This window comes from Ambystoma mexicanum, chromosome 8 (genome assembly GCF_040938575.1).
Source record: "Ambystoma mexicanum isolate Mex_15411 chromosome 8, UKY_AmexF1_1, whole genome shotgun sequence".
Taxonomy (NCBI): Eukaryota; Metazoa; Chordata; class Amphibia; order Caudata; family Ambystomatidae; genus Ambystoma; species Ambystoma mexicanum.
In genome coordinates this window covers 1610725753-1610869931 of record NC_090929.1, presented here as the reverse complement: position 1 = coordinate 1610869931, position 144179 = coordinate 1610725753, and positions in this window count along the sequence as shown.

Genomic DNA, 144179 nt, shown 5'->3' with positions numbered 1-144179 from the left:
GGTAAGTGTCTTGACTGTCATGGTGGAGTACTGAACTTGTTTTACATGGCAGCAGGTCATTGATGTCCATATGCACATGTCCATGGATGCATTTACCCCATTCATGGCCCCAATATGTGTCCTGTGCAATGGGATGCTGTAGGGGGGAGGGTCTTCGAGATGGTCTATGAACAGTGGCCCACACATCTCGTGATACATGCTTCATTTATGCATGCAGCAGTCTTGAGGTTAGATCCATGAATTGCAGTGTACTGTGTGATTCCGTAGTTGGGTGTTTTGGCTGTAGTCAGTGGCATATCCATCATACTGCTTTTATCCGTACTATGGTGACGCAGCCAGACGACTCAAGATGCAGACAGGCACGTCGTCCTGCATGTCGCCCCATGCGGTAGGGTAGCATGAGGTTCATCTGACCAATTGAGTCATCAGTTGGTCCTGGATGTCGGGCCCACCCATGTGTGATGGTGTTGCTTGCGTTGCATTCGTCTGCACGTTGGTGGAATGGTATTGCTTGCCGTTGTGATACGCCACCTGCATGCCATGCGGGTCCGGCAAATCCACGTGGGGGCAGTCAGGGGCACCCATGCAATTTGGCATGGCTGCCAATGCATGGGGTGAAACCTTTGTGTCGTATTTCTCCTGGGTAGTCCATGGTAGCGATTTGTATTCCCTTGTGTGCTTGTGGAGGTGATCCAGCACTTGCTTCTGCATCCGTGAAATGGACGGGTGTGATATGCCATGCATGGGCCCCACTGTGTGCTGGTAGGTGCCTGTGGCATGGATGTGGGGCACAGGCACCACCTTCAGTTGAGCAGGGATGGCGGTGTCTATTTGTAAAATGCGCACTTATCTCTCGTAATTAGTCAGGGCAACTATGGTGGTGATGGTGGCACAGTCAAGCTGCTAGAGAGTGAGTATCTGCTCAGGGGTTCGCTTGAGGGACCGGACCTGATGCATGGGAGTGGGGGCTGCTGGGGTGGTGACGGTGGCTGCACTGGTGCTGCATCTGTCTCACCCTCCTTCTCCTCCTGTGTCTCCTCTGTGGTGGGGCCTGGTGTTGTTGGTGTTGTTTTTGTAGTTGTGGCCTTGCAAGCAGGGCCTCCTGGTTCATGTACTGCTACCACTATTGGTATCATCTTGGTGTGGGAGGGGGTGTGGTGTGTGGGTGTGATCCTTTTCTGCTGTGGCAGACTCCATTGCCTACACCTGTGCTGATTGTGTGGACCTGTGGCTCTGGGAACCACTGCTCAGGGTTATTTACACCTTCTCTGAGATGCCTGTATGTACTCCATGCCGGTAAGGTACTTTACGGCATTGAGGAGGCGGTTTTTTACGTGTGCGCGTTACTTGTGATCAGCTCCGGTTAACGCCATGCTGCTAATATCGGCATGGTGTGTCGCGCGCGCGACCCAAGACCGCTATTTACTGCATCGTACTTTACGGTACTGTAAATAGCGGTCTGTATGGTCGGAATAGCTCATAGCGGTAAGCAATGCCGGTAATCCTTTACTGGCATCGTTTTTCCCTTACCTCCAACCTCGTAATGACCCCCATTGTCATGCTAAGATGATGCCATCCATGTTCCCAGCTCCAACATTTCTACGCCTCATGTAACCAGTAAGCAATGTTGTAACTGTCGTAACTCGTAACTTATAACTAAGTCAGTGGGGGTCATTATGACCCTGGTGGTAGCCGTTCCTGAAATCACTGGCACAGTTGCCACCAGAGTTATAAATTTACCGGCACCCAACAATGGGGACTTACCGGGGCATTATAGCCCCGGCGAACCAGGTAAATCCCTATTGCTGGGTGCCGGTAATTATTACTCCCCATTCCCATGTGAGTACCATTGGACTTGATGGGAATGGGGAGGCCGGATGCATCGGCACCATTCATGAATGGTGCCGGTGCAGCCATCGAGGTCTTTTCGCAGGTGCCGGTCCGCCCTCCAGGTCAGGCCGGGCGGCCAGAAAGGCACGCGCGAGTAGAACTCGTAGTTTGCTTGTGCGGTAACAATGGTGCTGGTAGCCTAGCGGCACCGTTGTTACCGGACTGGCTAACTTGTAATGGGGCCCAATCTTCTGTAACAGCGGCTCGATGCCTGTGGGCTGCCAGTGCGCTTTATATATTCAAATAAATAAATAAATAGCTAGGGGTTTTGGCAGCCCTGACATTCCGTAAAGGTTACAAATGTTGCATACCTTCAACTATGCCCTGGCAGTGCATCCTCAAGACCAGCCTGTTCCATGGTCCCCTCTGCAGCCTCCTCCTGCGTCACTCAGGAACCCAGCGTACACACCACACAAGCTGTGCCCTTCCCTTTGATAGGTGGAAATCAACAACAAATTTCCAACGCGGTCGATGGGAACCTGGTTTCCCAATGGATCTGGGAAAATGTCTGAAGGTTTTCTTACCGTCTTTGCCAATAATTGCCATTAGCATGAAATAGTACATGTACAATATCTTGTAATGTCCTTACCATGTAATGTACTGCTTAACATGTATTTTCCAAGTACGGTAACATATTATTAGAACATGTACTATTTGCCAAATGCATATGTGATATGCATGCAATATTTACCAAATGTGCATGCAATGTGCACATAAAATATTGCAGTGCCCTGAACTGCAGTCAGTTGCTTTATCGATAGTCACATTACACCATCCGTTAGTCTTTTAGTGCAGGATTCCACTATGAGTTGTCTAAGGTCCACGCCAAATTCGGTCCATGCCAGCAACCAGATCGCTGGTATACAAAATCACATAGCTCCCACACCAGCAAATAAGACTGCTTAATGTAACCTTACTGTATCACACACCTCTGCAAAAATTGTCATTTGCATGCAAAAATACCATGCAATGTTGGTCAGGTGTGCTCAGACTACGGTCAGACGAACTCCCAGACCACCTAAAGCTCATTGAGGCCATGATAATGGCATTTACATGCTATAAAAATATCACATCACTTAACCTAATGGACATTTCCAGCACTGTCCTGTCTGTGCAATGGAGTTGATATTAAGCATATACAGTGATTGTCACAAAAAACAGGGCTCAGAATTCTGGCAACAATCCTCCATCATTACTTTGACCAAACAGCCCTCCAGCCGCATCCTATGTCCCCAGAGCAAGAACACAAGTCAGCAATGCAACATAAAACACAGCAACAATCCAGTCAAGTCTAGCGCATAGAACAGCTCAGTCACTGCTTCTTGCGCTCCGTTGCCATGGATTTAGACACCGCACACGAAAGCCTAAACATCCTTTTACACCTGAAGAAGCAACACAATTCTTTTAATCTCAACACATTTCAACCTTAATGCAAAGAATCTTCGTGGCTCACAACGGCAGTGTTGCTTCACTTCCCCTTGTTTAAAAAAAGTGAGGTTAGCGTATGTGTGCCATAAATTACATTTGCATGGCACATTTCATTATTCACGGTTCCTCTCAGCACGGTCAATTCTAAGAGGAAATAGACACCCTTATGATAAATAATGTCAGAACATAACCTGAGTCTCGGTCCAGTGCTTAGAAGCTGGAGGAGTCTGGCATGAACCACTATGTAAATAACTGATATTAATAATAATAATAATAATAATAATCATCATCATCATCATCATCATTAAAAAATCATAATCTGGAATTCATATAGTACAGTGTTAGCAATGTCCATGGGTCGGCTCATTCTATAAGAAGTAATAATTGCATTCATTGGACCACCAGCATTATTTCATCAAAAGTATTAATGGCAACGAGTGGACCGCCAACATAAGCCCTTGACTGCTGTTGGGTCCCATCCACACAATGTTCTGTAGATGGAATTTACAATGGATTCCAATAGAATCGGCCCCCTTTTAGCAGGTGCTATAGACAGGTGGGTTGCATAGGAACCCAATTGCTTTACGCCAACATGAAACTCTCATGCTGGCTTAAATCTAGCTGCTTTAGCCGGCAGGACATATATACCCTTCCATCGCCCACTCCACTCGCAAAACCAAATAAAAATGAACTGGAGTGAAAAAAAGTGTAAACAGTAGTGTAATCCTTTTATGCATCACTTTCACACATTTCCCCCACACTCCGGGGCTTACAAAAGGACACCCATTATATAATCAACAATCCTCCTAGCCTAAGTGCCACAGTGATGGACTGTAAACAATGGGCCTCATTATGAGTATGCCGGTCTGGTAGAATGGAGCCGGTAAGCTAACGGAACCCTTGTTACCGTACCGGCATACTCCGAGTTCTGCGAGCGGGTGCCTTTCAGGCTGCCAGGTCTGATCTAGCAGGCAGAACGGCACCCGCTCGCAGACCTTGACGGTAGCAACGGCACCATTCATAATGGTGCCGGTGCTACCGTCCTCCCCATTCCCATTGAGTTCCATGGGACTGGAATGGGAATGGGGAGTCATTTTGTTCTGGCACCCGTTAATGGGGAATTACCAGGACTGCCGGGGCTGTAATGCCCCGTTAAGTCCCCATTGCCGGGCGCTGGATAAAAATGTCTCTGGCGGGAGCCGTGCCGTTTTTACTGGCATGGCTACTGCCGGGATCATAATGAGGCCCAATGTTTTGCTTTCAGGGTCTATTTTAAGGCTCCCATGGATGTCACCCTAATCCCGGATTCTCTATTTGTGCATATTTTTACTTTTATTTTGTAACTGAAACTGTAACTAAGTAACGTTATCAAGATCTGTAACCGTAACCTTAAGTGTAACTGTAACTAAGTAACCTTATCAAGATCTGTAACCGTAAACTTAAGTGTAAATGCAACTAAGTAACCCCACCAAGATCTGTAACCGTAAACTTAAGTGCAAATGTAACTAAGTAACCCCACCAAGATCTGTAACTGTAACCTTAAGTGTAACTGTAACTAAGTAACCCCACCAAGATCTGTAACCGTAAACTTAAGTGCAAATGTAACTAAGCAACCCCACCAAGATCTGTAACCGTAATCTTAAGTGCAACTGTAACTAAGTAACCCCACCAAGATCTGTAACCGTAAACTTAAGTGCAAATGTAACTAAGTAACCCCACCAGAATCTGTAACCATAGCCTTAAGTCTAAGCGCCTAGATGCCTAAGGGTTAAGTGCACTCTACAAATGTAAAAATAAGTAAATAAACTAACCTGTGTTAACTTTAGTTTACTTCTTTTCTGTTCCTCAATTTACTTTTGAACTAAGTCTGAGGGCCTTTATTTCTGCTTCCTTTCTTTTACTATTATCATTGTTAGGTTATTTATTGAGCATGGACCTAGCTCAGAGAAGCAACAGAGCGCTTTACAATCATAGGGGGGAGAACATGGTGAGGGCAGCAGAGAAGCAAGGGATGGGGGGCCTAATATCAGGGGATGGAGAGGCGGGAAACCTCTCAGCAAGGGCTCCACAAGCAACCCTCATGCTACAGACATACACGTAGGAGCAAGTTACATACTTCAACACCATTTTAATGCTCATGTTTTGAACCTACATTCCCACGAGTTTGCACCTTACAAAACTAAAAACAAAAATAAAAGACCCAATATTCCATTACCCAGTCAAAAACTCATGCTCTTTTCACATCTACTGAAGAACACATTTTACATCCTAAAGACACCTGTTTCATAGGGTTAACATCTTTCTCGACCCCGAAACTGATCTATTACAATTTTCATTGATATGATATGATATGACATTTATAGCGCGCCTATACACACGTGTTTCAAGGCAAGGGAGGGGGAACAAAGGGAGGACAGGACAACAACCTCACTAGGCCAAGCGACATTGAGATTGCGCAAGTGCAGATTGTAACTACCATGTTGGGTGTCCAGAGTTAATGCTCATGCCAGAGGGAAAGGAAAAAAGGACATGACAACCACGTCACATAGCAGATACATATAGTAATGAAACGTCCGTAGAAGAGCGCTGCACTCTTTGTAGATATTGCGCTTCTTTTTGTGCAGCAGAGTGTTCTTCAAGTGATTTTGGGTTAACAGAGGTCGGTGGAAGTGGAGGATACAGGTTGTAACAAGTATCGTAGTACAGGGTGGTATATGACCCTTCTATGCATTTTACATTGATGGGGCGAGAATGGTGCCCTCCATATCACTCCCGCCTCTCTTTGTCTCATTAGTCCTTCCCTTGAAAAACTTTTTAGTATACAGGGGTGGATATTTGTACCCTGGGTCGGAAAGGGACAAGAAATAGGCCCGGTCACCCAAAAATAAAGTTGCCACCCCTCGTCTCAAAAAGTGGCCCACCCCTCGCCTCACGACCCTTGAGCTCTGATGACATCACCGGAAGTGATGTCATTTGACTTACACCCCAAAGTGACATCCCGGGAAGCGATGAAACACAAACTTTCACCCCTTGACAAAACAGGAAGTGGCATCAAATAGCATTGTTCCTAAGTACACTAAATTACTGTGAATCCAAGCAGACGTCCAAGGCCAAATGATAATATGTTACTGTATAGCACTTACGCTTCAGCTCTTTTATATAGAACAAATATGCATGCAATATCACCCTACCTGTGTTGATACTCATTTATCGACCTAAGAAGGATGAAAGGCTTTTTGAAAAGAAATAAAATAGGAAAAAGAAAAAAAAATGTTTCACAGTTTTTTTTCCAAGCCGGCCCAGGCATGGCCAGAAACCGCCCCCACTCCCCAGGGACGATTTTGGCCCGGCCACGGGCCGAAAGGCAGAGGGGCCAATCCGACCTGTACCACATCCTTTCGATTGGCGTTAAAAATATGAGATATTTGGAGGTGGAATTGGCCCTCATAATCATGAGATATTTATCTGATGCGGTATTCACGGCATACCACATCAGATCATACACTCATAATCGAGCTGTTAGTTAAAACCCACAGTATTTTGAATACCGCTTGTATTGAACATTACCGACCAATTTAAAATGAGCCCTACGTAGGAGGCAAAATCAGTTTGCGTCTTTTCTTCTTAGGCAAGGGGCAAGCAAAGTGCAACATCAATTTGCTCTTTTTAGCCCCAATGCAAACCTCTTTTTGTGCCATGGGTAAGAGAAAGCGCCTGCTTGCTCCAATCCCCATGTCTAATATTGGTGCGATGAAGGCCCCAGGAGGAGACTGTGACTTGGTGGAAGGCATAATAGAGAAGAAAGGCGTGGGGGGTGGGGGAGTGCAGGTAGAGGGTCACGGAGAGCACCTGCTCCAATGCATTGTTTGCCTAGAGACCCAAGCTACTCCTCAACGATGAGGCCCAACGAGGCTGAAACATGTCTGGGGATGCTTGTGGTCTCGTGCAAAAGGGATGTGACCTAGCAGTGTGCGCTGGACTGCCCCTTTTGGAGTGGTACCAGGACTTATTTGCATATGGTCTTTCCCCTTTTGGTAATGGCTTGGCAGGTGAAGAACGATAGTCTGGAGGGTTGCCCAGAGCAATGCCAGAGGTTGGGATTTATTCTAAACCTTCATCCATCACCTCTTGCGTTTTGCTGTTTGCTTCAAGAGCCATTTAAATCTCTTGTTTTTTTAGAGGGAAATGTGCAAATCGGGCAGTGGTGCTTGCTCTTTCAAGTGAAGCTTGAGGTCATTTCCAGGGTTCTTCTGTTCTTGCACAAAAGGTGCAGTCTCCTACTAATTAAACTTCCTCTTTTGGTCACGTGACTGCGACGAGTGGTCAGACATGGGTTCAATTTGAAAAAGAGTGTGTCTGGTCCCTTCTGCGGTGTCTCTTTGAGTCATACGGGTGGATAGCGCAGGGGGAAAGTTCTTGTCTTAGAAGCAAAACGACACGGAGTAACACAGGGTCGATTCCCCAGGTCCGCGCTTAGAAACCTCTGGGTATAAAGCACGTTATAAATAACCTATCATATCATACCACATTTCAGAAAGTCTTCATTGTTCTTCAGAGAACTGCTTGTAAATGCCTCTAACGGGGTTTTCATATCCCCACCCTCACCATGTTTTCAGGTTCACCACTGACTATATGACAAATTCCCACATAGCTTTACCGGCCATCGCATTTATTTTGTGGTATCATTCTGAAAACATGGGGCAGACTTGGCTCACGAGGGTCGAGATTAGACGCTCACATGGTGTGTTCGTGTTTGTCATGTGTAACACTGATAAACACAGAACCTTGCACATGCCAGGGAGCTCTAAAAATGCTTGTTTTCCCAAATTGTCTATCCTCAACTACTGAGATTACACGAAGGTTCATTTCTAGGGGCGAGCACCATGGGCAATGGCCCAGGGCACAGAACAGTTAGGGGGAACGCCAAGATATAAAGTAGTCACTTCTAGAAAGAATGTCTGAGATCACATCCAACGCAGATTAGCTCCACCTACCCCATTTAACGCTTTACGGTAGGATAGTTCTGGGAGGGCTTAGTACCACCCATACTTTAGCACCTATTCGAACTGAATGTCTCCAATGCCCCTAAAGGTGGGAGAGATAATCCAGAGAAAGAGTGTCCTGATCAAGATTGGGTGAAAGTGAGGGGTGCACAGAAGCCAGACAGTGAGAAAGATAGAGTACGGCAAGGTCAAATAAGGACATGGGGAGTGGAGATTAGCAACAAAAAGACAGTGAGAAAAAAAGGAGAATGCAAAAGAATAGTTTAAAAAATAGCATAAGCATAATAATGGGAAAGAGAGGTGTCAAGCAGAAGATAGGAAGGCTGAATGAAGACCATAACACTATGAAAGAGAAAGAGATGGAAAAGAAAGGATGATAAAACAAACAATTAAAAAAAGATATGGTAGGTAAAAAAAAGAAAGTAGATGAGTGGGTAAGGAAAAAGAAAAAAGAAAGTGGAGAGGGAAATCATTTTGACAGAGGGAAAACACTGAAGAAAATAAATTAGAATGCAATCTAGAGCAGGAGAAGAAAAGAGTAGACAAAGCTGCATAGGGCTACAGGGAAGACAATATCCACAGTCAGGTGGACAAGAAGCGGAAAGCAGTGGTAATGCAAGAGATAGGTAGAACAGGGAAAACACTCTAAGAAGTGATTCGGCAAGAGATAGGGAGAGCGGGCAAGACACTAAGCCGTGATTAGACAAGAGATAGGGAGAGCGGGAAAAACACTAAGCAGTGATTAGGCAAGAGATAGGGAGAGCAGGGAAAACACTCTAAGCAGTGATTAGGCAAGAGATAGGGAGAGCGGGCAAAACACTAAGCAGTGATTAGGCAAGGGATAGGAGAGCAGGGAAAAACACTAAGCAGTGATTATGCAGGAGATAGGGAGAACAAGCAAAAACACCATAAGCAATGATTAGCCAAGAGATAGGGAGAGCTGAGAAAACACTCTAAGCAGTGATTAGGCAAGAGATAGGGAGTGCCGGAAAACACTAAGCAGTGATTAGTCAAGAGATAGGTAGAGCAGGGAAAACACTCTAAGAAGTGATTAGGCAAGAGATAGGGAGAGCGGGCAAGACACTAAGCTGTGATTAGACAAGAGATAGGGAGAGCGGGCAAAACACTAAGCAGTGATTAGGCAAGAGATAGGGAGAGCAGGGAAAACACTCTAAGCAGTGACTAGGCAAGAGATAGGGAGAGCGGGCAAGACACTAAGCAGTGATTAGGCAAGAGATAGGGAGAGCAGGGAAAACACTCTAAGCAGTGACTAGGCAAGAGATAGGGAGAGCGGGCAAAACACTAAGCAGTGATTAGGCAAGGGATAGGAGAGCAGGGAAAAACACTAAGCAGTGGTAATGCAAGAGATAGGTAGAGCAGGGAAAACACTCTAAGAAGTGATTAGGCAAGAGATAGGGAGAGCGGGCAAGACACTAAGCTGTGATTAGACAAGAGATAGGGAGAGCGGGCAAAACACTAAGCAGTGATTAGGCAAGAGATAGGGAGAGCAGGGAAAACACTCTAAGCAGTGATTAGGCAAGAGATAGGGAGAGCGGGCAAAACACTAAGCAGTGATTAGGCAAGAGATAGGAGAGCAGGGAAAAACACTAAGCAGTGATTATGCAGGAGATAGGGAGAACAAGCAAAAACACCATAAGCAGTGATTAGGCAAGAGATAGGGAGAGCTGAGAAAACACTCTAAGCAGTGATTAGGCAAGAGACAGGGAGAGCGGGCAAAACACTTAGCAGCGATGAGGCAAGAGATAGGGAGATCAGCGAAATCTCTAGGCAGTGATTAGGCAAGAGACAGGGAAAGCAGGGAAAACACTAAGCAGTGTTTAGGCAAGAGATACAGAGAGCAGGGAAAACACTAAGCAGTGATTAGGCAAGAGATAGGGAGAGCAGGGAAAACACTAAGCAGTGATTAGGCAAGATATAAGGAGAGCAGGGAAAACACTAAGCAGTGATTAGGCAAGATATAGGGAGATCAGGGAAAACATTAAGCAGTGATTAGGCAAGAGATAGGGAGAGCAGGGAAAACATTAAGCAGTGATTAGGCAAGAGATAGGGAGAGCAGGGAAAACACTAAGCAGTGATTAGGCAAGAGATAGGGAGAGCAGGGAAAACACTAAGCAGTGATTAGGCAAGATATAAGGAGAGCAGGGAAAACACTAAGCAGTGATTAGGCAAGATATAGGGAGATCAGGGAAAACATTAAGCAGTGATTAGGCAAGAGATAGGGAGAGCAGGGAAAACATTAAGCAGTGATTAGGCAAGAGATAGGGAGAGCAGGGAAAATACTAAGCGTGATTAGGCAGGAGACAGGGAGGGCAGGGAAAACTCTAGTGATTAGGCAAAAGATTGGCAGAGCAGGGAAAACACTAAGCAGTGATTAGGCAAGACACAGGGAGAGCTGTGGAAACACTAAGCAGTGATTAGGCAAGAGATAGGGACAGCAGAGAAAACATTAAGCAGTGATTAGGCAAGAGATAGGGAGAGCAGGGAAAGACTAAGCAGTGATTAGGCAAGAGATAGGGAGAGCAGAGAAAACATTAAGCAGTGATTAGGCAAGAGATAGGTAGAGCAGGGAAAGACTAAGTAGTGATTAGGCAAGAGATAGGGAGAGCAGGGAAAACACTAAGCAGTGATTAGGCAAGAGATAGGGAGAGTGGCCAAAACACTAAACAGTGATTATGCAAGAGATAGGGAGAGCAGGGAAATCTCTAAGCAGTGATTAGGCAACAGACAGGGAAATCAGGGAAAACACTAAGCAGTGCCTAGGCAAGAGATAGGGAGAGTGGGCAAAACACTAAGCAGTGATTAGGCAAGAGATAGGGAGAGCAGGGAAAACACTCTAAGCAGTGATTAGGCAAGAGATAGGGAGAGCGGGCAAAACACTAAGCAGTGATTAGGCAAGAGATAGGAGAGCAGGGAAAACACTAAGCAGTGATTATGCAGGAGATAGGGAGAACAAGCAAAAACACTCTAAGCAGTGATTAGGCAAGAGACAGGGAAAGCAGGGAAAACACTCTAAGCAGTGATTAGGCAAGAGATAGGGAGAGCGGGCAAAACACTAAGCAGTGATTAGGCAAGAGATAGGAGAGCAGGGAAAACACTAAGCAGTGATTAGGCAAGAGATAGGGAGAGCAGGGAAAACACTCTAAGCAGTGATTAGGCAAGAGACAGGGAAAGCAGGGAAAACACTAATCAGTGTTTAGGCAAGAGATACGGAGAGCAGGGAAAACACTAAGCAGTGATTAGGCAAGAGATAGGGAGAGCAGGGAAAACACTAAGCAGTGATTAGGCAATATATAAGGAGAGCAGGGAAAACACTAATCAGTGATTAGGCAAGATATAGGGAGATCAGGGAAAACACTAAGCAGTGATTAGGCAAGAGATAGGGAGAGCAGAGAAAACATTAAGCAGTGATTAGGCAAGAGATAGGGAGAGCAGAAACACATTAAGCAGTGATTAGGCAAGAGATAGGGAGAGCAGGGAAAGACTAAGCAGTGATTAGGCAAGAGATAGGAGAGCAGAGAAAACATTAAGCAGTGATTAGGCAAGAGATAGGTAGAGCAGGGAAAGACTAAACAGTGATTAGGCAAGAGATAGGGAGAGCGGGCAAAACACTAAACAGTGATTAGGCAAGAGATAGGGAGAGCAGGGAAAACAATCTAAGCAGTGCTTAGGCAAGAGATAGGGAGAGCGGGCAAAACACTAAGCAGTGATTAGGCAAGAGATAGGAGAGCGGGGAAAAACACTAAGAAGTGATTATGCAGGAGATAGGGAGAACAAGCAAAAACACTCTACGCAATGATTAGGCAAGAGATAGGGAGAGGAGGAAAAATACTCTAAGCAGTGATTAGACAAGAGATAGGGAGAGTGGCCAAAACACTAAACAGTGCTTATGCAAGAGATAGGGAGAGCATGGAAATCGCTAAGCAGTGATTAGGCAAGAGATAGGGAGAGCGGGCAAAACACTAAGCAGTGATTATGCAAGAGATAGGGAGAGCATGGAAATCGCTAAGCAGTGCTTAGGCAAGAGATAGGGAGAGCGGGCAAAACACTAAGCAGTGATTAGGCAAGAGATAGGAGAGCGGGGAAAAACACTAAGAAGTGATTATGCAGGAGATAGGGAGAACAAGCAAAAACACTCTACGCAATGATTAGGCAAGAGATAGGGAGAGCAGGGAAAATACTCTAAGCAGTGATTAGACAAGAGATAGGGAGAGTGGCCAAAACACTAAACAGTGCTTATGCAAGAGATAGGGAGAGCATGGAAATCGCTAAGCAGTGATTAGGCAAGAGACAGGGAAATCAGGGAAAACACTAAGCAGTGTTTAGGCAAGAGATACGGAGAGCAGGGAAAACACTAAGCAGTGATTAAGCAAGAGACAGGGAAAGCAGGGAAAACACTAAGCAGTGTTTACGCAAGAGATAGGGAGAGCAGGGTAAAAACTAAGCAGTGATTAGGCAAGAGATAGGGAGAGCAGGGAAAACACTAAGCAGTGATTAGGCAAGAGGTAGGGAGATCAGGGAAAACATTAAGCAGTGATTAGGCAAGAGATAGGGAGAGCAGGGAAAACATTGAGCAGTGATTAGGCAAGAGATAGGGAGAGCAGGGAAAACACTAAGTCGTGATTAGGCAGGAGACAGGGAGAGCATGGAAAACACTAGTGATTAGGCAAAAGACAGGGAGAGCATGGAAAACACTAAGCAGTGATTAGGCAGGAGACAGGGAGAGCAGGGAAAACACTAAGCAGTGATTAGGCAAGGGATAGGGGGAGCTTTGAAAACACTAAGCAGTGATTAGGCAAGACACAGGGAGAGCAGGGAAAACACTAAGCAGTGTTTAGGCAAGAGATACGGAGAGCAGGGAAAACACTAAGCAGTGATTAGGCAAGAGATAGGGAGAGCAGGGAAAACACTAAGCAGTGATTAGGCAAGATATAAGGAGAGCAGGGAAAACACTAAGCAGTGATTAGGCAAGATATAGGGAGATCAGGGAAACATTAAGCAGTGATTAGGCAAGAGATAGGGAGAGCAGGGAAAACAGTAAGCAGTGATTAGGCAAGAGATAGGGAGAGCAGGGGAAATACTAAGCCGTGATTAGGCAGGAGACAGGGAGAGCAGGGAAAACTCTAGTGATTAGGCAAAAGATTGGGAGAGCAGGGACAACACTAAGCAGTGATTAGGTAAAGGATAGGGAGAGCTTTGAAAACACTAAGCAGTGATTAGGCAAGACACAGGGAGAGCAGTGGAAAGACTAAGCAGTGATTAGGCAAGAGATAGGGAGAGCAGGGAAAACACTAAGCAGTGATTAGGCAAGAAATAGGGTCAACAGAGAAAACATTAAGCAGTGATTAGGCAAGAGATAGGGAGAGCAGAAAAAACATTAAGCAGTGATTAGGCAAGAGATAGGGAGAGCAGGCAAAGACTAAGCAGTGATTAGGCAAGAGATAGGGAGAGCAGAGAAAACATTAAGCAGTGATTAGGCAAGAGATAGGTAGAGCAGGGAAAGACTAAGCAGTGATTAGGCAAGAGATAGGGAGAGCAGGGAAAACACTAAGCAGTGATTAGGCAAGAGATAGGGAGAGTGGGGAAAATACTCTAAGCAGTGATTAGGCAAGAGATAGGGAGAGTGGCCAAAACACTAAACAGTGATTATGCAAGAGATAGGGAGAGCAGGGAAATCTCTAAGCAGTGATTAGGCAAGAGACAGGGAAATCAGGGAAAACACTAAGCAGTGCTTAGGCACGAGATAGGGCGAGTGGGCAAAACACTAAGCAGTGATTAGGCAAGAGATAGGGAGAGCAGGGAAAAACACTTAGCAGTGATTATGCAGGAGATAGGGAGAACAAGCAAAAACACTCTAAGCAGTGATTAGGCAAGAGATAGGGAGAGCAGGGAAAACACTCTAAGCAGTGATTAGGCAAGAGATAGGGAGAGTGGCCAAAACACTAAACAGTGATTATTCAAGAGATAGGGAGAGCGGGCAAAACACTTAGCAGCAATGAGGCAAGAGATAGGGAGAGCAGGGAAATCTCTAAGCAGTGATTAGGCAAGAGACAGGGAAAGCAGGGAAAACACTAATCAGTGTTTAAGCAAGAGATACGGAGAGCAGGGAAAACACTAAGCAGTGATTAGGCAAGAGATAGGGAGAGCAGGGAAAACACTAAGCAGTGATTAGGCAATATATAAGGAGAGCAGGGAAAACACTAATCAGTGATTAGGCAAGATATAGGGAGATCAGGGAAAACACTAAGCAGTGATTAGGCAAGAGATAGGGAGAGCAGAGAAAACATTAAGCAGTGATTAGGCAAGAGATAGGGAGAGCAAAAAAACATTAAGCAGTGATTAGGCAAGAGATAGAGAGAGCAGGGACAGACTAAGCAGTGATTAGGCAAGAGATAGGGAGAGCAGAGAAAACATTAAGCAGTGATTAGGCAAGAGATAGGTAGAGCATGGAAAGACTAAGCAGTGATTAGGCAAGAGATAGGGAGAGCAGGGAAAACACTAAGCAGTGATTAGGCAAGAGATAGGGAGAGCGGGGAAAATACTAAGCCGTGATTAGGCAGGAGGCAGGGAGAGCAGGGAAAACTCTAGTGATTAGGCAAAAGATTGGGAGAGCAGGGAAAACACTAAGCAGTGATTAGGCAAGACACATGGAGAGCAGTGGAAACACTAAGCAGTGATTGGGCAAGAGATAGGGACAGCAGAGAAAACATTAAGCAGTGATTAGGCAAGAGATAGGGAGAGCAGAAAAAACATTAAGCAGTGATTAGGCAAGAGATAGGGAGAGCAGGGAAAGACTAAGCAGTGATTAGGCAAGAGATAGGGAGAGCAGAGAAAACATTAAGCAGTGATTAGGCAAGAGATAGGTAGAGCAGGGAAAGACTAAGCAGTGATTAGGCAAGAGATAGGGAGAGCAGGGAAAACACTAAGCAGTGATTAGGCAAGAGACAGGGAAATCAGGGAAAACACTAAGCAGTGCTTAGGCAAGAGATAGGGAGAGCAGGGAAATATCTAAGCAGTGATTAGGCAAGAGACAGGGAAATCAGGGAAAACACTAAGCAGTGCTTAGGCAAGAGATAGGGAGAGCGGGCAAAACACTAAGCAGTGATTAGGCAAGAGATAGGAGAGCAGGGAAAAACACTAAGCGGTGATTATGCAGGAGATAGGGAGAACAAGCAAAAACACTCTAAGCAGTGATTAGGCAAGAGATAGGGAGAGCAGGGAAAACACTCTAAGCAGTGATTAGGCAAGAGATAGGGAGAGTGGGCAAAACACTAAACAGTGATTATTCAAGAGATAGGGAGAGCGGGCAAAACACTTAACAGCGATGAGGCAAGAGATAGGGAGAGCAGGGAAATCTCTAAGCAGTGATTAGGCAAGAGACAGGGAAAGCAGGGAAAACACTAATCAGTGTTTAGGCAAGAGATACGAGAGCAGGGAAAACACTAAGCAGTGATTAGGCAAGAGATAGGGAGAGCAGGGAAAACACTAAGCAGTGATTAGGCAATATATAAGTAGAGCAGGGAAAACACTAATTAGTGATTAGGCAAGATATAGGGAGATCAGGGAAAACACTAAGCAGTGATTAGGCAAGAGATAGGGAGAGCAGAGAAAACATTAAGCAGTGATTAGGCAAGAGATAGGGAGAGCAGAAAAACATTAAGCAGTGATTAGGCAAGAGATAGGGAGAGCAGCGACAGACTAAGCAGTGATTAGGCAAGAGATAGGGAGAGCAGAGAAAACATTAAGCAGTGATTAGGCAAGTGATAGGGAGAGCAGGGAAAACAATCTAAGCAGTGCTTAGGCAAGAGATAGGGAGAGCGGGCAAAACACTAAGCAGTGATTAGGCAAGAGATAGGGAGAGCAGAGAAAACATTAAGCAGTGATTAGGCAAGAGATAGGGAGAGCAGAAAAACATTAAGCAGTGATTAGGCAAGAGATAGGGAGAGCAGCGACAGACTAAGCAGTGATTAGGCAAGAGATAGGGAGAGCATGGAAATCTCTAAGCAGTGATTAGGCCAGAGATAGGGAAATCAGGGAAAACACTAAGCAGTGTTTAGGCAAGAGATACGGAGAGCAGGGAAAACACTAAGCAGTGATTAAGCAAGAGACAGGGAAAGCAGGGTAAACACTAAGCAGTGATTAGGTAAGAGATAGGGAGAGCCGGGAAAACACAAAGCAGTGATTAGGCAAGAGGTAGGGAGATCAGGGAAAACATTAAGCAGTGATTAGGCAAGATATAGGGAGAGCAGGGAAAGCATTAAGCAGTGATTAGGCAAGAGATAGGGAGAGCAGGGAAAACACTAAGTCGTGATTAGGCAGGAGACAGGGAGAGCAGGGAAAACACTAGTGATTAGGCAAAAGACAGGGAGAGCATGGAAAACACTAAGCAGTGATTAGGCAGGAGACAGGGAGAACAGGGAAAACACTAAGAAGTGATTAGGCAAGAGATAGGGAGAGCTTTGAAAACACTAAGCAGTGATTAGGCAAGACACAGGGAGAGCAGTGGAAACACTAAGCAGTGATTAGGCAAGATATAGGGAGATCAGGTAAAACACTAAGCAGTGATTAGGCAAGAGATAGGGAGAGCAGAGAAAACATTAAGCAGTGATTAGGCAAGAGATAGGGAGAGCAGAAAAACATTAAGCAGTGATTAGGCAAGAGATAGGGAGAGCAGCGACAGACTAAGCAGTGATTAGGCAAGAGATAGGGAGAGCAGAGAAAACATTAAGCAGTGATTAGGCAAGAGATAGGGAGAGCAGGGAAAACAATCTAAGCAGTGCTTAGGCAAGCGATAGGGAGAGCGGGCAAAACACTAAGCAGTGATTAGGCAAGAGATAGGAGAGCAGGGAAAAACACTAAGAAGTGATTATGCAGGAGATAGGGAGAACAAGCAAAAACACTCTAAGCAGTGATTAGGCAAGAGATAGGGAGAGCAGGGAAAATACTCTAAGCAGTGATTAGGCAAGAGATAGGGAGAGTGGGCAAAACACTAAACAGTGATTATGCAAGAGATAGGGAGAGCATGGACATCTCTAAACAGTGATTAGGCCAGAGACAGGGAAATCAGGGAAAGCACTAAGCAGTGTTTAGGCAAGAGATACGGAGAGCAGGGAAAACACTAAGCAGTGATTAAGCAAGAGACAGGGAAAGCAGGGAAAACACTAAGCAGTGTTTAGGCAAGAGATAGGGAGAGCAGGGTAAACACTAAGCAGTGATTAGGCAAGAGATAGGGAGAGCCGGGAAAACACAAAGCAGTGATTAGGCAAGAAGTAGGGAGATCAGGGAAAACATTAAGCAGTGATTAGACAAGATATAGGGAGAGCAGGGAAAGCATTAAGCAGTGATTAGGCAAGAGATAGGGAGAGCAGGGAAAACACTAAGTCGTGATTAGGCAGGAGACAGGGAGAGCAGGGAAAACACTAGTGATTAGGCAAAAGACAGGGAGAGCATGGAAAACACTAAGCAGTGATTAGGCAGGCGACAGGGAGAGCAGGGAAAACACTAAGCAGTGATTAGGCAAGGGATAGGGAGAGCTTTGAAAACACTAAGCAGTGATTAGGCAAGACACAGGGAGAGCAGTGGAAACACTAAGCAGTGATTAGGCAAGAGATAGGGAGAGCAGAGAAAACATTAAGCAGTGATTAGGCAGGAGATAGGGAGAGCAGAAAAAACATTAAGCAGTGATTAGGCAAGATATAGGGAGAGCTGGAAAAGACTAAGCAGTGATTAGGCAAGAGATAGGGAGAGCAGAGAAAACACTAAGCAGTGACTAGGCAAGAGATAGGGAGAGCAGAAAAAAACACTAAGTCGTGATTAGGCAGGAGACAGGGAGAGCAGGGAAAACACTAGTGATTAGGCAAAAGACAGGGAGAGCGGGCAAAACACTAAGCAGTGATTAGTCAGGAGACAGGGAGAGCAGGGAAAACACTAAGCAGTGATTAGGCAGGAGATAGGGAGAGCAGGGAAAACACTAAGCAGTGATTAGGCAAGAGATAGGGAGAGCAGAAAAAACACTAAGTCGTGATTAGGCAGGAGACAGGGAGAGCAGGGAAAACACTAAGCAGTGATTAGGCAAGAGATAGGGAGAGCAGGGAAAACACTAAGCAGTGATTAGGCAGGAGATAGGGATTGCAGAGAAAAACACTAAAGCTGTGAGTAAAACAAAGCTGGGGTGAGCAGAGAAAAACATATGGGCAGAAAAATGATCATGCAGCAGCAAAATCTAGGAGAGCGCATATAATTTAGATAATTAACACACATGAGATGATGAAAATGAAATCCGGCATGATCTATTGTTTTCTACACTGTTATATATTTATTACATTTAAACAAAAGTCAATAACACTATAAATCCCAATGATTCAATAAGGTGAGATAGAAATTGCAGTGCAGGGTTTGAGGAATGGCAGCAGGGTGTTGCCGGAGCAGGAGGTGCACGCTAGTGTTTCACCCCTGGGAGCCAAGTTGTCTAGAAGCTGCCCCAAATTCAGCAAATGAAGGGACAGAGTGACTCCCATGTGTATGTATGTATTCTGTCAGAGTCACTTGCACATTCATTTCAGGTGATGACAAAGACAGCTTTATTGTTATCTTGCAAGACAAGAAAAAAAAACATCACTCTTCGTCTATCGGAAACTGACCACTCTAACTTGCCCTGCCAAGGCCCCCAGACCGCTTACCTCTATAGGCCACCAGTCATCTAACTGATTTGAAACCTAGGAACATTCTGGAAACCATCACTAGGCTTCTGGTAGAAGCATCACGCCTACCGCCAACAAAATACATCTTTTCATTAACATATAATCAGTTCTAGATATCAACTCCTGGTTGGTGTGTCACATGGTGAGTCCTCCTTAGATGCATACCCCAAAGGGGCATTCTCACCCCAGCACACCCCCACATCCTGCTGTCATTCGTGATACTCTGAGCGATCCTTTGTCCATACCGGACCTAACCAGTTTATGCAGTCACATGGGTGTAAAGGTCCTTGGCTGGATTTTCTGCAAGACAGCACTTTTCAAGACATGCATTATACAAATTCTCTGGGGTCTGCTAGGAAAACAAGCACTGGCCAAGCCAACTTGAACAAAACATCAGAGCATCACAAGGTCTGCTAGAACAAAAGTAATATCAGAATGGCTTCACTAATGCAGTATGACTGGGGGGGTGGCCCAAACTTAATTTCTCTTCGTATATTTATTTATTTATTCATTTATTTATTTCATTGTTCCCTTCTCTCACACCCCTCATTTTGCTCTTGATTGCATTCGAACATAACCATCAATAAACATCAATTCTTTATTTCAATATTTTCGAGCTAGTCCCTCGCCCTCTTACAACAGTGCAGGTTTCCTAGGAACCAGTCTAATCCTCCTTCTCTAAATGACTATATAAATGTCACTATTGATTAGGGCATCGATCTATTCTTTTATTGTATTTTGTTCCTTGAACATATCATCATCAAACCATATGCTGGAATAGAGCAATTTAGTATCTGCCGCTTGAGGGAGCCTGGAGGCTATCACTGTTTTGGTGTTCCTACTATTTTCTACATTTGCGGCAACATAACAATATACCTGCCAAAAGAACAGAAAACAGTATCAAGCTCAAGGCGACAGGATGACTAAAAGTTTTCCTTTGGCACTTTCTGTAATAAGACATAACACGTCTGACAGGGTGCATACCGATATGCTATCTGAAAGGCTTGTTTTTCTTCGTTCCATATAACATCTAATGCAATGTATTTTTAGACCCATTTGTGTTTTTCTACCTGTAATAACAATTCTAGAAGATTCTCAAACCTATGCAGAATAATACTGGCCCAATTCTGTTCCAACTCAGGATGTAGGCATAGCATGTGAGTCCTCTCGGCTTAACAGAATATACTGTGGGTCCTGATACTGGTTCTCAGTAAAAGTTTTGTGCACTAGGACGCCAGCCGGCCCACAGAGCAGGGGGTTTCCCAATAGCACTTTAAGATGAGCAGCAGTACCCATGAGATGGATGGGGATGCAGATTAATACTCAAGCATCAAATCCATAACGAGAACTTGATAGTTTGGCAAAGGGAGTCCGTTTAATGACAAGTACAAAAAACGGGGAGTTTTTGAGTATCAGCAATCGCTCGATCTTCCTTCTCGCTTCAACTCCAATTAATTTCAGAAAAAACACATCATGTATACTAAAAACTCGTCATCACTGACTTGTAACTCTTAAAATCTAGCATGCAATTCTATTTGTTCTAGGAAGGTAACTTTAATATTGGTGCTATATCTGTGTATGGTAAGGGGGAGTGGGGATTGGACAAACACTGTCAGGTGGGGCATCTAAGCCCTTCCCTCAAAATGGCTACTGTAAACGTCACTAGAGGTACGACGTCTCATTGCTTCTACTAACTATAGAACCCTAGATTACTTGGTCCATTATGATTGGGTTGGCAACAACCCCACTCATACTTTTCCACTTGCTTAGCGGCGTGCAGAATAGCTGGCCAGGTGCAGGGAGTTCGTCTGCACCCCCAGCTTCCCTCCAATTATTGCTACAATCAATCATCACCTCAGTGGTCATGTGTCAATTATTTCTTTGTGGCTGGACTCGGGAATGCTTCTTGGTCTGGAAAAGTTAAGACATCTGTGCATGGCACAAGTCCATGCGTAGATCGCTTCTGGATCTCAAGTCACACTTACTCCAAAGAATGGACTCCCAAAAGGTCTCCCTTCAGATCTCTCTGGACCAATCGGCAGCGTTCGACCTTGTCGACCATGCCATACTAGCAGACAGGCTCATGTCCGTAGCCAACTGCTCGCAGGCCGCTAACAACTGGCTACTTTCATTCTTATCCAACAGATCTAGCAGGGTTTGTGCCAACAATGCCAAAGCACCAGCAATCCAGACATTGTTCGGAGTGCCACAAGGCGCCAGTCTGTCGCCGTGTATCTATAACATCTTCATGTCTCCATTTTTTGCCCATCTTGCCCAAGAGGACATTCTCTTTTCCAACTATGCCGATGACACTCAATGTGTCATCCCTCTTACAGGCCAGCATGATGAGGACGAAAAAGAACTTAATCACATTTTTGCCATGATAGAACAATGGATGATGTTGAATAATCTTGCACTTAATCGCAGCAAGACGGAACTCATGGTCATGGGATCTGACAGCATTGTTGCCAAATTAGACCCAGCTTATAAACATTTCCAGCTGGGAGACGCTCTAATCCCTACACTTCCTAAGGTTAAAATCCTGGGTGTGGTTTTGGATCAATCACTCAATATGAAATCTTATGTGGCCATTACTGTATCTTCCCCCACCTATTATATTAAACTACTGTCCCACCTGCGACCTTTCATTTCTCAATCCAACGCAGAGACCATCGCCCGAGCCATTATTGGCTCTAATCTGGATTACTGTTGTAGTTTATTAGCAGGCTCCAGTAAAAAAACCATAAACCGTCTTCAAGTGGTCCAAAACAGAGCAGTCAGAGTGGTATCTGGTCTTACACAACCGGCACATGTGTCTGAGGCACGGAGAGTGCTACACTGGTTGCCTATGGACTCAAGAATCTCCTTTAGACTCATGGTCATCACATTCATATGCCTTAAGGGCAAGATGCCCTCCTATCTTCAAAGGTATATTGGAATAAAATCTTCGGTTAGAAATCTTCGGTCCAACAACCAGAAAAACTGCTCCACCAGCCCAAAGTTAAAAGTAAAAAAGCACAATGTGGTGCCTTTGCCTCTGCGGCACCGGCGCTATGGAACACTCTGCCAGATCCAGATCAACTGTGAAACTCAGCAGCGCTGAGCACCTTTAAGAAGGGCCTTAAAACTTTCCTCTTCAAATAGTCGCCCCCTGTCTGCGGTTCCTTTCCTTAGATTTCCCGGCCGTTTCTCTCTTTTTTTGTGTTTTGTCTGCGCCCTCACACCTATGTGTTTATGGTTGCTCTGTTGCGCTTTACAAATGTAATAAAGTAAAGATGTGAAAGTTTCATCCCTTCTCGCTTGACTGGTCACGTGATTCCAACACCGTGAAATCGTGTTATTCTTCATGCAATTCAGGTATTTGATTTAATTCTGCAGCCATCTGCCATCTGTGGCTTATCTTGACCTTTCTGAGCAGGATACTCTGTTCTTCTTTTCATAAATTGTATCCACTGTTGGTCTATTTCAGCCAATACGACCTTGGCTTCTTGGCATGATTTGCCTTCGCCTGAGGTTCTTTCTGTCTTTAATTCTTGATTTGGTCACTGAGAAGCTCTCCTCTTGCGACCTTTAGAAACCTTTAGTCGATTCTGCTCTTGTGCACAGTGGAAGTATACTTATGCAAAGTGCTCCTTTTGAGGTAGATATGTATAGGTGGCGCTTGCCGCAATCTATCTTACTACTAGGCATAAGCAAGCCTCATGAATTCTTGCTTCTTGCGGTTTCTTGCATATGTACACGTTTAAACTAACTGAATATCTTCATTGCGCAGGTGGCATAATTTCTGATATCTTTGACATCGATTATTTCACTTTAGGTTCAGGATATCACTTATCCATGGTGTTTCATCTCTTTTCATCCTTCTCAGGTTGTTATATCTTCCATATGTGAGTCAGTCCTGGTTCTTGTGACATCACCATTCGTCTTCCTTTAGTATCTTTTAGCCTCTTTAGGGATTGCATTCTGACAATCGTCATTCCGTCTCATTTGGCGATATGGTTTTCTGAATGGGTACCTTACTGTCCAGGTTTTCTTAGGTGTCGGTGCTTCAACAGGTGCTGTTCTTCTGATAGGTACTGGACAGAGCCCAACTGCATTTGTATTTGTATTTGTATTTATTTATTGTATAGCGCAAACCAGGCCCGGAGGCTACCGGGCGCATATCTTTGAATCAGTGGTTACATAACAGTATGACATTACAAAGAACATTTGAGTTGAACATTAGAATTCGATCACAATGGAGGTTAAGACAGAAATACATAAGTAATCAGGTTTTTCAAAGTGACAATTGGTCGTTTGAGGTGACTAGCCAGAGTTTGGCTTTGTGTTTGAATGAGTTCAGGGAAGGCAGGTTTCTGATAGTGAGTGGCACAGAGTTCCACAGTTTGGCTGCCAGAACTGGGAAGCTGGCTCCACCGGCTTTGCAAATTTTTAGCGGGGCTATGGTCTCAATGATTCTACGATTCTAAGCTTTCTGAGGAAAGTTACTGCAAGTCTCTAGCACAAACGGTCACGGAGATATGAGCGATTAAATAAAGGTCGTTTTTCAGATTTGAAATTTTAAAGTTCAAAAAGACAAGTGCAGCTTGCAACTAGAAAATGACAGGTGACAGCTTTACAAATGACAGGTGACAGTTAGGAGACAGTTCTACTTAGATTAAAATAGGATTGAATTATATTATTTTAACTAAGAGATTGGTTCTGCACAGTTCTACTAGGTACTCACACTATATTCTTGAATTAGAATGGGCCTCGCCACGGATCTGGTCAGGTTTTAGACTGGACTCTGGTCTCTGCACTTCACAGTGATCTGGGTCAGCTCTCTCTGGTTCTGCTAACAGCGGTCTGGTCTGGGTCTCTGAAGGTGGATAGATTGAAGTCTCTATGTTAGCTCTCTGGAGGTTGATGGAGGTAAAGTATGGATTTTCCGGCAGAGCTTCCAGCTGCAAATGGATTTGAAGGTCCCTATCTGTCCTGCCTTTCTGCTTTTATGTGTTTTGAAAATGGGTGTGTGTGAGCAGCATCACTAGCCAGCCCCTCTCCACTTGTCATCGCCCAATTCTCCCCTCTCCCATGATTGGGGAAGGAACTGTGAGTCAGAGTGATGCTGTAGGTTTTATGGGTCAGAGGATCCTCCCCTGTCAAATTGCACACAATCTATATTTGATAAAAAAAAACATATTTGCACAGGTACACATTTGTTTAAAATTACATGCACCCTTCACATATCACAGGAGGTATACCCTGTCCAAATCTGCTCTTCCTGGGGGCTTGGGTTCAAAAATGGCACATATTTCACTTTTTAACTGGTTTCGCAATATCGGACATTAACCCAAATTTACACACATGTGTGCAAGGAGTATGGACATTAATTGATGAAGTGTCAGATTTTTCACATGCACACATTTTGAGTAATATCCTCTTTTCCGCTAAAACCCCCCTGAACATACCACCGGGTCCTAACACGTCTTAAAATGTAGGCAGAAAAAACACAAGAATTATGGTGTCATTTAAATAATTTTCACAAGTCCGTACTATGAGTTATTCATCTTTTTAGAGTTATGTTCTGGCCCCAAAGGGGTGTGGTTTCCCCCCAGCACAAGGTTGAATTTCTGGTTTTTCCAGTTCTGCCAAGCCAGCTTGCTCTCACAGGCAGTGCTCCTCCCCTGTCCTTCCAGGAGGAAGCTCCATTTACGACTCCCGCCAATAAAACATTTGCCTGAGTCAGGACAGGGCTTTGTTCAGAGCTCCTGTATTCTGTGGGGGCTCCCCTTAATTCAATTATCAGAGAGATGGCATATCCTTAGTGTGGCCAGCAAAAGGCAGATAGGCCTGGGAACACAGCTGTGACTCAAGTTTCATCTCCTGTCGGGGGTAGCTGGTGGGCAGAATTCAGTTCCTTAAGCCAGGTTTCAGATAAAATGTCACTTTTTGTTACCCAGTTTAAGTCAAGACAATGTTTACATATGCAGCTAGAATGCTGATTCTAAGTTTAAAACTATGATATTTAAACAATTGCAACCTATGTGACACTCAAAGTAGGTCACTCATTTCTTTTAAACATTTAGTGTCTTTCAGTCCAAATTTACTTAAACTGCTGAAATCCACAGCTCAGCCAGTCTTGTTATAAACCTTCAAGTGACTTCAGAATATAACTTTACATTGTATCCACCTCTCAGTAAGTCTTTCTTTGGCATGTTTTGGGTTCATTTATTCAGTTTTCTACAAAAAGTAAAATCTGGTGTTGTTTTAAAACGCCGGCTTTTTGATAGTGGTGAGTACTGGTACTGCACCCCTTTTTGGGATTTAAGAAAATGAATTCCCAACAGTTATGGGTTTGCTTTTGGCAATCAGCATTGCCATTCCCAATGGTTTCAGACTACTGTGTGGGTAGTCCAATGGTGGTTTTAGGCAGTGTCCTTCTGTGCCCATAACATCGGCAAAAATGAGTGGCAGCCTATTCTTCATGCATTTCCCTGTGCATTTTCTGGGAAGCTCTGGCCATCATGATGTTTTCCATGTCAGTACTGCACAGTTTTGAGGTAGGGCTCGGATGCATGGGTAAAAACATCCCACAAGCCCCCCTCTTGCGATGGCCATTCTATTTCACTAATGGGACTCGCAAGACCTGGGATGTTTCCTCATCTTCTTCCAATAGATGGCACAGTTCAGCATCTTTTCCTCCATCCGGTATTGATCGATCGGTTCTCCTCGCCTGTCCTGATGAGAATATTGGGTGGTACACGGGGCCCCTTGCGTCTCTGCTCCCGGTCTCCGGATCGTCCTCCTTGTCCCGTCTCCAGGTTTTCTTTCTCCTAGGACGACAAAGGAAGAGCGGCAATACCTATTCATAGACATTTTTCCACCACTGTTGAGATAGTGGGGCAGCATATGCATTTCATCATAACGAAACATTACATTCTTATTTTGAAAAAAAAACAGTATAACTAAGAGACAGTTTCATGCAAATCACAATATTTTAGAGACTAGATGTGGTATGTTTTATGGTTGGAACTGAATTAGTCTGAGACAGTACCCGCTAGGATTCCAGAGGATTCCTCCAGTTGTTGCAGAGTGTGCCTGGGATGGCAACACTTCAACTGGTTTATGTGGACCCACTTGTCTTCCCCCCCTGCCAAACCGCCTTTGGGGATGCGGATCTTGTAGGCCACAGGGGAGATCTTGTCGATGATCTCAAAGGGTCCCTTCCATGTAGGCAAAAATGTTCGCTGTTTGGCCTGGTTCCTTTGGAAATTGTATAGATAGACCCGGTCCCCCACCTGATATTCCTTCCTGGAAGTTTTCAGGTCATAGTGGGTCTTCATACTCTCAGCTGATCTTTCTAGATTCCGCTGAGCGTAAGCAAAAGCATGTTGGAGGTGTTTCCTTAAATTCTCCACATACTCATGAGTAGTGGAGGCATTTATCAGTGTCTGCTCTTGGGTCCTGTAGAGCAAATGCTGAGGAAGCACCATCTTGCGTCCAGTCATCAACTCAAATGGTGACATTTTGGTTGCAGATGAAGGGGTAGATCTGATGGCCATTAGGACCAGAGGTAATCGGATATCCCAACTTGGCCCAGAATATGCCACAAACTTTTTTAAGATGTTCACAATTGTCCGGTTATATCTCTCTACTGCACCAGAAGAAGCTGGCCGGTAAGCAATATGCAACTTCCTTTTGACCCCCAGTATCTCCCACATCTTTGTCATTACTTCACTGGTGAAGTGGCTACCTCTGTCTGACTCAATCCTTTGAGGTAGACCAAAACGGGAAAAGATGTGGTTAATCATCAGGGCAGCTGCGGTTTCTGCCTTGCAATTTGGGGCTGGGAGACATTCCACCCACTTGGTAAACAAGCATGTCACAGTCAGCATGTACTTATTCCCCCTAGCCGAGCGAATCACGGGGCCTACAAAGTCGATTTGTAAATCTGACCATGGCAGGGTCATCCCCCTCTTTTGGAGAGGCGCACGGTGCGTGAGGGATGATGGCTGAAATTGTGCACACACAAGACACCCCTTCAAGTATTGGTCGAGGTCCTGCCCCATGTGTGGCCAGTATGCAACCTCTCTTAAGATTTCCAATGTTGTGTGAAACCCCCTATGACCGGCGGTGGCCGCATCATGGGCGTGACTTAACATCAGGCTTCGGAATGAGGTAGGAACCACCCACTGATCGTGGCCAGCTTTGGATTTCCTTACCAGCAAACCGTCTTGGATTCGGAACATTTTTGGACATTTCATCAACACTCTTAGGTCCTCTTTCCCAGTGTAATCGGTATCCGTCAGGGGAAAGTTCTCAGGGTCCTCAAGGTGCTGGTAAAATTTACCAATTATTGGATCCCCCCTTCTGAGCGGTAATCAAATCAGCATCAGGGGTCTCCTTACTCCATTGTGCAATTGAAAGGTCGTTGTGAGCATTTGTCTGGGACCTAGTGATAGCAGTGACCTGGATTTCCCCCAACAGGGACTCAACCTCAATTAGATCCCCGGTTTTGGCCAGCTGATCAGCTAAGTCATTTCCAGTTTTGTCTGGTCCCTCTACTTTGGAATGACCCTTGATCTTCTTCCAATAGATGGTCATCTCATTCGAGGTGACCAGATCATCAATGTTTTGGATCAACTTCCCATGTTTCAAGGGTTTGTTGTTAGCACATAACATGCCTCTGGCTTTCCAATTAACCAGGTGCTCCACGAACCCGTTCCGTACATAATCCGAATCTGTGATTATGACCAGTTCGTGGAGTTGATGCTGGACAGCAATGAGGATGGCCTGATGCACAGCCATCAATTCTGCCACCTGACTACTTCGGGGGCCAATTTTGTATCCAGGAGAGGGTTCTGGGGACTCATTCACCCATGCATTCCCTACGCCGGCCACCAGTTCTTTCTCCCCGTTGTTGTCAACATGGTAAGAGCATCCATCCACATAGACAGTGGGCATTCCCTCACACTTGTCCTCTTCAAAGACTTTGTGTGGGGAATTAAGGTATGCCTCCATGTTGTCCTTGATTTTTAGACTTTCGTCCTCGAGACAGTTTTCTCTGGCACAATCATGCAAGTCAGCCAGACCTTGCGCGAGGGGACTCTTCTTGTTTTGGCCATATCTGACCTCCACAGGAAAGCCTTGCATTGACAGAATCCAGGAAGTAATTCGGGAATTACTCACATTTCCGGCCCAGATTCTATCACTTTGGAGATATTGCAGAGGCTGGTGTGGAGTCTCCACTATGATGTGTTCCCCTGGATAAACGGGCGGTAATTCTTCAATGCCCACACCGTCGCCAGGAGTGCCTTCTCACAATCGTTGAATTTTTCCTCCACAGAGGATAAAGTTTTGCTCGCATAGGAGATTACTTTATTGACCTTGTCATGCTTTTGGTATAATACTGCCGTCAAGCAAGTATTAGAGAACCCTGTCTCCAGGAAGAACTCCTTGTTTCTGACAGGGTAAGCTAGGCAAGGCGCTTGTGAGAGGCTTCTTTTGAGTTGTCTTACTGCCTCGGCTTGTTCTGGACCCCATTCCCACTTGACCCCCCCTTCAGGAGATGAATCAGGGGTCTGGTGATCTCTGCGTAGCCCTCAATGAACTTTCTGCTGTAATTCGTCAGTCCAAGGAGGCTCCTTAGTTCCCGCAGAGTTGTGGGGTCTTTCAGTTTCTGAAGTGCTTCCACTTTTTTTTTCCTGGGGACAGAGACCCTGAGGAGTAATCTCATGCCCCAAGAAATTAACACGGGTTCGACACCACTGTGCTTTCTGAAAGGAAATTTTTGCTCCGGCGGCCCTCAACTGGGTCAGAACATAACGGATCTCCGCTATGTGTTCCTCCACAGATGAACTTTTGATGAGGACATCATCTACATAAGCCAGGTTACCCCTCGCACCCAGGTCGGGCATGGCCTTATGTAGGAAAATGTTGAACTCATTACCGGAGTTAAGGTATCCGAAGGGAGTCCGGGTCCATGTATACTGCTGGCCCCCAAAGGTAAAAGCCAGTTTGTATTGGTCCTCCCTGCTAACAGGCACGGTCCAGTATCCATTGGTCAGGTCTATTGCAGTGAATACCTGTGACCCCTGGATCTGGGCCAGCCCTTGGTCAATGTAGGGCAGAGGCCATCGGGAAGTATGGACCCGTTTGTTGAGCTCCCTGAGGTCGGCGCAGAGTCTCCACTGGCCGTTTGGCTTTAATATTCCCAGCACCGGATTATTGAAGGTGCTGTGGATGGGACAGATTATTCCCCTGGACTCAAGGTTCTTAATTATTTCAGTAAGGGACTCCATTGATGCGAGAGGCAAGCGATATTGCTTCACAAACACTGGAGTCATGCCAGGGTCCGTGGGGATTGTTGTTGTGTGGATGTCGGTGCGACCACAGTCATACGAGTCTACCGCAAAGAGATCTTGGAAATCCAAGAAAACTTGTTTCAACTTTTGCTTTTGTTCCAGAGTCACACAGGCATCAGCTAGGTTGACTCTCTCTTCCACCATCTGCCTGAAGCCTGGAAAGACTTCTGGTTTGGGTATTTCAGCGGCCTCCTGCAACTGGGTGGAGAAGTCCCTGGTCAGAGTGCTGATTTGGACTGGAGGCTTCAGGTGGGAAAGGCAGCCCTCATGGACCTGGAAAATCACCTCATCCCTCCTGAAGTCACAAGTCACATCTTCCTTACCATAGGGGCAGGAAGTGTACACCAGGAAGTTCCCCCCATGCCGGGTAAAAATCCTGTCTGGTGTTGTATTGTCATCACTGTCACTGTCAAAGCAGTCCTTGGGGATTGGTCCTAACAGTTCATTACCTAAATCAATGGAAAAATGTCGGTCATCAACCGCCATTCCAATAATGGTGCCTGCGGCTAGAGTAATACTCTTTAAGTCGCTGTTATCCACCTCTATTAGAATGGTGTCATGTTCTATGTTGACTAATGGTGTTGGGTTTACCCCCAACCCTTGCTGTTGGAGAGAAGCGTTTAGATGTATGTAAGCATCAGGGTTTTTCAAATGTTGTCCTCTTTTAGCTTTCACTTCCAGGGAGAATTGTCGGGTCCTTTCTGGGATGGTGACTTCCTCTTTGATCTGAATTTCAACTGCATAAGGTAGCAATTGAGCTGACCTAAATGCTTTTTCTGGATCATCAAAGCCCATGGGATTATCCGCTAATCGGGACCAAGCTTTGAAGTTTATTAGGTCCAAACTAATGGCAAAGCGATTGAGAATGTCACTGCCTAAGTAAAAGGCGGCAGGGACGTCTCGCACGACCCAACAATTATGGACTATGCTCTTGTTGCCAATGGAGATTTTGAGCATACACCTGCTTGGCAGGAGATGTTTGGAATTAGGTGCTTCCAGGTCCATTTCCCATTTGTCTATCAGTTTGAAGGTGGGAATGGCTGGATCTTTTGGGAGTTGGCGGAACATGGCTTCGCTGATGAAGCTCTTACCGTTGTTCACACACACTCGAGCGAGAACAGAGTCCTTCCCATCATTTAACTGAACAGGGATGAACAACTGTTCTCCAATTTGCTGAATATCAGCCAGGCTCTGAGCTGATTTCACATCTTTCTGGACTATAGGAGTGGGAGTTTCTGAATGTGGATTAGTATAGAATCTCAGAGTGTTTCCTTCCAGCGTGGAGTACCACTTTAGACTGGAAGGAAGGTTGATTTTCAGAAATAGAGAGGACCCTCCATCACCAGTCTGTTGTCCTACTGCTATTACTGTCATGTCTGGAATTTGGCTATTCTGGAAGTGAAATTCTACTTGGTCAGGTTTTTGTTCAACCATGTGGCAGGTGCCGTTTAAAGTAACATGGTTGACACTCTGTTTTAATTTTATTGGTCGGCTAGTCTGGGTCCAGAGGACCTTGTTTACGCAATCTATTAGGGGTGACAACCTCCTCAGGAGGTCATTCCCTAGTAAACAAGGGGTGCCCTCTGGAGTCACAACTATGACCGGGTGTTTCAACTTGTCGCCCAATTTTAATGTCCAAGTCTGCAGTCCCCTCAACGGAAATTTCCTTCCCGTCAAAGTTCTGCAGTTGTCCAGGAAGAGAGGTGAGAGGAATTTGGTAATTCTCTCCCCTTCCTGCATTCAGTTCATCAAAGGCCCTACTGGACAGAAGGGTAGCTTGAGATCCAGTGTCCACCAGTGCCAAAATTGTACCCTGCCCCTGTACTTGTACCGGGGCATAATATCTTCCCTCCTTCTCCTCAAGGGGGCACAGATAATGCACATTTTTGGACAACTGGTGGGCTAACTTTCTGTTTTTGGACATCGCTAGCGAAGAGATTTGGGCAGAATTCTGTGGAGAGCCTTGGGAATCTGAAAGAAAAAGTTGGCAACTGGAGATCAGAGCCATTGTGGGTTCCCCTGGCTCCGGTTCCGGGCAGCCCCCCCCTTTTTGGAGGCAGTCACCAGGATGGGTTTGAACCAGGGGATTTTCTTGCTGTTGGTTCTGGGATGAGATGGTGGGCGGCGGTAGCTTAGTCTCCACATCTCCCCAGTCTGGACTTGCATCCCTAGGGACCCATTTTTCTTTGGGAGGAGTTCCCCCCTCTCTGAAGGAGAAGATCCTTTTCCCAGGATCCTCTGAGGATCCCTCTCCCTCAAATTGGAAGATCTGTACCTCCTCCTCAAACTGTGTCTGTTTGGGTCTTTTGTTTCTCCTACCCCCCCTCTGTTCCTTAGGAGGCAGACTTTCAGGGGCAAGAGATTTTGTTTCCGGTACCTGGGTTTCCAGGGGCTGTTTACAAGTGAAGAAGGAAGCTTCCTCTAAGGCTTTACACCCCCCTTCCCTTTGTGCCTCCTCCCTGGGAACCGGTGTGTTATCGGGGTGCTGCCCCCGTCATTGTTCTGGAGCACCAGGTCCAGAGTTTGGGGCATTCTGCGCTGGCATGCCGATCTGAGGGTTCTGCTGAGCCCTCAGTATGTGACCCAGATCCCGTGCCATATTTTGGACCTGGCGCTCTAACTGGGAAACCCGCTCAGGCTGATACGGGGCCCTGTTTTCTCCCCTGGGCTGATCCCGGGAAGGGTAGCTATCCCTTCTTTGGTAGTACCCCTGGTTGGGAAGATTTGGATACCCCTCCGCCCTTGGCCTCCCCTCTCCCGGATTCGGTTGTCTGGGCTCAGGGAATTGGGGAAAGAAGGGTGGAGGATTTTGGGGCTGGAAATTGGGTGGATACCTGGGGAAGAAGTTCTGCCCAGGGTTTGGTGAGTTTCTGCCCTCCGGTGGGAAGTTAGGAGGGAAGTTCCCTGGGTTAGGTGCTTGGCTGGATCCCCCCCCTTGGGCTGGAGGAGTCCACACATAACCCAGGATGGGTCTATTTCCCTTGTAACGGGGACTTACATAATCAGGAGAGCGAGGGACCCCATTGGTGGGGCTGCCTCCTTGGCTCCCTGTCTGTGACTGGCCCGGGGACCTTCCGGGCCTAGCATTATTAGGTGCAGGTAGGTTTTTAGGCCCCCCCATCTCCAACTCTAAAACGGGGGTGACCTTTACCTCTGCCACCTTGGCAGCAGCAGGGGTGCTGTTAGTTTTGGGGTTTTTGGGCTGGTTTTTGTTTTCCACCGGTTTCTGCACCTCATAGATCCGGGTCGCCTGTTCAATGACCCAGTCTAAAGATCTTTTCTCGTGAAAATCCCTCACGAGCTGGGTCATTATATATTTGGGCAAGGCATGGAAAAAAGTATTAACACATTCTCTGCTGTCTGTGCGCACCCTTCTGGTGGTCTGCGCAAAGGCACGTTTCAGTTCTTGCACAAACTCTTGTGGGGCCTGATCCTCCCCACACTGCAAATTGTAGGCTGCCTTGCGAGCCTCTTGAGGGTTTCTATGAGTAGAAAAATGTTTCAAAATGGCCGCCTCATAGGCGGACCATCTTAAATGATTTTGGTCCTCCAGCCCCGCAAAGAAACTGGAGTATTCCGGGGAGAAGGTCCACTTTACATATTGAGTACAGCTTTGGCTGTCCTTCAAATGGAAAGTCTCCATCATTTGCTCAAACAACTCTAAGTGCTCCCAAACAGAATACTTGGCGTTCTTATGATAAGGCGTGATGACGCTCCTGATTGCCTTAATCTGTTTCAATGGGTCCTTAATCAAGGCCCTTTTTGCCTTATTGGCCTTTTTGGTTCGGGTAACCCTGGTCCATTCATCTTCTGACTCAGAGGCACTGCTCGCAGAGGTTCCCGTCTGTTCTTCCAGGTTTTCCCGGATTCTGCGAGCCTGGGAATGGCTGGCAGAATGTGGGGACCTGGTCTCCTGTGTCCTGTACCGCTCAGAGGAGTCTTCAGATCCCTCCTTGCTGCCAGGATTTGATGGGTACCCCCCCACTGACCTAACTGGGCAGAGGTTTTCAGGATGCCCTTAATGGGCCTACTCTCCTGGGGTTCCCCATCAAATTGCGCTGTGCTTGGGTGCCCCTACCCGGATGCCCGCCCCTCCATTCCTGGGTGGTACTGGCCTATGAGCCCCATGCTTCTGGCTGGATAGTAATCTGCCATCCCTGTGGCCCTGTGCTCATGTGCGCCAGGGGACATGGGGGTGGTAGAGTCCAGGGACTGAGAGAGATAAAGGCCTCTGGTACTAGTGCTCCTGAGGTTATGCTCAGGAGTTTCTCTTTCCCAGCGAACCTCATCTCTATCCGCCCCTGCTCCCTGTTGCAATGCAAGAGCCTGCGCCTTCAGTTCCTCAGTTAAGGCCTTACTAGACTCTATCAGTCTCTCCTGCATCGCTACCTGTTGTTGGAGCCTATCATTGTGCTGGCAGAGAGCCTCATTCTCTCTCTGCGTTTCCTGATTGGTCCTGGAGCACTGGGCCAGTCTTTGCTGCAGGAGGGTTACCTCCTGAGCTGTGTCCCTATTGGCCTGCTTCTTTCTTGCCAGAGCATCCTCCATCCTCCTGGTGTGCTCTAGCAAGTCCTGGTGTTCTTTTTGGAGGTCACCCAGTCCCTGGTAGGCCAGGTGATTTTCTTCCATTTTCCTTTTTAAGTGGCAGACTTCCTGGCCTAAGGTATCCCTTTCCTGACTAAGAGCCTGCATCTGTGCCGCCAGGTCGTCCCTTTGCCTTTGGAAGGCACCAGCTTTCTGGCGCTCCTGGTCAAACTCTGCCTGGGTATCCAGGTCTTTCAACATCAGTTTATTGCTCTCTGCCTTCTCCCTGTCTAGGTGGCTTTGCAGGGTGACTACCTGCTCAGCACATGCCCTATTGAAGTCTAACTGTTGCTCCAGCTTTTTCTGGCTCTGCAGTAGGGAGTCCAAACCTTCTTGGTACTCCTTCTCAAAGGCCAGAAATCTGGTATCCTGGTCAGCCTTTTCCTGTTGCAGGATGTCCATATCCCTCTTTATTTTAATGATGTGCTGTCTACTCTCATTTTCTGACTCCTGGCTCCCCTGCAGCCTCTGCTCAGAAGAGGCCAGGTCAGATTGGACCTTCTCTAACGCCATCTGTCGCTTATTCGCCAGATCTTGGCTTTCAGTACATTTATCCTGCATGTCTCCCATATATAGGTACAGGTATGCCGCTATCCTAACCATCTTGTCTTGTTCATCCTTAGCTTTAGGAGCCATGTATAGTTCACTCAGGGCCACATGTAGGGGACCCTGATCTCCCCATATATCTGACCCTGTTTCAGTGACCTGTTGCGTGATGGCCTGCAACCAGACCATGCGGTCCTGGTGAGTCCACTCACCTCTCACAAATAACTTATGTAAGAAGTGCTCTCTGGCTATTTTCATTTCTACTAAGGTCGTCATTCTAGAGATTGGTCTCTGTCCTGACTTACAGAAATTAGTATTTTATTTTTGCAAAACAGACCTTTTTCTTAGAGCGTTCCTTTGAGGAGTGCTTTACAGCGTAACACAGCGTGTGATCCGACCGGATATGTGTATCTGGTCAGCTGGCACACTGTATTAATCTGCACAAGTGATAGATCTAATTCAAACGTCCGGCACGAGCCCCCAATTTGTAAGAGGATTCAATTCAACACTACAGCTAAGTCAATGCCTAGTCTGGGATACTGAATGGAAACCCTTATTAATATATCTTTATGTCCAGTTCATGCGTTCTGGATGACTACCCCTATATAACACCCCTCTCTTGGAATCCTCCTGACCCCACTGAGCCAAGAAGTAGTTCTGTTTTGCAAGTTTAAAAGGTTTATTTGAGAATTTAAACAATGTATATATATATCACGCTTTATAATAAATTAATAATTGAATATCACACTTAATCTGATCAGTAATCAATAATGGATAGTCTGGCACTAGCACACTTCTTTATAATCAATGATGAGTGGTTATAGGATGAATAAGATAGCAACAATACTTTTATGGTTTCAAATGGATGCAATGTGGAATGAAATGCAGTACAGAAAATAACTTGATAGGATTTCAGCAAAACAATGCAATCACTTTTCTCTGGCAATTCACCCCCCCCCCTTTTATGCAATGCAAGGAAATGGAAGGAAAGCACACAGTTCTCAGAAATGCAATCAAATGTGATTCAGTTCACCCCAGCAAGCTTAGAATACAGAAGTTTGAAACACAGGCCCAAAATGCTTTTATATGTGCTGGCAATGAAGTGAAAAATATACTAAAATGCTTTTAATTCCCTCTAGGAGGTTCAGGGTGAGGGAAATATACTTGGGATGAGTTCAGGCTCACTTTAGCAAGGATCTAGGGTGTAACTAGCAGGTTAAACGAATTTTTGGCAACTGAAAGCAAGAAGCTTCTGTTTTCACACGTGGAGAAATTTGCAAATCGTGGCAAAATTCGCGAGTGCGTTTTCCGCGATTGCGGCAAAACTATCGGGGGTAGGAATGCGGTTCTAGGTTCGTAGGAAAGCCACGATTCTAAGCTTTCTGGGGCAAGTCTCTAGCACAAACGGTCACAGAGATATGAGCGATTAAATAAAGGTCGTATTTCAGATTTGAAATTTTAAAGTTCAAAAAGACAAGTGCAGCTTGCAACTAGAAAATGACAGGTGACAGCTTTACAAATGACAGGTGACAGTTAAGAGACAGTTCTACTTAGATTAAAATAGGATTGAATTATATTATTTTAACTAAGAGATTGGTTCTGCACAGTTCTACTAGGTACTCACACTATATTCTTGAATTAGAATGGGCCTCGCCACGGATCTGGTCAGGTTTTAGACTGGACTCTGGTCTCTGCACTTCACAGTGATCTGGGTCAGCTCTCTCTGGTTCTGCTAACAGCGGTCTGGTCTGGGTCTCTGAAGGTGGATAGATTGAAGTCTCTATGTTAGCTCTCTGGAGGTTGATGGAGGTAAAGTATGGATTTTCCGGCAGAGCTTCCAGCTGCAAATGGATTTGAAGGTCCCTATCTGTCCTGCCTGTCTGCTTTTATGTGTTTTGAAAATGGGTGTGTGTGAGCAGCATCACTAGCCAGCCCCTCTCCACTTGTCATTGGCCCAATTCTCCCCTCTCCCATGATTGGGGAAGGAACTGTGAGTCAGAGTGATGCTGTAGGTTTTATGGGTCAGAGGATCCTCCCCTGTCAAATTGCACACAATCTATATTTGATAAAAAAAAACATATTTGCACAGGTACACATTTGTTTAAAATTACATGCACCCTTCACATATCACAGGAGGTATACCCTGTCCAAATCTGCTCTTCCTGGGGGCTTGGGTTCAAAAATGGCACATATTTCACTTTTTAACTGGATTCGCAATATCGGACATTAACCCAAATTTACACACATGTGCGCAAGGAGTATGGACATTAATTGATGAAGTGTCAGATTTTTCACATGCACACATTTTGAGTAATATCTTCTTTTCCGCTAAAACCCCCCTGAACATACCACCGGGTCCTAACACGTCTTAAAATGTGGGCAGAAAAATCACAAGAATTATGGTGTCATTTAAATAATTTTCACAAGTCCGTACTAAGAGTTATTCATCTTTTTAGAGTTATGTTCTGGCCCCAAAGGGGTGTGGTTTCCCCCCAGCACAAGGTTGAATTTCTGGTTTTTCCAGTTCTGCCAAGCCAGCTTGCTCTCACAGGCAGTGCTCCTCCCCTGTCCTTCCAGGAGGAAGCTCCATTTACGACTCCCGCCAATAAAACATTTGCCTGAGTCAGGACAGGGCTTTGTTCAGAGCTCCTGTATTCTGTGGGGGCTCCCCTTAATTCAATTATCAGAGAGATGGCATATCCTTAGTGTGGCCAGCAAAAGGCAGTTAGGCCTGGGAACACAGCTGTGACTCAAGTTTCATCTCCTGTCGGGGGTAGCTGGTGGGCAGAATTCAGTTCCTTAAGCCAGGTTTCAGATAAAATGTCACTTTTTGTTACCCAGTTTAAGTCAAGACAATGTTTACATATGTAGCTAGAATGCTGATTCTAAGTTTAAAACTATGACATTTAAACAATTGCAACCTATGTGACACTCAAAGTAGGTCACTCATTTCTTTTAAACATTTAGATTTTTAGTGTCTTTCAGTCCAAATTTACTTAAACTGCTGAAATCCAAAGCTCAGCCAGTCTTGTTATAAACCTTCAAGTCACTTCAGAATATAACTTTACATTGTATCCACCTCTCAGTAAGTCTTTCTTTGGCATGTTTTGGGTTCATTTATTCAGTTTTCTACAAAAAGTAAAATCTGGTGTTGTTTTAAAACGCCGGCTTTTTGATAGTGGTGAGTACTGGTACTGCACCCCTTTTTGGGATTTAAGAAAATGAATTCCCAACAGTTATGGGTTTGCTTTTGGCAATCAGCATTGCCATTCCCAATGGTTTCAGACTACTGTGTGGGTAGTCCAATGGTGGTTTTAGGCAGTGTCCTTCTGTGCCCATAACATCGGCAAAAATGAGTGGCAGCCTATTCTTCATGCATTTCCCTGTGCATTTTCTGGGAAGCTCTGGCCATCATGATGTTTTCCATGTCAGTACTGCACAGTTTTGAGGTAGGGCTCGGATGCATGGGTAAAAACATCCCACAAGGTAGAGGCATCTTCAGTGGCCATGTGGTCCTTGGGATCGGAGAGGCCAAGGTTGAGGTCACCTAATGGCAGTACCTGTGAATTAGGCTTTGTGTTGGCCGACAAGGTAGATGTAACCTCATCAGTGAATGATCCAAGTGGTCCTGGAGGTCTGTATATAAGGTGACAGTGATAGTTTCACTGATGGGGATTCTGCAGAGCTGAATTGTGTATTGGCAACAGCTCTCATAGTGATCTTGTCACTGTGTATGAATGCGACTCCTCCTCCTTTGGACAAGTTGGATTGTCAATCATTTCTAATAATGGCGTAACCCTTAGGTATAGATAAGGCAAGGAGTGGGCCAGAGGCATCATGTAGCCAGGTTTCGGTAATGGCTAGGAAGTTGAGGTTTTGGACAGTGATTAGGTCTGTGATGTTAAGGGCGTGAGCCATGAGGGATCTTGCATTGATAAGGGCTCCCTTGAGTGCTGAGATAGGTGTGGTGGAAGAGGAGCGATTAGGTGGTGTAGGTGGGTTCGGCTGTAGAAGGGTGGTGTGGCTGCGCTGAGTGCAAGGTGGTCGTGGCAGTCTGGATCTAAGTCTGATATTCCTAAGTTGTTTTGTACATGGAAGATTAGGTGTAGGTTTAGTGGCAAAGTGCTTAAGCCACAGAGCTGGGTCATTGAGGTACGGATTCGAGGGAAGGTCAGAGCAATGGAGCATGGTGGAGGGTGGGATGGGGTGGAAATCGTGGATGTAAGTGTGGTGTGCCTTAGAGATGCTGGCGGGGGAGTGCCTACAGTAAAGGATAAGGATCCTAAAATGGCTATGTGGGTGAGGTAGAGGCTGGCGGATGGCAGCGACCGCATGTCGTGGACTAGTAGTTCGTGTGATAAGTGTGGTGTGGTGCCGAGAGGAGGGATTACAATTAAGGTAGCAGTGGCTAGGTACTAAGACACTGTTAGACTCAAAGCAGTGGGGGTACCTTCTAGATTCGAAATATTACATTTAGGCTAAAATCAGCAGTTCTAATAGGCAATTGGACTCAATGCAATGGAAGTAACAATTAGATTCGAAATATTGCATTTAGGCTAAAATCAGCAATTCTAAAAGGCAATTAGACTCAGTGCACTGGAGGTGGCATCTATAAGTGAGATATATCATTTGGACTGAAAATGCATAGGGTAACACCAAGGTTCTAGTGCATAATTAGGCTCGGAAGCGCCAGAACTAGCATCTGAGTTTCAAATAACATATTTTAGAATGCTGGGTGACATCTATAGCCAAGATAGGGCAGTGTGGTTTGGATATAGTGGCACAGCACCTGGATGTAGAAGGGCAGAGGTGGGGTGCGTGGCGTAATAGTGGTAGACTGCAGTGAAACTGATAAAGAGACACAGGAAACAACATACACAGGTTAAATAGGTTGACCTACAGTTGTTACGTTGTTAACATACGTATGAGCAGCAGTGACAGGTACAATATGTGCAGAGGAAACATATGGATCCATAATGCAACGAACAAGTTAGGGCGAACAAGTAGAGTGTAAAGTGGTGCGGCACGAGGATTCCAGTGGAAAGAGGAGATAGATCCGGTGGGAGTGCCGTGTGTGCAAAGGTCCTCACTTTGCAGCCAAAGTGTTACTGCGGCTTTCTGCTGGTTTATTTGCTCATCATACATCACATATTTTGGTGTGAACGTTCCTGGTACTTCAAAGTGGATGGTTGGAGTGTAAATCGAGCTTGGTACCTCCTCAACACTCCCCTCTCTGGGCGATTCATCAACACTTTCACTTTTTCATTGGTATCCACCTTTACTTCATCCTCCGGATCCATTTTTGCTTCATCTTCTGGATCCACACATAGAGGTTTGAAGAAATATATCTTTGGGGTCAATATCTTTATGACACCCTTCAAGCTTCCTGCTGTTCTCATGTGCTCATCTTTGTTCCAAGTCATTAGTTGACATTGTCCACTTGGACTACAATAGATCAATTTTCCCACATAATTTCTATGTCTCCTTGGATATCGAAACTTTGTTCCTTCTGGTGCATAAATGCTGCCTTTTACAAAGTCTCTTATTTCTTCATCAGTCAGGTCCTTGGGTTGCCATCCTGGCAGGGCTCCTAGGAATTTGAATGCATCTGCCATCCATTGTGGAACCCATGGGAATAGTGATCCAAACCAACTGTCGTCATCCACTTCGTCAGTTTAATCAATCATCTGATTCTGTAGTTTTGTCAGCATATCTATGGTCTCTGTTAAGGTTCCATTTTCGTCATCATGAGCTGGTGTGAATGTGCAACATGATTCTCCGATTTTTGCAGAAACACCTCTATCCATAGCTGTGATCATGTCAAGGAAATATCTGTTCTGGAGAGTCATTAGTCGAATTGCCCTTAACTCTTCCTTGATTGCATTGAATCCTTTTATGGTTGTGTTGATGGTCTGCAGAAACTCCCATCTGATGATCTGCAACCATTTAGTATTTGCTCCAATCTGAACTTTTGGCATCAGAATTGTTGTGAACACTGATGAGGTGAGGCTGAACAGCCTGTGTTCATACAGGATTGCATGAAAAGCTTCTTCTGATTTGGCAGAAATGTAATTCTCTCTCTTCATTCGGTTCATCAGTTCCACAGGTCTCTTTTTCCTCAGATGAGCATCTGATTTTAGGAAACAGTCAATATTCAGATCACTTTTTGGAATCCCGGATGCTGGAACATGGACATTCACCAGTGTGCATATACCTCCCCAATTTTTTGACTGGCTGATATATGCTTTGGGTCCACATGCCCAATAATCATCCATGATCACTGCAGTACCATGTAGCATTCCTGGAGCATCCAAAACTCATCCACAGCTCGGATTATCTCCCATTTTTCTTGTGCCATTATTCCTGAAGCAGAATTCTGGGCTCCCCAATGGCACTATCTGTAAGGGTCCTCCTCTGTCCTCGACCCATGTCAATAGTTTAGCGAGTTCTGGCCATAATGGCTTTCATCCAATTTGTACTATGTTAATGTTGGGCTGGTATTGACCGAAGACCATCCATGCTCTGCAGATCACTACTCTTTTTTCCCATCCGTCTGATGAAAGCACTGTTCCCCAGATTTGAATTTGGCCTCCGTCCTTCCAACTCCAAGCTTCTTCTGGAGTTTTTCCTGGAACGTTCAGTTTCTGATTTTCCTCTCTTCTGATCTCTGCTCCTTTAACTCCAGGCTTCTCATATCTGATTACAATGTGCTTTGTTTTTCCATTGTTTCTTGTCTTTATGTCCTGGACATAATCGTCTTCATCTGGATCCATTGCTTCAGTTGCCCATTTGAGTGAAGCATCACTTCCCATGAACTGGCCTCCGGTCTTGCACATTGCTACGTGTGATAGACAGTGCACTGTCTGCACATCTATTTCAACAGCTACAAAGATCTTTGACTTCCCCATGCTGTATGGTAGGAGTGCACAAACAAAGCAGTCTTCCTTGGAATTTCGTCTTCCAACTTCTTTCATATGTTGGTACCAGATGTTATTTCCCAAGTGTGAGGTGCTGTCTAGGTAGTCGTTTAGTTTGTCATTATCTTCTTGCGTGCTTCTCTTGATTCTCAAGGTTTTCATGTAGTTTGCTATCATCACATCTTTAATAGCATCCATGTAGCTTTTTCTTACTGGGGGATTTTCAGGCATCTCCATCCATGGTTCAGGCATCTTCATCTGTACCATTTGAGTAGGAGAAAGTCTGGCAATCATTTCCTTGTCCTATTGCCTTTTCCTGGCTCTGGTTATGAACAGCCATATTGATTCTGCTATCATCTCTGCATGTGATAGTTCTGTAGGACTTGTACTTGTTCTCTTCATTGGATCAGGGGTGCTTGTCAATGCTGTCTCTGTTTGTTTATTCTCGAACTCCTTTTGTCTCCTTAAAAGTTCAGCTTTCTCCATTTGTCTTTTCACTTCACTTATGGTGGAACTTCTCATCGTTGATTGTCCAACCTTCTCCCATTCTTTGGATTGTGGTTATGCCGTTATTGACAATAGACCTAGGGTGTGTGCACTCATCGTTTGCGTGTGTGTGTCTTTCATTAACCTTTTCTCATGCTTACTCTGCCGACCCTGTCTCCAGCTTTTTAATTTGCTTGTTACTAAATGTGTGTGTGTGTCATTGCTAATCACATCCATTTCAAGTTTACTCGCTCCTCTGTCAGACCTTCTAGGGACTGGAATGACTATAAAATGTCTGGGTGCCTTTGTGGGTTTCATGTGTACATCATTAGGTGGGTGCACTGGAATCGGAACACTTTGTGCACCAATAAAAAATGCAGTTTGAATCGTCAGTGACAGTAAAACAATGATGAATACAATGCATATGTACATGATTCCCCTTTATGTTAACCTACAACACTTAGTTCCGGGACAATGTGAGCGTCTCTCCTCCCGAGGGATGACAACATTACTGCTTTGATTGCCTTTCTAGATCACTTTATGAAAGAAAACAAAACTCTTTAATACATTCTAGACAATATTATCTCTGGATTCTGTTGTTTCTGCTCGTAGATTGCAGGCACTGGAACGATTGTCCTTCTTTGCCTGAATAATAGATTGTCTCTTGCCCCTGGACACAGTTCTCTTTGCTTTATATGAAAATGTCAAAATGAGGTAATAAGTTCAGCAAGTCTCTAGTTTGCGTGTTCAAAATAAACAAGCTCCCAGTCAATGCCTCTTATCTGTCTCACTCCAGAAGACATGTCATGTCCTTGTCAGCATAAACAAGAGTGAAGCTTTCTGGCAACACTTTCTTGATCTGTCCCTCGGCAAAAAGTTTAAAATCTTCTCAGATAACCCTGCTGATGGTTAGAAAGTTCAACTTGCATTACAATACCATGCAGGAGCATGCTCATCTGTGTAGAGTTCGCTGGGTCTCTGATGAAAGTGAGGATGTAAACACCCGCAGGCCTCCCCACAAGCTCTGGAAAGTCCTCAATCAGGCGGAAAAACACATTGCTTGCTAGTCTGCTATCTTCTGGTGACAGGGACATTTGTCTTCTTTTCCCTGTAAAAGGAACTGCTTGGCTATCATGATGAGCAGCCTCTGTGATTTTGATGAGCATGACGAGCAACCTGAATTATGATTCCGTTCAGGATTATACTCAAACGTTCTGTGTTTTCTGGATCTCAAAGAAAGGTCAAGACGTCAGTGTGTCTGTGATGAATCCGCTCTGAAGTGCACAGGGGTTCCCTCGTCAGGCACTGGCTCTGGCAATACCAGCCTAAGCAGGATAAGCTGTGCATCAAAGGGTTAAAGGTTTCTGCCAGCTGGGGAGGTTAATTGACAGGATATCTAACCAATCACAGCGCGGATTCAAGTACTGAGCTTTTGCTTTGTTTTCTGTTGGTTGCTAGGAGACCGGAGAAGGGGAGCTGGAAAATGACGGTTACGAATGGGCTTACTAAAAGCTCCTGCTAAGAAGAAACAAGTTAAGTGTTTAGGAAGAAACGAAGTTTATGTTGCGCCTATTTCAAAGTGTGTTATTGAGCTCGTGAAGCGACGGACTGAAACGCTGCAGGGGGTGCCCGAGAGCGTGAACTTCACCGAAATGACGAGCCGACATCCGAGGTGAGAGGAAAAAAAAACGTCGTGGCGGTTTCCGAAGAGGAAGAGCGTAGAGCCATCTTCCAAAACGGGGAGAAGGTCGAGAGGGGAAAACGCTCGATCTGAAGATTGTATGGTTGATGCCGAAGGAGAGGTGAAGGGTGGAGTCCACATGGAGACGCCGAGACGAAAGGGAAAAATCCAGCTGAGCGGAGAAGCAAAGTCCTCCGAAGCTGCAGCCGCTGACTGGGAGAAGACAGATGAGGTGAGAGGCGGGGCCTCCCTCAGCGACGCGGAGCTGCAGTAAACAGCTGATCGGAGGGACAGAGTCTTTTCCCTCGCAACCGACGAGGTAAGAGACATCGCTGAGGAGAAAGGCAGGGGTTGCCAAACCACGAGCGTATGCCCAAGCTGAATAGACATTCATGTGGGGAAAGAGACATGTAAATGCTGAAACACAGTGGTAGATGTAGTTAAACGAACGTATCACAGAGAGTGAAAAGAGAGGGAAGACCACAGTAGGAGAAGGGAAGTGCCAGTATAATTCGGCTGAAGAAAAAGAGTTTATTATAAAGCTAAAGACAAGTTGGAACTTAAAGACTAAAGATACTGTTAAGCAAAAGACAAGTAAAATAAAAAGAGAAAGATTAATAAGTACCTGAAGCGAGAAGAAATAACAAAAGAGGTTAAAGCAAGAAAGGAGTTTTGGGCTAACAGAGTCTGTGAGCAGAACTGTATATCACTATAGAGTGTTACTATAAAGACTTACCTGAGACATCCCTCTGCCTTGCCAAAGTACTTTAAAGTCAGAATCTTTGGAAGAGAAAAGACGTATCCTTTTTCCTATAGACAAAGATATCTAAAGTTAATAAAAAGTTGTTTATGTTACAGAACCATCTACTTTCAGTCTCAGCGTGATTTGTCCTCAAAACACAGAGAACAACAATCTTACAGTCTCCCAACAAGATCTGGACAGTCTTCAATTAAGCGAAAGAATAGATTGCTGACAGGCCTATTTGCTGTTTCTTCTGCCGTGGACATTTGTCTTGTCCTCAATGTATTCCTGAAGCAAAAAAAACTGCTCGGTAATCACAATGAGCAGCCTTCTTATTGTCTTCTCATTTTCAGGCTCTTGAAGAAATCCAGTGATGTTAGTGAGCCTTCCCACTAAGGATGGATACAATCTCAATACTAACTCAAAGTAAATTAGAACGTCTTTAGTGATGTCACTGCTGTGGGACACCATAAGTGAGTCCAAATAATGCTCCTGTTTGAAACGAGTCTGGATACTGTATTTTCTTCCAATTTGTGTGTCCTCGATCAAAATTTGGCATATCCTTTTCTCATCAAGGCTTCAGTGTGCCTCAGTCCAAAGTTCAAAGTCAATAACTTATGTTGTGCCTTCTACGTGCAAATTCTCTTCTTCACCCTGCAACTAGGATGCAAAGAGTGTCCGTTTTTATGTCCTTATCCCCTTTTTTGTTCAGAGGAAATGTCCAAATTGAAGCCACAACTTTGCACAAAAGTTCCTTGCCTTTGCTTTGCTGGTCATGCATTCTTCTTCCCCGTCATGGATCTCGTCTGCACGTGCTGTGGTTCTTCCCTGTCATCTGTAGTCTCTACGCATTGGGGTGCGGGCAGGGGGCCTTCTCCGTTGTATGGCTTGATATCACCCAGGAATATCCAAGCTCTTCTTCCTTGTAGCTTGACTGCAGAGGGAGTAAAGTCCTCCACTCTAAATGGTCCGTTGAACCTTGGCTCATCCCACTTTTTTCTCGTGTCGTTTCTCACCAGGACCATGTCCCCAGGGAAAACTGGTGGTAGACATAAACCTTGAATTGGGTCTGTTGTAGTATCTCCTTCTGTGTTCTGTGCTGCCATGCACCCTTTTTGTCGTCACTGCAGCTGTCCTATAATTACAGTAAGACAAGATGTCATGCAATTCAAGTAATTTTGCATTTCTGATCCTAAAACTTCCCCTGTCGGCTGAGCATCACATCTATCTCTATCTTGGGGTGTCAATGGTTTGAACATCCTTCTGCCTGTTGCTAACTCATGCGGCATAAGTTGGTGGTCAGAACCAGGCTGGTTTCTGAGCGCATACAGTGCCAGTGGAAGGTATTGCAGCCATCCCTTCTTTAGAGTAAGCTTCAACTTGGCTATCCTTTCCTTTAACAAGCTGTTGAGCTTCTCGTACATCCCATTACCTTGGGGATGATACGCCGAAGAGAACTTGTGCTTTATACCAAGCAGCAAGCTAATCTGTTTGAATACTGCATTAACAAAGTGAGGACCATTATCTGACCTCATGACCTCACATACTACCCATCTGGTAAATACCTCTCTTAATAGAAATTTGGCTGCACAGGTAGAGTCTGGGTGTGTACATGGACCTGTTTCTATCCATCTAGAGAATGGACACAATACAACAGTTAGGTACATGTACCCTTTACATACTTGAATCATATCGACATAATCGACATGCAAGTGCTGAAAAGGTCCATTGGGCCTTTGGATGACTCCTCTAATTACTCCTAGTGTGTGCCCAGCCGTGAACTGTTGGCATATTATACAGTTCACCATAAAAATGCAACATGCTCTGCTAAATTCGGTATAAACCAGTCTTCAGCAATCGTCGCTGCTAGATTCTCTTTTGTCATGTGCGCTGGATAATGCAACTGTTCCAATGCTATTTTCAATAGGGCTATATGCATCACCGGTTTACCAGTGCTGTCTTGTCGCCACAAGCTCTCAGAGGGGTTTAGAGAACACCCTGGCCGCTTCCAGAGATGTTTTTCTTCCTGTGGTGCCTCACCTTGGAGTTCCATTAACTGGGTTTGCTCCATGTTACTATAACCTTCAGGTTCACTTTGTGCAACACTCATTTTCTCATGCACATCATTTATTTTCACATTCATTATTATTTTGTCCTTGGTCGCCACATGCTTGACTTCCATGTCTGCTGCTTGATTTCCATGTGAGATCAAATCTGTCCCTTTCGTGTGGGTGGCCTACTTCACGACCGCTACGCCAACTGGGAGCTGCAGTGCCTTAATTAGCCAATCCAGTAAGGCTGCATGCTGCACTGGCATGTTGTCTGCTTAGAGGTAGCTCCTCCTTTTCCAGCATGCTAGGCCTGTATGCACTGTCAATGTCACAGTCTGATGTTGCAAGCTTTGCTGTGCCACAGGCGCTTGCTGCTGCACCGTGTTATTTTGTACAACTCCATTTCCACCCTGCTGCAAAAATACAGGTGGATTCACCATCCCTACTCTTGTTCCTTGGTCATTTTGCACTTCTGCATGTGCATGCTAGATGCCCTGTCATTCCACACGTCCAAAATATTGGCGGTGGTCTGACTATTTGACCATTCAACATATCCTGATTGCCATTTTGCATGTTTTGGAAACCACCCTGGTTACTCTGGAAACCTCCCTGATTACTCTGCCATCCTCTTCCTCTAAAGCCTCTCCCCCTTGGGTAGAACCTGTTATTCCTTGATCACCCTGCCCTTCATTATTAGCCTGCAGCATGTTCGATCCGTCTGTGCTAGTTATCATTGCCCCTTCAATGGCATATTTTGACAATTTTTTCTGCACTAATTTTGCCTCTTCAGCTTTTCGTGCAGCCTCTTTTTTGTGATTTTTCTCTTGCAGCAGCCTGCAATAGTGTACTATGGTCAACTGTATTTCAGACCATGGTCTGGCCTCAATTCCTACCGATTTCTTGAGCTGCTTCTGTACCTGATCTGGCAGCCCTTGGCACAATATATTGTCATGGTACGAACTCCCAAACCTCTGGAGCTTATGGGCCTACCGCAGTCTCTGGCACCCTTAGGGGCTTATCAAGCCCCAAAAGTTTGTCCTAGGATTTCCTGGACTCAGTCCTGGGTCCGTTGGCACCAGGCTCATAACATGTGCTAATTGCATGGGACTACATTCACAGCCTAATAGGGCTAAGCCTTTCTGTATACCCTGGGTGTGGCTGAGGGACTACTTTACCTGAGATTGAAGTCTGGCTGGCCTCAAAACATATACCAGTAAAGGGAACCCGTACCTTCAACCCCAGATATTTAGGTCTGTACACCATCAAGGCCATTATTAATCCGGAAGCTGTCAAATTGGACTTGCCTCTGCACATGAGGATTCACCCCGTGTTTCACGTCTCACTTTTGAAACCAGTGCAACCAGGAACCCGAGTACTGAAACAACTAAAACCAATCCTGGTTGAAAGAGAACCTGAATTTGAAGTTAAGGATATTCTAGACTCAAAATTCATCAAATCAAAACTATTTTACTTAATAGACTGGAAAGGATATGGACCGCAAGAAAGTTCGTGGGAACCAAGTGATCACATTCATGCTCCTCGGTTGTTAAAAAGATTCCATCGTAATCATCCGAGCAAACCAGGACCAATGGGAGAATTCACCATTAGGGGGGCCTTCGGGGGGAGTGCTGTCATGGTACGAACTCCCAAACCTCTGGAGCTTATGGCCTACCCCAGTCACTGGCACCCTTAGGGGCTTATCAAGCCCCAAAAGTTTGTCCTAGGATTTCCTGGACTCAGTCCTGGCGCCGTTGGCGCCAGGCTCATAACATGTGCTAATTGCATGGGACTACATTCACAGCCTAATAGGACTGGGCCTTTCGGTATACCCTGGGTGTGGCTGAGGGACTACTTTACCTGAGATTGCAGGGTGTGGCTGAGGGACTATTTTACCTGGAACTACTTACAAGGCTATTTAAGCCACACCCTAGAGGCAGAACACGCTTCGTGTTATTATGCACTCCTGCAGCGTAACGCTCACTGTGTCTGCTCAGTACTCGAACTTCTACAGCCACGCCCGTCCTGAGATCCCGATCCAGCGGCACCTGAGAGAAGGAAAAGAAGAGAAGAGGAGTTAGTACAGCAACAAAGGCCTTACCTGCAGTATTCCATCCAATCGGCCGCGCCTTCAGCTGCTCTCCGGGCCGCCACACCTGCAGAGAAGAAGGTATTTGCACAGACACCCAATACTCACCCGGGGTCTGCATTCTTCAGGAATTTCGTTGAAGCGGTTCTTCCCATCGCCGTCCCGGAGCTGCGCTGCGCCTGCAGAAAAGGAAAAGAAAACAGCAGGTTAGTCATGCACGGAAAAGAAACAGCTATACAGACATTCAGCGCAACTCACCCATGCTAATACTCACTTGCAGGAAATCTGCTCAGCATTTTAGGAAGAGTTAAATCTTCATCCGAAAACCATTCAAGACCGTGCCTGGAGGAAAAGAGAAACACAGGTTAAAACTTGGGCAGTAAGGACATTAAGCACCTATACCAAGTATCCATTGGCATAGAAACTTACCTGCTTAATCCAGCTATTCAAAACTCTGCAACAGTCCCGCAGGATCAATGAAGTAACTTGGTCATGGGAAAGACTGTGCATACCATGCTCCTGCTAGCGATTGCAGGACAGAGAGCCTACCATTCAGAACTCCAAGGTGAGACAGAAGGGGAAAAGGGCATCAGAAGGTTAAAGGAAGTGGAACCAATCCGGCTCCACTCAGTTAGCTAATATCTTGTTTCGACATTGCACCGCCTCCTGGGGTGATAACGAGGGAGAAGACGCGGGCAGGCATCATCACTCAAGCTGTGCAATGCCAGTGCAGTCATCATTCGTGCGGCTACGTGTTACGCCCCCGTGGAGACCAGGTGAGCATGACAGAACGCGAAGCCTTACACAAATTCTCTACCTGGGCATCATGGAAACCTCTGAGACCGACCAGCTAGCTCAGCTTTTGGGGGAACTCAGGGCCGAGGTGCATTCAGCTCGGCAGGAAGCCATGCCTTGAGGAGAGAACTGATCGTAGCCAAGGATCGCACCGACAATCTCGCCAGACAGCTGCTCCAATCACAGGCGGGGCAAACTCCGTTACCAGGATTGGGGTCAACGGTTCCGACTACACCAAGCAATCCAGTTCAGGTGGTCCTTCCAGGAGCTGTACCTTTGGCACCTCCAGAACACTTTGCAGGAGACCCAAAAAGGTATGCGGTTTTTATGAATCACTGCTGTCTACATTTCCTGTGCAGGCCAGGAGCTTTTCCAAATGACCAGTCTAAGGTGGCCTTAGTGCTTTCGTATCTCAGTGGCAGTGCTGCAGACTGGTCGTTACCGCTAGTCAATTGGGACGATCACTTCTTGCAAGACTTCCAGAGGTTCCAACTGGGTATTGAGAATTTTTTGCCTGCCACTCCCAAGGTCAAGCATTGGATAATGAACTCTTGTCTCTGCATCAAGGCAACCAAGATCTGTTAACGTACATCGCAAGCTTTAATAGACTGGTAGTGGAAACCGATTGGCCGAATGACAAAAGAACAACGCTGTTTTACCGTGGTTTGAGAGGGGAGTTAAAAGATGTTTTAGCTCAAGTGGTCAACCCACCGAGAGACTGTGCTGAATACATAGATTCGGTGGACCAGCTTGATCATAGACTGCAGAACCGTAAGGCAGATCGAGCTAGAATGGACACTCAGGTATTTGTGCTTCCAAGACCACCTACATGGCCGAACCCATGCAGATTGGAGGAGTGCGAGGGCTATTGTCCAAGGCTGAAAGAGATAGGAGAAGACAACAACAGTTGTGTCTGTATTGCGGGTCAGCCGGCCATTTCCTTTGAGAGTGCCCAGTGAAACCACCCAAGAAAGCAGTTGGGGTTGCTGGCAAAGTTGAGGCAGGGCCAGAGGCGGAAAACTTCCCCGCCCGACAAGCGTAGAGGTCCGCTTGTCGAGCGAGAAGAAGGACTCCCAGACCTCGCACCTAGCCCTGCCAATGATCCTCATAAGTCACCAACAGCTGTCTTGAATGCAAGCAGTCAGATCATATATCGACAGCAGAGCCATTGGTAATTATGGATCAAGAATTGGCTACAAGGATGAATCTTCCTCTTTGCGAAAAGGCAACAACAGACTTAGTCACCACTGTCGACGGAACTGAGATCGCTTCGGGTCCGGTAACGCACTCAGCAACAGAGTTGACACTTTTGTCCCAAGACGGACATCGGGAAGCCATTGTGTTCGATATAATCAAGGCTCCACAATTCCAAATAATTCTGGGAATGCCATGGCTAGAATCACACAATCCTTGCATCGACTGGCGTGCTAAGAGGCTGACCTTCTCAGTCGAATATGCTCATACTAGTTATCAAGCAACAGAACCTTTGGTCAAAGAAGTGACAACGATCATGAGTCTAACTAATCCGCTACCTCAGGTGTACCAAGACTATCAGGATGTTTTCCAGAAGGATCAAGCTAACACTCTTCCCCCCCATAGACTTTACGACTGTCAGATCGACCTTATACCAGGCGCACAGATTCCATGCGGTCGAATCTATGTGCTCACTGAACCTGAAAATCTGCTTTTAAAAAAGTATCTAGACCAGTACCTGGCTAACGGTTTTATCCGCCCATCCAAGTCCCCGGCGGCCTCACCCTTATTCTTCATGCCTAAGAAGGAAGGAGACCTTAGGACTTGCATTGACTACCGCGCATTGAACCAAGTCACTGATAAAAACCGTTACCCCTTGCCTTTGATTCCTGAACTATTGGATCAAGTTAAAGATGCCCGAATTTACACCAAGTTAGACCTCTGAGGAGCATACCACCTGGTACGAATTAAGAAAGGGGACGAATGGAAGACCGCCTTCCGCACCAAATACGGGCTATTTGAATACCAAGTGATGCCCTTTGGTCTTTGTAATGCCCCAGCGGCGTTCCAATATTTCATGAATGACGTCTTGCGAGAGTTGATTGATGTGTGTGTCATAGTATACATTGACGACATTATGGTATACTCCCCTTCTGAACAAGAATATGTGAAACACGTCTGTGCTGTTCTGGACAAACTTTGACAACACAGATCATTTGCAAAACTAGAAAAATGCTTCTTCCATGTTACTGAGGTCGAGTTCCTTGGATTTGTCCTAACCCCTCATGGTGTACGCATGGATTCACGAAAGGTTGATGCCATCCTCAACTGGCCTTTTCCAACCTCAATTAAAGGGGTTCAGAGGATGCTCGGATTCACGAACTTCTATCGTCGCTTCATTCCAGGCTTTTCGCAACTAGTGCATCCCATCAACTCTCTACTGCGAAAGAGCAAACGTTTTCAATGGTCAGAGGCAGCAGAGAAAGCCTTCCAGGACTTAAAACAAAAATTAATCTCAGCTCCAATCCTGAAACACCCTCGACCAGATCTACCTCACGTGGTTGAGACCGACGCTTCCAGCTTGGCAATGGGAGCGGTCCTCTCGCAAAAAGATCTTGAAACAGGTCAACTTCACCCGTTGGCCTTTTGGTCACGGAAATTCACGCCACCAGAACTGAATTACGCCATTACGGACAAGGAACTTTTGGCCATCAAGGCGGCCTTCAAAGCTTGGCGCCATTATCTCTTAAGAGCAAGGCACACGATCACGGTAATCACAGATCACTGCAATCTACAGTACCTGAAGGTGGCAAAGTCTCAATCATCTCGCCAATTCCGATGGGCATTATTTTTTGCTGAATTCGACTTTGTAATTACTTACCGACCTGGTTGTCGAAATGGTAAGGCGGATGCCCTGTCCCGTATAGGGGTAGATGATGAAGGCACAAACCCCGACCCAGTGCCCATCATTCCTGGAGGAAGAATCCTAGGAATAACAACATCTCCAACACTAGATGACATCCATGAGGAAATTGCACATCTCGTTGATAATGACATTCTGCAAGATTGGCCAACCAAAGGTATTCACCACTCAGTTTCAAACCATCTACCTTATTTTCACAGACGTCTCTATCTGCCTAGCAAAGAACTTCAGGAAAAGGTCATCTTAAATTTCCACGAATCATTGGTAGAAGGACATCCTGGAATTGCTAAATCCGTAGCCAAGATCAAGCGGCACTTTTGGTGGCCAACATGGCGTAAGGACATCAAGCAGTTCGTACTATTTTGTGGAGTCAGTGCACAAAACAAGGCCAATAAGAAGAGTGCACCAGGCCTACTGCAACTACTGGAGATTCCGCCTACACTTTGGCATACATTATCGCTTGATTTTATTACTGATATTCCTCCTTGTAATAGATTCAACACCATTTTAGTGGTGGTGGACTTATTTTCCAAAATGGCCCATTTCATTCCATTGAAAGGCTTACCCTCAGGTTCAATCCTGGCTAAGGAATTCCTAGAACAGATTGTCCGAATACACGGATTTCCTTACATTCTGACTTCAGACCGTGGCAGTCAATTCATCTCTTGCTTCTGGAAAAAGTGTTGTGAGTTACCTCAAATCGACGTAAGACTTTCCACCAGCCACCATCCCCAAACTGATGGTCAGACCGAGAGGACAAACTTCACTTTGGAGCAATACCTAAGATGTATGTTACACCAAACAGAAAGCAGCTGGAAAGATGTTTTGTGGATTACCGAGTATGCCTATAACAATTCTTTACATTCCAGCACAGGGCAGAGTCCATTCTATACAATATACGGGATGCACCCACGAACCTCCAATCTTGACCCACCTCAACTTCTAGAAATGCCAGCTGTAAGGAGTTTGCACACTACCATCACTCAAGCCTTTAAACAGGTGACAGACCATCTGAGACAAGCTAAAGAAAGATACAAGAAATCGGCAGACGTTCATAGAAGTGAAGCCCCAAAGTACCAAGTTGAGGATGAAGTCTGGCTGGCCTCAAAACATATACCAGTAAAGGGAACCCGTACCTTCAACCCCAGATATTTAGGTCCGTACACCATCAAGGCCATTATTAATCCGGAAGCTGTCAAATTGGACTTGCCTCTGCACATGAGGATTCACCCCGTGTTTCACGTCTCACTTTTGAAACCAGTGCAACCAGGAACCCGAGTACTGAAACAACTAAAACCAATCCTGGTTGAAAGAGAACCTGAATTTGAAGTTAAGGATATTCTAGACTCAAAATTCATCAAATCAAAACTATTTTACTTAATAGACTGGAAAGGATATGGACCGCAAGAAAGTTCGTGGGAACCAAGTGATCACATTCATGCTCCTCGGTTGTTAAAAAGATTCCATCGTAATCATCCGAGCAAACCAGGACCAATGGGAGAATTCACCATTAGGGGGGCCTTCGGGGGGAGTGCTGTCATGGTACGAACTCCCAAACCTCTGGAGCTTATGGCCTACCCCAGTCACTGGCACCCTTAGGGGCTTATCAAGCCCCAAAAGTTTGTCCTAGGATTTCCTGGACTCAGTCCTGGCGCCGTTGGCGCCAGGCTCATAACATGTGCTAATTGCATGGGACTACATTCACAGCCTAATAGGACTGGGCCTTTCGGTATACCCTGGGTGTGGCTGAGGGACTACTTTACCTGAGATTGCAGGGTGTGGCTGAGGGACTATTTTACCTGGAACTACTTACAAGGCTATTTAAGCCACACCCTAGAGGCAGAACACGCTTCGTGTTATTATGCACTCCTGCAGCGTAACGCTCACTGTGTCTGCTCAGTACTCGAACTTCTACAGCCACGCCCGTCCTGAGATCCCGATCCAGCGGCACCTGAGAGAAGGAAAAGAAGAGAAGAGGAGTTAGTACAGCAACAAAGGCTTTACCTGCAGTATTCCATCCAATCGGCCGCGCCTTCAGCTGCTCTCCGGGCCGCCACACCTGCAGAGAAGAAGGTATTTGCACAGACACCCAATACTCACCCGGGGTCTGCATTCTTCAGGAATTTCGTTGAAGCGGTTCTTCCCATCGCCGTCCCGGAGCTGCGCTGCGCCTGCAGAAAAGGAAAAGAAAACAGCAGGTTAGTCATGCACGGAAAAGAAACAGCTATACAGACATTCAGCGCAACTCACCCATGCTAATACTCACTTGCAGGAAATCTGCTCAGCATTTTAGGAAGAGTTAAATCTTCATCCGAAAACCATTCAAGACCGTGCCTGGAGGAAAAGAGAAACACAGGTTAAAACTTGGGCAGTAAGGACATTAAGCACCTATACCAAGTATCCATTGGCATAGAAACTTACCTGCTTAATCCAGCTATTCAAAACTCTGCAACAGTCCCGCAGGATCAATGAAGTAACTTGGTCATGGGAAAGACTGTGCATACCACGCTCCTGCTAGCGATTGCAGGACAGAGAGCCTACCATTCAGAACTCCAAGGTGAGACAGAAGGGGAAAAGGGCATCAGAAGGTTAAAGGAAGTGGAACCAATCCGGCTCCACTCAGTTAGCTAATATCTTGTTTCGACATTGCACCGCCTCCTGGGGTGATAACGAGGGAGAAGACGCGGGCAGGCATCATCACTCAAGCTGTGCAATGCCAGTGCAGTCATCATTCGTGCGGCTACGTGTTACGCCCCCGTGGAGACCAGGTGAGCATGACAGAACGCGAAGCCTTACACAAATTCTCTACCTGGGCATCATGGAAACCTCTGAGACCGACCAGCTAGCTCAGCTTTTGGGGGAACTCAGGGCCGAGGTGCATTCAGCTCGGCAGGAAGCCATGCCTTGAGGAGAGAACTGATCGTAGCCAAGGATCGCACCGACAATCTCGCCAGACAGCTGCTCCAATCACAGGCGGGGCAAACTCCGTTACCAGGATTGGGGTCAACGGTTCCGACTACACCAAGCAATCCAGTTCAGGTGGTCCTTCCAGGAGCTGTACCTTTGGCACCTCCAGAACACTTTGCAGGAGACCCAAAAAGGTATGCGGTTTTTATGAATCACTGCTGTCTACATTTCCTGTGCAGGCCAGGAGCTTTTCCAAATGACCAGTCTAAGGTGGCCTTAGTGCTTTCGTATCTCAGTGGCAGTGCTGCAGACTGGTCGTTACCGCTAGTCAATTGGGACGATCACTTCTTGCAAGACTTCCAGAGGTTCCAACTGGGTATTGAGAATTTTTTGCCTGCCACTCCCAAGGTCAAGCATTGGATAATGAACTCTTGTCTCTGCATCAAGGCAACCAAGATCTGTTAACGTACATCGCAAGCTTTAATAGACTGGTAGTGGAAACCGATTGGCCGAATGACAAAAGAACAACGCTGTTTTACCGTGGTTTGAGAGGGGAGTTAAAAGATGTTTTAGCTCAAGTGGTCAACCCACTGAGAGACTGTGCTGAATACATAGATTCGGTGGTCCAGCTTGATCATAGACTGCAGAACCGTAAGGCAGATCGAGCTAGAATGGACACTCAGGTATTTGTGCTTCCAAGACCACCTACATGGCCGAACCCATGCAGATTGGAGGAGTGCGAGGGCTATTGTCCAAGGCTGAAAGAGATAGGAGAAGACAACAACAGTTGTGTCTGTATTGCGGGTCAGCCGGCCATTTCCTTTGAGAGTGCCCAGTGAAACCACCCAAGAAAGCAGTTGGGGTTGCTGGCAAAGTTGAGGCAGGGCCAGAGGCGGAAAACTTCCCCGCCCGACAAGCGTAGAGGTCCGCTTGTCGAGCGAGAAGAAGGACTCCCAGACCTCGCACCTAGCCCTGCCAATGATCCTCATAAGTCACCAACAGCTGTCTTGAATGCAAGCAGTCAGATCATATATCGACAGCAGAGCCATTGGTAATTATGGATCAAGAATTGGCTACAAGGATGAATCTTCCTCTTTGCGAAAAGGCAACAACAGACTTAGTCACCACTGTCGACGGAACTGAGATCGCTTCGGGTCCGGTAACGCACTCAGCAACAGAGTTGACACTTTTGTCCCAAGACGGACATCGGGAAGCCATTGTGTTCGATATAATCAAGGCTCCACAATTCCAAATAATTCTGGGAATGCCATGGCTAGAATCACACAATCCTTGCATCGACTGGCGTGCTAAGAGGCTGACCTTCTCAGTCGAATATGCTCATACTAGTTATCAAGCAACAGAACCTTTGGTCAAAGAAGTGACAACGATCATGAGTCTAACTAATCCGCTACCTCAGGTGTACCAAGACTATCAGGATGTTTTCCAGAAGGATCAAGCTAACACTCTTCCCCCCCATAGACTTTACGACTGTCAGATCGACCTTATACCAGGCGCACAGATTCCATGCGGTCGAATCTATGTGCTCACTGAACCTGAAAATCTGCTTTTAAAAAAGTATCTAGACCAGTACCTGGCTAACGGTTTTATCCGCCCATCCAAGTCCCCGGCGGCCTCACCCTTATTCTTCATGCCTAAGAAGGAAGGAGACCTTAGGACTTGCATTGACTACCGCGCATTGAACCAAGTCACTGATAAAAACCGTTACCCCTTGCCTTTGATTCCTGAACTATTGGATCAAGTTAAAGATGCCCGAATTTACACCAAGTTAGACCTCTGAGGAGCATACCACCTGGTACGAATTAAGAAAGGGGACGAATGGAAGACCGCCTTCCGCACCAAATACGGGCTATTTGAATACCAAGTGATGCCCTTTGGTCTTTGTAATGCCCCAGCGGCGTTCCAATATTTCATGAATGACGTCTTGCGAGAGTTGATTGATGTGTGTGTCATAGTATACATTGACGACATTATGGTATACTCCCCTTCTGAACAAGAATATGTGAAACACGTCTGTGCTGTTCTGGACAAACTTTGACAACACAGATCATTTGCAAAACTAGAAAAATGCTTCTTCCATGTTACTGAGGTCGAGTTCCTTGGATTTGTCCTAACCCCTCATGGTGTACGCATGGATTCACGAAAGGTTGATGCCATCCTCAACTGGCCTTTTCCAACCTCAATTAAAGGGGTTCAGAGGATGCTCGGATTCACGAACTTCTATCGTCGCTTCATTCCAGGCTTTTCGCAACTAGTGCATCCCATCAACTCTCTACTGCGAAAGAGCAAACGTTTTCAATGGTCAGAGGCAGCAGAGAAAGCCTTCCAGGACTTAAAACAAAAATTAATCTCAGCTCCAATCCTGAAACACCCTCGACCAGATCTACCTCACGTGGTTGAGACCGACGCTTCCAGCTTGGCAATGGGAGCGGTCCTCTCGCAAAAAGATCTTGAAACAGGTCAACTTCACCCGTTGGCCTTTTGGTCACGGAAATTCACGCCACCAGAACTGAATTACGCCATTACGGACAAGGAACTTTTGGCCATCAAGGCGGCCTTCAAAGCTTGGCGCCATTATCTCTTAAGAGCAAGGCACACGATCACGGTAATCACAGATCACTGCAATCTACAGTACCTGAAGGTGGCAAAGTCTCAATCATCTCGCCAATTCCGATGGGCATTATTTTTTGCTGAATTCGACTTTGTAATTACTTACCGACCTGGTTGTCGAAATGGTAAGGCGGATGCCCTGTCCCGTATAGGGGTAGATGATGAAGGCACAAACCCCGACCCAGTGCCCATCATTCCTGGAGGAAGAATCCTAGGAATAACAACATCTCCAACACTAGATGACATCCATGAGGAAATTGCACATCTCGTTGATAATGACATTCTGCAAGATTGGCCAACCAAAGGTATTCACCACTCAGTTTCAAACCATCTACCTTATTTTCACAGACGTCTCTATCTGCCTAGCAAAGAACTTCAGGAAAAGGTCATCTTAAATTTCCACGAATCATTGGTAGAAGGACATCCTGGAATTGCTAAATCCGTAGCCAAGATCAAGCGGCACTTTTGGTGGCCAACATGGCGTAAGGACATCAAGCAGTTCGTACTATTTTGTGGAGTCAGTGCACAAAACAAGGCCAATAAGAAGAGTGCACCAGGCCTACTGCAACTACTGGAGATTCCGCCTACACTTTGGCATACATTATCGCTTGATTTTATTACTGATATTCCTCCTTGTAATAGATTCAACACCATTTTAGTGGTGGTGGACTTATTTTCCAAAATGGCCCATTTCATTCCATTGAAAGGCTTACCCTCAGGTTCAATCCTGGCTAAGGAATTCCTAGAACAGATTGTCCGAATACACGGATTTCCTTACATTCTGACTTCAGACCGTGGCAGTCAATTCATCTCTTGCTTCTGGAAAAAGTGTTGTGAGTTACCTCAAATCGACGTAAGACTTTCCACCAGCCACCATCCCCAAACTGATGGTCAGACCGAGAGGACAAACTTCACTTTGGAGCAATACCTAAGATGTATGTTACACCAAACAGAAAGCAGCTGGAAAGATGTTTTGTGGATTACCGAGTATGCCTATAACAATTCTTTACATTCCAGCACAGGGCAGAGTCCATTCTATACAATATACGGGATGCACCCACGAACCTCCAATCTTGACCCACCTAAACTTCTAGAAATGCCAGCTGTAAGGAGTTTGCACACTACCATCACTCAAGCCTTTAAACAGGTGACAGACCATCTGAGACAAGCTAAAGAAAGATACAAGAAATCGGCAGACGTTCATAGAAGTGAAGCCCCAAAGTACCAAGTTGAGGATGAAGTCTGGCTGGCCTCAAAACATATACCAGTAAAGGGAACCCGTACCTTCAACCCCAGATATTTAGGTCCGTACACCATCAAGGCCATTATTAATCCGGAAGCTGTCAAATTGGACTTGCCTCTGCACATGAGGATTCACCCCGTGTTTCACGTCTCACTTTTGAAACCAGTGCAACCAGGAACCCGAGTACTGAAACAACTAAAACCAATCCTGGTTGAAAGAGAACCTGAATTTGAAGTTAAGGATATTCTAGACTCAAAATTCATCAAATCAAAACTATTTTACTTAATAGACTGGAAAGGATATGGACCGCAAGAATGTTCGTGGGAACCAAGTGATCACATTCATGCTCCTCGGTTGTTAAAAAGATTCCATCGTAATCATCCGAGCAAACCAGGACCAATGGGAGAATCCACCATTAGGGGGGCCTTCGGGGGGAGTGCTGTCATGGTACGAACTCCCAAACCTCTGGAGCTTATGGCCTACCCCAGTCACTGGCACCCTTAGGGGCTTATCAAGCCCCAAAAGTTTGTCCTAGGATTTCCTGGACTCAGTCCTGGCGCCGTTGGCGCCAGGCTCATAACATGTGCTAATTGCATGGGACTACATTCACAGCCTAATAGGACTGGGCCTTTCGGTATACCCTGGGTGTGGCTGAGGGACTACTTTACCTGAGATTGCAGGGTGTGGCTGAGGGACTATTTTACCTGGAACTACTCACAAGGCTATTTAAGCCACACCCTACAGGCAGAACACGCTTCACGTTATTCTGCACTCATGCAGCGTAACGCTCACCGTGTCTGCTCAGTACTCGAACTTCTACAGCCACGCCCGTCCTGAGATCCCTATCCAGCGGAACCTGAGAGAAGGAAAAGAAGAGAAGAGGAGTTAGTACAGCAACAAAGGCCTTACCTGCAGTATTCCATCCAATCGGCTGCGCCTTTAGCTGTTCTCCGGGCCGCCACACCTGCAGAGAAGAAGGTATCTGCACGGACACCCAATACTTACCCGGGGTCTGCATTCTTCAGGAATTTCGTTGAACCGGTTCTTCCCATCGCCGTCCCGAAGCCGCGCTGCGCCTGCAGAAAAGGAAAAGAAAACAGCAGGTTAGTCGCGCATGGAAAAGAAACAGCTATACAGACATTCAGCGCCACTCACCCGCGCTAATACTCACCTGCAGGAAATCTGCTCAGCATCTTCGTAAGAGTCAAATCTTCATCTGAAAACTGCTCAAGACCACGCCTGGAGGAAAAGAAAAACACAGGTTAAAACTTGGGCAATAAGGACATTAAGCACCTATACCAAGCATCCATTGGCATGGAGACTTACCTGCTTAATCTAGCTATTCAAAACTCTGCAACTGCCCCACAAGATCAGTGAAGTAACTTGGTCCTGGGAAAGACTGTGCATACCGCGCCCCTGCTAGAGATTGCAGGATGGAGAGCCTTCCATTAAGAACTCCAAGGTGAGGCAGAAGAGGAGAAGGGCATCAGAAGGTTAAAGGAAGTGGAACCAGTCCGGCTCCACTCAGTTAGCTAATATCTTGTTTCGACATTGCAGGCAAACGCCTCCTGGGGTGATAACGAGGGACAAGATGTGGGCAGGCATCAGCACTTAAGCTGTGCAACGCCAGTGCAGTCATCATTCGTGCGGCTACGTGCTACGCCCCCATGGAGACCAGGTGAGCGTGACATATATTGTAAAACACGGGTATGGATTTCCCCCAGGATTTGCGAGTTTCCAGCACGCATGCCTCTTTGAAATTCTGAATGTAAAGAAAAGGATCCTCTGACTCCTTCATTTTACGTGTCATTATAGCTCCCATGTCTGAAGTATCCGGGTATAGCAATCGTAATGCTTTCCATACTGTGGCTCTGCAATTATTAAATGGGGCTCCATCATGCGCAGTATTAACTGTAGTCACACCACAGTTACCTGCATGTGTCAAAACATCATCAGCTCTATCACCAAGCATGGCGATTAAAAGACCCTTAATATCCCCAATAGCTAATGTGTTCCCTCCCGTCCTTTGTTCTAACTCATGTATCCACTTTCCGGCTCCCAATGTTAACATTGGAAGCTTATTTTTCAGATTTTCTCAATTCATGTGTGGCCTGGGTATATACTGTGGCCTTGTTTCTCCTTTTTCGAACAACGGTAATTGTAACACATGGCCCTCCTTTTCTTCTCTCATCATTTTCATATCCACTGCAGGGGTAATATTCCTGCAACACCATCTACCTGGCAATGTCCTTAGTCTGCTCACGTAGGGGGGGGGGTGGAGACACCCCCCTCTAACCGTAAGATACTCCTTTGTGTCGTTCTGATTGTGTGTCTGACTCCGATGCCTTAGGTGCAGGTCCACTAGAATCTGACCATCTTATTCCTTTTCCTCCAGAGAAGTGTTTTTCGCTTCTTCTCTCATCTTCTTTTTCTTCATACTCCTCTCTTTCCGTGTCTGATATTATCTGTGCCCAACTCCTGCAACTCCTCTCATCTTCCTTGTTTCTATTTAGCGTCAACCTATCTAGGGACAGCTCTCTATTTCTGTTACTTCGGGATGCATCCTCAGTGTCGTACAACTGAGTGGTCTCCAGACGCTCGTCATCTCTTTTCCCTTGGGGTACTTGTTCTAGCCACATTTCATCATATATTCTATCAATCATTTCTCTGATGCTTCGTGTCGAAGTCCTCTTCCATATTTGCCCTAGACATGCCTGGTACTGGATTGTACTGAGGAAAGAATTCTTCTATGTCTTCCCAGTCTACTACTGGATTGGATTTTTTAACCTCTCTCTCCAGATATTCAAGATCTCATGCTCTCTGTCTTCTCTTACGTTCTATGTAGTCCTCAAACTCTCTGCACTTCCTCGCTTCCTTTCTGACCCTATCTTCTACCTGTTTCTTCTCATCTCTACTTTCATTTGCCCTTCGTATTTCCTCATCCCTTCATCTCTTTATTCTCTTCTCCTGTATCTTGTGTTCTTCTTCTTCAATTCTCCTTTGTTCTTGTCTGTCCTGATCATTAGCTGTTCTCTGCTTATGATTGCGTTTCCTTTCGTGCTCTTTGTGATACAACTACTCTCGTCTCTGTCTATCTTTTTTCCTGATTCTTTCATCTCTCAATCCTTTTTCCTTTTCCTTCTCTTTCCTTTATGAATCGTCTGGCTCTCCCTTTTGTCTCATATCCTCAATGCCTTTACCATCGAGTTTCAATAGAATCTGACCTCCCATCCATTAATTCTGTGTGAATGCCATCTCGGCAGTTCTGTCTTCATCTCCTTTCCAACTCTTTCCCTCTCTTTCTGTACCTAGAGATACACTTGCTTGTGCCTAGTCTCCTTTTTCTTTCTCACGTCTCTCCTTGTCCCTCGTAACGTTGGAGGTGATATCTCTGTCTCTATACTTCTCTGGGTTTTCGTCACTACTTTGCGTAAGTGACTCATATGCCGGGTTGCTATATCCCGTGGCTGCTTTAAGTTCCCTCAACGGATATAATCCGTCGTCTTTACTGACTTCGCTTTTTGTTTCAGGCGGGTAGGTGGCGCAGAAGCCGTTTCACCCCCCTCTGTGCATATGTTAAGTATCCAATCTAACGGTGGCTCCTCCTCCTTCTCCTCTAGGTACATCTTCCAAATGTCTAAACTAGCTAGGCGTTTCTCTAACTTTTTTCTAGGTTACGTGGCATGCAAATATGTCATCATGTGTTGCAGGATCGTTTTAGGTAGCGATCCGCCCTGGGGCCATGGCATAAACATTTTATGGGCGGTTCCTTTAACGTATTCTGCACTGTACTTTTTCAGCCTAGGTGCATGTTTTGGCAACTGTTTGCACAAGTGTACTAACGGTGTAACGTCTTCCGTGCTTAAATCTGTTTACCTTCTCCTCATATAACACTTTATTATACTTTACGTTTCTCAAACAATCAACAATATGAGTGAGCACCAATCGTCGCATGTTCCAATGCCATTTTTTCACAAAAAATGGCTTTTTACTTTTTCAAACAACAACCATGAATTCATGTCATACAACATCCTGAGTATACAATCGCACAATTTTCATGCTATTTTCCCCAAAAAATGTTCTTACCTCATCACGTCGGAAAAAAGAAAAACATAAGACAGACGTGACAGACTAGACAGACTCTGGCCGGCTACATGAATCTCCTGCCCCTATCACTATTCCAACATCAAATGTAAGCCCATCCCTTTCAAAACGCCTTTTTAATCGTTTTGGTCTCCTATAGCGTCCTATCTTTTTCAGGACTTTGAATGCAGGCTTCTTCTAGCGCTATATTAAAGCGTAGGTATCTAAGCGTATCCTCTCTAGCTCGGGTATCCTTTCTGGTATTCTCTCTAGCTCAGGTATCCTCCCGGTATTCTCTCTAGCTTGGGTATCCTCCCGACATCCTCTTCTATTTCTCTGGTACCCTCAAGTCAATACTTCTTTCCCCTTATATATAGATTATACTCTTACTCTGACATTATTTTATCCCACCTCCCTCCGTTACCTTCCCTTTACTTGTTATAAGGCATGCAACGTTTTGCCAAAGTATTTAGTCTTTTTCACTCACCGTTCACATTTCATTCCTCTCTGGATGCTCAGGATCACCGCCTTCATTACTGCTTCTCCTTGCTGTTCGCCCGGTCGGCTGCTCGTAAAATTGGAAAGCGGTTTGTGGGGGAAAGCACAGGTTCCTTCAGACCTCAATCTGCAGGGTTTTTCACTTAGGCTATCCACTATCTATGGGGAGCCTCTCGGTCTACTTAGCTGGATGGCAAAGGACTTGTGATATTGCCGATGACTCAGAGTTATACTTATGTCGACAGCCAATGGGTGTCTTAACTAATCAATAATCACTAAACCATCCTCTGCTATCAAGTGTGCACCAGGACCCCAGTCAGCCCATAGAGCTCGGGGTTTCCCAGTAGCACTTTAAGATGAGCAGCAGCACCCGTGAGATGGATGGGGATGCAAACTAATAGTCTCCCATCAAATCAATAATGACAACTCGATAGTTTGGCAAAGGGAGTCCGTTTAATGACAAGTACAAAAAACGGGGAGTTCTTGAATATCAGCAATCGCTTGATCTTCCTTCTATCTTCAACTCCAATTAATTTCAGAAAAAACACATCATTTATACTAAAAACTCATCATCACTGACGTGTAACTCTTAAAATCTGGCATGCAATTCTATTGGTTCTAGGAAGGTAACTTTAATATAGTATGTCTATGGTAACGGGGAGTGGGGATTGGACAAACACTGTCAGGGGGGGCATCTAATCCCTTCCCTCAAAATGGCTACTGCAAACGACACTAAAGGTACGACGTCTCATTGGTTCTACTAACTATAGGACCCTAGATTACTTGGTCCACTATGATTGGGTTGGCAACAACCCCCCTCATACTTTTGCACTTGCTTAGCAGCGTGCAGAATAGCCGGCCAGGCGCAGGGAGTTCATCTGCACCCCCAGCATGCCTCCAATTATTGCAACAATCAATCATCACCTCAGTGGTCATGTGTTAATTATTTCTTTGTGGCTGGCCTCGAGACTGCTTCTTGGTCTGGAAAAGTTAAGACATCTGTGCATGGCAAAAGTCCATGTTTAAGTGTGAAAGTTTCATCCCTTCTCACTCGACTGGTCACGTGATTCCAACACCGTGAAATTGTCTTATTCTTCATGCAATTCAGGTATTTGATTTAATTCTGCAGCCATCTGCCTTCTGTGGCTTATCTTGACCTTTCCGAGCAGGATACTCTGTTCTTCTTTTCATAAATTGTATCCACTGTTGGTCTATTTCAGCCGATACGACCTTGGCTTCTTGGCATGATTTGCCTTCGCCTGAGGTTCTTTCTGTCTTTAATTCTTGATTTGTTCGCTGCGAAGCTCTCCTCTTGCGACCTTTAGAAACCTTTAATCGATTCTGCTCTTGTGCATAGTGGAAGTATACTTATATAAAGTGCTCCTTTTGAGGTAGATATGTATAGGTGGCGCTTGCCGCAATCTATCTTACTACTAGGCATAAGCAAGCCTCATGAATTCTTGCTTCTTGTGGTTCCTTGCATATGTACACGTTTAAACTAACTGAATATCTTCATTGTGCATGTGGCATAATTTCTGATATCTCTGATATCGATTATTTCACTTTAGGTTCAGGATATCACTTATCCGTGGTGTTTCGTCTCTTTTCATCATTCTCAGGTCATTATATCTTCTATATGTGAGTCAGTCCTGGTTCTTGTGATGTCACCATTCGTCTTCCTTTAGTATCTTTTTAGCCTCTTCGGGGATTGCATTCTGACAATCATCATTCTGTCTCATTTGTCGATATGGTTTTCTCAATGGGTACCTTACTGTCCAGGTTTTCTTAAGTGTCGGTACTTCAACAGGTGCTGTTCTTCTGATAGGTACTGGACAGAGCCCAACTGCGGCTCTCTGCTGGTTTATTTGCTCATCATACATCACATATTATGGCGTGAACGTTCCTGGTACTCCAAAATGGACCGTTGGAGTTTGAATCAAGCTTGGCATCTCCTCTATAGGTTAATGTCAACTGATGACACTATAACCATTTGTATGCAGATATGATTTGCCTGGAACAAAACTATACCCTGAAGGGTGTAACCCTTTTCAAATCGCTCCCAACATATTCAATTTCCTATGAGCTGAACCTGACCTCTAGCTAACTTACTATGACACTGCAGCTGTGGAGGCTGAAGCAGCCGTAATAACCAATTTGTGCCTGATCCTATCCACAAGTCAGGGGTTGTTCCTGGGCCAGTCGTTAAATATTGCGAGGAATTCAGGGAGCTTTCACTTCCCAAACCTCATGAATTTACCCAGTCCCACTTTCAGTCTGCCCATGCACCTGGTACAATCGGACTTGTCCGGCCCCACGTCATTATCTATGCCCTTTGCCTGAAAGGCGTACAGCAGTTTGTGGCCAGCTTTGATACCTCACATCATTCCTGATGTCTATCAGTCGATCATTTAAGAAGTCTTGCGTCTAGGCACAGGCAAAGCCACATTCTGTTTCTCTTCCTGAAGCTGTGATATTTCAGATGAGTTGAGTCAGGGCTTCTCCAGTTGTTGAGCTGAGGGCAGAAATGATACCAACTGTTCTTTTTACCAGCGTACTTCATTGCATAAGTTACTGCACTTGACACACTTGGTGGGGTAGCTGATATTTTCACACTCACAGCATTTTATGTACAATGTCACTGTATACCCTGGTGGCTGAGATACAAAAAATATGGATCACATCATAAACAAAAAATTGTATACAGACACACGGGTCTGGCACTCCTAAAAACTCACTTCACAGAAAACAATCTATTTCAGGTTTTACCACACGTGGCAATATGAATTACCACCTATGGTAAAATAAGCCTATCGCCTGTTGGACCTCAGCCTATGTGCTAATAAAAATGCAGACACATAATAAAAGCACAACCCAATTTGTTGTAAAATCTTTTGATTTTTTTTATAGAAGTTTAAAATTCAAAACTGTTCAGACAGTTGCATTATGCGATACAAGTTACTTGGACATAACAAAAATGCATTTCATCAGAGTGTTTGCACACATAATATAGCCTTTCGAATGATAAGTTTCACTTACGCATTTGTTGCCAGCTGGCCAGCAATGCTTGGCAGGCAACCTTGAATTGTTAGCAGATAGGATCCTGTCATATAACAAAGCTCACTTTATAAACGGAGCCCACGTAACATGGAAAATCATAAATATTGTTAAACAGAAAGGATAATCTATTCCTATTATAAAACCTGTAGGTATTTCCAGGCAGACTTCTCCCACCTCACTTTAAAACGGCATATTCACCTAGATCTGATGGCAATACTTCTGTCCCAACTTGGCAGGGAACCCGGGATCGCATAGATAAACACTTGCGCAGATAAACCCATCAAAAGCTCTCGGCTCTGGAGTCTGTCTGCCAGCTCACTGCAAATCACTGTCCCTTTCAGCACAGTGTCCCAGTCCTTCCTACCACTTTGGTATCATGCACAGCATTCAAAGACGTCTCTGGATGTCTCTCTCTGGATGTTTCTGAATGTCTGCTCCAGCTACACCCACTCAAGTCCTTAAATTACCTCTTGCTGCCACTCAAAGAAAATACTTCTCATCTAGAACCACCCACATCACCCAATCTGCTCAGTGTTTTTCCCCCATTAAAAATAACTGTCCTGCTGAACAACAAATGTTACATCTCTTCCTTTCGCTTCCACGATGGTTCTTTTCAGCAGAGCAGAATTCCATATTTGTATCACCCGGCATGAATCTAGCTTGCACATTTCTCTTCTAATGAAACAGGGCCTCATGCATTTCGAAACTGGATTCAGGTTATTCCATATAGACTAATTTGCACCCAATGTTAAGGACATAGGACATGTTATTGGGGTTGGATTAACTTAGTATGTTAATGTATATTAGCTATTAAGTTTGGTGCAAATTCCGTCAAATGTAATATTATCCTGAAATGAAACAAATTTGAAACATGCTCTGCATTTCTGAACACCGTACATTTCCCATTTGGCGCTGGTTGCATTGGCAACCTATGCCTTGCATATGTTTGTATTTTTGTACTTCTGTATAAAGCCCACACTAAAACTACATGTGCATGCTAAGCTAATTAAACCCTGTAACCCAAAGCCCCCAAGCCATTCAGAGCCCTCATCGACAATCTCCACCCGGACTGATTTATCTCACTAACCATATCATACAATGTGGATTGAGAAGTTATTCTAGTCACACTCCGAAATTCAGACACATACATAAAGTTTTATATTTTAGGTTGACTTATAGACGATGTGTGATTTCCATCACCGACCCGATGATGACAAAGTAAATAGGACTTATTTACACACGATGGGCCTCATTATGAGTTTGAGCGAGTTGGCGCTTTATAAAAATATATTAGAATAGAATTTTGTATGCTCACGCGCAAACTTGTACTTTGCCGGTAAACGTAATTGCTGGCATGTTATTACCGCACAGGCAACCTTATAATGACCCCCAATGTGTTTATTAGTGTCACATTCAATATTCACATAGGTCACCAAATAACAGCAATTGTAGTAGCTTGTTTAATTATCATCATCTGCCTCTTCCCTGCCTATATCGCACATTCCAGTTGCCGCCACCATCCCCACCCCCTCCGGGAAGTCTACCCTCTTATAGATCAATTGGCTACCTAATTGGTGTGGTGTCACATTCCACATGTGAACCAGTGCTGTTCCATTTTCTAACCAAGTTATTTTGATTTCCATATGCTGACCACATCTACAAAATACAGAGTAGAGGCACAAAAGGAAAGTAAACTAGACCGATGTGAAGTTTCAGGGCAGGTCCCTTCAGTAGTGGTGGTGGAACAGATGTGGTGACACTCACTGTTTTTGTTTGAGCTGCAGGAGCTGGGGTCAGAGGGTGTTCCTCGGCTGTCTCATAGCCAGTGTCTGACCGCAAACTTGGCAGTGAATTACCTGAACAAATTATCTGACCTAGTTGACATTGAACTGGCTTTGAAGCAAATCCCAAAAGATCCACTCCACAATGCCAGGGCCCTCCCAGATCACAGATCCCACCCTGCCAGGTCTTAACATATCCGTGCCTATACCAGTGCCAGGACGGTACCAGTGAGGTAGCCACATGTTTCCAAGACTTATTTTTCTGCCAGGTCCACATCTAGTTGATATCCTTGTGAGGGGAAAATAATTTTGGCTGACAGCACATAACTGAGTCCAGAAAATGATTCAAGTTTAAAAAAGCCATTACTCCTTTTCCCTGGTTGAAATGTTCCTCTTGCAGTGGGAGGGGTGCACCTCGGCAGGGATTTCCCTGACTTTGATTGTTGACCCAACAGCTAATAGAGCCTGAAAGGGTCATCAACCGCTGGGTGTCAATGCCATTTTCCATTGGAGCTGACAATTCATGACATACTCTCCAGGCTGAGGGAATGGAAGGCTTCTTTTGGCTGCTTGAGCAAGGCTTCTCACACCTGCACATGGAGGTGATAAATAGCACATATCACTGGTCTGCAATAACTCATGCAGAAATCATCCATAAAATGTATGCTGACATGTGCATTCTTCACAGTCGGTGAAGAGGGTAAACGCATTGGCTGTCCATAAAGGAATTCATGGTGGCTCAATCTTGCCTTTCTGTTCGCAGTACTTTTGATACTGAGCAGCACTAACAGTAGTGGTTCTGACCCTTGAGGCCAGTCGCAGCACAGAGTTTGGGGACCTTATCTTTCATTACTCCATTTTGCCTTTCTACTTCCCCTGCTGACTGAGGATAGTGTGGACAGTGGAGGTTATTCTGTGCGACAGGGTCATATAGCGGACACTGTCAAAGGGAGATGGGGGCCCCTCTCAACCTGGCATATGAGGCCTACTAAGGTGTTTTCAAGAACCCAGTCCTGTCCCCAGTGGTGGGGTGAGGTTGTTGGGAGGGCCCAGTGTCTGTTCCAGCCTTATGTGTTCAGCTGCAAGTGGGAAGTACCACATTTAATCATCCTATGCCTGCCAGCAGAATGTTGGTCGCTGCAGACCGGCAATGAGGCTGCTCAATTCGATCAGTCTACAAACTCTAAAGTTAACATTAGCTGTAGCAGGCCGCCAGTGCAAAACACGGGGGGGGAGGGCTCTTGTTTGAAAAGGGGGTTAAAGGGCTGTTTATGGATTCCCATCTGTGTAACAAGGTCCCTGGAGGAGAGTAAGGCACAGATTGGCTCACGGAAACCAGGTGAGCATGGGGGCTAATAGAAGGAGCAGAAGGAGTATAAACAGGGATGAGCAGGACTATAGAGTGGAGGTTGATCTAGTGAGGTCAGGGGTCAACGAGGTATACCAAGAGACCAGGTGGTGGAAGGACAGTGGAGCGGAGCATGGAAGAGACTAGCAGAGTACGTTTTGATGTGAGTTATTGGTTGTTGAGAGAAAGTGGTACATGGGTGTGATGATCTGTGTGTATTATGTAGAGTGAGCTAGACTAAGAAGAACAGGCGACTAAGTGAGATTGCGTGAGATAGGTGACTGGGAGAGTGAAGGGAGCATGGGTGTGAGAGAGGACGCATGGGGCATAGTGTAGAGTGGAGACTAGTGGGAGTGGAGAGTAGTAGGGAGTGGAGAGTAGTGTAGTGGAAGTTGCGAGGTAGTGGAAAGGATTGGAGAGTTGCGGAGAGTAAAGTCTATGGTAGGAATAACATCGGAGAGGCAGACATGAGAGAAAAAGAGGAAGAAAAAAGGGAAGTGGGAGGAGAAGGGGGAGAGTAGAAGGAATGGAAAGAAATAAAAGAACATCACGATAAAGGAATACAAGATAGGGCGAAGAACAGGACAGACCTGGGTAGTTGGAAGGCACCAAATTCCTGTTTTGAAAACCCTGTCAACATCAGCCTAGTGTCCACTTAAAAGACCCTGAGGGAGACAGGTAGTGTAAGCGGATTCAATTCAACACTACAGCTAAGTCAATGCCTAGTCTGGGATGCTGAGGGAAACCCTTATTGATATATTTTTATGTCCAGTTCGTTTACTCTATATGACAACCCTTATATAACACCCCTCTTTTAGAATCCCCCTGACCCTACTGAGCCAAGGAGTAGGTTTGTTTTGCAAATTAAAAGGTTTATTTGAAAATTAAACAATATATATCTATCACACTTTTATAAATAAATTGATAATTGATAGCACACTTGTGAATATGAGCAGTAATCAGCAATAGGTAATCCTACAGGAGCACAGTACTTGGTTACTTATAAATAGGAACAGAAGAATAAGGTGGCAGAGAATGCTTTATATGGTTCAAGGAAAGGCAAGGTGAGACAGAATGCAGCACAGAAATAACCTTGATATGATTTCAACCAAAAGATAATATGATCACTTTTTCTTGAACAATTCACTCCCCCCCTATGCAATGTAAGGAGATGAAAGGAGAGCATACAGTTCTCAGGAATGCAATCAAATATAATTCAGTTCCCCCCTAGCACGCTTAGAGGAAAACAGGTAGGAGTTTTAAACACAGGCAAAATTCTTTTAAATGTGGTGGCAATGAGGTGAAAAATATACTCAAATTGCTTTTAATTCCCTATAGGAGATTCAGGGTGAGTGAGAGATACTTAAATTAATTCAGGATCACTTTAGCAATGCTCTATGAATGATTGTCAGATTGCACACGAATTTCAGCAAGGAAAGCAAGGACAAATATTTTTACACGTGGTTGAAATTAAGCAAAATGTCAATCGTGGCAAATTTAGTCGCGTGCGTCGAGCGCAATTACGGAGGCACTATAAGGAGTAGTAAGTCGGTGCTAAGCTCGTTGGAAAGCTTAGAATCTTAGCTTTAAGATGACAGTTAAAACTCGCTCCACAAACGGTTCCGGAGATACAGCCGATTTAGTAAAGGTAGTTTTTCGGATTTGAAATTTTAAAGCTCAGAATGACAGATGACAGTTTTCAGTTTTAAAGATGAAAGAATGACACGATTCTAGGAGGCAGTTCTAATAGGCTAAAATTGTTTGGATAGAGTATTTTAAACTAAGAGATTGGTTTTGGCACAGTGCTAGCTGGGTACTCACACTAGATTTTGGACAGGAATGCGACTTCGTCAACAATCGGGTCAGGATTGGCTGGACTTCTGCTAGCAGTTCTTCACAGCGATCTGGTCTCTGGTTCTCTCTTGTTCCGGATACAGCACTGCTTTCTGGATACTGCTACAGGTTCTTGCAAAAGTTCTTGGCAAAGAATTCAAACAGCTCGCCCGGCTGTTGAATAGTTTGGTTGGTTTTGAGGCCTGCTGAAGAGGATTCAGCTTGTGGATTCAGGCCTCTCTGCTACAATTCTGGAGTTAATTTCTGGTCTCTGGAGATTGATGGATTTGAAGTCTGGATCTCTGGATGTGAAGTCTGAAGTCTCCCGGCAAAGCGTCCCGCAAGAAAGTAGAAAGTGAATGTCTCTACCTGGGTTTCAATGTTCCTTTTATGTGTTTTGAAAATGGGTGTGTGCCTGGGCCTAGCTAAGCCTGCCCCTCTCACTTATCATTGGCCAAGCTTTCCTCTCTCCCTTGATTGGGGGAATGAAATGGAGTGTCAGAGTGATGCTGTAGGTTTTATGGTCAGAGGAACCTCCCCTTGTCAAATTGCACACAAATCTATTTCTGACCCAAATACATATTTATCTATGTACCATTTTTCTAATATTATAGGTGCAGTTAACATATTTTCTGTAGCACCAACCCATCCGATCCCTGTCTTTGTGCGATTTTGTGTCCACTTATGACAGAATTCTCCCCTTTTCGTCCAGATAACGACCTCTAAACCTTTCCAGATTTTACACAAATGTGCTCCAGGGATATGGGTTTCAGATGATAAAGTGTCAGATTTTTATCATGCATACATTTGGCGTAACAGGTTACTGATCTCTAGTGATCCTCTTGGGGATTAGGGAGCTTGGGCTAGGGTCGAGGGAGCCCACGGAAAGATGAGAGAGAGTGACATGGCCCTTAGGTGGACCACCTTTAAATTGATGATAAAAACCCTTAACCTTTCTTTGAGAGTTTTTGCGTTCTTGACTTCATCTGTATTTTCAATGCTGCACCTAGTTCCTAAATGAGTTGATTGACGAGATGGGCGCCCTGCCACTGTTGATACTGGTTGGGATTACGAACCTGGGCAGAAAGTCCTTCAACAGAACCTTGGTAGCAGGGATGTTGTCTGCTCTCCTGCATGCGAATGCTTCGACCCAGCCAGAAAGAACCCTTAGGAACAACCAGTGCATACTGCAGATGATAACATTCAGGGCACAGGATGAAGACAACTGAAGGTTGACAAAAAAGACCATATGGTAGTAGATGTGCTCCTTGTGAAGTGTGCACTGTTCTCCCAAGCAGGGATTGCGTGCGTCTATTCTCCTGCGTCAAATGGGGCCAGGCCTCGACATACTTGCGTGTGGCATCACTGCATTTGGCAAAGATAAAGTGAGCAGGTGAACCTTTTCCACACCAGAATAAATATTCCAGATCAAAACAGTTTACCACTGTAACATAAGGTTGCTCAACCATCACCAGGCCAGAACAAGTACCAGAACAATTAACCAAGTTACCACAATTACCAGACCAAAATAACCAAACCAGAATTTCCAATCAGTATTAACATAACCTCCAAAGCAGTCGATTTTGTCACTGTGGAAAACTGTTCCCTGAGCGGCCACGTAAGAACCCCCTTTGATGGTCAGCATCCTACTGACCAACCTTTTCACACAAGGCTCCTTGCCTCTGTGCGTGCGCTCTGGGTGTTTAGGAGGAAGCAGCCTGCAAACGGTTGGTGCTCCTGCATTGCGCAACAGATCAGAGTAGTGGCACTAGAATTGTTGGAGAAACCAGGCTCACAAATCAATTTCAGGTAATGGCGAACAGAGACAGATTTATTGTTGTTTTGCAAGATAAGGAATAAACCTAGGATCCTACGTTTATCAGGAATTGACCAGTGTAACCTGACTTGCCCTCCAGGCCCTTCCCCTTTTTAGGTCACTAGACACCGGACCAATTCGAAAACTATGAATGTGCTGGAAACCCTCAGTAAGCCTTTTGGCAGAAGGATCACTCTTCATGCCAACATTATACATCCTTTCATTCACATTTAGTCCTTTCTTGATATCAACTTCAGGTTTCTGTGTCACATGATGAGGCGTCCCGCCAATGGGTGTTCACATACCTTCCATATGGTTGTCATTCACATTCCACCGATCAATCGTTTGCCTGTAAAGGGCCTTACCCGTTTATGCAATGGCAGAGGTCTAAACCTCCTGGGCTGGAGTTTCTGCAAGACTTCACTTTTCCAGCCCTACTTTACACCCATGCTCAGGAGTCTGCTAGGAAAACAAGCAAAGGCCAATCCAACTTTAATTAAACATCAGGGCATCACAATGCCCACTGGAAACAAAGAAATATCATGAGGGATTCACTAATGCAGTAACAGTAGGGGTTTTGGCATAAACCTTATTTCTGTCCCTCTACCATTATGCTGTGAAGCGCTTTGAAACACATATTGTGTATAGGCGCTATAAATAAATAAACTATCATATCATATCTGTATGTTTAATCAGACTCTAACTGGCCTATGTGGCAAGGCGACTAATGAGGCAAGGCGAACCCAACACGCCAGTGTGGGCTGATTTTGTGGGGCAGTGTAGATAATGTACGGGACCTTTTGAATGTGGCAACTTTAGGGCTGTTTTTTTTAATTCTGCATACATTATGGCAGCTGTTAGGTTTGCACTACGTGTCGTGGAAGCGGGCCCCCTTCCTGTACATTTCATGATTTGCACTTCGGAGTGCAAAACAGAGGAGCAAAGAGCAAGGCAGAATCACCTACACACCCATGATGTCATTTTAGAGTAGCTAGGGTAACCAGCTGTTACCCCTAGCAATCTCCTTGGTACCCCTGGCACTTACCCTGAGAGCCCTAGCCTGCTGTACCTCCCACTTAGATGTCAAAGAGTGATTCATTGCACAGTGAAAAAAAACACTGTTGCTTGAAATAAATGACATTGTTTCAGCATCTGAGGGGCTCCTTCTCATCAGAGCCGTTACCTTAACGGAAGGAGTAATAAGCTTGCAATAACAGCTGAGCTCATTTTCAAGAATTTGAATGACGTCGAGGAAAAACTGTGCAAGGAAGTTAGTTATATGTTGTACCTTTGCACATTTAGGAAATTAACTATTTTATTCAGCAAATAGAATGGGGATAACTCAATGAGTTAAGTGAGTATTGCTAGTTCTTGTGCTTCTCCAGCAATCCATCTTAATAAATCATACTTATATTACCCAACGGGTTTCAATAAAGAAGTATTTTGTCAGATTAATTTACAATGTGATTTGGTGCTTGGCATGTCTGCATTATTAAACAATTGTGTCTGCTCATACAATGCCACAATGCACACATCTTGGAATAATTAAAAGATGGGAAGGTAGAAGATGTGATCTACTGGGTACATTGGGGACAGTGAAAAAGACACAAGTGCCAGCTTCTCCAATTTATTTATTTATTTATTTATTTATTTATTTATTTGTATTTGTAAGACGCACTAGCAGCCCAAGGGCATTGAGGCTTATCTCTTGGGCAAATCATTTTATCTCATAGGTCCTAATTGGCCAGAACTTCTAAAACTGAGATGACAAAAAGTGATACAGTTAAGCTAGCACAATGAAAACCAAAAAGCAGAAACATACGTAGAATGTCTGGTTTTCCCTGGCATAAGATGGCAGTAGTTGGGTGATTAAGTGTGCTCTTGGCAATGATGAAAGCACTTGTGCTTGTGAGTCTGTAGCTTGCGTATGATGATTACACATGGCGTATGAAGCTTAACCTGGTATAAAATGGCTCAATAGGATATACACATCTGCGTTTGGCATTTTATAACCGTGCCTGGAATGTCAAGCCTTATGGCCATACGTGGTATGTAAGACTTAACAAATATAATATGCCAGTAGCTGCCATATGAAGCCATGTCGGCATAAGATAGCAGTGCTCCTGGCCTATGATGGTTCTGCTTGGTGAGGCCATGGCGTTTCACGACTTCCCCCATTGCATGCATTAAAATACTCTTTTTTTAAAATGTATTTATTTATTTACAAGATTACACATATAAATAAACAGGTAAATCTATCAAAACAATTAATACAAAACAGTGAAGCATATGCAGAACATTATACAATCATAACCAGCAAGAAACTAGTAAATATTCAGAAAATCGTCCCAAACTTTCCCATGAAATCTCGACTTCCCTTGTCTCTTAAAAACCACCTTTTCATGGACGCAAGGGCAGACATCCCCTCAATCCAACCATCAAGAACTGGTGCAATTCGCGTCTTCCAGCCCCTCAACACCAGCTTCTTGGCCAGACCAGCACCACGGAGCAAAAACTTTTTCCGTGACACAGAGAGATCCTCCAGTACTTCTCCTCCTCCCAAAATCATTGTCATAAAATCCAATTCAACATCCAGATTCAAAACACGCAAACAGACTCAACAAACATCATGCCAAAATCCCTGTACACGCACACATTCCCACAGCAGATGTTCCAAACTTCCCTGTCCATTTCCACAACACCAACAATCATCTGAATCCACCATCCCTCTCTTAAACATTCGCTCCGTGCTCCAAAACACACGATTGAGGATCTTCAGCTGTCTCGACCGTTCCCCCAAATCAATAGAACACAATTTAACAGTTGTACACACATTCTGCCAAATCTCGGGTGAAATTTCACACCCCAACCTCCTTCCCCAATCTTCTCTCAAGTCAGAATTCTCCCTATGTGCAGACACAATACACTTATATATCCTGCTAGCAATTGAACAACCACCTGGCTCCCTTTCTTTAAGAAAGAGATTAACCATTGCACTCCCTTGCTCCGCCACATCACCTATGCATCTTTTCAATTTTCTGAAATCATCAGATCTGAAATTGTCAATGTGAAACTTCGCTCTCAACTCATGCTCTCCAATCCACTCTCCATCCACAAGGACATCATCAATCCAGAGAACTCCGCCCAGAAACCAATCCGGCCAGAATAAAGACTTACCCCCAATAGAACTCAACGGATTCAACCAAATGGATGCATGAATGGTTTTTGAAGCAACTGATCCCAGCAATTCATGTACATGTCTCCACGTCTCTCTCAGAAAAACTGTCAAAGGCGATTTCTTACACAATTTGTTCGTTGCCGTGAGAACTGCCCTTGGAGGAAGTGGGCCCAACATACTCGCCTCAGCAATTACCCATTTATCAGGCAGATCCATCAAAAAGGGTTCAATAAAATGACTTGAAAAAGCTAAATGATATGCCCTGAAGTTCGGTACACCTAGGCCCCCTTTTTCCACTGGTAACTGAAGTTTCCATAACTTAAGCCGGGGCGGCTTATTATCCCATAGAAAGGACTGCAACAAACCATCAATTTTCTTCCAATAATGTTGGCCCATTTTCACCGGAAGCATATCTAGAATGTAATTAATTTTCGGAGCTGCATTACAGATGAAGCAAGGACCACCTCAATATGCACATTTTCAAATCACTACATACTTCACTCATGTTCACCACAACCATCTCATCCACCAGCGGGGTCAGCCATATACCCAGATATTTCAATTTCCTTTCACACCACTGAAACCCAAGTCCAGTAATCAAATTCTTATCACAGTATCCTGAAACCGGCATCACCTCAGATTTAGACCAATTGACTTTAAATCCTGCCACCGCATGAAATCTATCTAAAACATCCAGCAAAGCCGGATTGGACACTGTTAAATTCCGTAATAACAATAGCAGATCATCCGCATAAAACCACAACTTTAGATCGGCGCCATGAAAACTTAGACCCTGTATTCCCACGTCACACCTTAAGGCAATAGCCAATGGTTCCATGGGCAAAACAAATATCAGGGGGGATAAAGGACATCCCTGTCTCGTACCCCTCTGTAGTACAAAAGAGTCTGACAATTGCCCATTAGTTCTGACAGCGGCTGTCGGACAAGCATAAAGCAAGGTAATCCATGAGATAAATTCCTCTCCCAAATTCATAGCACGCAATACTGACAAAAGATAGTTCCAATCAACGAGATCAAACGCTTTCTCTGCATCCAAAGAAAATATCGCCACATCATCCTCCACATCTTGTGCATGTATCATCAACAACAATAAGTTCCTAATATTACTAGATGTTCTCCGGCCATGAATGAAACCTGACTGATCAGTGTGCACCAACTTCACAAGAAGAGTCTGCAAACGCAGGGCCAATACTTTCGCCAGAATCTTATTATCTGTATTAATCAAACTGATTGGACGATAGTTCGAAGTCAAGCAACCATCCTTATCCTTCTTAAGGAAAACCGATATAATGGCATGACTAGTAGACGCAGGAAGCAAACCCCCTGCCCTAGACTCCATGAACACATCTCGCAGTAGTTCCACCGCCGAATCAGGCATGATTTTATAAAATTCAGCAGGCAGACCATCCGGACCAGGAGACTTGCCCGAGTTCAATTTCCCAATCGCAGATTTCATTTCACCCACAGTCATAGCCCCCCCCCCCCAACATGGTACTCTCCAAATCACTCACTCTAGGTATCGCCAACCCATCCAAAAATGACTCATCTGATCCATTGACACCCAGCTCATTCTGATACAGCCTCATATAATATTCCTTAAATGTCTCATTAATCAGTTTTGGATCACAAGTCACCTGACCGTTCTCTCTTTTAATAGAAGTGATAGATCTTTCTGATTGCTGTTCTCTTAATCTGAAGGCAAGCTAGCGATCGCATTTTTCACCATATTCAAAATAAGAACATTTCAATTTGAACAAATCCTTTTTAGACCTTGTTTTCAAAGTCTCATTCAACTCCCTCTGTAGTCCCCTAAGTGTCCTCCTTTTCTCCAGATTTACGGAGTCAATTATCAAATCCTTTAAAATCTGCTTAATACGTTGTTCCAAATTCGAACTTTTCAACTCCAAACATTTCCTCTTACTACTGGACAAACCCAGGATCAAGCCCAGCATGGTACATTTAAATGCCTCCCAGACTGTCCCAACACCAATTCCATCTGTCCTATTTTCCACAACAAAGTGATCAGCCTCAGATCTGATTTTTTCCACAATCGTCTCATCCTGAAGAATTGAGGTGTTCATTTTCCAACAAAAAGACCTGGAAGTATCAAACTGCAAACCCATATTCATAAACACAGGTGCATGGTCAGTAACAGCAATACAACCAATCTCACAGCTAGCCAGATTTGAGGTTGCTGAACCAGCCGTGAGAAACATATCTATACGAGAATGTGAACCATGAGAGTTAGAGTAAAACGTATATTCTCTCAAATCGGAATGATGTAATCTCCAACAGTCTTCCAAGGCAAAGTCAGAGATAAGGGAGCGAAAAGAGCTAAATGTCGGGTCTCTCCTCTGTGCAGTACAGGATCCGCTACCAAATTAAAATCTCCCCCCAGGATAATATTCTGGCAACCGATATCCTGCAACATTTGAGCAACTGTTCCAAAAAATTAACCATCATCCACTGAGTGAGCATAAATATTACAGAGAACAATTTGAACCCCCTGAACATCTACCAAGAGTGCAATGACTCTACCCTCACCATCTGAGCAAGAATTCAAGACTTTAATCGCAGAATTTGTCCGTATCAGAATAGCAACCCCTCTGCTCCTGGAAGAATAGCACGAGACAAAAGACTCCCCAATCCACCGTTTGTGTAGCATATTAACATCACCCATCAACAAGTGGGTTTCTTGAAGAAAATAAACATCATTGTGCATATCACCCAAGCAGTTAAAAATCGTTTGCCGCTTGAGCGAATTATTAAGACCATTTATATTCCAAGAGGAAACAGACAACTGGCCACCCCCCCCAGATGACATTGAAAAAGGAATAAGAAGACAATACCAAACCAGATCAAAAATTTTGCACTTACCAAAACCAAAAACCCACCCCCAGAAGTATGAATCCAACGTCAACAAGAACAGACAAACCCCAAGCTACCCCCGATACCCCTCCCAATCACATATAGAACTTCCCCAACCAGAAAACACCAAAATAAAAAAAATAAAAAAAAGCTTTGATCAAAACTGTAAGTAAGTAACATAGGCATATGACGGCTCTATTCAATCCGAAACAAGTTCATAGCATCCTGAAAATAAAAAGTGCCATTCCCTCCACATATGCTTTAGTACTATGTTATTTTAATAATTGCACACTTATTGTAGGCCTCTTTTTATTCTCTTTTACTTTTCTGATATTGCTTCCTGCGATGTTACCAGGGAAGTTCACATGGCATCCCTTTCTGTGATATTGTCAGGGTCAAAGGTCATCTGCTGTCACTTCCTGTGATGTCATCAGAGATGTGCTATCACTCCTGCTACCCATGGCATTTTGGTGAATTTAGGCCCCTGTTGATGCTTCCCGTTTGAACTCTGCATTGCAAATTGGGTAAATGTTGCTGCCTGCTATTTACGCATGGCAGGCAGCTTTCACAATGGTTTCCTACGGAATCTGCACGCCTTATGCGGGGCGGATAACACGGGAATCCACGGCATTTACGTCAGCATGAAAATGCTGTGATGGTGTACATGCTGCCGCATTTGTATGGCGGAGAGCAAAGGGGAGACGTAATCGTAAATTACCATCTGTGCTCCCTTTCCTTCATACAAATGCTTGAAAATGTGTGTGTACAAGTTTAATGAATTACTTTTACACATTGATTTAACATTGATGCCAGGGCCTGATTTGTCGACCCAGCCCCACCCTATGGACAGCACATGTAATAAACTAGTGAGGTCCTCCACTGTGGATATGAACGCATGCGCACTTCAATCTTGTTGAAAAGAAGCCTCCATTGGGCTCTGAGGAGTGCGTGCTTTGGCGTTGAATGAAGGACGCACATGGCTGTTGGCAGAACGGGGCCTTGCAGGACATGCCCGTTAATTAACAGGTTCCGGCTTTCAAGGACAGTTCCACCTTGAAATCGAAAATGAAGAAGCAGGCCTTCCTGGCCTGGAAGGAGCTGTAACTATGCGGCTAAACACGCCAGGCCGGCCCATTGTTTACGACAATAAAGGCCACCGGGTTTTCTTGGGATAATAACAGGGCACCCGTTCGGGGAAAACCTGCTCAGAAGAAGAAAGTGGCCACCTGGTTTCGGAGAGATAACGCCCTGCCGCGCCCCCTGAGAGCCGCACTCACGTATCTCTGGGTCCCATGCCGTCCACGCGCTGCAGGTTCACAGATAGGCTGGGGCCACGGGCCTCTGCTCCAGTGGTCAGCTTTGAAAATAACATGGACAAGAGGGAAGGGTGAACACTCTTGGCAATTTGGCTGAGTTGAAGGCAAGACAACGCAGCTGGCTACCGTACCAAATATTCATTAATGAGGGTTTTTAAGTGCCAAATATTGCAATCTCGTAGAACGCAGGTGGGGTACATTTCAGTGAACCAGATCGTAAAACACATCTTTCGCGCGCGTGCGTGTGTGTGTGTGTGTGTGACGTTTAGTTTATTACAAACCATGTTTGCACCTACAAATTCATTTACACGTTTTTCCATCCAAAACTCCACAATAACAATTAAATACAATTCATGGATGAACACACAATTCCTTAAAATATATTAAAAAAAAAAATCCATAATCTAAATGTGCACACTATTCATCCTAAAACTAAAACAATTTCTAAAAACAAGACGGTAGCTAAAACTAAGGAAGTATTGGCCCCACTCAGTAAAAGCAACCACGATTCTTCAGGGTGGGTTAAGGAATGAATACCAAAACGTTTTTAAATGAATGGTTTGCAGTGTAGTCAAGGCTGTGCAAAATTGCAATATGTGTTTTAATTTTCCTGCAGAACCTCTGTAAAAAGCATGTGTTTTTCATGATTCTGGTCATTTTGAATATTTGTTATGGTGGCGCGTTGGCACGCATCAGAAAGTATAATTTCAGTTCTCCACCGCCATCCACTTCGCCGTACATGACCCAATGTTTTTTCCGCCCGCATTTGATTTTGATGATGGGGCAAAAGCATCGGATTCCTGTGGAATCTGCTAGTCTTTAGGATCTGCTCAAAGTTGGGCGATTCCCTTCTTCCCGCCATGCACGTACCTGGCAGGAGGCATTCACGAATCATTTCTGAAAAGGTGGTAGAGTGACACGTAAACCCGGGCATGGTGGGATTTGCGTGTTCCTTGTCCGCCCTCGTCAGAAGCAATTCTGATCAACAGATGGCACTACACCCAGTGCAGTGGAAATTGACGCATTCCCTTAAAGCAGGTATCCAAGGAATGGAAAAAGACCCCTACAGTGTTAGCCCTTTCACGCACAAAGTCTTATTGTAGTGCAATCTAAATAAATATCAAATGTATATTTTTAGCTAAATCATTGTTATTTATTGTATTGACCTCCAAGCGATACAAGGATTTTCTTGGATTTGAACCCTTGACTAGGACCCGTAACATGGATACCTTTTGTAGATGCATGAGTGCAAGTAGCCACAGATCACAAGTGGAGCCTGGAGAGCAGCCCTGCTCCTGACAGTGCGGATTGCTTTCCTCCCTAGCCTCTGAGCTAGGGCGCCTTCAGGCGCCGTCTGCGTGGGGATCTTGACCCAAGCAACGGTCCGCCTTGATTGGCCCCGGATAGGAAAATATTCCTTGGGGTCAGGCCTTCATGAGTATTGGGATCAGATGCATCCAGGACACCGGCTCCCTACTTTTACACTCCCGGCTCTCTGTTTACAGATCATTGGGATCCAATGCTCAGATTTATTCAAGTGAAGTTAACCAAGACTACAACCCCCAGAATGCATTTGTTTGTGGAAGCAACAGTTTATTGACGACCTGGTCCAACAAAAACAAGGGGAAACTGAAACAGATCGGCTGAACCAAAGAGGATCTTACACTAAAGAATGGGACTTGATATGTACCATCGATGTTGCCTCTGCAAACAAACTAACAACTTGCCTAAGAAGAACTCAAAAAGATTAAATCAGCTTCCGGAGTACATGAAGTCATTTCCAAGTCCAGCACATAGAAACACCTTCTTGAGGACGCGCCTTAACTTACTTCCGACAAACATAATCAGAGGGAAATCGACCTCCAACAAATATCGATACTGTGGTAAATCTGGTCAGGTGGAAACACTGAGACATGTATTACTATCGTGCCTGGTCCTTAACGAAAGGAGAACCACCCACTTGGGACAGCATTTTTCTGAGCTCTGAGTTTACGGTGGAACCGCTTAATGAGTGGAGATAAAACATCACTTGTGATTGCAGTGGCATCATTTTTCCAAAAAAATCTCCCTCGGACAGAGTGAAGTGAACAAAAACGAAACCTAAAGCACGGAACTAAGGAGCAGAGTAAATGAGAATGAGACTGACAAACAGATGAGAGTAATTGGATTAGGGTTTTTAATGAAGCTCTTGAAAGAAAACAGTGCAGGACACTCCTTTTGCTGTTTCCTCTTGTAAAAATTGTAAAACAATTGAATCAAGTAAATAAAAATAAAATAGAAAAAAGAAAGGCAATTACTGGAAAACATATTGTGATCAGATACATCCAGGACACAGCTCCCTACTTTTACACTCCCGGCTTTCTGTTTACAGCTCATTGGGATTCAATGCTCAGATTTATTCAAGCAAAGTTAACCAAGACTACAGCCCCCAGAATGCATTTGTTTGTCAAAAGTAAGGCAAAGGGCCTCATTACGACCCAGACGGTAAGTTACCGCCTGGGTCGTACCTTTACCGCCATGGCGTAAACTATGTTTACGCCATGGTGGTTGGCGGACTTACCGCCCCATTCCGAGGTTGGCGGGGCGGTAAGTCCCCATTTCCCCATTCCCATTTTTGCCCCATAGGGCATAATGGGAGTGGGGAAGGCGTTAATTACGCCACCGTAAATTACGGTGGCGTAATTAACGACAAGGTCCCTTAGCGCCATGGATTTTAACACCTGCTAAAAGCAGGTGTTAAATCCTCCATGGCGCTAAGGGACCTCGGAATCAGGCGGTAAGGGTCGGCGCTGTTTACGCCGCCGTAAACCCCTTACCGCCTGGGTCCTAATGAGGCCCAATGACTGGAAAACTGGTGCCTCTGCGACATGGAGTCACCTTATACATGGACCCAAAGATGGTGACACTGAGCACAGAGTCCCAAGATTGGATAGTGCAAAACCTGCTCAAGGCTCGCAATAATTTACATTCTTTTAAACATATTCCACATGAGCATTCCTGGAGAGACAAACCGGAGGCCTGTGGCCGTACGAGGTTGTGAGGCAACAGAGTTGCCAATTGGCTCCCTGCCTTCAAGACTTGGCTTTTATAGAAGTACATGCCATGTTATAGGTTTAAGCTGCAGGGGGCAGCAGTTTCCCGGTTTTAGCAGCAAAACTATGGAACACTCTGCCATTAACCCTTAGAGTAGAACCTTCTTACTTCATCTTCAGAAAAAATGTAAAAACGTGGCTTCTCTCGCAGGAGACACAATAATGCTGTATGTCTTCTTTCTGTACCTACTTGTGATGCACTTTAATGATTCTTTGTATTGGCCCTCATTACAACACCAGCGCTAAACCATGGCGCTATTAGCACCATGGTTGGTGCCGGTGTTGTAACGAGTCCGCCATGGTGAAATGGGGAAATATCGCCCCATTCCAAGGTTGGCGGGGCGGTATTTCCCCATTTCACCATGGCCCTTCCCCATTCCCATTTTTGCCCCATAGGGCTCTATGGGAATGGGGAAGGCGGCAATTACGGTACCGCAAATTGCGGTACCGTAATTGCCTGCAAGGTCCCTTTGCGGGTCCCTACTTTAACGGCTGGTCCAGACCAGCCATTCAGGTCGGGTCCAGCAAAGGAACCTCGTAGTAAGGCGCTAAGTGGTTAACGGTGCTGCAGCCTTTTACGGCGCCGTTAACCACTTAGCGCCTGGGTCGTAATGAGGCCCATTGTCTTAACTTTGTGTAAATGCATAACTTGTGTAACTGTAAGAAATGTGTCCAGATACCTAAGGGTTTGGTGCGCTATATAAATAAGTAAACAGAAACAGAAAAATTCTTACATGTGGCCCATTATAGAGATAGGTCCACTCGTCCCAGCATGCTAGCAGGACTATACTCAGGTGACTCAGTGCATGCACTGCCTTATAGAGATAGGTCCACTCGTCCCAGCATGCTAGCAGGACTATACTCAGGTGACTTAATGCATGCACTGCCTTATACAGATAGGTCCACTCGTCCCAGCATGCTAGCAGGACTATACTCAGGTGACTTAATGCATGCGCTGCCTTATACAGATGGGTCCACTCGTCCCAGCATGCTAGCAGGACTATACTCAGGTGACTTAGTGCATGCGCTGCCTTATACAGATGGGTCCACTCGTCCCAGCATGCTAGCAGGACTATACTCAGGTGACTTAGTGCATGCGCTGCCTTATAGAGATGGGTCCACTCGTCCCAGCATGCTAGGAGGACTATACTCAGGTGACTTAGTGCATGCGCTGCCTTATAGAGATAGGTCCACTCGTCCCAGCATGCTAGCAGGACTATACTCAGGTGACTTAGTGCATGCGCAGGACTATACTCAGGTGACTTAGTGCATGCGCTGCCTTATACAGATAGGTCCACTCGTCCCAGCATGCTAGCAGGACTATACTCAGGTGACTTAATGCATGCACTGCCTTATACAGATAGGTCCACTCGTCCCAGCATGCTAGCAGGACTATACTCAGGTGACTTAATGCATGCGCTGCCTTATACAGATAGGTCCACTCGTCCCAGCATGCTAGCAGGACTATACTCAGGTGACTTAATGCATGCGCTGCCTTATACAGATAGGTCCACTCGTCCCAGCATGCTAGCAGGACTATACTCAGGTGACTTAGTGCATGCGCTGCCTTATACAGATAGGTCCACTCGTCCCAGCATGCTAGCAGGACTATACTCAGGTGACTTAGTGCATGCGCTGCCTTATAGAGATAGGTCCACTCGTCCCAGCATGCTAGCAGGACTATACTCAGGTGACTTAGTGCATGCGCTGCCTTATAGAGATAGGTCCACTGGTCCCAGCATGCTAGCAGGACTATACTCAGGTGACTTAGTGCATGCACTGCCTTATAGAGATAGGTCCACTCGTCCCAGCATGCTAGCAGGACTATACTCAGGTGACTTAATGCATGCACTGCCTTATAGAGATAGGTCCACTCGTCCCAGCATGCTAGCAGGACTATACTCAGGTGACTTAATGCATGCACTGCCTTATACAGATAGGTCCACTCGTCCCAGCATGCTAGCAGGACTATACTCAGGTGACTTAATGCATGCACTGCCTTATACAGATAGGTCCACTCGTCCCAGCATGCTAGCAGGACTATACTCAGGTGACTTAATGCATGCGCTGCCTTATACAGATAGGTCCACTCGTCCCAGCATGCTAGCAGGACTATACTCAGGTGACTTAATGCATGCGCTGCCTTATACAGATAGGTCCACTCGTCCCAGCATGCTAGCAGGACTATACTCAGGTGACTTAGTGCATGCGCTGCCTTATACAGATAGGTCCACTCGTCCCAGCATGCTAGCAGGACTATACTCAGGTGACTTAGTGCATGCGCTGCCTTATAGAGATAGGTCCACTCGTCCCAGCATGCTAGCAGGACTATACTCAGGTGACTTAGTGCATGCGCTGCCTTATACAGATAGGTCCACTCGTCCCAGCATGCTAGCAGGACTATACTCAGGTGACTTAGTGCATGCACTGCCTTATAGAGATAGGTCCACTCGTCCCAGCATGCTAGCAGGACTATACTCAGGTGACTTAGTGCATGCGCTGCCTTATAGAGATAGGTCCACTCGTCCCAGCATGCTAGCAGGACTATACTCAGGTGACTTAGTGCATGCACTGCCTTATAGAGATAGGTCCACTCGTCCCAGCATGCTAGCAGGACTATACTCAGGTGACTTAATGCATGCACTGCCTTATACAGATAGGTCCACTCGTCCCAGCATGCTAGCAGGACTATACTCAGGTGACTTAATGCATGCACTGCCTTATACAGATAGGTCCACTCGTCCCAGCATGCTAGCAGGACTATACTCAGGTGACTTTGTTAAATAGGGGACCAGTTGACAACTCTGGGGGTAAGCCTCTGAACTTTTGTGGTACAAGTGTGGAGATGTGTTAGCCAGAAAATGTTACCTCCTTTCACAAAAGGTCCCTGAATGTGCGCATCACATAGGCCTTGTGTTAGCCCCTTTGAACATTTTCAAGAAATAAAGGGACATGCCATTGCATTTCAAGGGACACCGCAAAATGCCAAATGGGGTTCACTTTAAACTGCGCAGAAATGAAACACCTTCCTTTGCACCAGTTAGGAACAGGCAGAGGGGAGTGCATAATGCACAGCTGTGGTCTCTCTCGCGTTTCTTTCCCCTGAGCAGGGATAGAAATAATGTTTCTTTTGTACAGTTAACGAGGACACGCCCTTTGATCGCCTGTCACTGTAGTGAAACTGAGCTGAGCTGGTGTGAGCAGTCGCCGCTAGCCCAGATTGCTGTTTCCAGCCCAGCACGTCCCAGGGCCTCCAGTGAGTGACTGTGTTATTTATTATATTTTTCCAACCCCGCGCTCCCCCTTCCCCCTCCCCCTGAAGCCACTTCCTGGTCCTCCTCTCCCTCCCGCCTACCTGCCCGCCCACCCCTCTCCCCTCCCTCCTATCGGGTGTTTTTCTGGTTTAAACTGACCCCCCTGGGCAGCCCCTCTGCCCGGCAGCCCCCTCGGCTAAGGGCGGCTCCCTGACTGGCAGCTCCTGGTGGTGTCTGCAGGTGTCCGCAGGTGACGCCTGTTGCCAGTTGCCACCCTGCCAAATGGTCTGGGCCCCCTGTCCACTGTGTGCACCTGGTTTGACCCACTAACTCAGCTGTGATCACACTTGTTTCAACTATGCACTGTCACCGTATTTAAAGTTGCTCTGTGAAACCTAGGCCTTTTCTCTCTCTTAGGATTTTCAAATTTAGGTGGGTTTTTACCTGTTATAACAAGCACTGTCACCGTATTTAAAGTTGCTCTGTGAAACCTAGGCCTTTTCTCCCTCTTAGGATTCTCAAATTTAGGTGTTTTTTTTACCTGTTATAACAAGCACTGTCACCGTATTTAAAGTTGCCCTGTGAAACCTAGGCCTTTTCTCTCTCTTAGGATTTTCAATTTTAGGTGGGTTTTTACCTGCTATAACAAGCACTGTCACCATATTTGAAGTTGCTCTGTGAAACGTAGGCCTTTTCTCCCTCTTTAGGATTCTCAAATTTAGGTTTCTCTTCTTTCCTGTCTTAGAATGTCCTGTGACTTTCGTGCGCTCGCCTCCTAAGTGCCGTTGTCCTGTGCCACTCTCCTGCGCACTTGCCTCTCGCTGTCTTGTCTGTTTACCCCTTGGACCCCCTCCTCTCCCACCTACTCTATGATGCTCTCTGTCTCCCCTATCTTTTCAAACTGTTTCACTATTGACTATCCTGCTCTCCTCACTAAGTCTGGTAGGAAAAAGTTTAAAAAGGACATCCTGGTCTCCAACCCAGGCCTCCCTATCGCTGACACCTACATCAGTGACTCCTCCAAGGAAACTCTCACCGACATCCTCTTTGTCGTTCCTTCTCCAGATTTATGGACACCGCATATGGTCTCTGTTATCTCTCCTTTCTCCTCTTCTCCCATTAATGGTGGTACTCGTTGGGATGCCCTCCTGGCCTCCTTCCTATCCTCTAAGATCATCATTAATGTCTGCTCTAATGGGACCATCTTGGTCCAAGGCCCTCAGGCCAACCTTCATCTCTTTGATAGACGCTTTCTGCGCCTCATCAACTTCCTTTCTTCTCCAACTGTCCCCTCCCCCCTTTCCTTGGCTACCTTGCCTCCCCCCTCCCTCTCTGCCCCCTCTCGGGTGCTTTCTACACTTCCGCAGGGTGTACCTCTGATCTGTACCCCTCACCAGAAGTCCTTCAAGGAGAGCAACCTTCTCCACATTGCTACTCATAACTCCCGCTCCGCTGTCAAACACTCCTCTGATATCTGCTGCCATCTTGAAGAACATGACCTCGATGTCCTTGGTCTCACTGAGACATGGTTTATGGCCAGCTCTGTCACCAGCTTTGACACGCTCCTACCTGATGGCTACAAGATCCTCTCCACACCAGGCCCAACCGATCTGGTGGGGGCGTAGCCGTTATCTTCCCTGAGTGGATCCCTGCTCCTGTCATTCCTACGCAGGCCTACTCCTCTTTTGAATGCCTCGTCTGCAGGCTTTCTCTGTCGCCTAGCCATTCCCTTACTGTGGCTACTATCTATCGGCCGCCTGGTCAGGTTTCTTCGTTCCTCTCTGAGTGGGCGGACCTCTCCTCCTCACTCCTGGCCTCAACCACTCAACTCCTCCTTCTTGGAGACTTCAATATCCACCTGGATGCCTCCTGTCCCCCCTCTGAACTCTTTTGCGACCTCTGCGACTCTCTCTCACTCACCATTCTCTCCTCTGGCCCGACTCACTCTGCAGGGCACACTCTCGATGTTCTAATCTCTTCAGACCTATCCCTCTCTGTCCCTCTCTCCATTGCTCTCTCCTGGAGTGACCACTTCCTCCTATCCTCCCACCTCACCCTCCCTACCCCGCAGGCCAAGCCAGCTGCGTCACTGCCACCAACCTTATCGGTCACCCGACCCATGAAGCGCGTGTCAGTTGAGGCTTTCGCCGCCACCTTCTAACCCCCTCCACCCCCCCTGGCTGACTCTCACCCTGACACAGCCCTCTCCACGCTCCACTCTGCTATATCTGTTACTTTTGATATCCTTGCCCCTGTCATGAGAATACGCCTGAAGCCCGAATACGCCTGAAGCCCAAAGCCAAGTGCAACTCCTGGTATGACTCAGACCGTGTCACCCTAAAACGCAAGTGTAGGGTTGCAGAGAGAAAATGGCGTGCTTCAAGTTCATCCTGTGACAAACTGGCCTGCCGCCTGCTGCAAAGGCAATACCGGCTCTCTGTCCTCACCAAGATAAGAGCTCATATCCAAGCCCGCGTCTCTACGATATCTAACAACTCGGCTGAACTCTTTAAAATCTGCAAGGAACTGGGCAATCCTGCCGCAGTCTCTACCTCTCCTGTCCCTTCCCAGGCCCTCTGCACGGCACTGGCTTCTCACTTCATTTCCAAAACTCAGGACATCCTGTCCTCACTCTCCTCCTCTCATCCCCCTCCCGCTATTTCCTGCTCTTCCTCTGGGCCTTCTGCAGCCACCCCTCCTCCCTCCTTCTCTACCTTTCCCCTTTTCTCTCCAGATGAGGTTTCTAGACAAGTCCGATCTATGAAAGTCTCGTCGAAACAGATTCAACCCTGTTCCTCCAAAACTATCAAGGATCACATCGACTCCCTGGCTCCTGCCCTGGCGGATTTCTGCAATCACTCCTTCACCACTTGAGTCTTCCCTTCCCCCGTGAAGCACTTCCTTGTGCACCATCTTCTTAAGAAACCCTCTGCCGACCCCTCCTGCCCGGCTAACTATCGCCCAATCTCCACAACTCCCTTCCTGGGCAAGCTCCTGGAGAAACTGCCCATCTCCCAGCTCAATCTCCACACTGAATCTGTTGGATGCCTTCATGACCATCAGTCTGGCTTCAGAGCTGCCAGAAGCAGGGAGACTGCTCTTCTGAACATCCATGAAGACCTACTCTGCAACCTCGACTCTAACACCCCTTGCTTTCTTATCCTGCTTGATCTCTCTTCTGCCTTTGACACTGTCAACCACACCATCCTGCTCAACCGTCTCCGTGATAACCTTGGTATAACTGGTCAGGCTCTGGCGTGGCTGACTTCTTTCCTCTCTGACCGACCCTCCCAGGTCCAACTTGGGTCCTTCCTCTCCGACATCTTTTTCTCTACCTGTGGTGTCCCCCAGGGATCTAACCTCTCTCCCTGGCTGTTCAACCAATACCTGGCACTCCTTGCCCACCACATCGCCGCTCTCTGTCGCAACTTTCAATGCTATGCGGATGATACCCGGCTCATTTTCAGGCTACCCTCAGCCTCCTCCTCCTCTCCTTCCCTCATCTCTGACTGTCTGTCTGCCATCCAGGAATGGTGTGCTGCCAACGACCTCTGCTTTAATGCCAGTAAGACTGAGATTCTACTCATCGGCACACCCACTCCCTCCTTCCCTGCAGCTCTCTGGCCGGCCTCTCTTGGCTCTCCTCCCACTCCCACCTGCAAGGCTAAAAACCTTGGGGTCATCTTCAACTCTGCACTCTCCTTCTCCCCTCACATCTCTGACGTCTCTAAGAAGTCACACTACCAGCTGCACCTCCTTAGAGGTATTCTTGCTTTCCTCTCCTTCCCCCAGAAGCTCACTGTCTCCAGAGCCCTGGTCCTCTCCAGGCTCGACTACTGTAACAGCCTCTATCTAAATCTTCCTGCCTCCACTCTCCGCCCTCAAGCCCAGGGATCGTATCTCTCCAGGACTGAAATCTCTGCACTGGCTCCCAGTGGCTGTGAGGATTAAATTCAAAACCCTCTGCATTGTACAAAAGGCCGTCTGGGGTATGGGGCCGCAATACCTTCAAATCTCTCTTCCTAAATATCTTCCTTCGCAAGCTCTTCGCTCATCTGCCGCCAACTCCCTCAGGGTGAGTCGCTTCTCCAAGTAACAAGGTGGTGGCAAATCACTCTCTTCGGCAGGGGCCTCTCTCTGGAACAGCCTTCCTGCCTCCCTGAAACTCGAGGAGAACCATCTCCGGTTCTGGAAACACCTCAAAACCTTCTGTTGACAAGGAGAGGAAATTACTGACGGGCCCATTGGTCAGTACTCACCCTCGAAAACTAGTAATGCATGATAGCTGCACCATGTGAGGACAGGGTGCAGGATTCACATACTCCAGCAAGCTTCAATAATCAGGACTCAGTAAATTGGCAAAGAGAAGTCCGTTTAATGATACATACATAAGCAGATGGGAATCAGCAGCATCACAAACATCTGCCTCACCCCGACTTCCTCGAACTTTAGTCAAACAGGCTCTTTTATGGGCAAAATCCGTCATCATTGACGTCTAATTCTACAAAAAATCATCATGCAATATAATTGGTTGGGAAAGGTAACTTAAGTATAGGTGCTATATCTGTATATGGAAATAACGCAAGTGGATTGGATAACTCTTATCGGGTGGGCGTCTACGCCCTTACCTCTACAACACACGTGATTGACGTCACTACAAGTACGACGTCTCATTGGTTACAGTGTCTAAAGGACCCTAGATGACATGGTCCCTTGTGATTGGGCAAGTTACACCCCTAAACATAAATCTCCATTTTAATTAGCAGCATGCAGAGTAGACACCCAGGTGCCTAGTGTCCCAAGATTCACCCTTCCTCCCTTCCATCAATCAGTGTTTTAGGGCTAAGTGTCAATTAGTTGGCTGTGTATGGCCTCAGATCTGTAGTCTCTTATCAGGAAAAGTTATGGTACCCTCGGGTTCTGGATGACATCAGGCAGTGGTACATCTTCGCGCCTGTCTGGCCACGTGCTGGTCCACCGTGAATCTGCTTCAGTTTCCACCCTTTTGTGCATTTAATTCTGTGTGCGCTTGGCCACCTGCATGGGCCTCTCTTATCTTGAGCTTCACGGGCGGCTGGTATTCTCTGTAGTTGGAGTCTCGTGAACTCCCCTTCTCTGGTTGACCTCGATCTCCCCGGCATAAGCCTCTCTTTGTTGAGTTTCGATTCCGTTCCTTCTCTGGTCTTTGCTGGGTGTCGAAACTCGGCCTGTCAGGCCTTTGGCCACCTGGGTATATTTCTGCTTTCACAAAATGGAGTCGCATGTGTACATTGTGCAGTATTGTGGTAGATATATGGATGGCGCTTGCCTCTCCATTCTTCTACTGAGCATTGGAGGCAGTATCGATTTCTTAGCATCTTGCGTTTCAAGCGTATTTACACACATTCAACAGGGTGGTTGCTTCCATCTTGTCTCATGGCACCATTCTTTTATGTTTTAACAGTGTCTCTCTGCTGCATCCATTATAATTATCCTTGCATTTACTAGTACTGGCATACGTGCTTTTAGTAGCCAATTCCATTTGTTCTCGGGGCTGCTCGGGCCCTTGGGTTATTTCCATTGGCCTTCCATTAATGCTTTAGGGGTCTCCTCATGGACCGTGTACAGGTATTCCTCACTTCGCATCAGCGGCTGGTACGGCGGTCTGATATGGTGCCGTCCTGCCTAGGGTTGTCGTGTTATGGCTGCTTCAACTGGTACTGATCTCCTTATGTACACGGGGCAGAGTCCCAGTGCGGCTCTCTGTTGGTTCATTTGCTCCTCATACGTCACGTTCCTTGGCGAGTACCTTACTGGCAACTCGCAATGGGGGGCAGGGGTGCAGGTCATATCTGGGACCTCCTCTACACTCCCCCCTCTGGTCGGTTCATCGACCACTTCTGCTTCCTCCTTTATATTCATTTTCTTTGATTCCTCAGATTCTTGCTCAGCGTCTCCTGGGTTTACACAAGAAGGCGTGAAAGTATGCAATTTTGGTGTCCATATCTTTATCATCCCTTTCAAGCTTCCTGCTGTTCTCACATGCTCATCTTTGTTCCAGGTCATCAACTGGCATTGACCATTTGGACTGCAATAAATCCATTTGCCTTCGTATCTTCTTCGTTTCTTGGGATATGTGAATTTTCTTCCTTCTGGTGCAAATTCACTGGCCTTCACAAAGTCCTTTATCTCCTCAGGTCTCTGGGCTTCCAGCCTGGCTCGACATCGAGCATGATTTTCATCCCTTTGACCTTCTTTGCCGTTTTCTGGCATTGTGTGATGATTATCTTGATTACACAGAATCCTAGCAGCACCTTTGCTAGCAAGGCTCCCAGAAACATGAATATATCAGCCATCCATTGCGGGACCCATGAGAATAGGTTCCCAAACCAGCTGTCGTCGTCCACTTCTCCACTTCATCTGTCTCATCGGTCATCTGGTTTTTCAGGGTTGGTAACATGTCTATGGCCTCTGTGAGGGTTCCATTTTCTTCGTCGTGTGATGGTATAAATGTGCAACATGATTCTCCAATTTTTTCGCAAACACCTCCATCCATTGAAGTGATCATGTCAATCACATATCTGTTCTGGAGAGTCATCAGTCTGACTGCTCTCAGTTCTTCCTTGATTGCGTTGAACCCTTTTATGGTGGTGTTGATGGTCTGCAGTAACTCCCATCTCGTTATCTGCAACAATGTGGTATTTGCACCAACCTGGATGTGCGGCAAAAGTATTGTTGTTAATACGGATGAAGTAAGGCTAAACAGCCTGTGTTCGTAGGGAATGGCATAAAATGCGTCCTCAGATTTGGCAGAGAAGTAATTCTCTGTCTTCATACTTGACACTAGTTCCACAGATCTCCTTTTCCTCAGGTGAGCGTCTGCTTTCGGGAAACTGTCCAAATTCAGTTCATTTTTTGGGATCACTAGTGCAGGAACGTGGATGTTCACCAGTGTGCATACGCCTCCCCAGTTCCTCGGTAGTCTTATGTAGGCTTTGGATCCACATGCCCAATAGTGGTCCATCAAGACTGCGGTCCCTTGTGACATCCCTGGGGCTTCGTATATTCGCCCACAGTTTTGATTCTCCCCCATTTTCCTCGTGCCATTACTTTTAAAGCACAGTTTCGGGTTTTCCAGCGGTACTATTTGCAGGGGGCTTGCTCTGTCTTCAACCCACGTTAACAGCTTTACCAATTTTGGCCAGACTGGTTTACATAGTCTTTGAGAGTTTTCTGTGGCTTCTTGGCAGGCTCCAAGGACCATCCAAGCTCGGCAGATTACAACTCCTTCTTCCCAACCGTCGGGGGAAACTACTGATCCCCAGATCTGCATTTGGCCTCGGTTCTTCCATATTTGAGCTTCTTCTGCCATTTTCCCTTGGACGTTCAGTCTTGAGTTTATTTCCCACCTTATTCCTAATCCTTTGACGTCAGGGTTCTCATATCTAATCACATGATTCTTGGTGTGCACCCTGTTTCTTGTTTTGATGTCCTGGACACATCCGTCTTCATCAGGGTAGTCCTTTTCGTTGGCCCATATCAACGAGGCATCTCTCCCCATGAATTGTCCTCTGGTGTTGTACATTGCCACATGTGACATGCAGTGTGCTGTGGGGACATCTATTTCTACAGCCACAAAGATTTTGGACTTGCCCATGCTGTACAGCAGGAGTGCACAGATGAAACATTCTCCTTCTGATTGCCTTCGTCCAACTTCCTTCATGTGCAGGTACCATATGTTGTTTCCAAGATGGGCCGTGCTGTCCAAGTAATCGTTTAACTCATTATCAGTTTCATATGGACTTCTCTTGATCCTTAGCGTTTTTCTGCAGTTGGCTATCACTATATCTCTGAATGCGTCAGGACTGCTCTTTCATTCAGGCAGACTATCGGGTGTTATCCTTGGAGGGGCAGGTTTCATTTCCTGTCCTGCAGTAATAGGGGGAGGTTTTGCGCTTCTTTTCCTTCCCTCCTGCATTCTTTTGTAGACCTCCTCCCACCACATTTGACTTATCATCCTTCCAACACGTGGCTGTGTCGTAGGCTCGGTAGTTACTTCTGGCTTTGGAGCTGGCGTACTCGCTATCACAGTTGTGGTGGTTGTCTTACTCAGCTCGTCATTTAGCTTCTTTGCTCTAAGTATGAGTGGAAACACATACTCAACTAACGCATGTGTTTTCTCAGTGAGTTCTTTCGTTGCTTCCTCTGTTCTATTGAGTGATTTTGCTATTTCACTTTGGTTCGGTTTCTCACGTTGCTCCCTGCTTTCTGGAGCTGCTTTTTCCACTGGTGATTTCTCTCTTTCAGTTGGTTTGGCCTGCGGTATCGTAGCCATTGACACTTGCCCTTGTGCGTGTGCACTCAGTGTATGGGTGCATGCCATGGGCAGTGCTATGTTATCATTCATTCCGTGCCAACACTGTCTCCAGCCTTTCTCACCATTCATTACTTCAAGTGTATACGTATTACTGCTAATTATATTCAACTGTAAATCGTTTGCTTTATCATCAGTTTTTCTTGGAACAGGGATGACAATATAAGGTCTGGGTGCTTTTGTGGGCCCCAGATGTTCATTACCTGATGGACGTACAGACATTGGGACGCTTCGTGCACCAATAAAAAATGCAATTCTAATAGTTAACGATAAAAATACTACAATAATCACAATGCATATACATATGACGTCCTTGAAAGACAGCTTGCAGCATCTCCTTCCAGGGAACTGTGGGCACCCTTCCACTGGTCGCACGACTAAGTTACTGTTTTGGGCTCCCATTTCAAATACGTCCACAGTTAATAGTTTATTTTTCTTCTTATTCTGTTTTCGTCGCTCAAAGTTCAATAAACACTAAAGTGACAAGTGCAGTTGAATGTCCCCCATTTTACGAGTGATGATGATGATAGTCTAAGAGTATGGAGTACAGTTCCTTTGCTAGACTATGGAAAAAGGTTAGACTATCGTTTTCAACACATCATAATTATCCTGTATTTGTATGGCCAGCGTATTCCCAGGGCACTCTTCCAACTCGCCTTGGCTCTGGGGACATACAGGACTTTGTTTGCAGTGACACCATAAAAGGATAGATTTGCTACAAATCACGCAAAATAAAATTTTGAAAAAATAAAAATAAAAATAAAAGTGAACATATGAGAAGGTAGGAAAAAATAAGAAAAAGGTTGAAAAAGGTAAACACGGCAATGAAGTTCGTGTCTCTGTTCCTTTCACTTGGTCTTTCGAGGTCGAGTTGGTGAACAGTCTCTCTCTCCCCCATTTACTCCACTGCGGAACGATGATGCAAAATAGAAAAAGTAAGAAAAATAGGAAAAGAAGTTTAAGATGTCGTTGTTCTTGTTTCCGCCTTTTCGTTCCGTTCTACGTTGGAATCATGAAGAACTGTGTCTTTGTTTCCTTGCTCTGTCCCCAGCTGGGCGGTGATGGAAAGTTTTATCTTGGATCTTCCCCTTCTAAGGCTCTTCTTAGCAGTGGATGTCCATAATTGCTTCTTAGTTGAGATGCAATGGCCCTCAGGAGCCGATTCAATTGGGCATTTTTTGCTGGATCATTAAGAAAAGCGGGCACATATCAATGTTGTGGGGTCTGCCCACTAGTTCTGGAAAGTTTTCAATGAGATGAAAGAAAACACGAAACGCATACCGACTGTCTTCGGGTGTTAATGACATTTGCTCTGACTCTTAGGTCACAGGCCTTTCAAGCAGTGTGATCAGTCCTTGCCTCCTCGATCTGTCCCTCGCCAAATAGTCTCACAGGAATCTCCTTAGGAATTCTCGCTGGAAGTTGGACAGCTCCACTTGGAGCATGATTCCATGGAGAAGGATCTTCATGTGTAGGAAATTGACTCGGTCTCTAAGGAAGGTCGCAACATCGACATCAGCAGGCCTTCCCACCATTTCTGGATAGTCTGCAATCAGTCTAATCAGGACATTGTGGGCTAGCTGCGTGTCCGCGGGGGACATGGACATTTTGCTAGGTCCCGATCACAAGTCTTTTTGTTGTCGCGAACAAGTCTTGCACTTTCCTGCTGCGTGGTCTGCTACCACATTGTTCAGTATACTCCATATTTGATTCAGGATGTGATTATTTCGGGGATCTCTGATGAAGGTCAGGGTATCTGTGGTCCTCCCGACAAGTTCTGGGCACTTTTCAACGACTCAAAAGAATAAAGTGTAGGTAACTTCGTCAATAACTGCTTGAGGCGGGAGCATTAGTCTTTTGTTCACTGTGCTCGGGCAACTCGGCGAAGACCTCTGCGATGACAGTCAGTAGTTGCCTGATTACCTTCTTATTTATGGATCTTGAATATATTCTGTGACACTGGTTTCTCTCCCTATGAGTGACGGATAGGACAGTACTACTAGCTGAAAATAGGTGAGCACATCCCACTTGAGACTTCTGCTGGGGTGAACCATATGTCCGTGAACAAAGTCTTGATACTGGATGCTTCCGGATACCAGTTTTAGTTTACAAAAGTGTCCTGTTTTTACAGTTTATCAGAGTCTGAGAGTCCGTGTTCAATGCTTTGTGACTCAACGTGATCAAGCTACTAGTGTCACCGTGGGTTCAGAGTATGCAGGTTTCTTCTTTTCGCTTGCACTTCAGCTGCACAGTACATGTTTGAAAGTCCTGTATCTCATTCAGTGCCTGGAGGAGAAGTTCAGTGTACAGCCACAATTTTCACAGTGAGTTCCTTAGTTTGTGTTTTCTGCTCGTGCGTCCTTCTTTCTCATCATAGACCTTGTCTGCACTGCTGTGGTCCTTCCCTCTTGTCTGTGGGTTCCCCGGCAGTAGATGCAGTAGGAGTGCTCTCTGCTATAAAGGGTTTTATGTCGTTCAGAAAGATTCAGGCTCTTCTGCCCACAAGGTTAACAGCGGATGGGGTGTAGTCCTCTACGATGAAGGGGCCGTTAAACCTTGGCTCGTCCGATTTCATTCTCGTAAAGTTTTTACCAGAACTCTGTCTCCAGGGAAGACAAGGGGTGCGCCAAGGCTGAGAGCTGCACTTGCATCAGCACTATCTGCAGTGGTTCGTGCTGTGCTGTCCCCTTTCCGCCATTGCTGCAGCTGGCCTGAAATGACAGTGGCACTGGATGTGAGGCAGTCCAAGTAAGCTTTCATCTCTTCTCCCAGAACCTCCCTATTCGACTGGACATCATATCTAGCTCTGTCTTGGGGGGTAAGGGGAGTCCTCATCCTTCTCCCAGTAACTATTTTGTGCGGTGTAAGATGATGGCCGTAGCCTGGTTGGTTCCGAAGAGCATACAATGCCAATGGTAGACAGTGCACCCATCCCTTTCTTAATGTGAGTTTCAACTTGGCTATCCTTTCCTTAAGCGAGTTGTTGATCCGTTCACATATCCCATTTCCCTCTGGATGATATGCTGACGAGAACTTGTGCTTTATACCAAGCAACAAGCTAATCTATTCGAACACTGCGTTCACGAAATGTGGTCCATTGTCTGATCTCATAACCTCACACACCCCCCATCTAGGGAAGACCTCCCTCACCAGGAATTTAACAGCACAGGCGGCATCGGGGTGTGTACAGGGACCTGCTTCCACCCATCTGGAAAAGGGACACAGCACCACAATTAAATACCTGTACCCATTACACACCTGAATCATATCGACATAACCGATATGCAGGTGCTGGAAAGGTCCACTTGGTCTGGGGATGACTCCACTCACTACTTTTAATGTGTGCCCAGAGGTAAATTGTTGGCAGACAATGCAATTTACCATAAAGAATGCAACATGCTCTGCTAAATTTGGTGTAAACCAGTCTTCGGCAAGCGTTGCCGCAAGATTTTCTCTTGTCATGTGAATGGGGTAATGAAGCTGTTCTAGCGCTACTTTTAGAAGGGCAACAGGCATTACTGGTTTACCAGTGCTGTCTTGCCTCCACAATCCGTCTGAGGGGTTTAAAGAACACCCTCAACGCTTCCATAGATTTTTCTCCTCCTGAGGGGCCTCCCCCTGGAGCTCCATTAACTGAGACTGCCCCATATTACTATAGGCTTCTGGTGTGGCTCGCGCCACCATCATACGTTCATGGGTACATGCCACATCCACGTCCATGATTGTTTCAGCTTTGGATGCCATGCGCTTGGCTTCCGTGTCCGCTTCAGGGTTTCCACGTGACACAAAGTCTGTCCCTTTGGTATGAGCGGCGCATTTTACGACCGCTATGCCCACTGGGAGCTGTAGTGCTTTTATCAGCCTGTCCAGTAAGGCTGCGTGCTGCACTGGCGTGCCGTCCGCTCGGAGGTAGCCCCTCCTTTTCCAGCGTGCCAGTCCTGCGTGCACTGTTGACGTCACATAGGCGGAGTCACTGTACACTGTTACTTCCTGGTCCGCGTGATTCTCAATGACGAGTATCAATGCCACTAGTTCTGCAGCCTGTGCCGAATTATGAGATGGTATTCGTGCACTGACAAGTACTTGGAACTCTCCATTCGCCATCTGTTTTATCACGGCCATGCCTGTATACCTTTGCCCGTCATCTTGGTCAATTCTCAATGACCCGTCAATAAAGATGATCTCTCCACTTGGCAGGGCATTTTCCTTGACCCTGGGGATCTCATCATAGTATTCGTCATAGTTCGCACAGTCATGCACAGGTTCTCCCTCTGTGAAAGGCTCAGCAGTAAACATAGCAGGGTTCACCGTTTTGCATCGCACTATTTTGATTGATGGATTGGAGATAATCACCTCGTAGGCTGATGCTCTCTGAGAAGTCAGCGTACCCTTTGGCTTCTCTAGCATGGTGAATAATGAGTGCTCAACATATAGGGTCATGGAGAACCCCATCACAATGGATGACGCCTTCTCAATGACGAACGCGGCAGCAGCTAAATTTTGTTCGCACAGGAAATGGCCTTTCATGACCGGGTCCAAACTTCCACTGTAATATGCTAGGGGTTTATATCCCAGTAAGGTTCGCTGCACGAGTACTTCTGTCATAAAATCGCCATCAGTATGAGAAAACAGATAGAATTCCTCAGCATAATTAGGAATCCCGAGGACTGGGGCCTTACAAATTACCCCTTTGAGTTGTGAAAACCCTTTCTCCGTCGCTTCATTCCATTCAATTTCTTCTCTCGTCGCCTGGGCCTTTTTAAGGGCCTGCAACAAGGGCTTGGTATACGAGCTGTAGACTAAGATCCATGCTCTGACATAGTTGCACAGGCCTAGGAAGCTTTGCATTTGCTTTACTGTGCGCGGCTTGGCCGTGTTCATGATAGCCTCAGCCCTTTCTGGGGTTACCTTTTCCCCTCATGTGAGATCAGTTGCCCTATGTACAACACCTCCTGTTGGCAGTACTGCAACTTGTCCTTGTCCACTTTGTACCCCTTCTCCGCCAATATAGTCAATAGCTGGACAGAGTCATGTCGGCATTGCTCTTAAGTGATTCTGCAGATTAGGATGTCATCTACATACTGCAAAACAACACTGTCCACTGCAATATTGCCTAGATCCATTTGCAGGACTCTGTTGAAAATGGATGGAGACTTGCAATGCCCCTGTGGCAGCCTCATACTTTTCAGGCGCATTTGTCTGAAAGTAAATGATGTCAGGTCTTGTGAGTCACAGTGTAATGGAATAGAGAAAAATGCTTTCTTCAAATCGATCATCGTGAAATATTTCACTTCAGTGGGTATAGTGCACAAAATTGTGGATGGATTAGGGACTAGAGGGAACTCGGCTTCGACTATGTCGTTCAATGCTCGTAAATCCTGGATTAAACACCAGGACCCCCCTTTAGATTTCTTGACAGGGTAAATCACTGTGTTGCACGGTGATTCCGACGTCACCAGGATGCCCTGTTCCATCATGGCAGAGATTGTCTTTGCGATCCCTTCATCTGCTTCCCTGGACATGGGATACTGTCGTGCCCGTGGCAGAATTGCTCCTGGTTTCAATTTAATTTTTACTTCTCCAGCCCCCTTCAGGAGACCTACATCATAGGGCCCTGTAGTCCATACTTTGGCCGGCACTAGGGCCATGTCGTTATCAAAGTATTCTGGGCGTACCAATGCTAACATCATTCTCTGTGGTACCTCCCGCTTGATCATTTTGACCCAAAATATGAGACTCACTTTCACCCGTGTCTCTTCTAGCTCAGGGTGTTCTTTGAACAGAACGTCATCGATGACGTCAGTCACTCGATACCCTTCTTCGATGGCGACAATCGCACACCAAGGTCTGCCCTCGTCGTCACATCCTTTAACTAATACTACCTTTCCTTGCACCGCGGCAGATTTTATCATTAAAGGAAATAATTGTCCCTCCTCTTCGTGTATGGGTATTCTTGGCCTGAATAGAAACTCATCCGGGGTTCTCATAGTTTTGTCTGCGAGGCCTGGCAGTCCCGCCATAAGCACTCGCATGCCATATGTAAACACTTCCAGTTCCAGTGGTATAGCTCTCATGGCTGCACGTCCAGAATATGCTCTGATCATTTCGCACACATTTGAATAATGCATTCCTGGAGTGGAGCATACTATGCCATCCTCAGTGAACGAGATGGTCATATTCAACTTTGTCATCAAGTCCCGACCCATGATATTCACCGGGGACTGACGAGAATGCAATGGACTGACGAGAATACAATAAGGGTACATTCATGTCGCACTCTGCCACTGAGACTGGGAGTGCATCAGTAAAGGGAACTCTGCTATGAGCTCCAGTAAAACTCTGGGTATCTATGGCCTCGCCGGACAAGGAGAACCGTCCTTCACGTATGCACAAGCGTGTTGCATCCGTGTCAACTAAAAAGGAATATTCTTTCCCCCCTATGGTGTCATTTACCCTAGGTTCCCTGTTAGGGTCTGGTGTCACTGATAGGATAGAACACATCAGAGTTCCCTGTGAGCCGTCTTATTTAATATATAGGTTCCGTCCATTGTATAGCTGTGGGTTTTCCCCGCCGGAATTAGTGCCCTGAGCCATGTGTGGCAGTGTCTGCTGGGGTTGTCCCTGTGGTACATTCCCCATGTTTTGTGGCTGGACCATTTGCTGTGCACCTTGCTGCAAGCCAACCGCCTGCTGCTGCACGGTATAGTTTTGTGCACTGCCATGTTGTGGGGTAGCAGGTTGATTCACCATGCCTGTCCCCAACCCTGGGTTGATCTGCCACATGCTTTGGCTTCTGCACATGCGCGCTATGTGTCCTGTTACTCAACACAACCAACACACTGGCGGCGGTCGGGCCATCTGTCCATCTGGCATAGTCGGACTGGCCATCGGTGTGTTATGGATACCATTTTTAACATTCTGTAAACCTGCTTGGTTACCTCTAAATCCTCCCTGATTGCTCTGCCATCCTCTTCCTCCAAATCCCCTTCCTCTCGGGTAATCTCCCGCGTTACCCTGATTGTTTTGTGGCGAGTGAGAGGCACATGGTGCACTCGATTCAGCTGGACTTGTTAGCATGGCTCCCTCAAGAGCATACTTTGAGAGCTTCCTTTGCACTAGCTTCGCCTCCTCTCCCTCTTTCTTCCGATTCTTTTCTTGCAACAGTCTACAATAATGGGCAATTGTCAACTGGATTTCGGCCCATGGTTTAGCTTCTATTCCTACCAATTTTTTGAGCTGTTTTTGCATTGGTTCTGGTAACCCTTGGCACAATATATGATAGAATACAGGGATAGATTTCGTCCAAGACTCATGCGTTTCGAGCACCCACGCGTCTTGGAAATTCTGGATATGAAGCAAAGGATCCTCTGACTCCTTCCTTTTTCGAGTCATTATAGCTCCCATATCAGATGTGTCTGGATGTAGCGTACGCAGCGCTTTCCACACTGCTGCTCTACAGTTGTTAAATGGTGCTCCGTCGTGAGAGGTGTTAGTTATGGTTACCCTGGGGTATCCTGCCCTTTTCCACACGTTGTCTGCTCTTTCACCAAGTATAGCAATTAGAAGACCTTTGATGTCTCCTATGGCTATAGTGACGCCCCCGTCATTTTCTCTAGGTCATGTATCCACTTTCCGGCTCCCGATGTCAGCATTGGAAGCTTATTTTTAAGATTCTCTCGGTCCATGTGTGGCCATGGAATATATTGCAGTCTTGCTCCCCCCTTTTCTAACAGTGGGAATTGGAATGCGCAATCCTCCTTTTCCTTCTCTATACCTCCTCGGTCTCTTGCCTGGGCGGCGTTCCCACCTTGCCTTCTACCTGGCAATGCCCTTAACCTATCTGTGTAGGCAGGGGCCGACGCCCCCCTCTGACCGTGGGGTGTCTCTTCATGTCGGCTGGTGTCGGCTGGACCGTCCAGCGGGCTTCGGTGTCCTATTTATGGACCCGCTAGCATCTGACCATCGTATCTCTCGGTTCACTGGGAGTCGCTTTTCACACCGCCTCCCTTCGCATACGCCACTTCCTCCGCTTCGCCATCGGAGTCTGATTCTGAGTATTCCCAATTTGCACAACTTCTCGCATCATCTTTGTTCTGCCCAACTTCTAGTCTATCTAGAGAACGTCCCCTACTCCCACTACTTTGGGTGACATCCTCAGTGTCATATAGCTGAGTGCTCTCTAAGCGCTCATTTTCCCTTCCCTCTTGGGAGATACGTTCCAGTCCCATATCATCATATATTTTGTCAATCACTTCCCCGATGCTTCTGGTGTCGAAGTCATCATCAATATTTGTCACACTTGTACCTGGTACCGCATCGCTTACAGGAAAGAACTCTTCTATGTCTTCCCAGTCTATAACAGGATTAGGTTTTTTCAGTTCCAGTTGCAAATATTCTAAATCTCGCGCCCTTTGCCTGCGTTTACGTTCTTCTTCCTCATCCATTTCTCTTTGCTTCTTTGCTTGCTTTCTAGCCTTATCAACTTCCCTCATCTGTTTATCTCTACGTTTCTTTGTCCTTCTACTTTCCTCGCCTTCTCGCTTTTTTACCTTTCTTTCGTGCACTCTCTTCTCTTCCTCTAACCTTAGCATGTTCTGCCTGTACTTTTCATAGGCTGCATATTGAGTGTGACTGAGCGGTATAATTTGCTCTTCAGGATATAGTTGTTCTGGCCTCGACCTATCCCTCTTTCTTGCCCTCTAGTTTCTTATGTCCACTTCCTTCTCCCTTTCCTTTCTTTGCGCCTCATCAGACCGTTCACTCGGCCTTGCACCATCACTTCCTTTTCCATCTAACTTCAACAGTATCTGCCCTCCCATCCATTCGTCCTTTATAAATGTTAACTCATCGGTTCCTTTCCGCTTCTTTCCCTCTCTCTCTCTATCGAGAGGTGCACTCGTTTGTGCCTGGTCCTTCCTTTCCTCACCTCGCTCTCTTTTTCCCATGGGACTTTGGAGGCCGAGTCAATTTCCTGTTCCTTCTCTTTCGTCTCGTCACTGCTACACGCAGGTGACTCATATGCAGGGTTGTATAACCTGTGGCTGCCTTAGGTTCTCTTAGTGGGTAAAGACCAGCCAACTTACTTCCCTCAACAACTGGTTCCGGCGGGGCAGGTGGCGCAGTAGGCGTCTCACCCCCCTCCGTACATACATTTAATATCCAGTCTGCGGGGGGTTCTTCTTCTTTTGCTTGTTCAAACATTTTCCAAAGCTCGAGAACAGCAAGGCGTTTTTCGAGCTTCTTCCCGCAATATGTGGTATGATGGAAGGTGGTCATGTGCTGTAAAACAGCCTTTAACAATGACCCATTTTGCGGCCACGGCATAAACATTTTATTTGCGGTGCCTTTAACCCACTCCGGGTTATATTTCTTTAATTTTGTTGCGTGCTTTGGCAACTGCTTGCACAAATGTGCAAGTGGGGTAACTTCTTCCATTCTTAATTTTGTCACCAACAATTTTCATACAGTTTTTCAACTTTACGCTATTATGAGCAAGCACCACATACGCGAGCTCCAATCCAATTTTCCCGCAAAATTTTATACCAACAGTTTTACTCAAAACACATCAATTCAGTGGCGATTCCCTCTCATTTACAGAATCGCGTAAAGCAAAAATACATTGCCATCAATTAATAACACAATAATTCCACATTCAGCATACACAGGACATATAGGACAGACGCTTGAAAGACTAGACGGACACCAGCTGGTCATACGTATACCTGCCTTCTAATTATTACCCCGTCATGGGATTTGAACAAACCCCATTCTTACGTCTTTAAACGTAAGCGTAGCCTAATGTCCCCCCTCTGTGGGCTCTGGGTTCACGTTCCTTCTGACCACTCTTTAAAGCGCAGGAACAAGGTGAATTTTACAGTTTTCTCTCGGGTGCCCCCCCGGTATTCCTTACAGTTTTTTTCTCGGGTCCTGCCCCGGTATTCCTTACAGTTTTTTTCTCGGGTGCCCCCCTGGTATTCCTTACGGTTTTTAATTTCAGTTGTCCCCCTAGTATTTTTTCCCAATTACTTCGGGTGCCTGGGTTTTTACCCTCTACATCTCTACAGTCGTTCCTACTTTTAACTGTATTAATCTTCTCCACCACCCTCTGTTACCTTTCCCCTTCTTACTCTAAGGCCTATAAGACCTTTGCCAGGATAACGAGTTTTGTTGTTTTCACTCACCGATCGCCTCTTTTCCTCTCAGGAACTTCAGGATCACTGCCTCTTCCTCTTCCTGCTTTTATGGTTTTCGTCTGATCCACTGCCCGTGGGAATGAGAAGGGTTATGCTTGGAAAGGCGGGTTCCTTCAGACCCACTGCAGATTTTTTGGGAATAATTACACTATCATTGTCCACGGGGAGCTTCTCAGCCTACTCAGCTGGAATAGCGAAAGGACTCGTGATGTAACCTAAGGCCCAGAGTTACTTTGTGCCGTCGGTCTAAAGGTGTCTTATACTATATCAATCGATAATCTATAATCGATGTCCGAAACCATCCTCACTCTACCAAGTGTTGACGAGAAGAGGAAATTACTGACGGGCCCATTGGTCAGTACTAACCCTCGAAAACTAGTAATGCATGATAGCTGCACCATGTGAAGACAGGGTGCAGGATTCACATACTCCAGCAAGCTCCAATAATCAAGACTCAGTAAATTGGCAAAGGGAAGTCCGTTTAATGATACATACATCAGCAGATGGGAATCAGCAGCATCACGAACACCTGCCTCACCCCGACTTCCTCGAACTTTAGTCAAACAGCCTCTTTTATGGGCAAAATCCATCATCATTGACGTCTAATTCTACAAAAAATCATCATGCAATATAATTGGTTGGGAAAGGTAACTTAAGTATAGGCGCTATATCTGTATATGGAAATAACGGAAGGGGGTTGGATAACTCTTATCGGGTGGGAGTCTACGCCCTTCCCTCTACAACACACGTGATTGACGTCACTACAAGTACGACGTCTCATTGGTTACAGTGTCTATAGGACCCTAGATTACATGGTCCCTTGTGATTGGGCAAGTTACACCCCTAAACATAAATCTCCATTTTAATTAGCAGCATGCAGAGTAGACAACCAGGTGCCTAGTGTCCCAAGATTCACCCTTCTTCCCTTCCATCAATCAGTGTTTTAGGGCTATGTGTCAATTAGTTGGCTGGGTATGGCCTCAGATCTGTAGTCTCTTATGAGGAAAAGTTATGGCACCCTCGGGTTATGGATGACATCAGGCGGTGGTACATCTTCGCGCCTGTCTGGTCACGTGCTGGTCCACCCTGAATCTGCTTCAGTTTCCAACCTTTTGTGCATTTAATTCTGTGTGCGCTTGGCCACCTGCATAGGCCTCTCTTATCTTGAGCTTCACGGGTGGCTGGTATTCTCTGTAGCTGGAGTCTTGTGAGCTCTTGCTCACCTCCCCTTCTCTGGTTCACCTCAATCTCCCCGGCATTAGTCTCTCTTTGTTGAGTTCCGATTCCGCTCCTTCTCTTTTCTTTGCTGGGTTTCGAAACTCGGCCTGTCAGGCCTTTGGCCGCCTGGGTACATTTCTGCTTTGATAAAATGGAGTCGCATGTGTACATTATGCAGTATTGAGGTAGATATATGGTTGGCGCTTGCTGCTCTATTCTTCTGCTGAGCATTGGAGGCAGTATCGATTTCTTAGCATCTTGCATTTCAAGCTTATTTACACACATTCAACAGGGCGGTTGCTTCCATCTTGTCTCATGGCACCATTCTTTTACGTTTTAACAGTGTCTCTCCGCTGCATCCATTATAATTATCCTTGCAGTTACTAGTACTGGCATACATGCTTTCAGTAGCCAATTCCGTTTGTTCTCGGGGCTGCTCGGGCCGTTGGCCTTCCATTAAGGCTTTAGGGGTCTCCTCGTGGACCGTTTGCAGGTATTCCTCACTTTGATCAGCGGCTGGTACGGCGGTCTGATATGGTACGGTGCTGCCCAGGGTTGTCGTGTTATGGCTGCTTCAACCGGTACTGATCTCCTTATGTACACGGGGCAGAGTCCCAGTGCGGCTCTCTGTTGGTCATTTGCTCCTCATACGTCACGTACCTTGGCGAGTACCTTACTGGCAACTCGCAATGGGGGCCAGGGGTGCAGGTCATATCTGGGACCTACTCTACACTTCCTCTTTGCTTCTACTTTCTCTCCTCCCCTCCCTTTCTGAATTCCAGACTGAAATTGCACTGGTTACCTGGCCACCCTTTTCTGATCTCTGGCCCAGGCCCCGTCAACTGCCCACCTGCACTGCCTCCCTGGTAACCCCTGCACTTGGGGACCGTTTTTTCTGTATCCCTTCAGTCCCCCTACGAGCACTTATGTCTGCACTTCCTTGGACTTGCCACCAGCTGGCTGTTTTATTTGTTTCATTTATCTTATTTATTCCACTTCCCGTGTACTGCACTTTCCCCTCCCTTCCCCCTGCGCACTTTTCCTTTCCCCCCTTTCCATGCACTTGCGCGATCTGAATGACACCTGGCCTAGTAGGATTGTTGTCTGTCCTCCCTTTGCCCCCCCCCTTGCCTCGTCGTGCCTTGAAACTCTTGTGTATAGGCGCGTTATAAATGCCATGTCATATCATATCATATCATAATGCACAGGTCATCTTTTGGAATCCAGTCACCTGCGCACTTCTCAACCTAATGCAAGTGAAATAAGCGCCTCCCCCGTGATTTAGTTATTACTAGTTTTTGAGAATTTGGACCCCTGAGTCTAGTAGGAAACCAATAAACAAAACAAAGTAGCACCCAGCGATTTTAGTTCAGAATATTCACCTCAACATTTTTTATTGCAGAAAAATCATCACAAAAAATGTACCCACAATATAAATCTGTAAAAATAAATATAGATGTTATGTTGGGAAAGGGCATTTATGATTTATTTGGGGTGGGGGTTGATGCTGGTTAATGGGTTGTAGGCAGCCCCCCTCTTGTATTTTGCGGATGCACTGAATTTAAAAAAGGCAAAAACCTGAAAACCTAAAAATGTGCCCTGAAAATATTTGCAGTAAAAAACACCTGGAGCCAGCAAAGTGTACTGTCTCCCTGTGTGCCATGTGATTATAACGAATGCAATAATAACTAAAACTTTAAAACCAATTTGAAATAACAAAAACATGTCAAATTCTTTTCTCTTTTTTAATTTGAGGGGGTCCCCCATTTCCACAGCGTTATTACCCCACCCCATCCCCCCTTTTTTATCCCTTACCGCATGCCCCATATATACTTTGAACCAAAAAATAGACATTTTTGTCTTATTTATTTTTCGTTATTAAAGATATTCGTTATTTGCATTTCATTATAATCACTGTATACCGTCTCCCTGCAGTGTGAACATTTGTGTGACTATATACAGTGGTGCATTTAGCCTTTCTGCTGCCCTACACCCAAATAAGTGCATGCACCCCCCCCAACTTTACTCCACGTTTGCCAGACTCTGAACCTTCACCAGATTCTCCTCTTCAACAAACTCTGTCCGCGCTGTCCAAACTACACCCCTTCACCTGCATTTTGCTCCCCATTTTGGCTGCATAACATTATAAGGCCGTTTGTAAGGTTGCAGGGATTAGAAATCTATTGCTTTCTCTCTATTCATTCAAACCTGTCATCTTCTATGCTATGTTAGTTGAAAGAGTGTTTTCAGATCTCTGCTGCCCAGGATTTGGAGAGCGCAGTGTGTTCTACAGTTGAGTGCAGTAGAGGTAATTGCTACCTCTAATTGTCTACTTTCGTTTAGGTAAAAAAACTATGTTTTAGAGGAAGCAATCAGAACATAAATTGTCTGCCAACTGGATACAAGTGAGAGAAAGTTGGAATGAGGACTTTTGGTTTCAATGCTAATATCTGCTTCCTCTCACAAATTGCCTGCTGTTACTCTATGAGAAGCACCTAGACTGGCCTGTAATATTAATACAACATGACTAAATGTTTACATCCGGTTTTGTAAAATTGTAAAGTTTACATATGAAATATATGCAAGTGGTAGATGCACATCTGATAAAAATGTTGAATAAAAAGAACTCCACCGCCTTCTCATGGTTACAGCTCTGGTGTTTGCAGGGGGCAAAATGGAAATAAGGGAAGTTACCACTAGCTGCAGTCGAAGTACCTCCGATCCCTGGGGCTGGAACGCCATTAAAATATGGCAAAATCACAAGTGAAGTGTGTAAACTCTGCCTGGGCATAAACACCTCAGAAGAGTAAAGACAGTTGGAGAGGTTTCTAAGAATCTTTGGCTGTACATTCTCATGGTGGAGTAACTGATAAGGGCGACCCTGAACATTCATGGGTGGGAAGCAACCGCATTCCTCGGAGCTGTGCAGTGCAGGCACCTTTTATAACACATGAAGTGGTGCATACTGTTTATACTATTTCTATTTGTGCAATTGTCCATAATACCCAACACTCCAAGAGTATAACTGAGTAATGGGTCGGGCGTTCCAGCGCAATGTTACCTTTGTGGGTGTGGTGTAGGGCTATGGGTCTTGCCAGCTTGCTTTTAATTATTATTAATATTATTATTATTATTATTATTTTTATTATTATTTTTGTTATTGTTATATTTATTGAGCATGCACCTAGGTCCGAGAAGCAGTGGAGCGCTTTACAGAGGCATTCAACAATATTGATGATTAACAGAGCACTTTACAGAGATGTACAACAGTACTGATGCATAACGGAGCGCTTTACAGAGATGTACAACAGTACTGATGTACAACAGTACTGATGCATAACGGAGCGCTTTACAGAGGTAACAGAACAGATAAACAGCGGGGGGTAGGATACCGAGGGGCACAGAGGAGGGCTACAGTTGTACCGGGTGGCAGGGAGGAGAAGGGCAACGTGATGGCCTAAGTGTTGAGTAGGTGTTTAATGCGTTTACGGTCATTTAAAATGTTAGTAAACTCCGTAGAGTTGGAAAGATATACAATAAATAGGAACATTTTGAAATGTGTGGGTACAGCTAAAGATGCCCTGCTGTCATTTCAAGTACTGTGTCAGAGGATGTTGCTATTCTAAACTCCAGTCCTAGAATATTTGAGGAATGTGCTTGATTGTAGTCTGGCTGCAGATTTGAGTACACTTTGCCGCAGGGTGAGCGGTTGCTTGTTAGGATTATCACTGAATAACGCGCTGTGGTTCTTTCCACAAGTGGTCTAACTGGGATTCTCCACCTCGTGCTCTTTCTCGTTCTCTTCTCTTTCCTACCTTGCTGCTGCAGCACTGACACGCTAAAATGCTATACTAACACCCCCACAATCAGGAGTCTTCTGCACCCTTTTATAGGTTTGGCAGCGATTATTGTTATTTGGTTGCTGGGTCGGTTTCACCATTATGTTTGTTGCTCATGATTGGTGTTTGCCTAATGGGTCAAACTCTCCCGTGCACTTGCCCCTGGCTAGCAAATGTGCCCAGATGATGTGCTTTGTTTTGCTTCCTCCAATTATCCAATACACCTAAATCCTCCTTAGTCTGAGGTCTCAAAATGGCTGTCCACCATTTTGGGGTCAAACAGGAGTATCATGGTGGCCGAGCACTTCAATGCCTTTGTTGGAAATGCGGCACATCCATTCATTTGACTGTGATTAGGACGAATGGGCTTAATCTGCTTGCTTCTCTGGTGCCTTGCATTCCTCAGTGCAGACTATGACTAACACATCTGTTGGGTGCTCAAAGAAGAGACCCGCTCCGGCCATGGACCCAAGGACCAGGCCAGGTGGTCCCTGCAAGTCTTCCTTGTGTTATGTACTAACAGAATATTTGTTTTCTGGCAGATTTTCTCAAGGTTTCCTTCCCCATAAATCACAGTATGCTGATATATAGGAGCCTCTCATTTCTCAGTAGATAGGTTTACTGCTGGGTGGTACTGCAGCTCTTTTCTCGTAACAGTAATCACAGAGCACAAAAGGGTTCACCCAAGGGAGGAATGAGGCAGCTCTGGCAGACCCTACGTATGCCACCTCTGTTCTTGGCCCCAGAGTTCCCCAGTCACCCTTGAGGGGAACTGCTAATGTGAACTCTTCACAGCACCCAGAACTAGCCTTGCGAGGAGGGGATGAAGAGTGAGGGCATCCAGAACCAGCCAGGGGACGAAGGGGAATGCATTTGGGACACCCAGAACCAGCCAGAGGAGGGGAGGTAGACAGGGACGTAATTTCAGCAAAATGCCAGGGGTAGCGGAAGTGACATCACACAACCCTTGACCTCTGATGACACCACAGGAAGTAATGCCATTTGACCCCCACCCCAAAATGACATCACTGGAAGTAAAGGAACACAACCTTTCACCCCTTGACAAAACAGGAAGTGGCATCACATGGCATTGCTACAAAGTACACTACAATAAATATGGTTACGATATCACTGTAATGTGATATACATTTCATACAAGAATGGATCACCACATGTATCATTATTGTCAGTGTGTATAAGCCCATATTACCAAATCACTGGGAATGCAAGCATACATCTAAGGCTAAATAATAATGATGTTATTATATAGCACTTACGCTTAAGCGCTTTACATAGCACAAATATACATGCAATATCACCCAACGTGTGGTGGTACTCATTTATAGATCTCAGAAGGATGAAAAACTGAGTTAGCCTTGCCGGGATTCGAACCTGCAGATCGCACATACATCACAGCAGCGGACACTCAACCTACTGAGCCATCACACAAGCCATAGATATCTTACTAGCTATAGTAAAATGAGCAATTACATGTCTGAGGCCCTCATTCCGAGGTTGGTGCTAGTCATGGCGCTATTAGCGTCATGACTAGCACCAATACCGGTACCGCCACCGACTTGGTGGTATGGGGACCTACCGGTCTATTCCGACCTATGCTGGACCGGTAAGTCCCCATTTGAAAAGCCATTCCCCATTCCCATTTGAGCCCCCATAGGGCTCAATGGGAAGGCGTCAATAATGGTACCGCAAATTGCGGTACCGTTATTGACCCCGGTATCCCTTTGGGAGTCCCGTCCATAACGCCTGGTAAAACCAGGCGTTAAGGGAGGGACCCACAAAGGGACCCCGGAATAGGGCGCAAAGGGATTACCGGCACCGGTGTCATTACCGGTGCCCGGTATTCCTTTGCGCCCAGGTCGTAATGACCCTCTGAATGTTCTCAAAGTCATAAAGCAAATTACACCCTAAAGTGGATACCAATAAACTGGTAAAAGAGATTTAAATGCAGGCCAGTTCATCTGCAGGTCTGGTGCGAAGTTGGCCACATGTCAAGCCTGCGTGGATCTACTTTTCAGGCTTCAGAGGTTGGCAAAATACATACCATTGGGAGGGTTCATAAGTGTGTATTAAAGAATTTAGAGTAGCTCAGGGAAGGCAGGGCACTCACACGGCATCCTGTACTCTGGGCACTCGTTACCTCATACATGCAAACAAACATCATGAACATTACACATTAAAACAACAATTTTATTGTGGCACAATTTAATGAATGTCCATTTGGTGTGCTATGGTCAACAATTTCTACACTGTACACAAGCTTTTAGGCACAAGGATTTTGTCAAGTGACCGAGGACACTGGGATGGAATGTCTTGTGATGATCATGAAAGAGACAACGGCAGAAAAAAACACTATAACTGCAACTTGCAAAAAGCAAAATACATATTTTGTCTGCATTGTGAATTTGAGGTGTTTAGGAGCCGACTAAATCTGACTTAATCAGTGAAGAGTGCCCAAAATAAACCTTTAATGAGTCTAGCAATTATTGTATAGAATTCCAGAAAGATTATTTGTTATTCTTATTCTTTCTGATTTAGCGTCACTGATCAAAGTCACCCCCTATTTTTTTAAGAGGCATGAACAAGAAAGCCAGCCAGTCCAGAAACAAAGAGCCCTATGGTGCTGGCCACAGCCCAGGAACTTACATTTAAAAAAGAAAAAGCATTTTTTGTCTTTTTTTTCTATGGGTAGCAAGGGAGGCCATTGGGGTAGCAAGGGAGACCTCAGGGGTCGCAGTTGCGAACCCTTGTGACCCCAGAATGACGTCCCTAGGATGAGAGTGGGAGCACCCAGAACCAGCCAACAACACCTCACAGCGCAGTCGACCGCACATCCGTGCACTGGTCGGCAGCAAATGGCGTTTAATTTTCTCCCCTCCCCTTCGCCAGGTATGGAAGCAACGTGTTCCGTTTCTGCAAGGCGCTCTCATAAGGATTCTTCTTGCAGGTAGATTTGCTAATACTTCTAAGATTTGTATTTATTATCTGATCTCTTTCAGGCCTTTTACGATGGCGCAATCCCATTGAAAAACGCTTTGTAAATCAAGCCTGCAGAGTCAGCCTTGCTGCGGCTGAACGTTATTGAGAGACTCCTGCTTAGCAGGCAGTGCTATTAAGGTTTGACTATGTCCTCATCAAAGTCGCCCACTCACCACATCATTCACCTTTGCAGGAGTGTATCAACACGAGGAGAGAACTGATCTCCGCAGCCAAGCACCTGTTGGATTTTTCTTGGAATGGATTGAAATAGTGTTAAAATAACTAACACAGAGGTCTTGAGGAGGGGAGAAAGAGGTTTGTCTGGTCTTGATGAATAAATACAAGATGGAGCTAATGTGACACTTTAACCCCAGAGACGAGCAAACCATTTATTGATTGTTTATTAATACAGTGTTTTATTTGTATAGCGCTTGTACAGTAACGCTTTACATAAAACATTGGTTAATATAATTATAACCCATTCTGAATAGTGCAGTAAGGGCTTTGAAGAATTCCATTACATTTATTTTTGTCGTACAATGCCCCTTAATTTCTGATGAATTTTAAATGCCATGATATAATATGATATGGCATTTATAACGTGCCTATACACAAGCGTTACAAAGCGCGACAAGGCAAGGGATGGGAAACAGAGGGGGGACAAAAACAACGATCTTACTAGGCATAGTGACATTCAGATCATGCAAGTGCAGGGGAGCAGGGAGTGGAAATTTGCTGGGTGGGGTGTGGGGGGTGGACAAGTGCAGAACAAGGAAACAGGAAACAAGTAGTGCAGCCAAAGGGTGGCAAGTGCGAGTGTTAAAAGTGCAGACAACAAATGTCTGATAAGTGCATGAGAGGAGACTCTAGGGATACAAAAAAATAGACCACAAGTGCTGGGGGTTCCAAGAGGCAGTGTGGGTTTGCAGCTCGTCAGGCAGGGACCTGAGCCCGAATTCAGAGGGTAGCCAGTTGACCAGTGCTTATATCAGACAGGAGATCAGCAGGGGAGAGGAAGAGAGAAGGCAGAAGCAAAGAGGAAGGTTTTGAGGTGCTTCCGGAACCAGAGATGGTTCCGCTCAAGTTTCAGTGAGGCAGGGAGTCTGTTCCAGAGGGAGGCACAGCCGAAGAAAGATATCTTCTATCTTCTATCCATCTTCTATCAGCATAAATATTTAATTACCAAATTGATGAGAATCGTGGCTTCATGGAATGTTATAAGCTCACCAGCTGGGTATGATGCGTTCTCACCGGCATGGAGGATCACTATTGTGACTGAAAGGCGCCTTGAATACAAAGAATACACAGAGCCATATATCGTTCAAACCTTTCTTCTCACACACAGACTGACCCCTTTCCGTTCCCTTGCTCCCCCTCTTCCTCCCTCCTCCATGTATCTCTCCCTTCCCTTAAGGTCATTCTCCTGTTCACTTAACATGAAACATCTCACATATGTTCGATCAATCTCTGGGGTTTCTTTATGACACTCTTGGGTCTACCTTGTTCTTCTGGTGGCTCACCCATTGTAAAATCAGCAAAATTTGCGGAAGAAAGATGCATTGCGTGTTATGTCTCGTCCTTCCCCTTTGGCAGTGACCATGGACCCTTTTACCCCCCACTACCTGGAGTGGGTGCAAATCATATCTTGCATCGGTCTCCTTGTGTAGTCTTTCCAAGACAAGGAACTCTTCTCTAACAGGCAGTTGTATCTCATTGGTGCCACATTGGGCACTCCCCATTCGCTGAATAGCTCATCAATTATCCCAACCACACTGTCGAAAGCGGTGGACTGGACCAGTTTCAGAACTGGGAAACGGGAGTACTTATCCATGGCCAGCTGTAGGTATACCCTTTCCCCAGGCGTCCATAGATTTTGAAGGTGACCAATAGCCAAGGCACCTGGGGCAGTCACGTGATCGTGAGTGGACAGGGAAGGGCAGCTCTTGCTGCAAATTGACATGCTTGGCAGTGCATAAGAATATCTTCCACCACTGCATCCATATGTTGAAACCACACTTGATGCCGCAGTATCTTATTTGAATTGGACAACCCCCTATGTCTTCATGGGCTAAATTCACAATCGTCTTGCTTAGCATCCTGGGTACCACAAGCCTGCTGCCCCTTAGGAGGCCCCCTTGATGGGCGGTGGCCAGTTTGTTGTGGACCTTGGCGAGTTTATCTTCTTCTGGGCCCCTCGTAGCTTGCACCTGTAGTTTCATCACCGGTTCTCGTTCATCAAGCGGAACGCTGCTCTGATGGTGTGGTCTCCCGTGCCTTTGTCAGCAAACATCTCCAGGGTGTCAGGGGAAGGGCATTCTCGGAGATGTACTGGATGTAATGCTCTGCTTTGTCCTCCAGCGAGTCCTTTGGGTGTACCCCTCGGTGATGTGACATGTAATCAGTAGGGTTTAGCTCCCCTCCCAGCTTGTGTATGATCTTAAAAGGGTATTTCTGTAGCCTGATGCCTCACCGTTCAATCTGTGCGGGTATCCCAGTCTTGGGATGCCCAAAAAGGGACAGGAGAGCCTGGTGATCCATCACAAGGGTGAATTGTTGGCCTATGACAAAGTGTTGGAACCTCTATCAGGCCCACACAGCTGCCAGGCCTTCCCTCACAGCTTCGGAGTATGCTGCTTTGGTGGTAGAAATTGCTTGGCTGGTATTGGCCACGATGCATTTATCCGGCTGTGTCTCTGAGTCACTCTGTGCAGAATGCCCTCTAGTCAGTGAGTATGATGCAGTTGTGGTGGTACTGTGTGCAGTAGCTGGCCATTTCAAGGAATGGCGTAACATTTTCCAGTGCTGCCAAGTTCGAAATGGCGCTGACTTTGCCTGGGTCCGCCGTCACTCCTTGATCGGAATCTATGTGTCAGGAGAAACTTAGTCTTGACTTGTTAATGTCACTTTTGGCCCCATTGAGGGTGAGGCCTGCTTCCTGCAGGATTTTACACACCTCTAGCAGTATCTTGTCATGTAGCTCTTGCGATGTTCCGAAGACAAGGATGCCATCGCTAAAGTTGAATGCAAATGTCACTGGGAATATGAGTATACCGATTGTTTCTTGAAATATGTCTGCGCCGTACAACAAGCTGGTGGTAGCACTGGTTCAAATTGAGCTTTGAGAACCGAACAGCCTGATTGAGTCTTATGATCATATCTTCATATCTTCTATGCTTGGTCCTGGGTGCTGTTCCTGTTGTATGGCAGTATTTGGGATGTGCATATCCACTCAGAGTCTGAGCTGACCGTTGTCTTTGGGAACCACCACTAATGGTGACACCCAGGGTGTCGGTCCGGTGACTCACTCAAAGATGTTGTTGTCCAGGAGTAGCTTCAGTTCTCTGGACACTTGTGCTTGCAAGTGAAACCATCACTCGGCACGGGTGTTGTTGCACTGGAATGATGGTTTGATCTATGTGGAGGGTTATCACAGTGGCTTTTAGCCTTCCTACTCCCTTGAACAGGTCTGGGAAACTTCTCTTGTATGCACTTGAGGGAGAGATATTTACTCCCTATCATGTTGATCTGTCCCTTGTTTACTGGGTGGCCCTGACTTATCTTACTGAATGTCAATGAGTACGAGGGTATGGGCAGTCTTGTAGCTTAATAAACATTGTCCTGCTATGGGGCTCTGGATATCGTGGATTGTGGATGACACTATGCGACCCTTGTGATGCAAGTTGCACGTGATCTGTCCCTTTGAGTAGAGTGGTCGGATGGCCCCCCATTGGAGGATTCTTGTCGTGGACGTTTTGAGAGGGTAATGTTCCTTTATCATGAAGTGCTCTCTGCGCTCATGACATCAACAGTCACTCCTGTGTCAACAATGAATTTATGGTTTCGTCCTCACATCAGTGTCATCATCTGCTTCCGCACGTATCAATCGTACATATTCTCTGTTGTTCCTGTCCATTGCATCATACTCGTCTTCCTCCTGATGTGTTGGTGGGTTGTCGTATTGGTCTCCAAAATATGGTGGCTCATGCATGTCTCTCTGGTACACATAGTGCTCTCTCGGTGTACTCTGTGTCATCTGGGTCGTCCTGCTTCCTCTGTAGGCTGAGGTCTCCCTTTGTACTTACCTTAAGCTGTGGCGGGAACTGCTTGTTAGAGTGTGTTGGCTTTCCGTTCCCTTGCTCCTCCTCTTCCTGCCTCCTTCACATGCCCCTTCCTTCCCTTAAGGTCGTTCTCCTGTTAAGGACATGCTTCTTCAGTTTCTCTCTTCACAACAGGAAAATTAATAGACTTCAATTGTCTCTGACAGGACATGAGGGCTGTAGCAAAGTGCCTCCAATGTCAGGTTGGATTCTATGTTAAGGGAGCCAGGGCAGAGCCAGTCATGTGTCAGAATAAAAGTCCTTTCCAACTAAGGAAAAGTAAGTTAAATGTTTGGCAGGTTCTGATTGTTAGGGTTGAAGCAGAGTTGGTTGAGTGTTAATGTCAAGGTATTTGGACCTCTGATAGTCTCAAAGGTCTGGGTATGACACAGTCCCATGTGAGCTGGTCAGTGTTAAAAGCTGCATTTGCTATGGAATATCACCCTTGATTATTCAGCTATTGTCGCTGACATATTTTCTGCTGAAATTATGTGAAAGTGAGGTTTAAGGAGACGAGAGTGTGCACAGCAAACTCACAGTCAGTCTCATTTTAAAATTGGGCAGGAAATGGAGGCGTAAAAGCAAGGCGTATGCTTTTTACGCCTCCATTTGTTGTGCCCATCCATGTTATTATTTATTTGTATTTGTATTTATTTATTTGTATAGCGCCAGCAGCTCTCAAGCATCAAGGTGCTATTACCTAAACACATGGGACAGAGGGGACATACAGGCACAGCACGGGATTAGTGGTAAACCACACATAAAGCGTTACCTGTCTAGCTATCACACACGGTGGAGGAGGGGCTCAGAGTCTACAAATTTGCAGCGCTTTCCGCCTCTATCTCTCGTGAACACTTCTTTTTACACTTATATGAGATTTTCAGGCAGGCATAAAATGAAAGGATTCTTTTGTAATCCCCCTCGAAATAGCAGCTGCTATAGAGGAGCTAGATTCTACTGAAATCCATTAGTAAATGCTGGCTGCAAATTGTAATTTTGAGGCGAATTACCTTTTTAGAAATACATAGTGAGAAGCGCAAGATGTAGACTCATGTAACTCTATGACAAAAATTGCGTACCTAAGTACGTAAATCGGCTGCACTCCTTGGAGCAGCAAAACAGTGAAATTCACTGGTCCGCATACAGACGAAGACACCACGATGTCCACCGCAGAAATGTCTTTATTGTAGATGCTGTGGAGAGAAAAAAACAAGCAACGACACGTTTCACGTTGACAAACCCCTGGATCACATTTGTGGGGAACAACATAGACATAGGAGTTACAAATAATGTCACAACTCAGTGGTTACAACGAGACATTCCCACAGACTCTATGGTGTGTTCAAAGTTGGATTGGCAGATTGCCAGACATCTTGCAATGTCTGAATAGACGAAAGCTCATTACATTGCCCAGTTAACCTGCACTGTAGGTAGTATTTGAGCGGAATGAACTGCTATAGTATATAGTCAGAGACCTAATGTATATGAATATAAATATTATAGAAATCATATCAAAACACATATAAAACAGTGTGGTACATGTAACTCTATGTGCACATACAGCAGGTGCTAGCAACCCTCCCCGTTACCCCATCAGCGGATACAGTCAATAATAGAGGAATACAAACGATCCATCTCAGATGGTGGCCATGAGAGAGGACAGAGAGGAATATGTCCATTAACATCATCAAGGGGCTAAGCTCCAAGCCCCCTCAAAAACTCGAGGGAAGCAAGGGTCATTCACATCTGTATTTAGAGAAAACAGAGAAACCATACTCTAGGGAAACAGGATTAATTAACATCTGTATTTAGAGAAAAAATCATAGACCATTAAAGGGATGAGAGAGAGAGAAAGAGCAGGGCCTCATATGGAAGTACCGGATGGAAAATGAGAGACCATTAAAGGGATGAGAGAGAGAGAAAGAGCAGGGCCTCATATGGAAGTACCGGATGGAAAATGAGAGACCATTAAAGGGATGAGAGAGAGAGAAAGAGCAGGGCCTCATATGGAAGTACCGGATGGAAAATGAGAGACCATTAAAGGGATGAGAGAGAGAGAAAGAGCAGGGCCTCATATGGAAGTACAGGATGGAAAATGAGAGACCATTAAAGGGATGAGAGAGAGAGAAAGAGCAGGGCCTCATATGGAAGTACCGGATGGAAAATGAGAGACCATTAAAGGGATGAGAGAGAGAGAAAGAGCAGGGCCTCATATGGAAGTACCGGATGGAAAATGAGAGACCATTAAAGGGATGAGAGAGAGAGAAAGAGCAGGGCCTCATATGGAAGTACCGGATGGAAAATGAGAGACCATTAAAGGGATGAGAGAGAGAGAAAGAGCAGGGCCTCATATGGAAGTACCGGATGGAAAATGAGAGACCATTAAAGGGATGAGAGAGAGAGAAAGAGCAGGGCCTCATATGGAAGTAGCGGATGGAAAATGAGAGACCATTAAAGGGATGAGAGAGAGAAAGAGCAGGGCCTCATATGGAAGTACTGGATGGAAAATGAGAGACCATTAAAGGGAAGAGAGAGAGAAAGAGCATGGCCTCATATGGAAGTAGCGGATGGAAAATGAGAGACCATTAAAGGGAAGAGAGAGAGAAAGAGCATGGCCTCATATGGAAGTAGCGGATGGAAAATGAGAGACCATTAAAGGGATGAGAGAGAGGGAAAGAGCAGGGCCTCATATGGAAGTACCGGATGGAAAATGAGAGACCATTAAAGGGATGAGTGAGAGAGAAAGAGCAGGGCCTCAGATGGAAGTACCGGATGGAAAATGAGAGACCATTAAAGGGATGAGAGAGAGAGAAAGAGCAGGGCCTCATATTGAAGTACCGGATGGAAAATGAGAGACCATTAAAGGGATGAGAGAGAAAGAGCAGGGCCTCATATTGAAGTACCGGATGGAAAATGAGAGACCATTAAAGGCAAGAGAGAGAGAGAAAGAGCAGGGCCTCATATGGAAGTTCCGGATGGAAAATGAGAGAATGTTAAAGGGATGAGAGAGAGAGAAAGAGCAGGGCCTCATATGGAAGTACCGGATGGAAAATGAGAGACCATTAAAGGGATGAGAGAGAGAGAAAGAGCAGGGCCTCATGTGGAAGTACCGGATGGAAAATGAGAGACCATTAAAGGCATGAGAGAGAGAGAAAGAGCAGGGCCTCATATGGAAGTACCGGATGGAAAATGAGAGAATGTTAAAGGGATGAGAGAGAGAGAAAGAGCAGGGCCTCATATGGAAGTACCGGATGGAAAATGAGAGACCATTAAAGGGATGAGAGAGAGAGAAAGAGCAGGGCCTCATGTGGAGTACCGGATGGAAAATGAGAGACCATTAAAGGCATGAGAGAGAGAGAAAGAGCAGGGCCTCATATGGAAGTACCGGATGGAAAATGAGAGACATTAAAGGGATGAGCGAGAAAGAGCAGGGCCTCATATTGAAGTACCGGATGGAAAATGAGAGACCATTAAAGGGATGAGAGGGAAAGAGCAGGGCCTCATATGGAAGTACCGGATGGAAAATGAGAGACCATTAAAGGGATGAGAGAAAGAGCAGGGCCTCATATTGAAGTACCGGATGGAAAATGAGAGACCATTAAAGGCAAGAGAGAGAGAGAGAGAGAAAGAGCAGGGCCTCATATAGAAGTACCGGATGGAAAATGAGAGACCATTAAAGGGATGAGAGAGAGAGAAAGAGCAGGGCCTCATATGGAAGTACCGGATGGAAAATGAGTGACCATTACAGGGATGAGAGAGAGAGAAAGAGCAGGGCCTCATATGGAAGTACCGGATGGAAAATGAGAGACCATTAAAGGGATGAGAGAGAGAGAAAGAGCAGGGCCTCATATGGAAGTACCGGATGGAAAATGAGAGACCATTAAAGGGATGAGAGAGAGAGAAAGAGCAGGGCCTCATATGGAAGTACCGGATGGAAAATGAGAGACCATTAAAGGGATGAGAGAGAAAGAGCAGGGCCTCATATGGAAGTACTGGATGGAAAATGAGAGACCATTAAAGGGATGAGAGAGAAAGAGCAGGGCCTCATATGGAAGTACCGGATGGAAAATGAGAGACCATTAAAGGGATGAGAGAGAGAGAAAGAGCAGGGCCTCATATGGAAGTACCGGATGGAAAATGAGAGACCATTAAAGGGATGAGAGAGAAAGAGCAGGGCCTCATATGGAAGTACTGGATGGAAAATGAGAGACCATTAAAGGGATGAGAGAGAAAGAGCAGGGCCTCATATGGAAGTACCGGATGGAAAATGAGAGACCATTAAAGGGATGAGAGAGAGAGAAAGAGCAGGGCCTCATATTGAAGTACCGGATGGAAAATGAGAGACCATTAAAGGGATGAGAGAGAGAGAAAGAGCAGGGCCTCATTGGAAGTACCGGATGGAAAATGAGAGACCATTAAAGGGATGAGAAAGAGAGAAAGAGCAGGGCCTCATATGGAAGTACCGGATGGAAAATGAGAGACCATTAAAGGGATGAGAGAGAGAGAAAGAGCAGGGCCTCATATGGAAGTACCGGATGGAAAATGAGAGACCATTAAAGGGATGAGAGAGAAAGAGCAGGGCCTCATATGGAAGTACTGGATGGAAAATGAGAGACCATTAAAGGGATGAGAGAGAAAGAGCAGGGCCTCATATGGAAGTACCGGATGGAAAATGAGAGACCATTAAAGGGATGAGAGAGAGAGAAAGAGCAGGGCCTCATATTGAAGTACCGGATTGAAAATGAGAGACCATCAAAGGGATGAGAGAGAGAGAAAGAGCAGGGCCTCATATGGAAGTACCGCATGGATCTACTCTTCAGCTTCATAGAAAACAACTACAGTTCTCCTTACACCTGCTTGCAACCGGAGAACACCCCTTTATTTTGTTATGTTTGGTTGGGTATTGAGACTAGATAGGCCTTCACATTCTAGCCAGAGGGTGTGGCTGTCTCGTATACGTGGCCGCTGATGTGTTGGATGGCTCGATGTCATTTTGCCAGCAGTCGTTTTTTCAATGGATTTTTTACTGAAATAAATCCATTGAATAAACTCATCAACAGAGGCGTCGCTAGGTGGGGGGCCAGGGGGCTATAGCCCCGGATCCTTTGGTTGTAGCCCCAGATGGAAATCAGGGGGCTACAAGCAAAGGCTAGCCCCGAACATGCCTGGAATCACTCACTTGCCCACTGCGCACTGTAGGGGCACCGCAACGGGTAGATTCGATGCAGACAGCAACGGCCCTGAACAAGATTAGATCCCATTTAATACAATGGGAACGAACACACAAACGTTGCTGCCTGCATCTACCCGTGCCGTCCGTGGCTGCGCCTGCGCATTGTGAGGGGGGCAGCACCCGGGCCTCAACCGCACGTGCCCATGCTCTCTCGCATGCGCAGCAACAGGTGCCTGCCAGGGCGCTCTGGGTGACTGCCACGCTCAGCGAGCTGCCACCCAACCTGCCCTGGTGTGACCGCCCTCCCGTGTGTAGAATTTCATTTAGCCTGCCCCCCCCATGCACACCACCTGCTTTGCAATACAGTAGGCAATATTTATGTTCTCATTATTTCTTTACTACCAGTGTCTGTGCCTCCATCCCCGGCATCTAGCCACTATGTTGTGCGAAAGCTGACATGTGTGCGTTATTCTGGGCCCTGGGACTGGAATCACCGAGCAAGTCCTGTCTGCAGCACACTTTGCTGGATTCTGAAACCAGATGACAATGCAGAGCTGGGGCTTTGGGGAACGGGCGGGTTGGGGGGTGGGCACTGGCCCCTGTGACAAAATGCCACTTATACACCATGGGGAGAGGGGGACGGTGGCCTGCTGGGACCTTATTAAAATCAAAACCGCACAGTACTAGGGGCCCGGTTAGTAGTTGGAACATTTTGGATTGGTGTTCAATGTGTATTGTAAGCTGTGTATCAATGCAGAATAACCACTACCCCTAACCCACACAACTGCAGAATAAAGAAAATGCTGCTCCTCACATCGACGAGAAATTATGAGCAACAGCGAAACAGCAATAGAGCGCCTCTGAGCAGGCACGTACCAGCTGGGGCGCTACAGAAAGCAGTTCAGTGAAATAACGTTTTAATATAGTGGTTAAAGCACCCAAGCGCTTTAGGAACAGACATTGCCCTTTCCAAACTGAAGGTTCTCTTTTTGTTAACTTCAAAATGGCGTGAAATGCTGTAGGGATCGCAGGTTTTTGAAGCTGTGTCTTGGTCAGTTAGCTCAGGTAAGCGCTTACTGCCGAGATCTGCATTGAACAGGGCAGGGAGGTCTCACCCTTTCACCTGTCCACGGATGAGAGATTAATCGCCATTAAACTGGGTCAGAGTAAAACTTGTTTTTTTGAAAACCACGAAATAACAACTGCGATTCCAAACTTGACATAAAATCAAGTTATTTTTTAGGGGTTCACAGGGGCACTCCAGTTTTTGACCAGCTGTAGTACTGCTTGCAGGATTGCCCCTTTTCTGCTTTCCATATCTAATCAAAGTACTTTACTTTGCTACCCCCCCACCTTGTACAACCTCCCACATACCTCACCCACCTCGCCAGACCTCCTTCTCGCAGACTAGTCATCAGGGGAGTATCCAGCATTGCAAGAGTGAATGGGGGGGGGGCAACAGATGGGGGGGGGCGGTTGGCAGCCGCGAAAAAAAGTCATGCTACTTTCCCCACCAAATGCAGTGCGAGCAATGCCATACGGTCTAATTTGCACCGCCAAACTTCCCACCCCGCCCCAATGACATTTTTTGGTAACATTAGTAGTAGGTGGCATTTTAACACATAACAAAACAAAATAGAATTGCAGGCTCATTACATATGCAGTAAACCCATCTATTGGAGCTCTGTCCAGGCGCTCTGGGGAACATTACATGCAAACCTCCTAATGTGCAAATGGACGGCACCAGCAGAAGTGACTTCACAACAAAGCACTTCACAAGGAGCATCATCAGTCTTTGATACTTGGAGCCCCCATGGAAGTGACTTCAGAATAAGTTGCCATAAGTAGGCCAAGTAGCAAGTAACTGTGGTGCAAAATTCCTAAATTGAACTATTGTTATATATGGGGCAACTCTACAGTCATTAGGCTTTTTATAATAGCATGATATATTAACATAAACTAGGAAGTGAATCAGAATCACTTAGAGAGCTGCACATAAAACTTAATGATTTTCCCAGGATCACACACGTTGTTAAATGGTGAAACCGAGATATGGACATTTTAAGCAACTGACCACATCTTCCCAGGTTTAGGTGATATAGATATTTATCAAGATGTTGGTTTGCATTTCATGTGCTTAAATAATACTTTATTTATAGCATAGCCCTGGAAGCAAACCACATTACATAATAAACTAGCCTTTCATAGTGAGCTCACTATACCCCATATACATTGTCATAGAAATATGTTGAGCAATAAGTGTCTCCCCATCCTGCGCGCAAAGACACAACAGCATCATGCAGGTTAATGTGAGCCTCACAAAGCCGCTTTGGGTTTTAAAGCCATAGGCATTATTTCATAAAGCATGCAGCATTATGCGCCCTTCCCACTTCTGATCACTCCCTCTTATTCCCATTTCTAAAGGGACAAAAGTCCCTGCTAATAGTCCTCCCTCACTCCCATCAGTCCCTTATGGCTCACATTGTAATGCTCTGTTGACACAGAGCAAAGTGAGAGCCCCTCTGATGCCTGGAGCTCCTTGGGACATTGTCCTGGCAGCAGGACACCTCTCGCTTTCATAAAGGGTAAGGTGTCCTCTGCCAGGACAATGAGTGTGCTGAGCAGGAATTGCTCAGCACACATTGTCCTGCCAGCGGTACACCTTTCCCCTTGGGCACCCTCATTGAGGTGCCTAACGGGAGAGGTGTCCCACTGACAAATATCCAGGTGATTATTTAGAGTTCTCAGTGAATTGCCTGTTCTCGTCTCTCCTAGGCCCCATTGAGTCGGCTGTGCCAGTTTGGGCAGAGTACATCATCTCTGCCATACTCATAAAAATCTGTTACCACCAATTCAGCACAACCAGAAAATAAATTGATTTGTGGGGCGTGGTGGGTTTGATGGTGCGTTTAGCAGGCCTCACTGAACGCACGGACTGCATAAAAGACGTGCACACTGTGTTAGGTGGTCAGAACTCACTGCCTGAGTTTCCAGGGCTTTCGCCCATATATATTTACTCACCAGTACATGCGTCATGATGCTCCATTAATCACCTGACAACATCAACGTGGCCAACCAGCGGTTCTCCAGATGTTTTATCCTACAACTCTCATACTCCCTAGCCAGCATAGTCAATGGTGAGGGATCATGGGAGCCGTAAGGGAAGCGGTATGCCAACAAAGAAGGTACAATGAGCCTGCACTGTCACAAGGCTTGGCGAGGCAGGCAGGCCAGTGGGAAAGTGGACATGGCCAGACTGCAAGCAGTGGCAGTGCACAATCCATATTGCCGCTGTTGAAAATGAGGAAAGCTTTGTTTGCTGCAATGGATGACTAGAAATGTGCTTCTTGAGTCGAAAACTGGCACCATGGGACCGCGAGGTATCATGGTGCTGCTCAGATGTTAGACTTATGCTATTTCATTGGTCAATACCCTGCGAGAGAATGACAACATAAGTTCCAGAAATGAAAATACTTTATTTAGGACATCTCTGCACCGGAGTGTGTGCATTTAAATGAATAAAGATGACACACCCGCTGGAATAGGGATGTTAAACACCATTTACATTCCTGAAAATGAACTATACTGCCAATCTGTGTTATGGATTCTGATTTTGCTATTGATTTTTAAAAAAAGAGAGCCACGTTGTGCGTGAACACTGAGCGAGAATGAGTCACCATTTTACATTTCTAGCAAAGTCCATGATTTATTTAAAAAGGCGGTCTAGTAGGATGCGTAATTCTCACACAATGAACATGTCTTTATTTTATAAGCATTATAATATGGGGGAAATATATGAGATGTTTGTTGGAAAATAACTACATCTAATTTCCAGAAATGTAAATTCTACCACTTTACTATAAACTCTGACAAAACTTGTAGACATGTGTTGGGCCAGATCTACAAAAGCGATTTTCGATGGGAAACCCCCAATTTTGTAAATCCGTCTCATATGGTGTTTAGAGGCTGCTAATGGGGGTACTGGATATCTGGAAGCATCAGATGGGTGAGCGAGCATTGCAGCAACCTTCATAGTGGACCAGGAGGTGACATTTCTGAGAAGAGTCACTTGTCCGACTAACTGAGCATAATTCTCCACTTTCTGGGCCTCTCCTGACAACCTTGGATGCTTCTTACCAGTCCTTTTTGGAAGCCTAATCCCAGCTCCCCCTACACCATATCCCATAGCAGGTGCATCAAGCTGGCATTACTCATTTGAGTTTTATGAATCTTTCTCAAAACATTACCACACGTTCAAAGGCCTCCATAAAAGGCACACATTTAAAATATGTTAATTCCTTTTGAGCAGCTTCATTTCCACTGCACCAAGGGAGCCGCTAGATACCCTTCAGAATGCATTCTATGCGTCCTATGCAAGTGCTCAGTGTCATATTATAAATGTGCCTGACACTGTACAACGCACACTGATTTGAGTACACAGAGGTTGCCATCATTCCAGTAATAGATTCACCCATTTATGGACTCACACTAGAGCAAACAACTCCCTCATTAATTTTTACCATCAACGCAGGAGATTGTAACTGGGCAAACGTAATGTGAACTATTTCTAAGACTTGCACCAGAACCATTTTTGGAATTCGCTTTTTGGCTTCAATTTTGGTAAATAGCAAAACCAGCCCGGTATCTCTTTACCGGTTAGTGCAGGGACTTTGTTCATGGAATATAGGGAAGGATACGAGTGCCTGAATGGGGGCAATTAGGCCAGGGTAAGGGGATGATAGTAGAAAGAGGTTGTGACGGATTTCTGTTGGCAAATACTAATTTTCAAAGTCGCTACTCGCATTTATTTTATTTTGGCGGAAAGGATAGGATGTTTATGAAGAGAATTTTATCTCTGAGAGGGACGTTTTTCCATTTGTTTATTGTACGCTGTTGGCGTTTTATATACTGTTTATATGAGCTCAGTGTTCATATGTTATCAAGTTTTACATCTCAAGTGACACACATGTGGCCGTATTATTGCGGCATGGTGCGGTGCATTAGTCAATGTGTATTTTTTTGGACCACCAGGATCTCACGCTGATTCCTACTGTTGAGTTTAAATACTGCATTTTCCACCAAACATAAGGTTATTATAGTCACTCTGCACTGTTTCCCATGAGCTTCAGACTGCGAGAGTCTTACGAACACTAGAAGGCCGTTTTAAATAAATCATGGACTAGAAATGTAAAATGGTGTACTCATTCTCGCTCAGTGAAATAGCATAAATCTAACATCTGAGCCTCACCATGATGCCTCTTGTAACATCACGGTCCCATGGTGCCAGCTTTTGACTCAAGAAGCACATTTCTAGTCATCGATCGCAGCAAATAAAGCTTCCCTCATTTTCATTGTGCACGGCCACTGCTTGCCCACTGGCCTGCCTGGCCAAGCCTTGTGACAGTGCAGGCTCACTGTACCTACTTTATTGGCATGCCGCTGCCCTACAGTTCTTATGGCTTACAGCTCCCATGCTCCCTCACCATTGACTGTGCCTGTTAGAGAGTATGAGAGTTGGAGGATAAAACATCTGGAGAACCGCTGGTTGGCCACAATGATGTTGTCAGGTGATTAATGGAGCGTCATGACACATGTACTGGTGAGTAAATATATATCTACGAAAGCCCGGGAAACTCAGGCAGTGAGTTCCAACCACCTAACACAGTGTGCACGTCTTTTATGCAGTCTGTGCGTACAGCGAGGCCTGCTAAACCCACCACGTCGCACAAATCATTTTATTTTCTGATTGTGCTGAATTGGTGCTAACAGATTTTTGTGAGTTTGACTGAGGGGATGCACTCTGCCCAAACTGGCACAGCCGACTCAATGGGGCCTAGGAGAGACAAGAACACGCAATTCACTGAGAACTCTAAACAATCACCTGCGAGTTCGGCATTCACACCTGCACACCAACAGGGCGAAGGCTCGCCCTTCTAGTTTAGTAAGCTAGCTCAGTGGAATAATGGCATTCACTTATTTTGGGCAAAGAGTTTCATGGTGCAGAGCAAAGAGAGAAAGTGAAAGGTGGTACAGGGTGGAATACGGGGAGTTGTTACTAGGTCGGTGGACAGGGGGAGTAGCAAACGATGGAACATGTTTGGGTGGGGCTAGCCAATGGAAACATTGGTACACTAGGAGGAGTTTGAAAAGCGAGCAGTTTTGTACACACGACCAGCAGCGGAAGCCAGACCGGGACATTTGTCAGTGGGACACCTCTCCCGTTAGGCACCTCAATGAGGGTGCCCAAGGGGAAAGGTGTTCCGCTGGCAGGACAATGTGTGCTGAGCAATTCCTGCTCAGCACACTCATTGTCCTGGCAGAGGACACCTTACCCTTTATGAAAGCGAGAGGTGTCCTGCTGCCAGGACAATGTCCCAAGGAGCTCCAGGCATCAGAGGGGCTCTCACTTTGCTCTGTGTCAACAGAGCATTACAATGTGAGCCATAAGGGACTGATGGGAGGGAGGGAGGACTATTAGCAGGGACTTTTGTCCCTTTAGAAATGGGAATAGGAGGGAGTGATCAGAAGTGGGAAGGGCGCATAATGTTGCATGATTTATGAAATAATGCCTATGGCTTTAAAACCCAAAGCGGCTTTGTGAGGCTCACATTAACCTGCATGATGCTGTTGTGTCTTTGCGCGCAGGATGGGGAGACACTTATTGCTAAACATATTTCTATGACAAATGCATATGGTGTATAGTGAGCTCACTATGAAAGGCTAGTTTATTATGTAATGTGGTTTGCTTCCAGGGCTATGCTATAAATAAAGTATTATTTAAGCACATGAAATGCAAACCAACATCTTGATAAATATCTATATCACCTAAACCTGAGAAGATGTGGTCAGTTGCTTAAAATGTCCATATCTCGGTTTCACCATTTAACAACGTGTGTGATCCTGGGAAAATCATTTAATCACGCTGTGTGTTATCTGCAGCTCTGCAAGTGATTCACTTCCTAGTTTATGTTAATATATCATGCTATTATAAAACGCTTAATGACTGTAGAGTTGCTCCATATATAATAATAGTTCAATTTAGGAATTTTGCACCACAGTTACTTGCCACTTGGCCTACTTATGGCAACTTATTCTAAAGTCACTTCCATGGGGGCTCCAAGTATCAAAACTGATGATGCTCCTTGTGAAGTGCTTTGTGGTGAAGTCACTTCTGCTGGTGCCGTCCATTTGCACATTAGGAGGTTTGCATGTATTTTTCCCCAGAGCGCCTGGACAGAGCTCCAATAGATGGGTTTACTGCATATGTAATGAGCCTGCAATTCTATTTTGTTTTGTTATGTGTTAAAATGCCACCTACTACTAATGTTACCAAAAAATGTGATTGGGGCGGGGTGGGCAGTTTGGCGGTGCGAATGAGACCGTATGGCATTGCTCGCACTGCATTTGGGGGGGAAAGTAGCATGACTTTTTTTCGCGGCTGTCAACCGCCCCCTCCCATCCGTTGCCCCCCCCATTCACTCTTGCAATGCTGGATACTCCCCTGATGACTAGTCTGCGAGAAGGAGGTCTGGCGAGGTGGGTGAGGTATGTGGGAGGTTGTACAAGGTGAGGGGGGTAGCAAAGTAAAGTACTTTGATTAGATATGGAAAGCAGAAAAGGGGCAATCCTGCAAGCAGTACTACAGCTGGCTAAAAACTGGAGTGCCCCTGTGAACCCCTGAAATATAACTTCATTTTATGTAAAGTTTGGAATCGCAGTTGTTATTTTGTGGTTTTCAAAAAAACAAGTTTTACTCTGACCCAGTTTAATGGCGATTAATCTCTCATCCTTGGAAAGGAGAAAGGGTGAGACCTCCCTGCCCTGTTCAATGCAGATCTCGGCAGTAAGCGCTTACCTGAGCTAACTGACCAAGACACAGCTTCAAAAACCTGCGATCCCTACAGCATTTCACGCCATTTTGAAGTTAACAAAAAGAGAACCTTCAGTTTGGAAAGGGCAATGTCTGTTCTTAAAGCGCTTGTGTGCTTTAACCACTATATTAAAACGTTATTTCACTGAACTGCTTTCTGTAGCGCCCCAGCTGGTACGTACCTGCTCAGAGGCGCTCTATTGCTGTTGTTCATAATTTATCGTCGATGTGAGGAGCAGCATTTTCCTTATTCTGCAGTTGTGTGGGTTAGGCTCGTGGTGGTCATGCTGCAATGAGACACGGCTTATAATACACATTTAAAACCAGTCCAAACTGTTCCAACTACTAACCGGGCCCCTAGTAGGTTACCAGACATTTGGTCGAAAAAAAAGGTCGACAGGACAAATGGTCGACACCATTTGGTCGAAAGCCAAATGGACGAATTTTTTTTTTTTTGCATTTTCACTTTTTTTTTTTTTGGGGGGGGGGACCCCCCCCCCTCCCAACCCCCTTTTTTTTCTAAAAAAACGCTTTTTTCCCTAAACGAAAACCTAAAAATATATATATATATATAAATAAAATAAAAAATTCGACCATTTGGCTTTCGACCAAATGGTGTCGACCATTTGTCCTGTTGACCTTTTTCTTTCGACCAAATGACTGGACAGCCCCCTAGTACTGTGCGGTTTTGAGTTCAATAAGGTCCCAGCAGGCCACAGTCCCCCTCTCCTCATGGTTTATAAATGGCATTTGGTCACAGGCGCCAGTACCCGTCCCCCCAACCCGCCCGTTCCCCACAGCACCAGCTCTGCATTGTCATCAGCTTTCAGAATCCAGCAAAGTGTGCTGCAGACAGGACTTGCTCGGTGATTCCAGTCCCAGGGCCCAGAATAACGCACACATGTCAGCTTTCGCACAACATAGTGACTAGATGCCGGGGATGGAGGCACAGACACTGGTAGTAAAGAAATAATGAGAACATAAATATTGCCTACTGTATTGCAAAGCAGGTGGTGTGCATGGGGGGGGGGGCAGGCTAAATGAAATTCTACACACGGGAGGGCGGTCACACCAGGGCAGGTTGGGTGGCAGCTCGCTGAGCGTGGCAGTCTCTCAGAGCGCCCTGGCAGGCACCTGTTGCTGCGCATGCGAGAGAGCATGGGCACGTGCGGTTGAGGCCCGGGTGCTGCCCCCCTCACAATGCGCAGGCGCAGCCACGGACAGCACTGGTAGATGCAGGCAGCAACGTTCGTGTGTTCGTTCCCATTGAATTAAATGAGATCTAATCTTGTTCACGAACGTTGCTGCCTGCATCGAATCTGCCTGTTGCGGTGCCCCTACAGTGCGCAGTGGGCAAGTGAGTGATTCCAGGCATGTTTAGGGCTAGCCTTTGCTTGTAGCCCCCTGATTTCAACCAAAGGATCCGGGGCTACAACCAAAGGATACGGGGCTATAGCCCTCCCACAGCCCCCCTAGCGACTCTACTGCATAGCTGTTCCTTATCTCTGTCACTGCATAGCTGTGCCTTCCCTCTGCCACTCCATAGCTGTGCCTTCTCTCTGCCACTTCGTAGCTGTGCCTTCCTGTCACTGCATAGCTGTGTCTTCTCTCTGCCAGTCCATAGCTGTGCCTTCTCTCTGTAATAATAATCAGAAACCCAGGTTTTATATAGGGCCTCCTGGCAGATTCCCCCTGCTTCAATGCACTGTAATAAGAGCGCTTAGCAGAGTTGGAGGGCTTATCCAGGTGGTAACGCACACAAACCAAGTTAAAGGTCCTTAGTGAAGCAAATATCTTTAAAGGTTGCCAATAGACCATACCTGCTACATTTGTAAATCAAAAACCCTGAGATTTATGCCGCGCCCACAGCCAGACAAGACTCTTCCCCTTTGCACACGGCTCTCCCCACACACCCCGCCCACATGTTTGCACTTTACAGTGGAATGCAATACATTTCATTAAATTGGCTTTTCATAACCACCCAAATTGAATAGGACGAATGGCGTATTCCTTCCATAAAATCAATACAAACACAAAACCAAGAGACGATATTTTCTTCAAATAGTGTTTTATGAAAACTTTAAAATGAGTGGATGTTTTAAACTCCAAGATCTGGAGCCACTGAATGTCAATACTGGAAAGAGATCTTCAAGGACCTTCAGTCCCAGCAAAGGACTCATAAACACTCTAATGGCAGATCACAGCGCAACCGCCCAAACATCCTAAAACCCTTCCATTAAGAAATCAAGAATTTTAGAAGGGCAGTAGGGTGGGTGCCAGGTTCTAGCTCCAACCCATGGTTGGAATGATCATCAAGGGTTGGTGTAAGCCTGGCTAGCGAAGGAAGCCTGAACCTCAGACTGCAAATGCTGTCTCAACTGAGAGGCTTATGTAAAGGAAAGCTGCCAGTTTGCCTCATGGTTTAGTCACCAGGGCGACTGAAACATAAGGCAAACTGGCCAAAAAGAATTAAAGCTTCAGAAAAATAAACGCGGTAATACTGCATTCGTGACGTTTCCGGTACCCATCCAATCCTACATCCGATTAGCTGCAAAAGACCGCTGCCGGTAGCCAATCGGATGGAGGATTGCACGGGACACGAAAACCCGGAGACTCAAGGGTCTTCCCCAGAGACCCGGAGAAATGGCTAAAAACACAGAATCTCCAGGAAAAACCCAGAGGTTAGGCAGGTGTGCAAGAGACGTTACACTGATGAAAGCCCAACTGCAAGTGCTATATGACTATCAGCGATGTTTTGAACATGAGAACGTCACGTGCAGAGTGTGCTGGATATTTTTCTTGTAGAAATATCCATACAAAATGGTTATTCATATAAAATAATAGTGAAGGGCAGTACACAGAGTCCCTTCTTCATTTCCACTGGTGGATGATTGGGGGAAGTACACGGAGTCCTTTCTTCATTTCGAATGGTGGCTGATTGGGGGAAGTACACAGAGTCCCTTCTTCATTTCCATTGGTGGCTGATTGGGGGAAGTACACATAATCTCTTCTTCATGTCCACTGGTGGCTGATTGGGGGAAGTACACAGAGTCCCTTCTTCATTTCCATTGGTGGCTGTTTGGGGCAAGTACACATAATCTCTTCATCATGTCCACTGGTGGCTGATTGGGGGAAGTACACAGAGTCCCTTCTTCATTTCGACTGGTGGCTGATTGGGGGAAGTACACAGAGTCCCTTCTTCATTTCCATTGGTGGCTGATTGGGGGAAGTACACATAATCTCTTCTTCATGTCCACTGGTGGTTGATTGGGGGAAGTACACAGAGTCCCTTCTTCATTTCCACTGGTGGCTGATTGGGGGAAGTACACAGAGTCCCTTCTTCAGTTCCACTGGTGGCTGATTCGGGAAAGTACACATATTCCCATCTTCATTTCCCCTGGTGGCCGATTGGGGGAGAGCTGTGAGGGAAGAGGGTATGGCCACCACCATAGCACTGCAATAGGGGCGTTATGGGCGTCCTTCTTTTTCTTTCACCAGGGTCCTCTCCTGTCTTTGGAATGTGCGCTGTGAGCTTGTGGGTCCTGGCTTGACCTTCCCACATCAGTGTAGGGATATGTGGGAAAGGCTGCACTCATAGAGAGGCATGTACCCCGACTCTCACATTGCCAAAGAGAAGCAAGCCCCGCGAGGCAGGGGCTCTAACTTTGCAAGTGCACTCACACTGGCAAAAGAGTTTTCTGATTATGACACAGCAAACGTGGCAGCAACCTTACTTTCCTTTTAGAAATGCATACAATCACAATAAGGTTATGTAGTTACACAAAGCAAATGTCCAAGTGTACGTCTCTACTAATGTTTTCATATCTATCTACTTCAGAGTTAATTTGCAAAATATGAGCAAGTTAGTGAAGCAGACACCCTTTCCTTCTTTCTTCTCCTCTCCCTCTTCTCCCTCTCTCTAATCTCGCCTCTTCCTTCTTCTGCTTCCCTATCTTACCTCCTCTCCTTCTTTCAGCTTCATCTCGCTCCCGCTTTCCATCTTCCTCAATCCATCCACCTCTTGCCCTCTTCTAAAGTTCTCCCACTACTTGGCTGCGTATCTTGTGTCATTCATTGCAGTGTGAGCCCTTTTCTGTCAGGTATGCGTGGCATCACTGCGCAGCGGTGCGCCCCAATATCTGAATGGGAAGGGAGAAGCTTGCTGGAGAGTTGTAGTAAGAGATGACAGCAGTGATAGGTAGTGAAAAGGAGGATGGTGGGATGAAGACAATACTAGTGAAGATAACCTGCTGTCCAGTTGTTTGCTTCTGTTCTCACATATTTAAAGAAGTGCACCTTTAATTCAGAATCCCTCGTTGTAAAGCGCGCTGGTTCTGCCAGAAGGGAGCCATTCAAAGGGGAACAACATGCTAGACTGCTTGGTAAGCAGCTTGAAGCTGAGTGAGTGATCATCACGTGATGATGTGCGTTTGGGGGCGGCATGCGAAGGGGGTATGCATTTCATTATACGTTTCCCATAGCTTCGCATAGAAATTAAAGCAATGCTTTTCTTTTTTAAGCAGGACATAAGCCTTGGAAATGCAGGGAGACCTTGTCAAATCTATTTTGGTTAGCTCTCTGGGGGGACACAATAGAACTGGGGGCACACACACATATGGGCCAACATTCCAAATTGGTTTAATTAACCATCTATGTTACTATGCAGTTTGTACAGGCTACCTTGTAATTGTTTAGAATAGGCATAACATCGACAAAAGGTCTACATCGGTAACTGGAATATGTAATTAATTTTACTTTTCTATTAAGCGAGAATCATGGGTCACCAGTGATGTTTCTGTGAACAAGCTAGGGTGCAATTGAGCAAATGGTGTCAACTACACAAATAATCAATATTGTTTGTGGGTCCACACTGTAATCTACCAAACCACACAGGTGTTTTGATTAGCATACACTCAACAGAGTGTATACACTCAACAGAGTGTATACACTGAACAGAGTGCTTGGGTTTCAAAGGTGTCCTTCTGTAGTCCTCCTGTAAACAAATTGTGTAAACTTTAGCACTGAGCTAGCCCCTTGCCTTGTCATCTTAGCCATTCCTCCGGGGCACTGTGTGCCTGGCAAAAATATGGCCACCGGATCTTCACTAGGACAAAGGTGAAAGGTGTGGAATAAGGGGTACTGCTCATGGGGCACTGACAGGTTTGCCCCCGCGCCCCCAATGCATGGTGACTTGTGTGTTTTCTATTCTCTGTGGTATTTAGATTAAGAGAAATGGCTGGGCTAAACAGCACTTAATTGTTGTTTCCTATTTGTTTTACTTCACAAGTATTTTTAGATATCAAATATACAATTTGAATGATGTTTCGGGCCATTGAGGCATGGGACAGGCACAGTGCACCATGGGCCACTGTTGTGTGCTTGCCCCCAGGCCAAAGGTTGCCAGCCCCCTCTGGGGCGCACACGTCTTGCTCTTACGCCTCTCTTTTGCACTTTCAGGGCTTCGAAAATGGGCCTGATTGTTTGATAATCAGGCCCCAAACACGTGTTTCATATATGAAAGATAATTTGAGAGGGAACGCTTCGGAAACAGCTGTTTATTGAAAATATCCCTTGTTCCATAAAAAGCAGGCAAATGCCTGGCTCTCTCTAGTTTCCGAAACATCACAATATTCATGACCAAATTACAGCAAGAACGTGACTTGACAAAGAATTATAGGAGCAGCATCAATTCTTGGGAGGATAGCTCAGGGGCAACGTGCTCGCTGCCTTGGAAGCAAGACAACACAGAGCAACACATGTTCGATCCCCGAGTCTGCGGCGCTTAGAAACCTCCGGGTATTAAGCAGCGTTATAAATAACCAATTAAATAAAATAAAAATAATTTAAATAAAAGGAAATAGAAGACCGCTTCTACTGTGAACATAGACCACTGGTGGTAGGATTTACACTGTAAAACCATGCCTGCAATCTGCAGAGGGGCAGGGCACTTAGGTCAAGCGGCAGAGTGCACTAAATGGTGAAACTTGGTGCCACTAATCCCAGGTGGCAGAGGACGCATGCCCCAAGGGTGTTCCTGGGTACCGGACGCGCTCCGCCTTTCAAAGCCATTATATATGCCCTGTGACATTGAAATCCACATTAGATTTGAGGGTTCCTTTGACATTCATCTGAATGGAGAAATCAGTTCAAAGGTAACGGAAATGGTAAATGTATTATGGAATCTATTCCCAACAAACGAAATTCTGGCGATTAGAGGCTTGTCAAAAAGAAACGAGTGCCGCTTCTGCAACCAGCGAACAGTGAAAGAGTCCCATCGCCTTTGGCTTCTCTCTTGTTCAAGCACAAGAGGATTTAGAGCCACCTACATGACACAAACTTTTTCAGATTACTCATTAAGTGATCAAGACGCTTGTTGGAACAGAATGATGGCGGGCGACAGAATTTCATGGCTATTGGCAACTTTCAAAATCCTCCAATACGTGAATACTTTGCTCCTCTTAACTAAGCTACGAACATCAAAATCATAGTGGTGAGTATTCCATCTTCAGTCTGCATGACGTGCCAACAACAACAGGCTTCTTGGTCACGGAGTTGCGTTGAAATGAACTATGGTGACCCTGTCATTGTCTTCACTTCTTTCTTATGACGCACAGGTCTACTTTTTCATCGTCCTTTTGCTTTTGTAAAAATCTAATTGATTAACACAAATAAAAAATAAAAAATAAAAAATGCATTAACTAAAATGAGCGCAGCATGCTGGTAGGATGGTCCAAACGAAGGCAAAGTGGAGAGTAGCTAGGTTAGGAATCTTGTCTTAGTAGTGCAAGGGGTCAATAAGGGGTCATGCACTAGAAAGGATCCTGAAACTATGCAATCCTGATTAGTACAAGAATCTGGCCTCCATTGCAGATTTTAAAAGGAAACATCAGGCCTTCCAGAAAGGCGATTCTCACAATAAAAGAAGGCAGCAATAGGCTTCTTTCATCTTAACAGCATACCAGCACATGCTAGGTCGTCGAAAAGAAGTCCCTGTTCTCTCACAAAAAGCTAATGACGCATTTCTGTGAACTTATAGTATAGACTCCACGTTCCTTTCCCGGGGTGGCGGGGCGGGGTGGGGCATGACGAAATATTATCTACAGTCTTTTTTCAATGTTTGTTAAAGTGTGGATGGAATGTTTGAACAGGGACAGCAAAGGAAATGACACAGTTTAGGTGCAGAACAGGTACATGTGTGTGTTGTGGATACAGCAGAGGGAGGGTGGCGGGGCACATTCACGCGACCGGTACAGAGCACTGTCAGTGAGTTGCACACAAGAAGAACTCAAGGGACTGACTTTTTGCTGAATGAATGATTTAATATTTGTTAACACGTTTGGGTTTTGAAGCCTTTTGTGTATGCCTGTAAGAAAGGGTCATCAAATAAGAACAATTAACAACAAGCTTGTTTAGGTCAAAAAATAAAAAAACAATTAACAGCCAGCATGTTTAAAGACTTTTTAGTTTGGGCTATTAGGTGTTGCTTGTGACAAAAAGACACTGACACCTATAAGCCGAAACTATTGCATTAGAGTACAGATTGGCAGAAATGGCATTGGGGGAGGGACACACAGCTTGTGGGTGTTGTTTGGTTATTTGTATTTGCCCGACCATTCCCTGACCATGGTCATGCTAATCCCTATGGCCATTCCCACCCAGTTCCTGCTCCTCCCAGCCCAAAACACCTCCTCATGGGAACTCTTTGTGCCTGCTTTAATCAAGCCTTACCATCAAACGTTGTGCTCAAAGTGCCTGCTAGTGTTTTTTAAAAAAGTGTCTTTGGAGTGAATGGCTTAATTGGAGCTGTAAACATGCTTCTGGTGTAATAAAAATGTTAGGGCTGTCTTCAGCCACTCGATTTATAGTACTCTGCATGTCCTTCATTGAAGTCCTGGTGAAAACAAGCATTGGCAAAGCCAACAGTTTGGGTTTGTGTATAGGTATTAGGCATTTGCCAGGCACTGTTTGTTAGATGCCCAGGCACCGGCACCATTTTGCACCTGATATCACCATTGGCCAGTTAATACCACTGCAGTAGTGCCTGGCAATTGCCTTTGCCAGGCCTACACAAAAGCTCAAACTGTTGGCATACCCAATGCTTATTTTATTGAGTGACACATTGTGGTATCAACCTTCCTCCAGTTGTGAGGGACATTACGGCACACACCTGCATGCTAAACATGCTAAGAGAGCACAAATGACTGTATGTTCTGAACAGCAGCCGAGCTGTGAGACAGTGAGTACAATAAGAATATGATTTACATAAATGTGCCCCCACATACCGCATCTATATTATAGGGTGGCACAAGCCACCCGATAGTCACAATAAAAACTATTTCCTTTGACTTATCTCAAAATTCTGCTGCTGATAACTTTTGACTGGCTGGATGGATTTGGCTGACATTTCCCCCAAAAATATCTGTCACAGGCCCCACAAGACTGGACATTATGGAACATATTCGTTACATGGGCCAGAGTTATTAACCGCAGCAAACACAGCTGTTTCCGGCCTACTTTTATTTATTCTTCCATAGAGAAAAGGGTGCTCATATCGAACAGGCGGTCAGCAAAAACCATTGGATGGATTTGCGCCACATATGGAAGAAGTTGGACACAAAGGGGTCGATTCATGGAGCAAATGTGCGCCGAAAATCCCAGCGCAAGCAGGCGCAAGGCAGCGCAAGCGCGAGAAACGCAGCGCACGCACACGTGTGCGATGCAAGGAAGACGCTGAGCGTGTTTCCCGCTGTCTGTGCGCCCAATCCAGCCATGGCACACGCAGGCATACACGGCGTGTGCTACGCGCACAGCAAAAGCGCACATAGCGCGGCGCACACAACCAAAGTGGGCGGAACAGTGGAATGGGGAATAACGTGTGAAAAAGAAGGCGGAATGGGGAATAACGTGTGAAAAAGAAGGCGTAACTGGGGAAGTACTGCAGGGAACTACACGGAACGCCCACACGCACGCGAACAACCCGTATTCATGGATTCGAATACAGGAAACCCGCACACGGCAAAAGACTCACACAGGCGTCAACGCGTCCACCACACGAAGGCAGGCGGAAGCGTCCCCGCGCACAGTATAAAAGTGCGCGCAAACAACAAACACGTATATACAGCTACGATGAATGCCCCATTTGTCGCAGCACTGATCGTGGGACACCGCAGGAGGAGGAGAATAGCCAGGGCACGCATTTTCGCACCACGGACAAGCCTTTTTGGGATGCCTGATGACCAGGTCTATGGCAGGTATAGGTTTCCACCCCACATCATCCTAGACCTGGTCAGGGAGTGGGAAGATGACCTTACATCCCCCACCCTTTGCTCCCAAGCATTGAGCCCCTTGGAGAAGCTGCTCAATGTCCTGCATTTTTTGGCCACTGGGTCATTTCAGCGGACTACTGCCATAGTGGGGGGGGGTCTCACAGGCCACGCAGTCACGCTGCCTACACCAGGTCTTGGCAATCATGACAGCGTGCCCCTCAGTCCGCAGCCACATATACATGCCCAGAACACCCGCAGAAAGGCAGGCCGTTGTCCTGGATTTTTTCAGGGTGGCACACTTCCCCAAAGTGCTTGGTGCCATAGATTGCACCCATGTGGCCCTACGTCCACCTAGGGCCACTGAGCACATCTACCGAAACCGCAAGCACTGGCATTCCATCAATGTACAGGTGGTATGCGATGCAAAGGGAATCATCACCTCTGTCTATGCAAACTACCCTGGCTCCACCCATGACAGTTTAATATACAGAATGTCCGCCCTGAGCCGGGCCCTGGAAGCTGGGCAGCATGGCGACACATGGCTCCTAGGTGAGTACAAATGCCCTTGCACATGCATGCATGTCTCACACACACACACACACAAATAAACAAACCCCAATAATCACAACCATTTACACCTCCCCAGGGAACAGTGCCTACCCTCTGAGCAACCACACGATGACGCCAATCCGGAACCCCACCACACCACCCCAGGTAAGATACAACGCCGCCCATATTGCAACCAGGGCCATAGTGGAGCGCACATTCGGAGTGCTCAAGTCACGTTTCCGCTCCCTTGACCGCTCTGGCGGGCAGCTACTCTATGCACCACCAGTAGTGTGCAGGATCATTGTGGCAGCATGTGTCCTGCACAATGTTGCAACACGGCAGGGCGTCCAGGTGGACATGGTGGTGCCCCCACATCCCCAACCACAGGCACAGGCGCTGCCCATGGGAGGGGACAGGGCACGTGGCGAGGAAGCCCGGACCCAGCTTGTGGCCACATTTTTCACCTAAACTCCCACCCCTGCGGAGTGCACACAGGCCTGGCACATACCAGGTGACAATCGATGATGACAAAGAGACAGTCAACTGTCACAACCCTACCACCCTGAGATAGTTGCCATGGAAGTGCCACATTGTCTGCATCCCTAGCTACTTAAACACAAGCTATCCTGTGTGACCAAAAGGCACACATATGACATGACATGATATGGCCTATACACAAGTATTTCAAGGTGCGATGAGGCAGGGAGGGGGGAACAAGGGAAGACAGACAACGGTACTACTAGACAAGGTGTCATTTAGATTGTGAAAGTGCAGGGGTAGGGGGAAGGGAAAAGTGCAAGGGGAAGGGGAGGGGGGGTGCAGTACAGGGTAAGTAGACCAAAAAACAAATACATAGGCCAGCTGGTGGCAACTGCAAAGGTAAGTGCAGACAAGTGCTGGGAAGGGGGGGCTGTAGGGATAGAGAGACAGTACCACAGTGCAGGGGTTGCCAGGGAGGCAGTGCAAGTGGAGAGTGGCTGGGCCAGGGACCGAGGTCGGTGAGAGTGGCCCAGTTGCAGATCCAGTGCAGTTCCAGTGAAGAATTTTGCAAGGGAGAGGCAGAGAGAAAGCAGAAGCAAAGAGGAAGGTCTTGAGGTGCTTCCCGAACCGGAGATGGTTCCCCTCAAGTTCCAGTGAGGCAGGAAGTCTGTTCCAGAGGGAGGCCCCTGCCGCGGATAGAGATCTACCCCCAGCTAGTTGCTCTGAGAAGCGGATGACCCTGACATGCAAGGTGTGCATCACACACACCTGCAAAACAGGCCATGGCCATCACTGTTATGTCACTCAAACCCTCCCAAACCACAACATGACATGGCAAGCAATACCCATACACCAACACAGTAACAATAAGGTACACATTGCCATGTCCAAAATGTACAGTGGCATCAGACAATGATGCCTGACCTGGAATCAGATGAAATGACTGACCAACAACCTCCCACCCAAAATAAGTCATTTCCAAATGCATTACAAGAGTTGTAGACGTAACATAACAATGAATGCCTGTCTACATGCACATTGTGCATTGCAAAATCAACACTGCAGCTTCTGTGTGCTGTGTCCTACTCCTGCAACACACTGCTCAGCGCACAGCACAGTGAACAGCCATTGTGTGTGATGCACACCCTGAGCATAACATCTAAGCGACAGACCACATCAAAAAGCAAATTAGGCATGTACAGGATCCATAATTGGTCACAGAACATGTGCTGCAGGGACACAGTGGGCACCAGAAGGCAAACAGTGTACACGTGGATATGCAAGGGTGGTAGTACATGTAGTGCATCAGAGTGCAAGTGTGTGGGTCAGCAAGGACATGCACTCAACATATGCATGTGCAATCAAGTGACCATCAGTGTTCTCTACACATCACATGTGAACATTCACCATGTGTACACCCCAGCATGTCAAACCATAACTATCCCCTCGCACCTGAAAGGTAAACACAACACATGAACAGGCATTGATCAGCAGAACACAACATGTACATAGGATACCACCATTACAATGTCAGGGTTCCCATCACACTGCAGGGCAAGGCAACTATCAACAACAACCCCCCCCTCCCTCACAATTGACCATGACCCACTGAACAACTGCACCTGGGTCATGGAGCCTTCAACCCTCAATTCCACCTGGCCACAGGATCACCTTTACCCTTCGTCACCATCTCCCACCTTGTGTGTAAAAAGGTGCCTGCACTCTCAGAATCCACACTCATTTCCAAAATCACAAAATCCAAGGCATAAAAACGAACCAGAACACCCTCCAGTAGATGACTTGACGTAGCAGTACCTCACAAAGGCCAAGTACTACCACAATGATGCAACAACCAAGGTAGCACAGTAAAACAATGTCACAACAGGATGTGAACCATGTGTGGTACATAACATAGGATGATGCACCATGAACGGATGTGTACTGTCACAGGTCCCGTGTACAGGCGCGGGAGTGTCACGAAACAACCACCCCCACCGTGTCCCGGGTGCCTGCAAGGTCAAACTCACACAGGCCCCTGAGACCCTGGTGGGGAAGGAGGTTCAGGGATATGCAGTCGGGACAGGTGTTGGCACACTGGATAACTGGTATGAGTGGCAGGAGAGGGGAGGAGGAATGACACATGAAAGTAGGAAATGCACGAAAATGTACTACCTGCATGAACACATACACAATCCAAACAAACTTGGACATCATTGTCATGGCCTTCTGTAGTCCAGGCTTAGGAGTGGTACGAACCAACCACCCCCTCTAGGGTTTTGGCACCTGCAAGTTCGAGGTTTACACAGGCATCCGCAACCCCAGCGGGGAAAGAGGGTTAGGGAACGTTGCTTGGATAGGTACGGGAAGCAGGAACACCGGGTAGAGGGTACAGGGTTCAAAATTGCATAAGATTCCGGGTGATTAGGGGGAAAAAAACATACCAAATTGAATTACACATACATCCATGCATTAGTGCACCCCCCAGCAAGCCTATGCAGAGCAGTTTGAAAGAAAAACAACAAGACACTTAGCTCTGGTTTTGAGTGCTGGCCTCCTGCCTGCGCACTCTCAGGTCCGGTTACAGGAGCACTGCAATGCTGCAAAGAGAGCCACAGTCAACAACCTGTACGTGCCAATTACACAAAAACTCACCACCAAACATGCCCCAAAGCAACAAACTACTCTACAAACAGACAATCTGGTGTAGATGCTTCGTACCCATATATAACATTACCCCTGTGATGGGTCATACACAGTCAATGCAGTAAGTCAGCCGCCGGTGGGTGCGTGGCAAATGGAACACCAATGTGTCACAATTCACACAACATGCAATGTTCCCTGGGTAAGCAGACATACCCATATAGTAAGCCATGACTTCAGAGCAAGTTGCGTACCACCATGACCGAAACAAATTTGGCAGTGCATTTATCATAAAGTACATGGAAATGAAATGCACTGCACCCGAGTATGTCCCTTGCTGTATGTCCCTGTGAGCTGCCCCTTTCCATGTCTCGGAAGGCTACATTGTTGATACAAGTGCCTCGATGGACCT